This window comes from Momordica charantia, assembly GCF_013281855.1.
Source record: "Momordica charantia cultivar OHB3-1 chromosome 9 unlocalized genomic scaffold, Mcharantia_2.0 BLBB01000009.1, whole genome shotgun sequence".
Lineage (NCBI taxonomy): Eukaryota > Viridiplantae > Streptophyta > Magnoliopsida > Cucurbitales > Cucurbitaceae > Momordica > Momordica charantia.
The window spans coordinates 7,102,794-7,231,437 of NW_028275167.1; the positions used below are offsets into that span (position 1 = coordinate 7,102,794).

The following is a 128,644-nucleotide window of genomic DNA, read 5'->3' on the forward strand; positions in this document are numbered from 1 at the left end:
TTGGCATATCCTTTTATATATAGGAACCTTTTTTGTACTTAGTGCCAGTATGTTGTATAGGATAAGTTTTATAATCATCTCTCAAATGTTTCTCCACACAATTAATTTTAAAGCAGCTCGAATCTTTAAAAATATTTTTTTCCATTTATTACCAAACACTATAAATATTTTTAAAAGCATTTTTAATTATCTAAAATCACTTAAAAAAATATACTAACACATTCTGACACTCTAATTTAGAGTGAATTTGCGACTACATTTAGAAAAAAAAAATTTGTTTTTAAAGAATACTGTTTATATATATATATATATATATATATATATCAAATTACACATGTAAAGAAGGGGTATGTAAAGTAAAAAAGAAAGTTAGATTAGGTAATAAAATACATGATTTGATGATAAGCTTGCCATGGATTCTAGCAAATTGGGTGTGACAATTAAAATTAAGAAAAAGTAAGATAGTTTGTATTGATAATTTGATTATATAGCATGGACAAATGAATATCTTTCAAGAAGAATTTTTGGGTGCGACAATTATTATATGGTTAAGAAACTTTATTTTTTATCTTCTCTAGGGATTGATTCGAATACAACATTCGATGTGTTTTCTTTTTATCATTTTAGGTAATAACTTAATTAATGAAGGAGTAAGTATAATTGTCAAAGAAACGGAAAAAAAAATGTCAACTAGGTAAATTGTCGATACATGAATGACCACCATTTTAAGGAGATAAGAATCTTATTTGGAGTAATAATCATGATCAAAATAGACAATTATAGTAAATAGAGCTTATATAGCTTTAGGAGGAATATTTTGTTCCATATACCTATTGTGGGCGCTAATGTTTCATGCGTGATAATAGTAATTTCGAATATCGTGTCAATATCGATACAATGGATTTGTTTCTATCAAAAATTATTCAAACAAATAAAAAGATATGAGATTTGAGTTTTGTACACGTATTTTTATCTATTTTATTTAACGATACTTCTAACTACATTTCATGAAATTTAGAGAAAAATAAATAAAATAAAATAAGGTGGACTTGAAAGAGAAATTTCCAAAGAAACTAAAATCCAAAATTTTCAAACATTGGCTTTTGTGTTTTAGAAAATAGAAATTTTGTTGTCCATATTATGTCAAAAAAATAATAATCATGACAATGTATTGGCTTATGTTGGACATTGCCTTCCCTTTTACTTCAAGAATAAATAAAAGTCTTAATTTACTCAAACCCCTTCTTTCTCTATTAATGTTTTTGACTTCAAGAGATAATTGGATTAATTCTTGGTATCTCTTCCTACTAAATCAACATCTTCTGTATCAGTCAAAGCTCAGCGATAATTGATATATATCTCCGATCAAGAGGTTGTTAGTTTGATCCTCACCCCACATATTGTAGTTAAAAAAATCATTTTCTATGTGTCGGTGTAGGATTTATAAATGTTCTATATATTCACTTTTCTAACTTCTTTAACTAATACATGACTTTATATTTGTACGTTTTAAATAAATGTTATCTGCAACTATTCCTACTATTTTATATATAGTTTCGCACTCTTTATAAACAAGTTATGTTTTTTTATAGTAAAATATATATGTGTGTTTTGAAGTTGGAGAGGTTTGTAGTTGTGCATGTTGGATAAATATATGTCGTATGTATAAACTGTGTAATAGTGGGAAACAGATTACAACGTAATTGGCTACAACATCAAAACTTGATAAATATAGTTGTGGCACGCTTCAATAGCGCTGACCTAAAGATAATTATTCGTTCTGCACAAGTTGTTAGCAGATTATAGTGATTGCCTCAACAAGATACAACGACTAACTTCGGTAGAACAGCAACCTCGAACTACTCGGATCTGGAAGAACTCTTAGATACTTGCTCTCAACACAAACAAGAACAACATATTAGATATCCAATATATTAATTAAATTTACCCAAATCATAAGCTCAAGTTTTTGGGTTGATTGATAGTTTATTCATCATTAACATAGTGTCATAGTGGGAGGTCTTGTGTTCGAATTACTACGTTGTTGTTTCCTCCACATCTATTATTGATTTCCACTTGTTTGGTCTTGATGTAATTTTTCAAGCCAACAAGTGAGGGGGAGTATTTAGATATCTAATATATGAATTAAATTTACCCAAACCATAAGCTTAAGCTTTTGGATTTGATTGGTCGTTTATTCATCCTTAAAATGGTATCAGAGCGGGAGGTCCTGTGAGGATATTTATTTACTTATCGGCTTTTAGCCGGTGGAAGGGGAAAATCAAATAGTTCCTGATTGAATAACTTAATTGATTTATCTATATTTTTTTTCCCAACAGTAACCTCTCACACAAAAATTAAACACATATGTAACATTTTTATATAGGCAACTTTAACACATAAATATAAAAACAACTACTTATTTAAGATATAAGCTTAACATATGTGTTGTTAAAGCATATAAAGTTATAAATATGTAATTTTTGTAACTTTAACATAAAATGAAACAAAAAAAACCTACAAATGAAATAAATAAAGAATAATATTCACAACGTATGTGTGAATAATTTCTTTTAAATTTCACTTTTTTCACATATTTAAATCCAACAGTGCGTATGAAACGTTAACCTTGCATTTCTTATTTTAGTTTATGCATGAAATTTCATTGAAAAAATCAATCTTATAAGTTAATAAGATTGAAATTTTAATTTTGTATCAACAAATCTGTACTTGAATTCAATGCACGAACCCTATAATCCTTTTTGTTTTAATAATGCAATAAAAATTATTTAATACAAAAAGAAAACAGACAATTAAGATTAATTTAAAGAGAGATGTTAACCATCATGGGTAGCTTAATTTTCGTATTTGCGTGAAATTTTTTAGTGGAAGATGTCCAATATTGTACTCTCTCATTATTGTCATTTGGGCCTTTTTTGGGCTTTTCATGTGGGCTTAAACTCTGCTGCAACATCAGAATATAAAAAATGCCTTTTTTTTTCCTTTTTTTTTCATCTTTTTTTATTTTGATTTTGCTCCTTTAAATTTGATATCATCTTTTAATTAAAAGGAAAATATCACTTGCTATATTTTTTATTTTTGTTTTAATATAAAATAAAAAAGAGTATGTTTTTATTTTTGCCTTTTCATTTTTGTCCTCTTACCACCTTTTTCTGCAATTGTTTTTTAAAACCTCTTACTTACTCTTGAAGTTTGTCATAATAATTTCTAATTTTTGTTTTCATAATGTTAAAAATTAGATTTTTGTTTAATAACCAGTAATTAATTTTGTGAATTATACTTCTATAGTTCTAGCTGAATTTTTTAAATTATAAAATCAGTTATCGGGAAATCTTCTTTGAACTTGGTTAAAATTTTTAAAATGTTCTTATAAAGTAGAATATATAACAAACACATTATTGGGAAGCAATCTAATCCTTTTAAAAACAAGAAAATAAAATAATTATTAAACGTAAATATCTTACTACCAAGTTTATTAAATATTATATTTTTGGACACCAAATTTTATTTAGGTAAAAATATAATCTTGGTTCCTAAAATTCACCCACATTTTTAATTTCATCTTTAAAATTTCTAAAATTATATTTTAAGTCTCTGTATTATAATAAATTCTTAACCCAATAATTAATCCCATTAAATAAGTTACTATTTTTCTATTAATTCTTGAATTTTTTTTAGTACACTAGTTTGGAGATATGCATGATCGAACCTCCAACCACGAGAGTAGAGTACATGTCAATTACTGCTGAGCTAGGCACATGTTGACATCAATTCTTGAATTTAAAACTTATAAAATCTCGAGCAACTAAAATATAATTTTTTAAAAAATAATAAAATAGGAATAAATTTTAAAAATGATATATATATATATATATATATATATATATATATATATATATTCATGAACTTGTTATCCTACATATTGGGTTAAGGGGCAAAGTGTCTGACAAAAAAGAGTAGAGGAATAAGGTATAGGGAAAGGGACCACAATTTGTATTGACCAGAAACATCCCATGAAGTAATAGCTTGGGTGGCCCAAATCTGAAGTCCAACCACCTTATCTACTCAACAAAAAATGAAATAAAATAATATAATTCTATTCTCTCTCACGAGATAAATTATTAGAGGAGGCTCGAAGGATGTAGCTAATGTTACACAGACGTTGAATGTACAATAGAGAAATTACCAAATGTATTTCGAAATCTATATCCAACAATTAGCTTAATCCAACGTTTGTTATGAGGTAGACACATTAGTGACTAGGAGTACTATTCAGATTTCAAACCTACAACCAACCGTTATTTTTGAGATACCGACATTCAACCTTCAAACTTTTTTTTTCTATCTATTAAACACATTGAAAAAAAAAATTAAGTACGGAGTTGGGCATCAAACCTTCCATCTCAAAGAATGTAATTTGGATATCTTATCCGCTACGTTAGGCTCAAATTTGCAACATTTATCTTTTTTTAATTTTTTACAATGATTTTTAAATTGTAGTAAAAATAAGTACTTTTAGGTAGAAAGAAGAACCACATTCATGAGAATTGGTATAATTAAATAATAACATAAAAGTAGATTTTCAAAACCATTTTTCTATATTATGTTACCAAATTAATGCATAGTTAAAAAAAAAATAGTTACCAATCTAATTTTAATTACCAACGTGCACTTAGTTAAGAAGTAATTGATGGATGTTTCGGATTAAGACGTCATAAGTTCAAATCCTCCACCTCACTTCTTATATAAAAAAAAAAAATAAAAATATCTGAAAAGTAGCAGCTGAAAAATAATTGCGCAAAAAAAAAATCTTTTAAAACGCGCATTAGTCAATTATTACTATGAGAAAACCAATCTATATATGTTTAAGTTAATCAATAATTGTTGTGTTTGTAATTTTGTCTCAAAAAAAAAATGTTGTGATTGTAATTAATCCATAATTTAGGTCAATCATTTATTTACATAATCAACAATTATCACATAAAATAAAAGTGCACTAATCATAATTATTTTTATTTTTTGACGGGGATACTAATTTAAGGATTTTTTTCCCTCTTGGAAGAATTTTTAGCTTCGCCTATACAAATTGACTACAAGTCCATTCTTTGGGTATTGAGCATAAATTACACAAATTAAGAAAATTGAGAACAGAAGAAAATGATAAAGTGTATGATTGACTCTCAAATATTTTAATTAGAGTTTTTTTTCAACTTAATTTCTTATATTTTAATATTTTTCAATTTAATCTTTCTCTGTTGGTTAATGTTGAAATGAGTTGATTATAAACTTGATAATACTTGGTAAATTTTTTTGAAATTTAGAAGGAAAAGAAGTCATGAAAGAAAAAAAAAAAAACTCAAAATTTCTACTAAATTTCTTAATACATTTGGAAGATAAATTAGAAACTTCGTCTTTTAGATGACCTTTTTCCTCCTCTGTATTTACGTCTAATTCACTCAGTATTATATGTCATCTAATTTATCATCAGTCCATTTTAATATTTATCAATAGTGTAAGACTAAATTGAAAAAAGAAAAAAAAAGCACTAAAATATATATTTAGCCCAAAAGTATGTAGGAAAATTGTGCAAAAGTAATAAGCACTCTCTTTAGTAAAGTTTCAATTTCTTGTTTCTTATTTCTCTATTATGTTTCATGTTTTTTCTCCTTCCTTTCTAATAAATAGAAACAGGACTATGTGTGATCATTTTTTCTTATTCTTTCTCTCTTTTTTTTCATTAAAAAAAAAGAAACAAAAACATGTTTGGTAACCCTTTCTTGCTTCTTATTTTCTTAGTTTTATATTAAAAAATTAATTTTTAGATTAAATATTCAAATTTTTATCTAATATTTATTTTCAATATTTATCATTCATTTTATAGGTAAAAAATGATAAAAATGATGCTTTTATTTATGTTTTGGTGATTGATGAGTTAAGTGACCTACAAGACAAAAGTAAGCACTACGATGCTTAATTCAGTATTGGTGGCAGAATGAACGTAGGATATTTTAGAAGGAATTCGATCATACATTTAGTAAGGGATACCAAATACCTTTCATAGTGAACGATGTTGAATTAGTTAATTGTTCAGGTCGAGACTTTCTCCGTAGATCTTGATGGCCAGATCGGTGACTAGTGCTGACTACGTCCAATCCTGTGTGCATATGACGGTAACAGTAAGGTGAGGTTGACCTGGCTCATCCCTCAGGCTTTGCTGACCTCACCAGGTCGGCGTACTTCATTCAGTTGTTCAATACGTGGTAATCTATTTTTTTATCTTCATAACACTCATATTTCTCAAAAATTGAAAATGAGAAACGAGAACATTACCAAACGTGTCTAAAAAAATAAACATGAGTGGGAAATTGTAGAATAGGGTTTAAAATATGGGTTAAAAATAGAAATGGGAAAAACTTAGATGGCAGAATCTGGTAAAAGGAGAACCCGTGAATAAGGCGTGGCCCGCACCGTGTATTTCTTTCTCATCCATAAATAAGTCTCTCTCATGAAAAAAAAAAAATTTTATTATTATTATTACAAAAATAATTGTTTTAACATTTAAAAAAAGAAAAAAAGAGTGGTATTTTGCAAATCAGTAACTGTAAAAAGTAAAAAATTACCATTTTCTCTCTCTCCCTCTCAAAAGGTAACTGTTACAAGAGTGTGGCAGAGAATCTAGTGTTGGTTTTGTAAATATTTCTATTTTTATTTCCTATTCTTATTTATTGCTTACCAATAATAATTTGGACCAAAGGGTTGTCTTTTCCCATAAATAAATTTTACCTGGATAAAAATTGGTTAAGATATTAATTATTTCATCGTCACCCTTGGCCAAAATGAAAGTGAAAGTGAAAAACTTTACTAATGAAAATGAGTAGACGAGGTTAATATTTTTGAACCTTAAAAAAAATAAATTAGGTCAAAAGTAAGTAGTAATTTTTGCTTATCATCAAATAGAGTATAGATCACCGGTAATTAACATTATCTCCAACTAAGAGATTGTGAGTTTGATGTCACATCTCCACATGTTGTATTAAAAAAACTTTTGCTTATGGATAATTAGGCAAATTTCATTCTTTCAAAATGTATAGAATTGTGAATAGTAATTTTAAATGAAATATTTAATTCGAAAATAATGGATTTATATATTCTTTCATTTCGAAATAATGACGGTTTCAAATGCAAAATAATCTAATTCATGAAAACATCTTTGAAAGTAAAAGTTAGAAAATTATTTTGGAATGCTTACCGGTCAGTACTCATCATCTTTATGCTAACTATCAATAAAAACTTTTCAGTCCAAAATTAGAAAAAATATCTCTTTTTCTACATTTCTCTCTTTCACTTATAAAAATGTAATAGTGGTCAACAAAAAAAATGGATATTGACCAATAAACACCTATAATTGTTATTACCCTTTACATCTATCCTAATAAACACTAACACGGGTTGGAGTCATTCCCAATTCCAGCCTAGGATAGCATTTTTACTATAACCAAACACACATATTTAACCAAGTGGGTTTTTTTTTCTTTCTTTTTTTTTCCTTGAAGGGAGAATATCTTTTTTTTTCTTTTTTTCTTTTTTTTTTGAAAGGGTCTTTTTTTCTCATAAGGGAAGTTACGTGCATAGGTTGGGACCTTTATTTTTCATACATATGTCCATTAAAGGTGAAAAAAATGAAGAATAATAAATCTCACCCTTATCAAAACAAAAGAGGAGAGATTGGGAATATCCCCTTAAAAAGTCCTACAAATGAATACATAGGATTCTTGAGGATATTTAAATTTCAAGGGCAACCAATACAAGAATTACCAAAATGGGTCCCCTTTAGCAAACCCAACACACAATCCTTTCAAAATCTCTCTTCACATTGCAATCTCTCTCTAATTTGCATGCTTCTTGCCATGTTTAGGCCATGCATGCAATTAGAAGAGAGAGAAAGAAAAAAAAAACCCTTTGAATTTGACTTGAGGGTGAAAAGACAACTCTACCCATTAGTAAAAGGTGAAATTTGAGCCCAACTTTTGCCAAGTGTGGCAAATGGGGAGGCTAAAATGGAGAATTTGGAGTCCCATTTGCCTTTAGATTTAGGTTTGGAATAAAGAAAGTTGAGAAAAGGAAAGAAGAGGAGGGCCTGCAATCCCCTTCCCTCTTGGTGGGGTTAGCCTTCATTCACTTTCACTACTACATTCCCTTTAAATTTTTTCTTCAGAATATATATAATTCTCACTAAATATTTAATTGAAGAGAGAGAGGGAAAAAAAATCCAATAATACCCAAGAGAGAGAATAATTCACGGTGTATATACTCCTATGCTTCTCAGTCAGTACTCATCGTTTGCTGACCATCGTTAAATTTTTTACAAATATGAGATCTGGTTTTTAAAACTGTCAAATCTTTATTCATAGTTAATTAATACAAAGATATGAGTGTTGACCCGATAAAAATCTAAAAGTATTATTCTACATGGATGAAGTTTGGATACTAATTATCATTTTACCTCAAAGTCATTGCATATAGAGTTGGACTTTTAGGACATGAAACCTAATGAAAATAAAATGATTTCACATGAAAAGTGAAAAGCTATAGAGAGAAGTTGTTAAAAGGGGATTAGGTTTATTGAGTAAAAGAAAAAGGAAAAAAATTTATATATATAATTTTTTTTTATTTTTTGTTAAATGTGTGGATTAAGAAAAAGAGTGAGAAAGGGGAAGAAGAGTATAGTGAAGAGAAATGGGAGAGTCAATCACTGGATCAATCATGTAAGGTTATTGTGGGGTTTTATATGGAAAAAGTTTTGAGTAATCCAGCAAAGTTCTCTCCTTTTCTATCTTTGTTAAAGTATAAGTAAAAAAATAATAAATTTATTCTAGTTAACCTTAATCAATGAGTTTAAACTTTTTTAGTTCAGTTGGTCATTTAACTATTTTTATCTTTTTAAGATTACTGCAGTGGCCAGATCTTGTGGATATCACCTACCTTGAGGTATTGGATTCGAGCCCTGTGTTTAGTTAGCTCAAAACACAGGGCTCCACCGCGTAAACCATTCAGGGAGAAAAAGAAAATAATAATTTAAATATTTTTCTCTCTCTACTTTAATTTTAATATCATTCCATTCAAATCAATATCCTTTCCAAGTTTGGGTATTTCATTACAGAACAAGACAGAAAGTGGCCAACCAAACATCATCAGAGGTAAAAAGGAAGAATTGGAGAACAATTATTAAAAGGGGAAAATAATTTGTAGACAGCTTATTAATCAAAACAAAAAAACAAGCATAATAATCATCAAGTGGATTTGGAAAAAAAAAAAAAAAAAAAAAAAAAAACTTGGCCTAGTCTTTTGGTTTTTGCTCCATGCCTCTCTCTCTCTTAGCTTTCTCTCTCCTTGAAGAATTTTTTTTTTTTTTTTTTTAGCTTTTTTAGTGTTCTTATAGCCTTTTTCTCACTTGGGTCTCTCCCCTTTTAATCTCTCATTTCTCTCAAAGGAAGCCATAGCCACCTCTTCCCCTCTCTCTCTCCATTGGAAGCCATAGCTCTTGAACCTTGAGAAGAGCTTCTTGAAGGGTTTTGAAGAACAAGAAGAGAGAATTAGGAGAGAGAAAGGGTATGAGATAGTGACTCTTGGAGAATAACCCATCATGGAGAATCAAGACACAGCCATGTTTTGATGTTTTGTTTTTGTTCAAAACCAATTCCCATGAAGAACAAAGCAGCTGCCTCTTTCAGTACTTGTAGCTAAGCTAATTAAGTTATATATTCTTTTTTTTTTCTTTCTCAACTTTGGCTTTTTTCTTATTAATATCTCTCTCTATTTCTCTTTCTGAGAAGGGATTTCAATTTTAATACCCTAGAAGAAGGCCTCTCACAAACCCAAACAAACCAAAAAAATCAGTTGGATTTATCAGTTTTTGGTATTTTTTGCTGTTGTTTGTATCTCTGTTGGAGTTTTCTCCCAAGGGCATAAAAAAAAGAGAAAATTTTTCAAGATGTTTGCTGCAACTTTGTCCAATTCAACTTCTTTGTCTGAAGAAGCAAGCGTCTCTTCTGGTACAAGAGTCCAGCCTGCAGATTTCAGCTGCTTAAACCCACTCCTTCCGACGTTTTCTGATCATCACCCTCCGCTAAAAGTCAAGAAAAAACGGAGCCTTCCGGGAAACCCAGGTAATTAACTCGAGATACAACTTGTTTCATGACGTTCCTGTTTCTTATTCCTCTATTCTGTGAGAAACAAAAACATAAAATGTGTTTAGTTTGGCGTTTATTTTTTGTTTCTGCGTTTGGTAACTCATTGCCAAACGAGGAGAGACAAAAGGAAACACCTGTATTTACCAAGAACGTTGTCGAAATGATTATTGGGGCTCGTTTTTTCTCTGTTTCTTGTTTCTTGTTTTCAAAAAGAAAAAACGAACTTGCGTTTTAATTTGTAATTAATTTTCGTTTATAAAATTGAAAACAAGAAACAGTAAACAAAAACGAGAATACGAGAATGGAGAATCAGAAACATGATCCCTTAAATCCTCGTTGAATTTTGTGAATCCAAATCCATAATATTGTTTACTGATCTTTTGCAGACCCAGATGCAGAAGTGATTGCACTCTCACCCAAAACCCTTCTTGCCACAAACAGATTTGTGTGTGAGATTTGCAATAAGGGTTTCCAAAGGGATCAGAATTTGCAGCTGCACAGAAGAGGCCACAATCTGCCATGGAAGCTGAAGCAAAGAAACAGCAAAGAAGTGAAGAAGAAGGCGTACGTTTGCCCCGAACCGACGTGCGTCCACCACCATCCTTCGAGAGCCCTCGGAGATCTCACAGGGATCAAAAAGCATTATTGCAGGAAGCATGGAGAGAAGAAATGGAAATGCGAGAAATGTTCTAAAGTCTACGCGGTTCAATCCGATTGGAAAGCCCACTCCAAGACCTGTGGCACTCGAGAATACCGATGTGACTGTGGAACCCTTTTCTCCAGGTAATACCCAAATTTTACCAAACAATACTTGCTTACCTATACATTGGTTTCGGTCAGTAGGAGCTACTTCTACTGGCTTTCTAATGTAGCATATTTTTATTGGTCTATTTCTATTTTTTCTTTTTTTTTAGTCCAACAACGACATGGGATGGGGTGGGGCGGGAATTCAAATCTTTAATCTCTTAGTAGAGCTATATTCTTATTTTTACGATAAATGTTGGGTGAGTGGGAGATTGAACCTTCAATCTCAAAGAAAAAAGGTTGTGTCATATATATCCACCGAGTTATACTCAGAATTTGCGAGGAAAAAAAGAGAGATTATTTCTATTCACGCATTTAATTATATATTATATGTTGATTCTCTTTTTGTACTCTTATTTGTTTTTTGCCGGGGTAAAATTCATGGTCCTTCAATGAGGTTTTTACCCAAAAAGCCTCTCTTATGTCTTTAATTATGGCAAATTTTTCCAATTAATTTTTTCACTAATATGGTAATTATTATAATTAATCTCTCTCTATGCATGGAATGTTTATGCCCAAATACATATATGGGGCTGTTTTTTGAATTGAATTTTTTCAGCTGTAGAAGATTAATTTTATGTAATTTAATTAATTGCATCCATTTTATGGGAAATTCATGAAATTTTCAAATCTTGGTCAGCTTTTTTTTTTTTTTGTGGAAAAAGTTGTAAGAAATTGAAGTGGATTGATTGTTAAGGAATATGGATTATGGATCCGTGACTACTTTGTATTATTATTATTTGAGAGAGATGTCATAATTATTATTCACTTGCAGAGCTCTGAAATTCTGAACTCTTTCATCATTATGAAAACTGAATAAATCTCTGCAAGAAAATCTGATATTTTATCATCTGCTGATTCTTTTCTTTTCTTTTCTTTTCTTTTTTCCATGAAGGAAATAAAACAATTAGGGTCATGTAATAATCTTTTGTTTGCATGGATGTGGTACAATATAAAGAGGAAAAAAAAAAAAAAGATTTCTTTTTGTCTAAGTTTTGCTTCTGTTTTTTCTCTCTCTACTTTTATTTTGACCCAAAAGAGAGAATTTTTCATTTGGGGGTTATGTGTGTGTTTAGCTTTTGGGTCAAATGTGGGATTTTCCCTTTTTATTTTTATTTTATATGAACACATGCATGAATTTTCTTGAGCTCTTCACCAAAGTCCCACTATTTTAAAATAAGTTTCAATCCCAATAATTTGTTAAATTTAATTATACATTTTTCATACAACTCCATGCAAAAATCATTCCTTTTCACTAACACTTTTTTTTTATCGGTGTTTTTGCTTTTTCTTCTTTTTTTTTAACTCTTTTTTTAATTCAATTCATTTGTGTTTGGTGAACCTCTAATCATTGGCATGGATTATTCATAATATGTGTTTCTGTAGGAAGGATAGCTTCATAACCCACAGAGCTTTTTGTGATGCATTGGCTGAGGAAAGTGCAAGGCTGTCGGCTAACCAATTGGCCATGGCGGCCGCTGCCACTACCATCGACATGAACACGTCATCCGCCGCCCAAACTCTCTTCCCTTTCGGCGGCCACCACCAGTTTCCGAATTCATCGTTACCGCCACCGCCACCGACCCACATGTCCCTAAACCCTTGGGACCACACCCAAAACCCTAACCCTAATCACACCCTCCAAATCATCAAGCCAGAAAATTCTCATTCTCATCCACACCATTTTCACCAAATTTCAAATTTACCCCATCCTAATAATTCCCACACCAATCACCCTTTTACCCTGATCCAAGAACCCTCCTCCGCCGGCCACCACCATAAGCCAGCCTCATCATCAATGATAAGCTCACCCTTTAGGAACCTCCACGTGTCGGTGCAACCAGGCTCAAATGCGGCCACGTCACCCCACCTTTCAGCCACTGCCCTACTCCAAAAGGCTGCGATCGTGGGCGTCGGCGCTGCCAAATCTGGTCACCAACTCGAGTCAATGGGCCACATGACCCACATCAATATGGCAATGGCTGAGTTCGCGGCACCGAGTCACATCGATTCACTAAATCAACTCGGCCCGGAGTACGGCCAGCTGGCAGCTACTGCCACGTGGCAGAAGAGTGACCGTCTGACCAGGGACTTCCTTGGTTTGACCGACGCCGGTGGCGGCTCCAGCGGCGGAAGAGGTGGGATGGTGCAAGTTAGCATGAGTGTGAAGGATATGCTAACGTACGCAGGAGGACTGGAAGTGCCACGTCAGCACCAAATCTTTAGTAAACCTCATCATCATCATCATGCTTTTGAGTACACGGAGCCAGCTGAAAATGAAACATGGGGGGACTGTTGAACGAAACGATGTCGTTTCATGTGGGAGAAAAAAATAGAAAGGAAAAAAATACCCCTAATAGTAATTATCCAATGTGTTCCATTGCAATTTCCCTCTCTTTTTTCTTTTTCTCCTTCTTTCCTGGAAGTTATTAAATTTTAATGAATGCGTTCTTTTTCCATAATTCCTTTCAATTGTGTATAAAAGTTAATCTTAGAACTTACCATTAAAAAAAATTGTAGTACATTTAGCTAACCTTATATTTTAGATTCTATTCATTAGGGTCTCATATTGAGCTAATCTACTTGAGATTCATATCAAATCTTGACGCAAAGATTAAATGGCAAAATCTTAAAATAAATTGTGGTAAGAAAGTTTAATACCAAGATCGAAATAAAATAAGTATAACATTTCAACTATCTAATATGTCTTATATACAATATTTTCTTACGATGTTTCAAATACAAATAGATCATGTTTCGTTAATTATTTTCAAATATTTTCATAAATTAGTCTTTTATAATAAAAGTAATAAATTTTGATCTTTAAAATACCTTATTCATTAATTCACTCCATTCAAACAAGAGAAAAACCTTACTTTAACCACTTAGCTTGTAGAAGTATTTCAAAATAGAATTGGGAAAATTATTAAAAATGTGTTTTTGATATTTGGCAAAATAATTGAGTATGATTTGAAATTGACAAGGAATGGTAGGTAGGGAGAGGTTATGATGTTAATTCAACTTAGCAAGCATTATGGAATATTATTATAATGTTTTGTTTCCTTTTTTCTTCCAAAGTAATTTAGTTTGAAACAAATCCATAGGCAAAAAAAATAATAATAACAACAATAATTTAGTTTGAGACAAATCAATAGGCAAAAAATATTATTATTATTATTATTAAAAATTTAAATTAGAACCGAAGCCTTTTTTCTTCCCGTGATAATGGAATGATGGACCTACATGAATCACGGAAAACAATAGGCGCATGCAATGAAATCACCGTTTTGCCCCTCCTAACATGACTTAATTACGGTCAGAGACCTTCAAAAAGGCAGAAACTCTGCCTCACCTTTTCTGAATTTTTCATCTCAATGCAGTTTGTTTTATCACCTAATATGAAAAAATATCAGAAAAATCATTGGTTTGATGGAAATTACTCTTTTGCTCATAATCAAAACGCTATTTGCAAATTCACTCTCTTAATTAGACCATTTGAATCACCATAAACATAACTCAATTTTTCAACACATTTTCAAATTTATAATTCATTTTCAAATTTGAATTCTTGTTTTGGTCTTAAAACCATGTCAAGAGTTATCCAAGAACAAGTTCCTCCAATTTACCAAACAAAAAGCATCATTTGTTCTAGGTCACTTGAGACGAAAGAGAGTAACATGCAAATTGATTGAAAATAATAATGCGTTCAATTATAATTGTAGTCTATATAGTTTGTATTGGATTTCAATTTATAATCCCTATTATTTTGTTAAAACTCGTAAGTACTCAATCCTATCCAGTATTGATAGTTTTTTTAGCGTATCTTACATGATAAAAAGATGAAAACATATCATATGATATAACTATCAACAATCAGTTGAACGCAAGAAACGTTCTGAGATTCAACCAGTCACAAAAATCAAATTGAAACTGAGCCCAAATCATAAGAAGCGTAACGGGGAATAGGAGAGGGAGAGAAGGAAGAATATGGCATGTGGAGAAGGGGAGGTGCCGGTGGTGGGAGCCATGGGTTGTACTCTTTGAGAGCGACGAATGTGGAATGGCCCCATAGCCATAGGGGACCCCAAGCCAGCATTTGTTCGACAGTGATGCCTTTCTTTATTTCCTTTTTTTTCTACATTATATAATATTCTTTTTTTCTTCTCCTCGAATAAAATGTAAAAATATTTTTATTGTTATGGCACCATCTCTGTTTTGTTTTGTCTTCTAGGGATTTCAAGAAATCATTGATGTGTTGAGTTGTCAAAAGGATTTTGACTCGTACCTATGAGGGACCTTAAAAGCATTCGAGTAAATTGACTACCATATTAATTTCAATTTGGTTAATATATTTATAAGTACATTGAAGTAACAAAAATCCAACGTGACAAGTGTTGAATTTTTTTAAAAAGGATTGTTGGACGTCCAGCTTATACTAGTGTGGTACTTGTCGAAGCGATTTGTGATCACAAGTTGGAGAGGGACGAGACGACCTTTAATTTCAGTGCTATCTACCTTCAAAGCAATCCCACATTTAACCCTAGAATTGAAGTCAATCAAACTAAGCACTCCATGTGTGACACTCACACTAGTCCAACAAGATATTCAACATTATTACCATTTCTATCATAACCAAGATTTCTCAAAGGCAAATGACAAGAAGCTAAAAAGAGAAATAAGGAGGCTCGAAAACCATGGAAAAACAGATGCAAGATACCATTTTTTTCCTCCACACCATGGGTGAAATTCTAGATCAAATCCCAAGAATTTCTTTTTCTTCACAACTTTTCTAAGAGGTACTAAGAAATTACTGGAAATATTTTGATAGAGTAGCCTTTTGGAAAGTCAGATGGAGGAGCAGTAAAATTTGGTTGCAAGTGCTGGTCTTTTTTTTTCCCCTCCAAAAAATCTAAAGGCAAACTAAGATGATGGTGTTATGTGAATATGTGCCTTAGTGAGTGACTATTTGTGGTGGTGGTCCGGGACTTGGTTACTGCTGCAAACTAAAAATCTAAAGGAAGAAAAAGAAAAGAAAAAGAAAAGAAAAGAAAAGAAGAGAGAAAAAAAATGTCAACGGTGATGAAAATGATACCAGGAAAGAGGCTGTGGAAGGTTTGAATTGCAATTCTGTGGTGAGAGTTGAGAGTTCTTTTCTTTTTTGTTGTTGCTGCTGCTGCTGCTAAGAGGGGCTTTATCAATTTCTGTGCATATTCCCCCACAATATGATCACAAGCCCTTTAGAAGGCTGCTTAATTAACCTGCAATAACATTCCAATTATTGAGTTAAAACTTGTCCTTCTCTAGCTACTGTTGTCTGATCATCATGTCAATCATTGGTGCAATATATTCTTCAGCATGCTTGAAAAGAGAGGAAAGGAGAATTCTTTCCTCTAGAAACAAAAGGGGGAATTCTTGAGTCGTGAATGTGACTACCTTGATCTAACGTTCTAGATTTTTCGATCTAGTTTTCTAGATTTCCCGTTGAGCTACGCTCGACTTGTGCATAACGAAATATTTTTACTTCCATGTTTAAGTGAAAAGAGAAAAAATAGCTTAAGAATTTACGAAAAATATGTCACGGATATATAATTTGATTAATTTATAAATTTGGTCCTCGAGCTTCCAAGATTTGTGTCTAATAGATCCATAAAGTTTAAAAAAAGTCTAATAGGTCTCTAAATTTATGATTTTATGTCGATTTTTGAACTTTAAAAATATCTAATAAATCTCAAAACATTTAAACTTTATTTTAAATTCACAAATCTATTAATAGGTTAGAATCTTATTAGAGGCAAAATCTCATAAGTTCGTAAATTAAAAAAAAAATGTCCAATTAATTTGGAGCCCACAAAATTAAAAATTTTGTCATCAATAAACATTATTTAAAGTTAAAGAACCTATTGTAGACAACCCCGAAAGTATAGAAAGTTTAGAGTACTTAGCCAGTAATTTAACCTGTATATTTTTTTCCTCTAAGTTGATAATGCAAAGGGGTGCATCTACCTTTATATGATTCCTGCAGCAACTGTGTAAAAATGCAGTCAGCTAGCTTACTTTGGATAAAAGGGTTTTGGAATTTTTTTTTTCCCTTCAAAAAAAAAGGAAAAAACCACACACACACATACAATTTCAAAATGGCAAAGCCTATCAACTCAGCCAAAGAAAAGGTTAGGATATTCACAGAGAAAAAGAGAGCAGAGAGAGAGAGAACCTGGGGATTAATGAAAGGATGGTTGAGCATTATGGTATATCCTGGCTTTTAGAAAGTATGTGCATCCGTTGCAGGATTAAGGTACAATATGCCATTTGCCTGGTAAAAAAGACTGCATCTTTTTTTATCTTCCCATCTGCTCTGCACAAACAGACAAAAAACAAAAAGCTTCTATTCCCTCCCCCTCCCTCTTCTTCTATTGAAATTACCTGCCCATGTCATCATCCATCAGGGAATCTCTCTATCTCCACTACCTTTTCTTTTCCCTCTTTTTCTTCCTCCCAATCTTGATTATTTACAGACCTTCTTTTCCATGCTTTTCTCTCCTTTTTCCCTCCCTTCCTACTGCACACCCCTATGATATACCCTAATCTTTTTCCTTTCCACAAACCCATCTTGGGACTCCCACTCTACAAGAAACGAATATTCACTACAAATTGCATTCCTGTCTAAATCTCCTCCACAATGTTCTTATTGGTGCTAATTAGGCCCATCACGATGGTTATCCTATCTTTGTCATCTTACCAAATTCCAGCCGAAGAAAATAACGCTAAACTCGAATTTTAAAGTTGGGACTGATTACAGGTCTCTACACTCTCAATTTTGTATCTAATAAGTCCATGAACTTTTAAACTGTCTAACCAGTCTCTAAATTTACAATTTGATATCTACTAGACTTCTGACTTATTTAATATTTCTTAAAATTTATGGACCTTTTACCTTTCAATGACCTATTAAACACAAAAGTATGGAGCTAATAGATATTTTAAAGCTCATCCATCTAATACAATCTTGATTAAACTTGTAATTTAATAAAAAGAATAATGATGAAATCATAGGGATGAAAAAAAGGGTCAAAGCAAGAGAGTAGTTGAGAATTAGGTCATTGGCAGTGCATGATGTACTTTTCAGTCTTATCTGTAGATAAACAGAAGCTCCTAGGTAATCCTATCACCGACCCAAGTACTCTACGACAATAATCACTAGTCAAATGCAACCACACATGGCAAAAAGCATTTAGGTTGTCTACTAGCTGCTCACGTCATTTTTCCTGACTACCATATTTCAGCTCATTAACCTTATTAACTAAAGGAATTTTACTTCTTTGGCTACAACAAATGTGGTAAACCTATAGACGGGTAGTTTATCATAAATGGAGGTAAGGTACTGCGAGCATAAAGTTGAAACTTGAAACAGCGTAGATTTTAAGCAATTTCACTTTTTATTTCCTTCTCTGTACAAAATAAAATGGATATCTGAAATAAATTACCAAGTAATGCCTAGAGTAGGTAATGGTTAATATTCTACATAGATGTGGATAATTTACACGTAAAAAAGTACCAATTGAGAGGAAAAGCTTTAGAAAAATGGACAGCATCGATATGCTCCAGAATCTGCAGGACCAATTTCTTTAAAGGACTTCCCCTTCAAGATCCCAGATTTGGCCCATCTAAGTTTACTCCCAAATATTTATCCAGCACACTCTTGAAAGCCTGCCGCAGAAATTAAAGTAAATATTAATAACCACAATAACACAACAACAACATCAAAAAGAAAAGTTCCAAAGCGCTGCAACGGTATATTCTCTGGCTGTGCTTATTTTATTTATTAGGGAGGGAATAAGAAAAAGTATAAATGAATATGCAGCTAGGCTAGTAGTCTATTCTAAGATGATGAAAAATATTTTTAAAATTAATAAATGAGGAATGAAAAAAATATATATAACATTTTGCTTCAAAACTCGAGCAGAAATGAAGTAATAAATTAAAAAATTAGATAGAAGTGAGTATAACTAGAGAACTATCGCTAGAGAGTATGCACATCCATTAAGATTCTAAATATCAAAAGATGCCAAATTCACGCAAGGGAACAGATATTTAAGGTTATGAGGAGAAAGAACAGTTTTAGGCAATAATTGATCGAACTTAATTAGAAAATAAATAAATTGCTTCTCATCTTGAAACCAAAAAAATGTAACCACCATAAAAAAAGAGCAGCAATTCCTCGGCGGCAAGCTTCCAAATCTCATAAGGATCTTCGCAGAAGAATTCATAAAACAGTTCCTATATCATATTTATTAATTAAGGATTCGTGCGTTTTTGGATGAGTCAATATTGTGCTCCATTTTCAGGGATGCCTGAAAGCTACGCTGAAGTGGGTTTAACTATACCAAGTAAGATATTTCACAAGAACAAAACCTGAGGACACAATTGCAAAGTGCCGTTTGCAATTTGAGGCCAATCAAATTTATTCAGGATGAGATAAAAGATGTGAGATGAACTTTTGCTGTTAGCCACAAATATTGCCTTGGAGACCAATAATTACCATTACGTACTTATATGCTCAGTATTTTGTTCTTCGAATAGGAGAGAGGGGAAAAAGAGTTCAAAAAAGTACGATGCATATTTCCCCTCCCTATAATTTAAAACAAATTGCACAGAGCTATAACTATGCTAAACAGGGAAGATATCATAGTTGGAAGTATAAAATATACTGTCAGATAGAGTTACAATAACCTGACGGGCAAACGCCTCTTTCCTGTTTAGAATTGCATCCATCACAGCAAATTGATCATCAAATGAACTATAGAAAACTTCGTAGAATTTTTTCCTGAGATGAAAGAGATAAATAAGAGCCAAAAGTAAGATATTTCCACGAGCCTCCCTAATGGTAGGAGAAAAGAAGAAAGTATTGTAAAAATAAAATTAACTGATCCTCCTCAGAGTTGCTTTGATCCATTTGATCAAATTTTCGAGTAAGAACTTCTGCTCCAACTGGTGAAAGCAAGTGTAGTATAAGAGCCTCTAGAGTTCTTGGGAAGTTATTCTAGATTTTTCAAGGGAAAGAAAAGTAGTGTAAGATGACAAGCTAAGGAAGAAACAAAGAAAAGGGAAAGCAAAAAAAAAAAGACGAACAAATTCACACATCTGTAACATACTAAAACTAAAAATAGTTCGACATCCATGGAATATTTTCATGCATGATGCATCTTCAGTAATAATGAGAAACCTTATTTTATTCAACTACATCATACCAGACTCTAATTTGAATAAACTAGTTTCTTCTAGGCTTTCCATGAAAAACAATTTCAACCTCCTTGTAAATTTAATAGGGGAGTAAAAATAACTCACTGCCATGGAGAGAAGGACCTTCTGAAGAATACATGGTCCCAAATTCCAAATAAAGTTAGCTACTTGATCATTCTCCAAGCTATGTGAACTAGTCACCTTCATCCTCTCCTCCTCATCTGCAGATCCATTTGTAGAACTTGATTGTGGCGATCTAATTTGATCAGACACACTTACAGTTACACGATCATGAACTAAATTAATAAGCCCATGAAGAGCCTGGATACTACAGGGTTCAAGTTCATGAGCAAAAGTTTCCTGCCTTAGCTCGTTCTCCCTCAAATCCCCACTTTCACGTGCTTGGTTCAAACAAAAAACACCTACCCCTGGTAATTAACAATGAAGATCAATGCACCAGATTATTTCAACAGCCAAATTTAAAAATGTAACTTCTTAACTCTCTTACCCGAGAAAGTTCAAAAGAGTATTAAGATATCTGGAAAGGGGAGGGAAGAGAACATTACCCATCTCTTTGATATTCAATACGTCACGTTCATGGCACTTCATTTCATCCATTTTGGCAATAGAACAAGAAGGCACTTGCAAAACTTTGTTCTGTCCTAATTTAAAAAATGTCAGAACCAACTCGATCACAATTGCATTTATAAAAAAATATGATACATGGCGACAAGGAATATTCAAGAACAAACTATAAATTTCAACATACGGTTAGCAATCATTAGCATACAAGTTTGCATAACATAGACCAGAATACCTTAAGCTTAAGCACAATACTTCAAAAGAAACCTTCTCTAAAAGTTAAAACAAAGTCTCTCTCCGATTATAGTTGTGTTAAATTCTTAGAACTTCATTAAGATTATGGTGTAGGCCAGATTCTTAGTAGAGAATATACTCTTTTTATCAAACTTAAATCTTTATAATCATATTTCTCATATCTCTTCTACTTACTTTAATGACATTTTTAATGATGTTGAGTTTGTTTTACTAAAATGAGGAGAATCTTTATTCTTTACTAACATTGTTATAAAGAGCAAATAACTAAATTTCTCTTAAATACAACATTCTTTACTTTATCTTCCCTCCAAACTCAACATCCTTAAAAACTTTAAGATCTCATCCACATCAACTTCAAGTGGGAACTAACTTTAGAAATTATATATATTGAAAGACTAGTGTATCTAGAGTGACAACTAAAAACCTTAAGTCCAAGCCTCGTAAAACCTTGAATTACAAGTGATTTTAGTTGTTTCTTTATTTGGTACACTACTTAAACTTTTTTATAACAAACTTGAGTGCTTTCTCCAAATAGACTAAAGGTAAGGAAAAATGATTTGTCATATTTCTTACCACATCTTTTTGAGCTTTGAATCATTTTATAAGCAACATACATCTCAAGTTTGCCTGAAAATATATATTACTTATTAGTTCTATAAATCCTTAAAGGAGTTAGCAAATGTCCTAGACCTTATCTTCTCACTCCATCATATTTCATAACGATTTCATTCACTACGAATTAATATATGATGACTTTTAAGATATCCATGAATAAAGATATGTATACTACTCAATCTTGCTACTCCATGTACCCAAAAGGGACGAGCTTCTAAAAATTACAAATGTCTGTATGGATCTGAACCTATGACAGAAGTGATGCAATCTTCAAAACGTTGCTTAATACAATAATTACATTATACGGACGCTCCCAAGAGACAGCCTGGTTGGTTAAGGTTTGGGGTCTCTTGGTCATACTAGTTTAGAGGTTTCAAGTTCGAATCTTCCGGGTAGCTTAATACAAAAAAACCCTTGATGTCTCTTAGGTCGGAGCCTTGGGGCAAGCATGGGTACCCCTGGGTATAGGAGGCAAAACTCCGACTCCCAATTATCAAAAGAAAATAATAATGATAATAACAATAATAATACATTATACAGACTCTATAAGACATATCCACCATAATTACATTCAAGAACACCTAAATTGTGCATATGATCGTGATATGTGTTGTACTACTTATAATACTGATGTGGAATAGGTAACCGGCCCCAAAAATATTTGGGTTCTCCAGCAGGTAGCAATCAAAATTTTGGATAGTTTTGAACTGATTCATGGCATGGCGTAGCATGGCAGGACGGTTGGAAGGGAATATTTCTAAGTGAGGAAGATTTAAATTTGACTTATTTTTCTAATACTTACGTGTGCCTATTTATGCTATCACTCCTTAAATTATCCTCTATAGTTTTCCTTTTACTTCTTCAAATTAAAGAGTTAGGGTAGGATAATTGTTTGTTTTTTTTTTTTTTGGATTTGCAGAACTTCTTTAAAAAGGAAGTACACACAGTATAGGAAGAGCCGAATAGGATGAGGCATCAACACAAAAAAACTTGAGAAAGAAGATGAGGCAGCAAATTTAACATTGTCAATGTTTATAATCGGCACTAATCAAGTAACAAATAAAGGAAACTTGAGAGTTCCCTATTTTTATATATCCCTTTTAGTAGGTGCCATTTCATATTGTAATTCTTTTCCCCTCTATAATCTTGAACATTGCAGAACCAATAATACTGAGTATGTTGCATGAGATTTGTTAAAAAATTTAACATTTTCTGATAGAAATGCTAATAGGATAGAACTAGTATAGAATTAGGAATATTATTAGGGTATTAAAGGTATATTAGTAATCAGTGTGGGAAGTTAGGGGGATTTGTTATAAATAGGGTGAGTGGAAAAGGATTGAGGTAGGCAATTGTACAATGTGGTTTAGGATTGAGTGAGAATACTCGAGAGAAGGAAGTAGAGAGGTCAAGTACCTCGAATTACTTCCTATTTTTTTGTATTTCTTTCATTATCAATATATTTCTCTGGTTCCTATCATTTTCTATTAGAGTAAATAAAAAACAAGAACATCATTTTGTTTTTCTTTTTCATCAGAATTTTCTTTTACAATTCCGAAAAACCTGTAAATTTTGATTTTCAAAAATTCCATCATTGTTCTCGAAAGCTGGAGAAAAGAAGCACAAATAATATCCGTTTGATATATTTCTCATAAATCATAAGACAAGTGTAACCCTTTACAAAAAAAAGTAATAAAATGTTCAGAAATCATATGCTAAATAGTAATAGTAACTATAGTTCTTTTTTACTACGTAAAGAAATTTACAAACAATTTGCAACTAAAGTTTTAGGTGGGAGGCTAACTCGCTATGAGTTGCGAGCAAAATGTAATGATGACATGCAAGTAAACCATTAATTTTATCCTTAAGGTATCAAATTTTTTCAATCAAGTCTCTGCTCAAGAATATGAGATCTAAAAATATTAGTCTCTATGAGTTTGACATCTTTTAATGTTAAGTATTCACTTTAGCCTATTTGGGCTATCCAAAATTTTAAGTGGACAAGATGAGGTAAATACTTATCAATAAAAAATTGACTAACTCCTAAAGTTAATCTCTCTTTAAGTTAAATATCCACTTTACCCTATTTAGGTTGGGCCTATCCAAAATTTTTAATGCGACAAGATGCAGTAGATATTTATCAATAAGAAAATAACTCCTAAATTAATCTTTCTTTAAGGACTAAATATATATTTCGCATAAAAAAAATGAGAACAATCTTCAAAAAATAAGATATATATAATGCTACATACCATTTCTTTGTCCATCAATCTTTGAAATACCAGTCATTGAATGAGCAGAATCACATACAAAATAGAAAGACATGGGGGTTAGTTTACTGTTTCAAGATGTAAATCCAGGAAGCTAGAAATTTTAAGTGCCTTCTCAATATTCTTCGTAGATAATATGCATCCATGTGCTCTGACATGCTAGACATCGGGTGGGACTCCCACCAAAAGTTAACAGCAATGGTTAAATCATCACTATCAACCTGATGAAACCTGTAGGAAAAAAAATGAATAACTAAAAAGATATTATCACGGGAAAGGTCAGATAGATTAAATGTGCATGGGCTACAAGCATTGTAAGGAGTGCTGTCTAGTGAGTGCAAAAAACTAGACAAGTTCTGCAAAGAATCGTTAGGAATATTATTACGATAGCAAGGCCATATTAGTAACCAGGAATTGATTATAAATAAATAAGTGGGTGGGATGGAATGAAGGTAGGCAATATTGTAGTGGTAAAGACTTGGGTGTGCTTAAGAGAGGAGGGTATCCAAGTACTTCAAATTACACATAAGTTGTTCCCTGATATATATACCCTCTCTGCAAAGTACAATGCTTCTCGCTCCTTTCCCGAGCACCTTTCTCTGTCTTACCGCAAACTTCTTTTGTTCTATCCTACAGCTTCAGCAATCCATCCATAAAATCGTCTTAATCTGCCCATTTTGCATTTAGCGAACTTTCTTCCCTGCCCATTTTCATTTATAGAACCATAAAATCATATCCCAAGCTATAGGGACTAAAATCATATCCCAATTTCATTCTTTGAAGTTTTCTTTAGCAAAATACTAAAATAATATCAACGGGAAACAACAAATGAGTTAAATGGACTTTAACTTTCCCCAAAATTACCCTTCAGTGACCCTTCTATATAAATCCTACCTATTTGACAAGAAAATAATAGGGGAGTGAAATCCCCTTCTCTCAGCCCTCTAATAGCTTGGATGGAAATGGCCACTAGGTTTCCATTAACTAAAAATGGAGAAGGTATAAACCAAACCTAGCACCTTCAAGTATCTCTGAGCACTTCTTGATAAGAATAACATTGAGAAACTGGCGAACTACAGAATAGTAGGCTTTCCCATCATTGAACACAGCCCTTTTCCTTCCTCCACTAACAACTTCATTGGCGACTAAATTATAATCAAGAATGCCCCTCCCTTCCACTAATACACATGTAACTAGATATGTGAAGAAAATCACCACACCATGTCTTTTTTTCTCATAACCATGTGTATCCGGGCAGCTTACGCCCACCTCAATTAATCTCACGAGACAACCACCTAACCTTACTACATTTGGTTGCCGAGGAAATTCGTAAGATATAAATCCTAAGTTGGTGGCCACCATATTTTGAACTCATTCCCTCTAAATTCTTTAGAACTGCCTTGGCTCCTTTAGACCAATGGGTCAACCTATAATAATTCGCCATACCAAGCCTTTAGAATTTTTTTTTATCAAAAAAACAAGCTTTTATTGAGAAAAATTAAAGAATACAAAAGTGCCTAGAAAAACCAAGTCTTTAGAATGCAATGAAAACTTGGGGCAAAAATTCGTATAAAGTTATCACAAGACTAATAGGCCTAGATTCAGTCACCCTATTAACAGCAAGTAGCTTAGGCTAATGATCTAATGATTGAGAAGGTAACGTAACACGTATCCGGATTTATTTTTGGTGGCTGGGGATTTTTGTTGGGCTGTTTTTATTATTTCCAAATGGGAGTTCTTCTATAATTGCTGGTAACTTTTCATGTCATCAATAAAAAGTTTTGTTTCCTCACCCAAAAAAAAAAAATACCATTTCTTTTTATAAGAGAGGTCAAAAAAACTGAAGGGGGGAAAGGCAAACCAACTAACCTCAGAGGTAAGAACAGATTTCAAATTTAGAACTAACTGGAAGGCTCAACTGAATGATATTATCATTAAACACATGAAACTAGATCCTATTACTTACCAGCCTTCTGGGATAAAAAGTGCATCACCCGCATGAAGAATAACCATCTGAGAGGATTCCATTGAATATTTTGCTCTTGGATAAAGTGAATAGTCAGGCTTTTCTAAAGTAACAGAACTGCCAAAACAAATATGATTTGGACTGGCTCAACATCAAACGTTATTAAATATATATATGTGTGTGTGTGTGTGTGTGTAATATAAATTAAAGTTTTTTTTCCTATATTTGTGAGTGTTTGTACTAGTTAGCGTGTACCTTAACTAACCTCATGCGACAACTACTCAATACTGTATCACTTGATTGTCAATAAAACTTGTAGTAATTTAATCCTACATAGGTGACTACCATGGGTTGCACCAATTCACTCTAATCCCTCTAGAGCAAAGCCCCTTTTAACTTTTTCACCTAGCCCAATGTTTACTAGACCAACCCTTGGTGATTGAATATAAATTTAAGTTTTTTTTTAACAGGAAACAAGATTCGTTGATGAGATAAAATATAAATTTAAGTTGACAACATTGATTGATTAAATCACCGCTAAAACTAAATGGGCAAGTTAGAATAAACAATCATTTTTATATATTTGTAACAAGAACAAATACCTTCTACATTAATCTGTTTGGAGAAAATAAACATGAAAATGACAACATAGAAGTACCATACCTATGATTAGAGGCCTCTCCATAAATCTGCATTGGGTACAGCGAGGGAGCAGCAGAAGGCGGCCACAAAATTACTGGAAACATAAAGCTAGATTTTAAAAAGTGAGTTGGATAAAAAAATATTTATAATTCACGCATGTAAATATGAAATCATTTCAAGGGTTCACTCAAGTTTCACCGGGATATACAAAATAGCACTAACATCATTTTGATATAATACAAAAATGCAATTGCCCTCGGTTATTTCCTGCAACTAAAAGATTGAGTTGTTGTTAGAAAATTGAGAGTTGCTATCCAGTTTTCTAGTCCTATCTTAATCGTAACGAGAATTCTATTGTGACTCTACATTTTTAATAGCTTTCTCCCCATTAGGATATTCTCATTATTTAGAGGCTTTCCTTGGCAGCATGGATATCCCTTTGGAAAAAAATTCATAGTTTCTCTCCTCAAGTACATCTTTTTTTAAAAAAAAAAGAAACAGATTTCATTAATGTAATGAAATGGAAAAGGAATACAAAAGGGGAAGATCCCAAACCAAAGGAGTTACAAAAAGGCTCTCCAATTGGTTAAAATAGAAACAAAGCTATAGTGTTTAAAGATAGGAGAACATTTGCACCAAGATACAACCATAGACACTATAGATTCAGAAATGATGCCAACAGAAAGCTCCTTTCCTAAGAAGATCCGGCGATTTCTTTCTAACCATGTCGACCAAAGCAGCGCCCTAACAAAATGCTTCCATAGGATTCCTGCTTCACTGGTGAAAAGGTGCTCCAAAAGAGTGGATGCTAGAAGAGAACAAAGATCCATGTGTAGGACTATAGGCCAACCGAAGGATGAAAGAATAGAGGCCCATAGCTTTGCTGTGCATTCACAGGAAACAAAAATGTGGCCCAAGGATTCTTCTTGTTTGTTACAAAGCACACACCATTGGGGTGAGAGACACATATGCTGCAACTTCTTTCTTCTTTTTAAGCTTGTCATGGATATTAAGGGCATTCCTATTGACCTCCCATAAAAATACTTTGATCTTTTTTGGGTAATGATCCTTCCAGATCGATTTGTAGGGCATAGTCTCCTCACGAGTAGTTTGTGAGGTTTGTAGTTCTTGTAGGGGGGAGTTGACGGAGAAAAGGCCAGATGGTTCCAAATTCCAGACAATTCTATCACATCACTGATTGATGTGGATGGGAGACAGCATGAGATAGAGCTCTAAAAACTCATGGATTTCTGCATCTTTGAGATTCCATCTAAAACAAAGGTTCCATGAATTTGTAGTTATCGACCACAACTCCTTTACCAAGGCATCTTTGCAGGAGTGTAAAGCAAATAGGAGGGGGAAGACAGTACATACGGGACCGGGGCCAGCCATCTATCTTTCCAAAAGAAAACTTTTGATCCATCGCCAATCTTGAAGCAGCTTCTGTCCAGAACATGTTGTTTCTGTTTTAATATAGATTTCCAGGGACCACGGGCAGAAGCAAGAGAATGGTGGAGGGAGCTTTTGTGCCTATTAAGGGGCCCATATTTGGCTTTAATGACTTGCCTCCGAAGGGCCAATTCTTCAGTATGATACCTCCAGATCCATTTTGCTAATAGAGCTTTATTCTTTTCTTTGATTTTGGAGATGTCGAGGCCTCCATCCTCAATGGGATGAGTGATCCTATCCCATCGCACCAGATTTTGCCCTTGTATGTTGCTACTCCCTTTCCAAAAAAAGTTCCTCATGACTTTCTCAACCTCCTTAGCGACCTATGTCGGGATGGGGAATAAAGAGAGGTAATAAATTGGGAGGTTGGATAAGGTGGCTTGTAGAAGAGTAAGACGACCACCTTTAGAAATAAAGGAGCTTTCCCAAGAGCTGAGCTTTTTCTTCAATTTTTCAAGGATGGGATCCCAAAAAGAAGCTGATTTAGACTTACCATTTAGGGGGAGACCTAGGTAAGAATTTGGCCAAGTTCCCTTTTTGCAGGCAAACCAGTTGGACAAGAGATCCAATTCTGTTTCCATCAAGTTGATACCCAGCAATTCAGTCTTTTGGAGATTAGAATTCAGTCCAGATGCTTCTTCAAAGGTTTGGATGGTACAAAAGAGATTTTTAAGATGATCACTATCCGGCAATGAGAAAAGGATAGTGTTGTCTGCAAATTGTAGGTGATGAATCTCCTGAGATTGACCCACCAGGAAACCTTCAGTCAGATTTGATGCCGCTGCATGGGGGAGGAGTCTACTGAAACAATCAACAACAAGGATGAATAGGAAAGGGGAGAGGGGATCACCCTGTCTAAGGCCTCAAGAGGCCTTAATTTTACCTCTAGGCTTACCATTAATGATGATACAGAAGTTGGAGGAAGAAATGCAGCCTCTAATCCACTTTCTCCAATGGGTTCCGAAGCCTTTTGCTACAAGGATACCATCCAAAAAGTCCCAATCAACCTTATCAAAGGCCTTTTCAATGTCTAACTTTATCACCACTCCTTTTTCCATCTAGCCTATCTCCCTCTCAATTTAATGCATATTTAGTCTTTCTTTAACTCCGAGCTTGTCAAGCTTTGCAAAGAACAGGTTACTTTGTTTGAAGAACACTCTAGAAAAAAGTTGGATATACAAGCTGATCGGAATAGAGAAATTGCTGAATTTCATGCCAAATTTTCTCAGGATCTCAATCCAGACGACGAAGATGGCGTGTTGGCGTGTTCGAAGTTAAAAATTCATAATGTTTTCTTTTATATGACCCTGTCTTTTGGAGGATCGCCCTTTTGGGTTTTATTCCTTTGTTTAGGGCTCACTTTCCTTTTTGTTTTTCTTTCTCCCCTTAGGAGCTTGTATCCCTTGAACATTTTCCTTTTCATAAACCAATGAGAAGTTCGTATCTTGTTCAAAAAAAAATAATAGCTTTCTCCCAATTAATCATTAAAGGTTAGCTAAACGTCTAAAAGTAAGTTTTTATATTTCATCTATTTTGAAGATTTCCATAATTTTAGCAAGATCTAGTTGTATTAGGATTTAGGACACTTGTTCGTGTACATATACCGTTGCTATAACTATAACCAGATGACATCGAATGAGAAACACCCTTGTTTTCCGGAGCTTTTACCTGTCCTATACATACATTTGTCATAACCAGTTGTATTTAATGTGCTTGCCTCAACGCATAGTTTTCTCGACCCTAAACATATACTACTATTAGATTGCGTCCAACCACCAAATCAATAAAGACTCTAGTGTAAGCTTCGTTATCTAACAGTATGGAGTACTGACACATCGGGTGACAGGCCATGAAGTGAAGGACAGGAACAAGAGGAATCAATGTGTTCAAATTTCTACCCTTGCACCATGGACTAAATATCTTAATCAAAGTGCTTAGTTTATGGGGTTGATCATCATTGAGTAAGTTCTGCTATCAAAATTAAATTTCTGAAGGATTGTGATTGTTCATAGTTGTTGCCTGATTTTAGACAAGCAAACAAGTTGGCTGGTCAGTTCACAGAGACATCAACCAATCGGAGGTGAGTTGGCAAACACTGGAGGTGGCAACGAGTGCATCTTCAAGGTTACCAGTAAACACAAGAGAATAAGGACATCAGTGTAGTCTCACGTGCTGAAACTCTATCAAATTTTAGACTCAAATTGACTTGAGCATTGGAGTGGATTTGGCGAACATCACACTCATGTTCTAGCTCTCGTGTGTGTGCAGGTAGCCTCAACGACGCATCCATCACCACCTTTGGTGTCACCAACTTACCCTGATATAGTGACGTGTGCACAACTATTGCCTGTCCAAAATCCTGGAACAACAATGATCAATTTGAATGACTTCCGTAAATTTGTTCTTGAAGGCTTTAGATAGGAAGCAGGATCAGATTGAATATTATTTGAGACATTCTAAATTGAGCTGAACGGTAGACTGAGGTATAGTCAGAAGAGACATTAAGCATCATGAGCATCTTCTATTTCCTTTTTATTTATTTAGGTGGGGCATTGCTTCAGTAATGAAAAAACCAGTATTCATTAAGATGAATGAAAGTGCAAAAGAAGGCTACAGACAAACAAGGCCGACCAAAAGTGGGGACCAAACAAACAAGAAAAATGAAGAACTTATATGTAAGCACTAGCAGATAGACACATTAACGAGTTATGAGTTCAATAATCTTTATCATTGATGTTCATGTTGTTGACAAGACAATATATTGAAGAAACATACGAATCGCATTCTTTTTGAGGAAAAAACAGAGAATGGCATCATAAAGATATATTGCAATGAGAAACATAAGCAATTAGAAGCAGGTAGGAGGACCTTGTTTGGTGCCAGAAACGATGCATAGAACATTATGGTGTGGGTCATAGTGAGTACTTGACCTAGACTGAGCACTGTTCATCCAAAGGTTTATAGAGGCTAACTTCTTTTTCTCCAGAAATGCAGGCTTCACATCAACCAAATGGGATAAGAAAATCAAGCAATGTAAAAACAGACTTAACAACAAGCAGCTTTTAAAAGCAAGAGGAAGAGAGATATACAAACTGTGTGAATATCTTTTCTTAGTGGTTCCAATTGCACTCTTTCTTCATTCTTAAAATCCAAAATTGGAACCTGAGTCAGACGAAACCAGATGTTGGATCTCGGAAGATAATTATCAGAATTAATTAGTGCATATATTGTAGCAAAGTTCTTCAACCTGCGCTAAATATAATTTTTGGGGATCATCTTCGAAAGGCAAACAGCCTTTCTCCACATCGGGACAGGTGATCCTGTTAGACTCTAATTTGGAAGAAACAACATTTCCTTGACTCCTTTCTTCCAAACGCTGATTGCAAAATTGAATAAAAGTAGAAAATGGAAGTGGAACCTAGAAAAGATAGACGCAATCATCAGAATCAAAGCAAAAACATCCTTAAATTTGAACTTCAAAATGAAAGATTTAAGAATCCTGATAAGTGTCATACTCTCTCATGGCTTCTAAGATCGCCATAAAATACCGGTGCCGATCTAGTCAGCATAGCTTCCACAATGCATGCCCCTGCACATTCCTAATGTTCAATTTACAAACACGATTTAATCACCAGCTCAAAATAATTCCAGGGTCTCGAAATTCGACCTAAGCTAGCTTATTAAAACAATCTGCAGTTTACAGAATCACTGACGAAGAAGATAACGGAGTTGAAATACAACCTGCAGATGGTCAAGGCCGCCATTGTACGGATTCCACTCCAATAAAGCTCTCCAGTCCTTAACGCATCCAAGAAGAACCTTCAGAGGCGGAGAACATGAGAAACGGAAGCTAATACAATGCAAATATGCAATTACCTAAGAATCAAAATCAGTGGAACTATGGTAAAGATTTACAGCGGGAACGTTGTGAGATTCGATGAGAGACTCGAAGTCTGAGGCCGATAGAGGAGCTTCGAAGCGTTGGATATGCAGATTCTCGTCCATTGATCGAGTGTTGTAACTGAGAGACGGCCGAGAAGGCGAGAACTGCGCCTTTCCGAGAGCAGGGACTGCGACGACGCTGCAACGGAAGTTACACGAAGGAATGCTTACAAAACGACGTGTCGTTCATATTTCAATCATATTTCCATTAATCAAATGATTTTTTAATTTTAAAATAATTCTACTTTCGGCTTTCAAACTTTTTTATTTAATAGAATATGTGGTATAGACATTTAAAAATAACAAAAATAAAGTTATCAATGTTTTTATGTACTGATTGGTCATGCAATCATGTATTTGTGCCATAAATGTTACAATATGTGTTAACAACAACTAAAAGTAAAGACATTTGAAAAATTGGACTAAGATAGTTATTTTATCAAAGTTTGTGAACCAAAAATTAATGGTGAAAAGAGATCCATCTTTTATTTTGAAAAATAAAATATAGGATCATAGCATTTATAGAGTGAGAGATCCAACTCATAAATTAACAAAATTTTTAATATAGTGTTTTTTTTATTCGGTGAAATTGAGAGATCTTTTTTTTTCTCAGTCAAAAATTTTGTTTCTCGTTGAGTTCTCATCAAATATCAAATTTTATCAAGTAAAAATAAAATGACACGCGTCATAAGGCCAACTAAGTCATTAGAGTGAGATTAGAAAAATAATCTGACATGGTCAAGTGCATTGAAAAGGACTCGGGAACTCCTGCACATCCCATACAAGCAGAGCGCTAACGCCTTGTACCCAAATCGTTACGTGTCTCAGTGGATCGTTCTATATGTCGTCATGCCCCCATACTACCAAACAATGGGAAACAAAGAATGTTGGTGGTCCCTCGCGAGTCTCAGACTTGACATGCCTCTCCCCTGTGAACGCTCAAGGGGGTGGAGACCTTCCTCTCTAGCCCTCTCACTATCTCCATATACAGGAAACGAACAATCGCAATGGAGGTAAGTCGCATTTCTTTATATAGCCCCTCGTGAGGATTCGGCACACACGATCAAGCATACTCTCACAGATATCAAGCATACTGACCAAATGTATTAGGGTCAGGCGGTTGTCCCGTGAATAGTCGAGGTGCGCGCCAACTGGCCTGGACACACAGATATCAAAAAAAAAAAAAAATTAAAATTCAAGCATACTCTCACCTTCGAGATTTATGCTCCCTTATTTTGTCTACTTCATACCCGTTTGTCCTTGCTTGGGTATACTTTAAGAATCATAGTACATTCAGCGGAGCACCATATCACTACAAGATTTATGTGCATACAAGTATCAGACTTGTCGGAGACGAAAGCACATGTGGCACCCCCAAGTTGAACTTGTACAAACCTCACCCAAAAAACGACACCAATATCAAATATATACCTTTTTTTCTTAAATATAACATTGATGATATATTTGATTCATCACATCCATATGTCTTTATTAAAACTTATCCTAAACGTCCTCGTTACGATTAGGCCTCATTTGAGATTGATTATGAGAGCCAATTGATCGAGGTAATCTGACCACTCTAATATGCTTTTTCATATTTAAATTGAAAATTAGCCCACTTAAACTTACATCAACTAGTTAAGACATATATATCGCCAAATTATTGAGACCGACTCTGAATGCCTTCTCAAACTTCTTCAATCTAGGAAATTGCTTTGGGAATTTAAGATGTCTGAAATTTCAGATAGCCACATTTCTTTTGTAGGAAGATTTATAAGGATATCTGGGAATATTTTGATGACCACGTTTGTTTTGCAGTATTTATTCATGGAAATATTGCAAATTTTTGTAATGTTCAAAAAATGTCTTTATCGGTCATCATATAATTTATATGTTAAATTTAATATTATTTGAATTCATATAAAAATTTTACTTTTAGTAAGGTGACTATTGGAAGAGTAAAATAAATGAAGAATTGGGCACTATATTTGAATTAAAAATAAATTAAGATATTATACCATAGACTAATGTTTATTTTATATTTAAATGTAGCATGCAACTAAAATTGTATTTAGACATTTATAATGAGTTAGTGCATACATTCATTTTTAAAATAAAATAAAATAAATGAGAAATAAACATTATTAATGAAAAAATATTATATAACAAAAATGATGAGGGACAAAATTGTCAAAAGAAGATGTTCTCGAATCTTAAAAATCCATCTTACAATAGGGCATCTAAAATTGCTCATATGCGTCCCGTATATGCATTCTAGGATGCTCGGACATCTAAGAATGCTCGGGTATCCAACATTCTTATCAAACAAACATGAGAATCTGGATATCCATCCCACGAGAACCTCAAATTCCCACGAAACAAACGGCCATAAAGCCCCATCTACCTGAGACTGTCCTTTGGCCTGTAGGTCCTGGCACGATGTTAGAATTATAGCTCTTTCATTATGGTATATCACCTCAACCTAAGTTGCTCACGAAAGGCCCAAAAAGTCAATTTTGGGGAATAATAGTGAAGCTTCAATTGGTCTTTATGGTGCAGGTAGTTCGCATCTTCACAGACGTGTCTATTTCACCGAGCCTCTCTTCGATACAGTGTCCAGATCGTTACGACTTTCGTACGGGTCAGAACTTACCCAATAAGAAATTTCGCTACCTTATAATCGTTATAGCTACCGCTGGTCGACTTTGCAAAAACCTGTATTTTTGGTAAATAGTGGTACGTAATTCTAGTTTTAAAGTTTCAAAATTTAAAAACTAAAACTGCATGACTGACACGGCAGACATTCACTTATACGCGAGTTTGTGCCTGTTATTTTGAAGGGCAAAAAATGGGAGGAAAAACAAAAGGTATCCCATCTATTTCCCCAACAGGCCAACACGTGGTCTTACACATGTTGGCCCAAACATAACGTGGGCCGTGAGGGTGTATCAGTCCCTCCGGTTATTTATTTTTCTCATTATTTTTTCCCCCTCCACTATGTTCATTAAAAAATTAAAAATATCTGACCATCATCAAATCAACAAATAAATAAATGAATTTTTCATGCATGTTGTTGGGTAATGGGGTTTTTTATTTTTCTAACTTAGACATTTGATATTTCTATAATTATTAATTAAGATCAACTCTTTCTTTTTGTAAAATTTTAAAAAAGTATGCTGGAAATAAATTTCTGCAATTTTATAATCTCCTGTCTAATAGCTCGTTCAAAACGACACGTCGATGGTGTCATTGAGATAAGAGATGTCGTTTTTAGTCTACCTGTTTCTATTTCTATATATATGGAAAGTTTAAAAATCATCATATAATAATCCAGAAATTGCAATAGAAAAGAAAAATAGAGGTTTGTGATGATTTTTAAATCTTTTATACTAGGTAATCTAGTATCCTTATGCATGAAGATAATGAATTCGGTCGTTGTGGTCGGACTCTATTATGGATTTCTGACCACATTCTCCATAGGGCCCTCTTATCTCTTCCTTCTCCGAGCTGGGTTATGGAAGAAGGAACCGAGAAGCTCATCATTTTAACTGTATTCACCCGGCCCAAATAAATGGGCCTAGCAATTCTCTATAAATCAATCATTGGGCCCACATAAGTGAGCCCAACGCCAGTTGGGTGAGAAAAGAAAAATTGGGAGGGAGCGCCTTTTATAGGAGGCACCCCCTCCTCCTTCAATCCCTTTTCGATGTGGAATTGTTGGGGACAGTGTTCAAAATGTCAATATCGATGAAAACATCGAGGTCCCGATTTTACGATAGACATGTCGACGTGAATGGATATTTTGGGAAAAATAATGGAAATTGTGGAAATTGATGGAAATTTTTTGAATTAGTAAATAAAACTTGAATTATAGCTTAATTAGCCTAAGAATATGACCGTTTCTTATGAAAATGTCGATGTCGATGGAAATATCGAAAAAATATTTTTTTCTTTAAAGATTGATGGAAATTATGAACTTTAATGGTAAACTTTTGACTATGCTTTTTATAATAGAATTCATTTGAAAATGAGATAATAATAAGATATGAAATATTGATATATATACCGTACAAATATTAAAAATAGAATTATGTGTTTGAAAATTTTGTAATTAAATTTAAAAAAAATGAAAAAAAACAACCAAAATAAAAATATTTAGAATAGTAATAATTGAAATAAATGTATAATTTAAATAGTAATAATAATAAAATAAAAAAAATTGAAAAAAAAAAGAAGCATCCCCAGCCTGATAGAAGTATTTAAAAAGAATCGTTACATGTGTTAAAAAGAATATTGATTTAGCGAAAAGAAAATTAGAATTAGGAAATGAAAGCAATAAATGCTTGAAAACAAACATCTCATTCAAATCAGTCTCAACGGATTTATTTTTAAAAATGAAAATATAATTTTGAAGATAGCTATGAGATTGTGTAAGTCAACAGTGCATTATATTTATAATATATGTCACGACAATTAATTATGAAAATCACTGAATTGTCGTTTGCATGTTATACACACACACGTACGAGGGCTTTTAAGACAAAGATAACTCTAAGGACCTATTTAAAGGTTTTAAATCTATTAAGAAATCTAAATATTTTTACAATTATTTATATTTTTATTTTTATTTTTTAAAAACATTCTTATTTAAAAAACGAATTTATTGTTTTTTATTATATTTTCAATTTGTTCTAATATAAATAAAAATAGTATTTTATCATGTTTCAATCATGATGTTTGTGTCATACAATTTTATTTTCTTTATTAAAAATGATGAAACAAAAATATGAAATAGAAACGTTATCAAATGAACTCTAAGAAACTTCACTAACATTTGTGCGACGTTTGTTTAAAAGACGGTTAGTAATCAAGTTGGATGTAGGTAACATATTCTAATAGATTTAACTAACATTTGTGTTAGTAATCGAGTTAGATGCCGAACGACGAGAGATTGTGAAGAACATTTAGTAGTTAGTTGAGAACTACTTTAGTTCTCTTGTGTTGATATATATAGAAATTTGGATATGTTTTATGATGACCAAAGTTCCAACAAACACCTGCACACAAGAAATTTGTACATGAGTATGGTGCTAAGTCCAACAAACTCTGAAATAAGCACATCAATATGATGCTAAGCTCAATATACTCCTTTACGTAAGTCAACAAAGGGTTCAGTTGAAGAGTAGCAAAAGTAACACACTCCAATGCCTAGGTCGGCAAAGGACGCTTTAGTTGAAGAATAGCAAAAATATGGTTGTGATAACATATGTTCCATGTCTCTCATTAGGGAGTCTATTTGGATCGATTTGAGTGTCGGATCCCTTGAGTCTGGTATGGGTTTGATGATCTGGTTTGGGTGTGATTTGACCTGAGTGACTCGACCCATATTGCTTGCCTAGCTTCAATTCATGTGAATATGATAAGATCATTTCACCTATAACATCTTCTATTACGTGAATAAAATTTAATTTGAGTGATCGTAGAGGTTCCTATTTATAAAATATGAATTTTAAATGTTTTTTTAGTATAGTGAAAGTAAGACTTTTTACCATATATATATATATGAGGGGATTCTATAAAATAATAATTATGGCAGACACATAACTCTTACAAGAAAACTCCAAATGTGATAGGACTCTTTGAAATAGAGTTCTCGTGGGTAGAGATAATACATAATGTAGCAACTAAGACCAAGCATAACACTTTATCAAAGAGTCAAGAATGATATTATTGATTTAGGTAAACGTTGTCACGCATTGGTTGAGCTAGGGTAACTAATCACAGGAGGTAGAGGCATGCTGCATGTTCAAAATTATTTGACGAGTCATTAACTGAACATGACTTGACTAAACACAAGACGTTCTTATAGAGTAGTCTCCTTCTTTCAAGTTGAATTGAACATTGTATCACGTGATGACATGTTTAAAAATTGAAAGACGCTATGAGCTAAACATGATTTGGCTAAGCACAATGACATACTTTGAAGTTGTTTATTTTGAACTGAACTATATGTCACATGATAGACACGTGATGTTATCTATAGTACCAACCCAATATTGAGACAAGTGAGAATTACAATATCCACCGATGAAAAACTATATTTGACCGTATAAATTATTGAAGCAATCTTCAAGAAAAACAAAAGATGTGTCTTTTTCTTTCCATTCAATTTTATTATTTTAATTAAGTGTGTATATCATCCCACCACCTTTTATAGTACAAATTAATTTAAGCTATTATATTTGAATCCATCTAATTAACAACTTAGAATATTAATTTTGTTTAGGCAACTGAAAGAGAAATATATGAGAGAATGCAATTTTAATTTGAATGTAGACTTTGATAAGTTTAATTTATAGAAAAACCATATGTAAAAGTGATGTGATTGGAGATTCAAAAAAAAAAAAGGTGATTGGAGAAGAATCAGGCGTCATTTACAATGTCCCCTCAAATAGATTCAAAAAGCTTAGAATGCAAAAGGAGATTTTTAAAAATTTGAATTGTTGTCCCCACCAACATTAAAACGTTAAACATAATATTAAATAAATATTCAATCCTAAATATATAATATTTGTGTCACTTTTCAATTTCATTCAAAAATTTAAAAAAAAAATCATTTTTTAGGTATGGGATGGTTTTTATATAACTTTAAAAGAAGCATATACCGAAATAATATAATATAATATAAATATATATGTTTTTTGGAATATTACATAATAATCGGAAAACGAGAATTTGAATCTTTGACTTATGCAAAAAGTCGTTTATCTATTTAGTTATGCTTAGTTAAATTGATATATAAATGTCCACATAGTCAATACAATATACATTAAATAAAAATTAATTTCATGTATTAAAAAATTGTTATATATGTGTGTTTTAAAAAATTCAACGTATTTATTATTATTAATAATTAATTAATGGTTAAAATACTATTTTGATCTATATAGTTTCAGCATGAAAGGTTAGTTTTAGTCTTTATTTTTAAAAAGTTAAGTGACCATTTTGATCCCTTAATTTTATTTTCAATCTTATTTTTTTCTATCACAATTTTAACGCCACAGTAAACTCGATATATTTCTTAAAATATAACCATTACTTTATACTAAATGTTTCCATTATTTGTATAATTTGTATTAAAATTTTGCAAATAGGGACTAAAATGATCGCTTTTGAAAAATACGTATACCAAAATAAATATTTTGAAAGTACATTGACTAAAATAAACTTAAAGTTAAAAATATAGAGACAAAAACGAACATTTAAAAGTACTAGTATGAAACACGTGCGGTGCACATGAAATTTCATAATTTTATTTTAAAGTATAAAACATAAAATTAATTAAATAGTTAAAATTTTTAATATAACTAGGCTATCTCTTAATGTTTACCTCACTAAGTGTCTTTTTTTTTGTATTTTACATGTTTTTCTCATAAAATTGACATCTCAATAACTCTCATCAGCTGCTAATCCGGTTGATGTGACTACAAAAATTGAGAAGTATCGATTACTTGAAAAGTTATTTCATCATACTTAAATGCATGAATGTTTGGGACATGCAATTCATTTTTCTTTACTAAAAATGAAGAAATATAAATAAGAAAGCCGTATACGATGCCAAAGCGAGCATAGTTTAGCGGTAATTGGTAAGGGTGTTCAAAACACCCGACGAACCCAAAATCCAAACCGTAAATGTTGAGTTGGGTTGTGATTTTCCCAACCCGACCGTGTTGGATTGGGTCCGGGATCAACCTTTAAAAAATCAGATCAACTAAACCCGAATTTATGCATATATGTATATTTTTTTAATTATATATATAATATTTGTATATTCAATGTAAATTGACCATTTAGTTTTAATCACAGCCTTTTATTTAAGATTTTTCATATTATATCTTAATATCAACCGTCTATTTAATTGAATCCTATCTCTCTATCGTGGTCGTGATATTTAAAAATTAAAAATTAAAAAGAAAAACACACAATCCGAAAACCCGACCCAAAGATATTGGATTTGGTTGACCATCCAATACAAACCCGACGATTCCTATGTATATATATGCCAACCTAAAAATACGACCTGATCATATATCCCTAACAACATGCTGTAGTCAATAGGGAAAAAAAACACCGTATAAGACCAGAAAATCACGACTCTTTCGTTCCGGTTCTAATTTTAATCAAATTTGGAGGGTCCCACTTTTCACGCGCTTCTCGACATCGTGGGACCACATCGAAATATCTTTTCCATTTTTCTCCCTTCGCTTCCCTTTCTCACTTTACTAAGATCTCCATCCTCCACGCGCTATGTTTCCTCGTAATTTTCACTTGCCAAATTTCCCCTTTTATTTCCTAAATATATTTGCTTAATTAATAATAGATTTAAATGCTATTTTAGTTTTTGTTTTAAACAATAGTTTTGGTTTATTTTCCTTGAAAGTCCAAAATATTTATTTTAATTACTGAAATTTTAATTTTATATTTTTAAAACATTTATTTTTATATCTCTACCTTTAATTATTTATTTACAAAATTTTAATACAAATTTTATACGCAATTAAATTCTCTAATATAAATTATAGTTATGTTTCCAGAAATTTAGTGCTCCAATGTCTTGTTAGGATTCTAATATAAATAAATAAAATAAAAATAAAGATAAAGAGACTAAAATGGTCACTATTTAAAATACATAGATCAAAAGGAATGAAAATCGTTAATAATAATTTTTTTTTATGTTCTCTATTTTTAGAATGATTTTAATTATTTTAGTTTATTAGATTTTTCAAATATATATTTTTTCATGGATTTAAAAAGAACTATTTTAGTTATTGTCATATGATAAAAAATCATGTTATTAATTGAATCTATCTCAAAATTGAATATTCTACTTACCACAGGTAACATAAAATACTATGTGTATGCATATGTTTCGGAATTTTAGAAATCAAGCCAATCTAAACTTAATCTAAATATCCGTTTTTTTAAGTTGAAGATTTAATTCTGTATCTCACCTTTGTTATACTAAAAAACAATATAAAATAAAATGGAGATGGAAACAAAAATTTAAACCTTTTTACAACATTATTTCATATCCTCAAAATATAACTATGATGTTTGCCATAAATTATTAATAAAAATTACTATTTTTTATTTTTTTCATTCTATTTCTCATTTCCACACCCAAAACTAAAAATTAGCACTTATTTTAAATTTGATGGGTAACGAAGAAGATGGTAAGCTTAAAAATATTATTGTTAAAATAATAAATCACGGAATATAACTTTTTCAAAACCTAAATTTCTAACAATTTTATTAATTAAATTACGTGGTGATATCATCTTTCTGGAGAGGTGATGTGGCACGCTAGGTGGGCCACAGCCACAGGTGTAAGAGAATAAAAAAAATATATCTTTTTTAAATTTTATTTGAAATATAATATGAGAAGTGAAGATATAAATTTCATTTAATCGTCTCTTTTAAAATTATTCAGGTGGGGAGTGAGAGTCCTCTCTCTTAATAGGAAATAAAAGTTTGACTTGTAAAGATTTTGGTCATGGAAACTTCCTAGATGACAGGTGTAAAGGGCATAAAAAGAAGGTCCAAATGCATCTTTAGTAACAAAATTTGTTCAATAATTTTCATCCCACCAATTTTCTTTCTGCCTCCATAACTAATGACTATATACATTTTACTTCTGTCTTTTATAACTCTAAATATAACTTTTTAGATTTACAAGTTATTTTGGTCTCTTTATTTAATATTTTAGTTTATTTTGATTTATGTATTTTGAATATTTATTTATTTTGGTCTCGGTACTTCTAAAACGTTCATTTTTGTCCCTGTATTTTAAAATGTGGACTTTTTGATTTCGTAATTTTGATTTTTGTCTTTTTTTATTGTAATTTTAACATGACACTTCACTCACTAAATTACTTGAAAGGTAGCGATAATTTATATTAAAGGATTTTCATATTGTGTATAAAATGTGTGTTAAAATTTTGCAAATAGGGACAAAATTAGTGATCACTCCTTAAAAGTATGGGGTGAAAATTGAAAATTCAACAAAAGTTGAAATTATAAGGGTGTGTTTGGGAGCGATAGTAGAATGAGTTATTTTGGGGAAAAAATTAACTATAATTTATTTTCTCAAAATCACCCTAGTGATAACTTAAAAATCAATTTAAAATAATCTTAAATTTTTCTAAAATCAATTTTTTAATTTGCCAAACATGATCGATAGAAAGGAAAATGATTTTGACCATAGGAAAAGTGATTTTACCCGCGTCAAAATCAAATCCCAAACCATCAAAATTAACCAAAGCTAAAAAAAATACATGGACCAAAATATACTTAAACCTACCTATTAATTGTATTTTCTATGGCAATTTATGTTTCTTCAAATATTTCAATTTTATTTTTTATTAAAGTGTTTATGTTAGAATCACTATCATAAAATGTTGGAGAACTTTTTAGACATTGATTCAGAAATTTTCAATTGTCATTTAAATTCCCCAGGTTTCCTTTTCACTCCTGAGTTTTTTCCCCTTAATATGTATATGTTTTTATCATTCTAAAATTAATAACTAAAGAAATCTCTTTCATTATATTGAAATGAAGATAGAGAGGGTAACTCACCCATGTAAATTGATCAAAGGATAAAAGAAACGGAAAGACGATGATACGCTTGTCATCTAAGATTGTGACCTAATCAATCAGTCAAAGTCTTTTGTCAGAGAAAATTAACATTAAACACATTATACCTAATTTACAAACTTATTATTTTTTAGACAACACGATTTATGGATAAAATACTATAAAGTGAAATGAAGTTGCTCATGTCGATACAACTGAGATCTATTAAAGTCTTGAGTGTTCATGATTGAACACAAAAAGTAGTCTTGAGTGCTCGTGCTTGAACACAAGAAATAGTCTATCAAACTACTCATATCTTGCATTGTGTGATCGTAATCCATCTAGACCTACTATCAGAGAGCAAAGTAATTCCTAAATGGATGAAAGAAATTCAATTGAGTCAATACTATACAATAAAACAAAACATATCGATTATATTACTGCTGTTATACAAAAGAGAAACGACAAAGCAAAAGACCAAGAGAGGACCAAAGAAGTCACTAGAAGGACCGGACAAAGCTGAGCACAGCTCGGCCCATTGCCAAGCCCGGTAATCGCCCTCTTCTGATCTCCACGCACCTTGGGCCTTGCAGCGACGAACTAGGGCTCATTTAGAAGGGTCTAGAACATTCTGAGCGACTATAAATAGGCCATGTAGCCTAACCCTAAGGTAAACCAAATTCTACACTTGAATTCCATTATTACTTAGGCATCAGAGCCCGTGTGACAAAAGTCACATCGGTCTAAGCCTTCTTCGGTTTTGCAGGTCTTCGATTACCTGATAATCAAGTTTGGTGCGAACCTCGGAAGGAACCGGGAGAACATAATCCACACATCAACAATTGGCGTAGTCTGTGGGAACGAGAAAAAAGTCGTACAGTTGAACAGCACGACGCCGGATGCAAGGAGGAAGTTAAACTTGGATGACCCCCAGCTAGGAGGACCCGAGGGCGATACGGGTCGACAAAACCCGGAGCGCCAAGAAGGGCCGCCTGAGGTGGCTACAATTACAGCCCTTGAACAGCTCCAAAATCAGTTCGCAGTCTTGGAAGAAAAGGTAGAGGGCATGTTTCAGCGCATGACCCAACTATGTCAACAACTAGAACAGAGGCCGGCGAGGTACCCCTCTTCAGAGGCCCCCGAAAGGGAAAAGGCCCAATAGAGAGTGAGTCTGAAGAATCAACGAACAGTGTAGGGAGCAGGCTGAGGTTAGAAGAAAACATCAAACGACGAACTCAAAATTTCGATTCTCGAGGCCAGCAAAAGGATAAAAAGCAACAGAAATCCCCGGTACCGGATGGGGGCAAAAGCAACCATGATAAACAAAACGCTGAGCCCATAGACCTCGACAAAGACAAATCGACAGATCGGCCCGAGTTGTCAGAAAGGCAACAAAGTAAAAAAGAGAAGGGGTTCGATCTCGAAGAGTTACTGGATCAAGCCGACTCGCCATTTATAGAAGAAATCATGGGGGAGAAGGTCCCTCCAAAATTCAAGCTACCAACGGTGAAACAATTCGACAGGTCAGCCAACCTAGTAGACCACCTTGACGCCTACCGAGAGTAGATGGATATTTACGGGGTGTCAGAGGCGATCAAATGTCGGGTGTTCTCGACAACTTTGAGTGGGTCGGCCAGAGTATGGTTTCGACAGTTGAAGCGAGGTTCAATCTCGAGCTTCAAGAGCCTGGCTAGGGCATTTGTGACTCAGTTTGTGGGAGGACGAAGCCGAAGCCGACCCGTGACTTATCTTCTGACCATCAAACAGAGAACAACAGAGAGCCTTCACGACTATGTGGCTCTATTTAATGAAGAGAAATTATAGGTTGAGGGACGGATGTAGTGTCTCTATTAGCTTTCATGTTCGACATCAAGGAAAAAGACGCCGAACACCTTCACAGAGGCGTTGAGTCGAGCTTAGAAATATATGAGCGCTGGAGAGTTTTTCCACTCAAAGAAAGAGCCAGAGGGAAAATGATCAGATCAGAAGAGAGAGAGGTCTGGGGATAAGCCACAGTTTTCGAGATGGGAGAAAAGAAATCGGACTAGCGAGAAGGATCCACCCTGGAAGTTCGAAAAGTATACCTCAACTACAGTTCCACTCGAGCAAGTACTGATGGAGACCAAAGACTAAAGATTACTCAAATGGCCAGAGAGGATGAAAGCACCTCCAAGTAAAAGAAGCAAAAGGACGATATTGCCTTTTCCACCGAGACCACGACCATGCTACTCAGTATTGCTTTGATCTTAAAGAAGGAGTGGAAGGGCTCACCCAGAGAGGATATCTGAAAGAATATATGGAGGAAGTGAATGAGAGTGATTTTAGAAATCAATTTAAAATAATCTTAAACTTTCTTAAAATCAATTTTTAACTTACCTTATCGATATAAAAGGAAAGTGATTTTAGCCACGCCAAAGTCAGTCCCAGACAATCAAAATTAACCAAAACTAGAAAAAAAAATACATGGATCAAACTATACTTAAACCTACCTATCAATTGTATTTTCTATGGCAATTTATTTTTCTTCAAATATTTCAATTTTATTTTTATTAAAGTGTTTAGGTTAGAATCACTCCCATAAAAGGTTGGAGAACTTTTTAGACATTGATTCATAAATTTTCAATTGTCATTCAAATTCCCACGGGTTTCCTTTTCACTCCTGAGTTTTTTTCCCTTATATATATATATATATATATATATATATATATATATATATCATTCTAAAATTTATAACTAAATAAACCTCTTTGATTATATTGAAATGGAGAGTAAGGAGCGTGTTTGGTTGAAACTCGGATTATGTTTTTTCTTTTCAGATTCACTAAATCAATGCGTTTGGCAGGATTTTGGAGATTCGTTTTTTAAAACTGTTTTTGGATTCTGTGATCCAAACAATATAAATTCTGAAAACGACTTTTTTATGTTTTTAGGGTTTTCAGATTCATAATTTGAAATTTTTAAGATGCAGAATTAATTGACAAAAACTTTGATAAATATTATTTCATATTATAAACTAATTTTATGTTTGTTAAAATTAAAACATGTAAAATATAATGTATTCTAAATTATATAACAGTGTAAAATAATAATTATACAGAATTCATAAAAAAATGTTAATAAATTAATTAATATAAGTTGGTTAAACTAAAATTTAGTTTGTAATTAGTTCTAGTTTACAAATATATTACTAAACACACATTGAATAATTTTTTAAATTGAGATTCAATTACCAAATCTGCTACCAAACACATATCTGAAAATACTGAAAACAACTTTGATTTTCGAATCAATTGTTTTTTCAAATTTCTATTTTCAGATCACCAACTAAAGACACCCTAACTCACCCATGTAAATTGATCAAAGGATAAAAGAAACGGAAAGATGTGATACCCTTGTCATCTAAGATTGTCACCTAACCAATCAGCGAAAGTCTTTTGTCGGAGAAAATGAAAATTAACCTAAAACACATTATACCTAATCTACAATCTTATTATTTTTTAGACAATACAATTTATATGGATAAGGTACTATAAAGTGAAATGAAGTTGTCCATGTCGATACAACTAAGATCTCTTAAAGTCTTGAGTACTCGAACACAAAAAATAGTCTACCAAATTATTCCTATCTTGTATTGTGCGATCGTAATCCATCTAGACCTACTATCAGAAAACAAACTAATTCCTAAATGGATGAAAGAAATTCAATCGAGTCGATACTATACAGTAAAACAAAACATCGATTATATTACCGCCAAAGTCAATAAATGATTACTAATTTTCCTTAAAAAAAAACTTATTTCTTGTTTTTTTACGCATAAAAATATATATCTAGGTACATTAAGCTACTACTTTTCATGTTTCAGAATAATAATCAATGCCACAAATACAATTATAATTTCAAATATTTAAACCACACGAAAAATACATATAATAGTAAGCATATCTACATTTTTTTATTAATAAAAAATAACACTATACAAAACTTTGAAATATCAGTAACTCAAAATTATAATTTTCACCATGTGATGAGACCAGTTAAATTATTTAAAATTCCCACCGAAACCTAAAACCTAAAAAAAAAACACGAAAATAAATTCTCCTGAAATGTCTAACCACGTGGATGAATAATTCATAATAATAAATAAATAGTAGACTTTAGGTTATTAAGAGTCATAATGATTAAATTGGAGGTGGGTGGGATGAGTAAAGAAATTTTTTGGAAATTAAAAAAAATTATTATTTATTTTTGTATAAGATTGAATTTGGACTCCTCCTAATTGTGTGTGCTAGCTTGTGATTACAAATGAATATATATGATGTGATATATATTATTAGAAAATCAACGTTTTTTTCTTTATTTTTTAATTTCAATCAAAGGAGAGGATATGATATTTAGTAATTTAGAGAATATTTTGTAATGTTTCGAGTTTCTTATTTATTTTCTGTTTTAGTATGTTTTTTAAAATAGAAATGAATCTCAATCAATTGTTTTTTTATTGAAAAATATCGATACATTCGGTAATTATTATATTTTTTCCCATAATTTAAATTATTCAATTTTTTATGGTTTTCAGAAGCATAATAAAACGATATTTTTATTCGCATTAGTGAAAAACTATAAACATGAAAATGAGGAAGTATTTTTGTTTCTAAAATTTAGTACACTTTTTGGAATACTTCTTTAAAAATTAGAAACCAGAAAACAACAAATGGTTAAATCTTCAATTTTGAAGACAAAAAACAATAAATAATGTTATCAACACCATGTTTAAGAGGCCATTTAAAATGAATAAAAGTTAGAAGTATAGAAATTGTAAAATAATATTTAAATTAAAATTAAAAATAAAAAAACCTATTAAATCCAACGTGAAAGTCAAACTAACAATTTAAAACATTTAGGATACGTTTTGTTGGTGATAAAAAAAATATAAATTTGTAAAAAGAATTCAATTTCAATATTTTTAAATATGTGATGACATTTAAAAATAGAATTTCAATTTTAAATTGTTCTAACTTGTTTTTAGTAATACCATCTAAATACTTAGTTTAATTTAAAATAATATTAATTAATTGTTATAAATTTTGTAAAATTATTATTTTACAATGTTGTATGATGTATAATATATTTTACACTGTTTTAATTTTAGTTTATAACCTGAAATAACATATTTATCAAAAATTTTATTTAAATTTAAATTTTTTATTTTTTTTAGAATGATCCTACAATTTTTAATTTTAAATTCAAAATTGAAAACACCACGAAAACACAAATGTTGTTTTTTAAAATTTTCACTATTTGTATCATAAAATTCGAAAATGGTTTTCAAAAACAAATATTTAAACATTATAATAAACATGTTCACTCGATTTATTCGATTCAACGAATCTGAAAATAATAACAATTTGAATTGTCATCTAAACAGGTATGTTTAATAAATACAAATTTCAAGTCAAATCGATAATTGATATATACCTAAACAAATTTCAAGTCAAATCGATAATTCATATATACCTTCAATTAAATTTAAATTCAAATTCCCTCTCCAACGTATCCTACTAAAAAATACAAATTTCAAGCCTGACAAATCAAAAGTTATAATTCAACCAAATCATTATGAGTATAAACATATATATATATATATTTTAAATGGAGTGTGGAAGTTTTGACTCCGGCGGCGACGGCGAGATTTGAAGCCTTAAAAAAATAAAAAAAGAAATTGTAAATTACTCTTTTGGCCATAGGTTGAATATTCATACTTTCATAGCGTTGCTTAAACGACTCATTCTCTTGTCGCATGTCTGACTTTCATCATTTTTTCTCTACCTTTTTTTCCCTCTTTTAACTAATCTGTGTTGCAAATTGACCTAATTTTTAATTATATCATTTTTTTATTATTACTTCTTTTCTTTTTACAATTGGTGTTGTCAATTCAATCCATTTTAGCTTTGATTGTTTCCCCCCTCTCTCAGTCATTTTTTTCTTTGTTATTTCTTTTAAATTATATGAAAGTTGGATAAGCTTTGGTAGAATGTTTTAATGAATTTTTGTTTTCTTAATAATTTATAATAGAGATGAGATCCAAAATGAACCACAAAAAAGAAACGCAAGGGAAACTTTTTTTTTTTTTCTATATGAGTATTTATTTGATGCTAGAGTATGATTATATTTGATGGACATTTTCAATTTTTCTATACATTTTTATCTCGATTGGTTGGGTGCAGTATTTTTTTTAGCTATGCAACATTTGCCATTATTTTGAGTAAGTTGGTTTTTAGTATAACGTGGGGGAGTAGGAGATTGAACTCACAACCTCTTTTAATTGGAAATACATGACAATTACCACTTAGCTATGCTCGTCTGACAGAATAAGTTGTTATATATGCAATTACTTTTCTCCTTTCTTTTTTACTTATATTATAAGATTTCAAATTACTCATTATATGATAATCAATAACAAACAACAAATTTCTTTTAAATTTTGTTAGAACTTTAAATTACTCAAAATCTTGAAGAAAAAACAAACCGGTAAAATTATAGGTCATAACGACAATATTTTTAGTTTTGGATTTATGTTTTTTTCATGCTTATTTACAAGTGGAGGTGGAGCTCAAACTCATGACCTCTTGATCATAGATATATGCCAATTGTAATTTAATTGTTTGCGAAGATTAAAAAAAACGCATGAACTTTGATATAATCATATACCATCAACCTTCTAACATTAGCAATTACTCGAGAGCTCTCTCTACAATTACAAAATCGCTTGTCCATTGTAGCTCTACTAATAGTACAACAATTTCATAAGTTTACAAGATATAATTACAATAATCTCATCATGATTTAGAAGTGATTCATGATTTGTCAAGTTAAGTATAGTTCAAGTAGATATATATCATCGATAAAAAAAGTCGAAGGTTTTGTTGTTAACTTAAAAACAAAAAATAGTGATTCACGATTAAATTGTAACAACTTTTACCATTCACACGAGTAGTTTATGCCACTTCAACTAATGAAGTTTGATGACATGATCAATTGTAACAATCTTATAGTTTGACGGGAGTAATCGATCCAATTAAAAGCTTTAGCATGTGATTATATACATTTTTTCCCTCGAAAAATTCATGGTCTTTTATTTAAAATAATTTTTTGTCTTTGGAACTGGAAAAAGAATATATTTCTTTTGCTTGCATTTACCTTAAGTTAGGTCCCACGTCGGGGTCAAATTTTCACCTAATCCACCACCACGTACGCTCCCTTGTATCTTGTACATTGTCTTCATTCATTCTTTTGTTAGTTTGTTTTCTTGTTCCTTATTCAATTAAAATTCTATTACTTCAACTTTAGTTTGTTAATAATTTAATTTTTATAATGAAAAATGTCGTTAAGATTTAATAAGATTTCTTATATACATAGATCCATCAATTGATGGGACCAAATGTGTTTTTAAATAATAAAAACTAAATCATTATATAATAAAAATCGACAACTAAATTTGATGAATTTTTTAAGTATTTATTACAAAATTTTAAACTATAAAGACTAAATTGCTATTAATTTCAAAAGGTTACATGATTTCATCCTTAATTTAATAACACAATTTTATGTAACATCATTTAAAAAATACGATATTTTCTTAAATTTGTTCAAATTAGTTCACTCGAGAAAACATATTATTGTATTTATCTTATGAAGTTGTCCATAAACGTATGGATGTCAGATATTATTTAAAAAAAGAAAAATGAAGCCACACAAATTTATAAACTTTATTTCAATCGGAAAATAATTCCTTGTTAAAAAAGTTATAAGTTTCATTATTAGTAATAACATTTATCTCTGTATTTGAGATTTTTTAAATATTTAAAAAAATATTTTATATATATATAAATATTGATTAATAACTAATTGATACGCTAAGGAAAAAAAAACCAATATTGATACTATCGATGTTAAAAATATTTTAATTTATAAAATATGGATGTGTGTGTGTATATATATATATATATATTAAAAATGGAAAAATCCACATTTATTGTTATATAAGACTACATTTCTTGAAATGAAAGAAAGAGACTAAATATAAGATAACACTTAATTATGCTGCCAAAACAGTGCGATCTTGGTTTGTTGAACTAAACAACTCAATTTAATTAAAGTAATATCACAAAACAAACAAAACTCATAACTTTATAAATAGTACGCATCATTTTTATAACTACACATTGTAAAATACATGAAAGCTGAAAAAAAAGAGAGAAAAAGACGAAATAAAGAAGTCCACAATTTCAAAACACATCCCTTTTGTCATTCACAAGCAAGCAAAAAGTTGAACATAAAAAACTAAAGTCTTGAATGCTATTATTTTCTGTACCGTAATTTCAATTTTAGTTTATTTTGGTGGGTATATTTTCAAAATTTTTATTTTTATATATACTTTTTCAATTTATATTCATTTTAGGTACTGTTCTTATTCACGTTTATCACATTTTACTCGTTAATTTTTTCGAAATGTAGCCATAAATTTATATCAAAGAGATTCTATTTTGTACAAAATTTATATTAAAATTTTGCAAATAGAGATCGATCAAATTGATGATAACTTCTTAAGATGACTTCCATCGTCTTTCTATGTTCTGGAATGACAACGATTTTAATGGTTACACAAGATCCCCCACCATTCCATACTTTTTAAGACGTAGTCTTCTTACTGTGACCCTGCTTGGCTCTCCCTCATTCGACCGACCTACCTTTCAGATCCTCCAGCTACTGGCTCGCTTTCGCAGCAGTCTAAAACCTACGTTCATACTTCAATGTTATCCGGTCTTATGTTATCGATATTCCTGAAATGACTTTTCCTGCTTTCTCGAGTCTGGATTCTTAAGAGTATGTAGTTAGAAATTAAAATGAACCAAGGTTGAACGTATCGATAAAAATAAACCAAATAAAAAATACAGTATTTAAATCAAAACTAAATTAAAAATTAAATTAGCTTATGATAAGAACAATTCACAAGACAATATTTAAAAAGCAAAATATATATTATTTTTGATCTGGAATTTTAAATTTACAATTAAAAAAGAAATCAATAAAAATGAAAGAAAGTGGCGATCTCATGACGTGAAATGATTTAAAATTCGGGACATTGGTATCGTAGATTTTAAGGTACTTATTTTGGGGTATTAATTTTGCTAAACTAAAAGATACTAATTAATAAATTAAATACTTAATTACTAATTACCAACAAAGATAAGAAACAGATAAATGTTTTTTTTAAGCATTTATTTCTGGGGTTTCCATAAAAGTCCCCGTAGAGGCCCCCACGTCCGGAGCGTAAATCTTGGGCGGCCACGTGGCGAAATCTCAGACGTGGATTCCACGTTGACGCAGCCGATCGAGTTTCAGTCTAGAGAGAGAAAGTGTTTGACGAAAAAATGAAATTACGAAATGAAAAAAGAAATATTAGGAGAGAGAGAGAGAGGATATAGAGCGAGAAACAAGGCGCGGAGTGGCCGTCCGAAAACAAAAAATCGCAGAAGAGAGAGAGAAGAGAAGAGAGAGGAGAGAGAGAGAGGGGGTGGTGGCTGTTCAATTTTTCTTCTTTGTTTTTTTTTTTCGTTGTTGTTGTTGCTTTGATTTCTTTCGTTAACGGAAGTCCGCGTTCTGTTACTGCCGCGATTGATTTCCTCTGCTAACAAAAGGATTATCGTTTCTGTAAACAAGAAACGAAATCCAACTAAAATATTACAATCGGGTTTGGTTTGTTTTTTTTGACCGGAAAAAGGATTGGCGAAGCAGCGGGAATCCAATCGTTAGTGTTTTTAGATCTTGCGGCGACAATATGATCGATTGGGGGAGGAGACATTAGCAGCTGGGTTGATTTTCGTTTCGGTTTTTTGTTTTTTTTTTCCTTTTGATTTTTTGAATTTGTTGATTTTGTGAGGCATTTGGGGAGGTGGTTGCTGGGTGGAATCCGGTGCCGGTGGAAAGGTTTGAGGATATCCTTCTAGGTTGGCCTAGAAGGGTTCCGATCTGGTGCGCCAGTAACCCACCCGGCGGCGGATGAAAACGGAGGAATCGCATGTTTCAGGGATCCAAAAGCAAAACGATGAAATGGGTTACATTGCTTAAGGACATCAAAGAGAAGGTCGGTTTAACTCCGTCTCATTCTGCTGCTTCTTCTGCCTCTGCTTCGTCTTCATCCGCCCTCTCTTCCTCCGCTCGCGATAATCATGTGCCTTACTCAGCTCGTCGCCCAGACTTCGCTTCATCCCCTGCAAGGTTCACTTCAATTCCCGGTTTTAAATTTTCTGCTGCTTCAATGCCAACACATTTAATCTGCCCAATCATTGTCTAAGCTTCGCATTGCTTTCATTTTTGACGTGCGCTACTTTTTTTTTTTTTTTTCTTTTCTGGATGATGTTTGTTACGTGGGTTTTGGATGGGGATGATGAATTCAATTTGTGGTTCAATTCAAAAAAGATGTGTCGTAGACAGGAAGACTGTCTTGTATCTTTTTTTTGAGGCCCGTTTCCCTGTCCTTGGCCTTCCGCGATGTGCTCGCGTCGATGGTGAACGAATTTTTCATTTGGTTCGTGATGTAATTAGAAATTTGTATGACGTATGTAAAACGTACTTTTGTTCCATAGCATCTCACCTTTTCTGGCATTCTGGGCATGATCAATTCGCAACCTATGAACTCTATTCTCTGTGGAAGTTTTTTGAGTACTATTTGTTGCTGCTAATGGTATTGGTGCGATGCCCCAATATTTATAACGACGTTGGCTCTGATATGTTTATGTGGTTTTCATCTGAGATATAACATTTCTTGGGGAATTCATGCCCGCTGACGAGGAAATGCACCTCCATTCTTATGTCAAAGCCCATTTTTGTGCATATTAAGAAAAATAAAAACGAAAATGGTTTAGAAGACCCGTATCTTGCGGACTCCCTATTATTGTCTTCTTTTTTTCGTCGCTGTTTCCTTCCCTTTTAGTAATAATATTGTGGACAAGAACTGCCCATTGCCAGTTGGTAAGGACTTGGGTCTCTTGGTCATACTAGACTTAGAAGTCTCAAGTTTGAACATTCCGGTGAGCTTAATATCGAAAAACCCTTGATGTCTCTTGGGTCCAGGCCTTAAGATGAGTGCAGGTGCCCTTGGGTGTAGGGAAGCAAAGTTCCGATTCCCAATTTTTAACAAGAAAAAACAAAAAAATATTGTGGACGAGAAAGAAAGTGAGTCAGCTAACACATGCTAGGTGATATACTCAAAACTTACTCCAATTCCGCCTGCTTTTATGAAAACACTTGAACCAGTCACAATCTTTGGAGCTGTCACGTTTATAACAATAAGTAGTAATTCAAACTTCAATCGTTAGGTTAAATGGGACCGGGAAGAAGTTAAATGAAAGCTTAGCCTATATCAAAATGGATGAGAAGGATGTGTGCATGCAAAATTTTCTGCAAATAAAATCCTGTGCAAGAATCACTGGGATGTCCTTTGATTGCAGTGAGATTGGTAGCGTTAGTATTAGGAGCTGAAGGTCACATTTATTAAAATTGAAAACAAGCATCATGGACTGAGAATGCTTAGTTTCATAAAAAAAAGGGCCAATAGAACATGTCTTTGTAGGAGTTGAGCGAAAACTTCAATATATTTAGGGCTATTATTATTCCTAACTAGTTTGATTTCTACCAGTAAGAGATGTTCTGAAAGGCATGATATGTGTGATAATTTTCTGTGTCCCTGTTGTTTTATCCCCTGTGGCAGAATTGTGATTTTGATCATCCAATTATTACCATGGAGTTATTGTTAGTTGACTTCTTGTTATGAAAGAGCTTCTTGGAGCATTTTAGTATTCCTACACTTTGTGTTTTGGTTGATATTCAGATGAAGTTTGTGATTCCCTTTCTATTTTAGGCAGAGCAAGAGGTAATAGGTATATAGTGCAATGCCAAAAAACCTGTGCTGTTACTCTTTGCCTCTAACCATTTGGTTTTGAGGTCATTTCTTGTAGATGGTCCACCTTGTTTGAGGTGCCTAATTGGATGCCTAAGAAGCTGAGGTTCTTTGCCACATTGGTGTAAAGCAGGAGAGTTAATATAGTGGATAGGATGTGGAGGAGGCCCTACTCTGAATGCCTTCAAGTTTTACTTGTATAATCTATTTATTTATCTATTTATTTATTTATTTATGTTTTTTGTGGAGAGAGCTTAAGAGGATAGGTGTCATTTTTGGTTGATTGATCCTTTACTCATGATATATGGTATGACTTTGTGCGTACTTTTTTTTTCTTCATAAATTTTGAGGTCAATTTTGTGTTTAACTATAGGACTGAGGATAGTTTGGGGGAGTTGATCAGTGCTTTGCCATTCTTAGTGAAGGGGATAGTTCTGGATTCTGGCCTTTTTTTGGGGCATCTTTTTAGAGTGTGACAAAAGAATTTTAAGGATAGACTTTTACAGGGTGACGAGCTCTACGGCTCTATTTTTGCAGCTTCTTGGTAGTTTCTTTACTAATTTGAGGAGTATTCCTCTTTTAATTGTTTTGATTGGTTGTGCTAATTTCTATATGGTTCAAACTCTTGGGAGTTTTTGCTGGCCTTGATTATTTTCTCGTTCTTCATAATGAAAGTCTCGTTTCTTTAGAAAAAGAAAAAAGAAGTTATGTTGTGTTCTAAACTTGGCAGAGCATCCATCTTTTAAATGGATGGATTGCATCTTTCTTCTGTTGATGAATAATTTATGGTCATTGGTCTAATTTATTTTGAATGTAAAGAACTGAATGCATAGTTAGGCATATTAGTTGGTGTTTGAAAAAAAAGTTTGTTTCTTGTTAAAAATTTGAAAAACTTTGTCAAAGATGCACCAAATGTTTTTTACTCCAGAAGCTATATTAGCCTATGCACCTAGCAAGATAATGTTAATAGTAAATAGTTTTGATAGCTATCATGCATGTAATTATAAAATCTGGACGTAATTTCTGTAGTGAAGTGAATGTGCATATATAAATTACTATCTTTCATGCTTGGCTTTTAAGTTGACTTGAGAGCGATATGTTGTAAATATGATGAACTTTTGGGTAATCAAATCATGCTTGCTGTATGGCTGCATGGAATTTGATTACATCAAGTATTTAGGGTGTACTTAAGCTTTGCATTAATAATCAGTTTCGAAGTTATGCATCATATTTGTCTAATCCTCTTATGTAACTAAAATGATACAAAAGATAACAACCAAAATATTTGATTAAAAAATCCTAGGAAGTTTGTTTCTCTTGAACATTGCATTTCCTTTCCATTATATCAATGAGAAGTTTCTATCTTGTAAAAAAAATCCTCTACCTTATTGTAGCTTGTTTATCTAACTGGTTTATTGATTAAAAGCTCCTCTTCTATCCCTTCATTAGTTACTTACTGCATAAACTTTGTTTAAGCATATTTTCTTTCACTTGCCAGAAATAAACATGAACTGGAATTGGACTTCAAGCGTTGTTGGGAAGAATTTCGGTCATCTAGCTCTGAAAAGGTAACTGGTAACCGTATTTTTTGCCCTTTGATGCATTTGTTCTCCCCCCCCCCCCCCCCCCCCCAAGTCACATGCACCCAAACCCACCCAGAAGATAGTGTATCAATTGTGATAGAGCATTGATATTCTTTTTTGATAAATCATGCAGGAGAAAGAGGCGGCCTTGAATATGACTGTGGATAGTTTTTGTAGATTAGTGAAGCAACATGCTAATGTAGCTCAATTAGTTACCTTGTATGGCTACCACTTCCGCCCTTCTTTTATGACAACCTCAGTTGATTGATATTTTGATATTTTCTATGCCATCACATTTTTTGATTGATAAATCATTTTCATTCCATAGCATCCAATTGTTAAGTACTTATAAATGAGAGTTTATATTTTGTAATTTTTTGTATGACATAATGGACCTGTGGCTCTTATTTTACCTCTTTCTCAAGCTATAGCTTAAATGACATTTAGACGAATTGGAGGGCCTTATTGTAAACCTTCCTTCTTGGGTTCTCCCCTTTTTTGTATATTTCATGTTATCAATGAAATATTTGTTTCTCATTAATTTTCTTTTGCTTTTCCCTGGCACCTCTTTCAGAAAAAGGAGTTTCTTGGATGTCTTTTCCATCCAAGTACTGGATTCAAATTTTAAATTTATGCCTAAGACTAAATCATGACTGATTATATACTCCAAATGTGTGACCGCTGTGTCGCATTTATCCGCAGCTACATGTATGCCCAGGATTGAAGAATGTAATCACAAATGGTTCATTTAGGTACCTGAACTGTTAAAACTTGGTGAAAGAGGCACCCGGATAGATTTAAATTTTGAGCTTCTTTTAGATTTTTTTATTTTATTTTTTTATTTCTATATATATATAAGAAACTGAAAATGGTATATTAGTTGCAAAAGAAGGACAGCCTAAGGGCTCTTCTTGGGAAGAACTATTACAAAAAAGCCTTCCGATTCTTAATAATCATGGAGTGGCTGTAATTATAGAATTTTTTGTTTCTTGTACTCCACCATGAGGCTAAGTACCGAATGCTATCCACAAAAGAATCCTCTGAATTAGCTTTGTCCTTGAAAACTATTTCTTTCCTTCAAGTAGACCATAAAGCAGCCTTCACTGCACAACACCACAGGACCTTAACTTTGCCCTTGAGCCTCAACCCTTCCAAGATTTCCAGCATCCACTCGTCAGCCTTCTTAGGAAAGCAAATAGAAATAACAAACTCCTTGAAGATGAAAGACGAAGCACTGAAAGCAACAGGACAATGAAGCAACAAATGATCTATTGAATCCTCCCCCATTTTTACAACGATAGGAGACTGAAAGAGACAAAACCCAAGTAGGGAACTTCTCTGTTACCTCTCTGAAGTGTTACTGCCTCTGTGCAACAAATCAAGCCCCTCCACTTCCCTTTTGGGATGTTTTCTGGTTTTGAAAGAGTTAGGAAAGTTGACTTAGAAGAGAAAGAGCCTCCTGTTTCCAAAGACCAAACAATCGTATCTGCTCCCTCCCCCAAGCGATCCTCTCCAGAATATCATTCAAGGATATCCAATTGGCCACTTCTCTATCAGAGAAGCCTCTTCTAAAACCCAAATCCCAAGTCTGATAGTCATCCAACCAGCAAGCTTTTAGGAAGAAGCTTCTTTTAGAATTTAAATGGTTTATGATGGAATCAACTAGTCTTCTTACTCCTGAAAGCTTAAGGTATTTAACTAAAATTTAATTTGTTTAATTCTGGAGATTCTATGAGATTAGTACCTTGTCTTAGACTTAAGATGATTACCAGAAGATATTAATTTAACCATTTAGGCCAAACTTGTGGACTTTTGATATTGAATTGAGACAATCAATTGAGGGATTTTAATATGGGATCAGGATCACTTTCTTTGATACCTTACATTTACATTGATTTTGAGAAGCCCTAGTTCTAAGATTAGCGGTAATTTAATTTTTACAGTGCATGGTCTAATGTATAATGACTGCTTTTTTTTTTCTCCAAAAATAGTTTTGAGGCATGTTATTGTATGTCACGGGGTGTAAATGACTGCTGGTCTCTGGCTTAGACACTTTTTTAATCAGATAGGATCTTCTTTCTTTTGAGTTATTGACTGACTTGGAGTGTTTTGGTGGACTACAGGTTAATCGAAACACATATATTCTCTTTTGTTGTGGGAAGAGCTTTTGTTACAGATATTGAGAAGCTAAAAATCAGCAGTAAAAGAAGGTCTTTGGATGTAGTAAAAGTACTAAAGTATTTTTCAGAAGTTGCTGAGGTTTGCTATGCAGTGATTTCTGTCTCATAAAAATTACCTTAAACACATTATTCAATCAAACTTAAGTTGTAACTTCTTTGCAGGATGTTATTAGTCCAGGTGCAAATCTGTTGACTGCAGTTGAAGTCCTTGTATCTGGGGTATATTCCTTTTAACTTTGCGAGATTGTGTTTATGTTCAGTATCTTTTTTTTAATAAATTTAATTTTAAAATCAAATATGATATTTTTCTTTTTTGTCATTTCTTCTAGTGCCGGTGTGTATTGCTGTCCTGATGAGTACTTCAGTATTTGATTATTTCTATGCATTGGTTTTTCTTTCTCATTTTGTCGATAAAGTTGTCAATATTCAGTGAAATAAGAAGACTATTTTTGTAATATATTGGAAGTAACAAACATATTTAGCCAAAGATATTTGGCGTACAGTGATGAAAGTGTATTTTCCTATTATAACACTATTTATGCCATGTAATGAAAGAAATATGAAAATTGATGGCTGTTTCTTTTATGCTTATAACATCAAGCAGTGCAGACTCTTCCTTCCTTGAAATCTTATTTTTCAGACAATCTTTTGCAGCCTATTGACAAGCAATCCCTTCTTGATTCGGGTATATTTTGCTGTCTCATCCATATTCTCAATGCCCTTCTGGATCCTGATGAAGCCAGTCAGAGGGAAAAGGCAGCTAGTTATGAAGAAAAATCAAACTTGGGTGAAGATCGCAGTGGTCATGTTGGACAAGGGCGCCGGCTAGAGGTAACTTCTAGTTTTTCTCAATGAGACGCATGCATTCATATACAACATCAGGAGTGCTCTGTTTTTTTTCTCTTTTTTTTGTGTTTTTTTTGCCATGTGCTTTTGTATGAGCCGATGAACCTGATCTAATGATGTTTATTTTTTCCCACTTCTATTTCAGCTTTTTTTTTTCTTTTTTTTTTGAGAAACAAAGAAGATATATTGAATCAAACCCCAAAAATGGGAATAACAACCTAAAGGCGTAGGGTAGAGAAAACCCTCCTAAAAACTATACAATCGCAGCTTTCCAATCTTGCATAATCAAAAGAAGACTATAATTACAAAAAACCTTCTTGTGGATAGAAGCCCACCAAGAAGCCGTATGCTTGATATTTACTTTTTTTTTGAATAAGATACGAACTTTTCATTGATATATGAAAAGGAACAAAATTGTTCAAAAATACAAACTCCCGAAGGAGTGATAGAGAAAGCAAGAAATAGAAAATAAAACATAAGACAAGACTACAAAGGAGAAATAAAGGCCTCCCAATTCATACAAATCACACTAGGGGAATACGAAGAGAACAAATCGGAAAGAGCACACCATTGAGAAGCTTTGAATTTGGCAATGTTGAAGCATTCCAATGGCGGGCGACAAGAATCTTCAAAAATCCTTTTATTTCTCTCAAACCATAATTCTGAGATGATAGCCTTAAATCCATTAATCCAAAGTAGATTAGCTTTAGGTGCCAACCCAACACCGTGTAGAATCTGAAAAATATTATTAGCAGCCACACGATCCCACACCCATACTAATTGGAACATCCGGAGAAAAAGATTCCAACAAACAGCAGCATATGGGCAGAAAAAGAAGACATGATTTAAACTTTCTTCATTTTCTGCACATAAAAAGCAAATGGATGGCTGTAAAGCCATATAATAGAATCCAAATTAACATATTAACTCGTTTTGGGCTGCCCGAACTCCAAAGAGAGAGTAGAAGAGCTTTTGAAACCCGCAAATCAGCTCTTTGAGACTTGCACAGGAAGAAACGGAGAAGAGACCCGACTTTTCCAAGCTCCAACAACGAACACCATCATTTTCTGAAATAGTAACTGAAGAAATGCAAGAAAGAAGCTCCGAAAGCTCCAAAATCTCCTCTTTCAATGCCCTTCGAGTTACAATATTCCATGAAGAGGACTCACTATCCAAGCTTCCGAAACCGAAATAAGAGGAGAAGCCGAAATGCTGTAAATAGAAGGAAATCTATCCTTTAAGAGAGAGACTCCAATCCATAAAAAATGCCAGAAGAGAGTTCTCCGACCATTGCCAACTTTGAAAAAAGAGGATTTCTCCACCTGAAGCCACTATTTGTTGATATTATTCCAAGGACTACGACTCGAACCATGAAGTTTAGGTATCGCATTCCAATTAAAACGGTCATAAGCTGGCCACCACCCTACGCCATAAAACTTCTATCTCCATGCTGAACCTCCATCCCCATTTATATAAAAGAGCATTGTTGCGCTTAAGAATACAACCAATGCCTAAACCACCTGCTTCCCGCAGGAGGGAGGCAATATCCCATCTCACCAAATGTCTCAAGGATCCTTTCGAAGAATCGCCCCACAAAAAGGAACACATTTTTTGCTCTATTTGTTTACTAACTCTCACTGGGACTTGAAAAATAGATAAGTAATAAAGGGGAATGCTCCCAAGTACATATTGACATAAAGTCGCTCTTCCACCTTTTGATAAGTGATACTTTTTCCAACGATCAAGTTTCTTAGAAATTATTTCTTGAACTGGAGCCCAAAAAGAATCCAGTTTGGGATTTCCTCCTAAAGGCAGGCCCAAATATAAAATAGGAAGACGTTCAGCTTTGCAACAAAAAGAATTTGCAACCTGCACAACCCTTTGGTCTTCCATATTTATGCCACTCAAAGATGATTTTTCCCAATTCACTTTAAGGCCCGACAACCACTCAAAAGCTTTAATGGCTTCAAATAGGATCTTAAGCATCTCATCATCATCTTTACAAAACAATAATGTGTCATCAGCAAATTGCAAGTGGGAGATGTGAATTGAATCACTCCCCACAACAAAACCTTCGAACACTCCTTTTTGGTAAATGCTGTCCAAAAAACTACTAAGTACATCGCTTATCAATAAGAATAGGAAAGGAGAAAGGGGATCTCCTTGCCTCAACCCTCTTGAAGCTTTAATTCTCCCTCTCGGTCTCCCATTAATGAAAACCGAAAAGTTATTGCCTCTAATACAACCGTTTATCCAATTAATCCACTTTTTGCCAAAGCCTTTCTGTTCGAGGACTTCTGAAAGAAATGCCCAATCAACTTTATCAAAAGCTTTTTCCATATCGAGTTTCAAAATCCACCCTTTCTTCTTTCTACTTCTATAATCATTCACCACTTCATTTGCAATGAGAATAGGATCAAGAATCTGCCTTCCACTTAAAAAAGCACTTTGATTACTAGAGATGGTAGAAGAGATAACCTTATTAAGCCTCTCTGTCAGCACTTTTGCCAAAATCTTATAAGTAGTCGTCGTAAGGCTAATGGGACGGAAATCTTTTACTTTCTCCACTTTGTCTTTTTTCGGAACAAGACATATAAAAGTCTCCTTAATACACGAGTTCAGTTTGCCATTATCAAAAAATTTAGCAAAGAATCTTGCAAAATCTGCCTTCAAGAACTTCTAGAATTTAATGAAAAACTCTGCTGTAAAGCCATCGGGCCCTGGGGCCTTATTCTTGCCAAGGCCTTTTAAAGCATCCCAAATTTCTCCTTCCTCGAAGTGTCTTTCTAACCAGACACTATTCTGAGCGGAAATAGGTCTCCAATTGAAACCAATTGGTAAAAATCGCTGCTGTCCATCCTCTCTGTAAAGAAATTCAAAGTACTGCACAATTTCCATCTCAATATCCCTCAAATTCACAAGAGAATTCCCTGCAGAATCTTGCATCTCAGAAATTAGAGCTTTTCTCCTTTTTGCTGCCAAGAATCAATGAAAGAATTTGCTATTTTCATCTCCTTCAGCCAACCACCTGATTTTACTTTTTTGCAAAAGATATTGTTCCTCTCGAATATAAAGATCAAGCAGATTCTGTTTTAATGAACATCTTTTCCCCACTTCCTCGATTTCTAATCCCGACTCCTCCTCTTTCTCATCAAGCAAAGAAACTTCTTCAATAATTTTTGCTTCTGCAACCTTATCCTTCCTTTCTTTCTGTTTGTGTCATTGCTTCAGAGCAATCTTCATCAGATTTCTAAGCTTAGCAGAAATAAGATAACCTGCCCACCCGTAGGATCTATCCTCCGAAAGCTTGGATTCAATTAAGTTGATATAGTCCTTATCTTTCAACCAGGAGTTAAAGAATTTGAAAGGGAAAGGCCCCCAAACAAATTCTCCTGAATCTAGAAGAATAGGGTAGTGATCTGATGTAATACGTTCACCTCTATATACACAAGAGTTATGAAAGAGGGAGTCCCAATCTGAAGAAACAAAAAATCTGTCCGGCAATGAATGCGTATTGTTATTTCCCATCTTTGACCATGTATACCGGCCATTGGATAAGGGAATTTCCTGGATTTCAAGCTCTTCAATGATTTTATTAAATTTCCTCATTGCCTTAGACTGCCTTCCACCCGAAGACCGATCAGAAGCCCATCTCGTGACATTAAAATCCCCTCCCATACACCAAAGTTTGATAGAGAATCCAGCAATATTACAAATTTCAGACCACAATTTCTTCCTTTCTTTGTAATTCGTTGGGCCATAAATGTTGGTGATACATATATCCTGTAGATTAGAAAAAGAGCACATTATGGTTAATGAAAAAAGAAAAAGAGCACATTATGCTTGATATTTACTTAGAAGACTGTAATTTCAGCTCAGAACATCCAAAACTGTATCTTTTATAATATAGATTTTTTCGGGTTATTATTAGATTTAATTTTTTTTTTTTATAGGAATGCTAGATCCGTATTGAAAAAGAGAAAGAGGAACGGCCTAGAGGCCGAGGGATGAGAAAGCCCCTGCCTAACAAAAAACTAGTGTAGGACAGCTTTCCAATCACGTATTAACGTCGTTAGACTGTAATTACAAAAAAAGGCTTTGGGAGGGAGATACCATGTAGAGGCCGTAATCTATCCATAGTTACAAAAGGAACGTGTTTTGTTTTGTTTTTTTTTATGAAACAAATATTTCATTTGATGGTATGAAATATACAAAAGGGCATAGAGGCAATTACAAGAAAGCTCTCCAACTTGTAATAAGATCGTTTAGAGAGTAATTGTTGAAAGGAGCTAAAAACATTTGAACGTGTTTTGTTTTTAAATACCCGACCGTTTCTCTCTTTCCAAAGACACCACAAAATGGTTCTAGGTGTACAGCCCTAAAGAACATAAGCTTTTCCTTTGATGAAAGTACATTGAAGAGCTTCAACGAGCCAGTCATCCACCTTCTTTGGCAAACAGCAGGAAAGAAAATACCACATTTCTGAAACCGTATAGCAGTGAAGGAAAATGTGGGGTCTATAGAATCAGAATACTTGTAGCAGAGGCAACATACAGTCAGGGAGACACCAACCTGAGAGCTTTTTTTGTAGGGTTTCATGAGTGTTAAGACTTTTATAGGCCAATCTCCACAAAAATACCTTAACTTTTTTTGGGGAATTGAACTTCCAAATCACCTTGATCAAGGGGGCGTTTAACTTTAGGTTGCACACCACTAACTTGTTGAACATAGAACTAGTAGAGAAAGACAGCTTACTATCAATGGACCACAAAATTTTGTCACCCCCACTGGCCAGTCTAGTAGAACTCAATAAATTCTTTAGAGAAAGTAGACTACCCATTTCACTATCCTGAAAATCTCTTATGAATCTCAGATTCCTGTTAAAGTGCTCGTCCACCCAGCAATTAGCCACCGTAGCATCTTTCTTAAGAGAGATGCTGTATAAATCAGGGAAGAGAGGGTCAAGAAGAGTCTGCCAACCAAATATCCTTTCAGGAACGAATTCTCTAACCATTTCCTGCTTTGAACTGAACAAATCTCGAAAAGTAAGTCCCCATCTTTGCAATATCAAACCAATGTCTACTGAAGGCTCTCCCTTTTGGAGGAAGAGCTGTCCATCCCAAAGGATCTTCACTATAAAAGCTGGCCACAACTCTTTTCCACAAAGCCGTCTGCTTATTTTAGAATCGCCGTAACCATTTGTGGAGAAGAGCTTCGTTCCTCTGTTTTAGGTTGCCTAAACCGAGCCCTCCAAGCGCCTTGGGCAGGGAAGAGGTTGGCCAATTAACTAATTGCCTTTGAGGGTGTGTACCTCCCCACTCCAAAAAAAGGAACGAACCAGCTTTTCCATCTCCTTTATCACCTTTGCCGGTGCCTTAAGAAGGGAAAAGGCATAGATTGGAGTCAATAATTTTGATTAAAAAATCAGGATTTCAATGGCTAAGAGAAGATGATAAAATTCTGCCCTTTTCAACAGAATCTTAGTAACAAAAAGAAGAAAATTCTTCATTTATGAGATTTCATCAGAAAATGAGGGGAGCCTAGTCAATGATAGACATTGAGGAAGAAATTGTGGGTTTTTTTTCAAGAAACTGTACAAGAAAGAGAACGATCAAAGATGTATTCCAAAATGAATAGAAAGAGAACGATCAAACTATATTCCTCTCTTTGTCGTTAGAAAATTTTCTTTGTGTATTTTTTTTTATTTATGAGAAACAAATACTATTCATTACTCAGAAAAGAGACAGTACAAAAAGGTAGATAGGTATCTGCCAACCCATAGGAATTACTAAAAAGATTTCAGATATGAAATTATCCTTCATATTGGTAAAATTTTCATCGTTTTTAACTTACAGGAGTGTTCCGCTTTTGGTTGCCTTGACATCCTCTTATACGAATAAATCCACTTGCATGTGATTAGTGTTCAATTCAATCCATCTTAGATGGTACACAATTAGTACTTTATCATCACAACAACTTACAAGATAATTGGAGATGTGGTTGAGTCAATAACCATGCCCTTTAGGTTCCTCTATAAATTTTATATTTATTTGTTTCTTGCTTGATTTTGATTTTCGGTATCAATAACCTTACCTATTTTCATGTTTCTCATGTAGATCGAGGGCAGTGTTATTCATATCATGAAGGCTCTGGCCAGCCATCCTTCAGCTGCCCAGAGTTTGATTGAGGATGATTCCCTTCAGATGCTTTTTCAGATGGTTGCAAATGGGTCCTTGACAGTCTTCTCTCAGTATAAGGAAGGTCTTGTTCCATTGCACAATATACAACTTCATAGACATGCTATGCAGGTAAAAGCTAATAGAATATTACTTGTGCTTTTTATGCTGGTAATGTTAATCATTACGGAATATATTGGCTATGGATTTTTTTTGGCGGGAGTTTATCTTCTTACATGCATCTTTCTCATCATTTAGATAGAACTTCATATTCAGATGTAATTTTTCTTCTTCTGATGAACTTCAGGTACTTGATCTTCTTCTGGTCAATGACAGTGGAAGCACTGCCAAATATATACACAAACATCACTTGGTAAGTATTTTCCGATGATATATAAATGTGTTGATTCTTGAATAACAGTACTTAAAGTTATTGAAATTTGTACATCTTCCTTTCTATCTCTAGTCTTCCCCATTATCTCTTGCACATGTTTGTAAGATTTAAAATCCAACCATTTTCTTGAGCGTTGTATCTGATTCTAAAAATTGGCACGGGAGTATAACTTCAAGAAAAGTGGCAAATGAAATTGAGAAAAAGCTAGGGAAGCATTGGGGCACTGGGTTGGCTTCGTAAACCTAGGTTTAGGTAGCATGGGGAGTTTAATTCGTGGGTTTAAGAAGCATAGGGTCTCGGAAAGCTATGTTTGAGGTATAGGTTTAGCAGAGCTGAAATTAGGAAAATTTTGTTTGCGATGCAGGTTTAGGAGGTGTGAGTTTAAAAAATCTGTGCATTAAGTAATTTTTTGGGAGGCAAATTTACTTAAGTTTCTCAATTTTAATTATTTACTTTGGAAACCCAAGAATATAAAGTATAGTGTAAATTATACTGTGAGTTTTTATTTGAGTATTTGTTGTTTCCAAATATATTAATTTTTTAAAATGAAACGTGTTTCCATCCACTCTCAAAGACTGGATTTATGTCCATATTTAATTGCATTAAATCAAATTCCGGATTCTAGATTTCTTCAACTTTATCCTTTTAATTATTTACTTTGTTATTTTAATATGTTTAAGTCAAAAATAAAATATCTTGAAATATAACTATGTTCAAAATTAAAATTGTTTCTTACACTTTTGTTATTTTATTTCTAACTTAAAAACAAAATACAAATACATTCTCTAGGGCATTTAAAAATAACTTAGTTAAAAATAAAATACCATATATATATATATATATATAAGCTATTTTAATATGACTAAGTTCAAAATGAATTGCACTATACATATACTTTTGTTACTTAATATATCTAACTTGAAAATCAAATACTTTCTTTAATTCTTGGGACGGGCGCAGGTGCCCTTGGGATAAGGGAGCAAAGTTCTGGCTCCTAGTCATCAAAAAAAAAAAAACCTTTCTTTAATTTGACTAATTTAAAATTACATATTATTTGTTTTACTATTTTTATTTTAATAAGTCAAAAATAAAATACCATATGCTTTTATTAGTTTAGATATGACTAATTTAAAAATCAAATAACTTTTAAAATTTAACATGATAACTTAAAGTTAAGTACTGTATATATAAATATGAGATATATTATTTTAGTATTCTTCGAAGAACAAACAGAACTTCTTTCGTAATTATATATTTTCCATAAGGTTAGTATGCTTTCTTCTCTCTCTTCTCTTTCCTCCTCGCATAGGCCTTCATTCCCGTAGTTTGTTCGAGTCTGAAGCTTGTTCAAGTTTTAAGATTCCTTGGAGTTTCTTTCGGTTTCAAAGTTGGTTTTTTATCCAAGTTTTAGACGGTATGTACTCTAAAAGTTGCTGTATTGGGAACGAATTGGAGTGAAAACGACATTTGTTTTGTTAAAGATTCTAACAATGTTCATCTTCTTCTTCACAAGTCCCAACTCCATGGTTTGAGAACGCTTTTGGTGGATTGTTTGCACACTCCCATTCATTTTAGGTTCTTCAAGCAAGTCAAAGATGAACATGGGGCTTGTCGTATTCAGAAGAAACACTCTTTGCTTGGTTGGCTACTGGAATTAGTTGGTAGGTCCTCTTCGGGTGGAAGAAAATATATTTCTGTGCTTGCTGGTTTCAATAAAATTGCTTGGTCATTTCTTTTTTTGTGAAATGATAAGTGACTACTTGTTAGTTAAGGCTTCCTCAAAGTTGCATTCACTAGATGAGTCTGTTGAAGATTGGGGAGTTGGGATCTTTAAGGGAGTCAGTAGAATTTGCCAAGGCAATTCTAACGACTTTCTGAATTAGGAAAGAATATGAAGTTTTAAAGTTGGATTGGGATAGTTATCTTTCATTCTTTTGAGAGTTTGCATCGTTGAACATTTATGTTCCTTTTCATTAGTTCATTGAGAAGTTTGTTTCTGGTTCAAAAAATGGAAAAAAAGTTGGATTGGGATAACCTTATGGCTATCACAAGGTTTTGCGCTCATGACGATTGGAAAAAAATCACAATCGACTTAAAAAATCAATTTTCGTAGAGTTGTCAAATTAACCCTTTTATGGCATGCTAAGGTTTGAGGATGGTCGAACGTTGAAGAAAGGCTTTGTCAATGGGAAGTGGCGTAAGTTGGGAGCTTCTCATGTGAAAATTGAGGAATGGTGCTATAAGTAGTGTTTCAAGGCCATTGAAACTCATCTTGGAGGTCTGAAGAGTATCGCGTAAAAAACCCTTGATTTATTGGATTGCTCAGAAGCTTGGATTAAAGTAGGAGATAATTTTTGTGGTTTTTTACCCGCCTTGATCGAGATTACTTCTCCTTTAAGTTCCTTCTTAGTTCGTGTGTTTGATTCAAATAAAGTTGTAAGCGACTTGGATATGTGTTCATACTTGATCACAGACTCTTCAAATCCGTTGGATAATTGAAGATACCAAAGTGTTTTAGCAGATGAAGAGTCTTTGTTTGGGCAAGAGGCCTTTTTTATCGAGAAAGAAAGTAGGGGAGAAGACGTGATTATGGGTAAGTTCTTGGAAGAACCAACGGTCGCTTCAGGAGTTATTGTGACAGCAAACTGTAGCCCTGAGCCTCAATGGGAATGTAGCTTTATTTTTGGTCGGGATAAATTGCCGTGTAGAAACTTCATTCCTACTCTACCATTCTCTTATTCAAGAAAGAAACATTCTTTGAAATTTCATATTGATCTTGAATTTTCAAAGACATTTGGCATATTTACAACCAATTTGGAAAATGTATTTAATGAAGAAAGAGAAAGTCATCAGAATGGGAAAAGTCTAACACCAAATGCGTTTCCTTCTGTTGATAAGTTTTTGAATTCTGCAAAGGTGTCCCTTTAAATCCAGTCACCCCTTAAAACCAATTTGGAAAATGTCTTTAATGAAGAAAGACAAAGGCTTCGGAATGACAACAGTCTCACGCAATTTGCGGCTCCTTCGGATGGTAAGCTTTTGATTTCTGCAAAGGAGTCACTTCAAATCCAGCCACCCCTTATTCTCGGAATTATTAACTCAACCAATGATGTGACTAAGAAAAGATTCGTGGATTCTACCAATTCGGATGATGAGGAGGATTTAAATCTCAGCATAAGTATTAAGTAGTCAAGATTCCCCATCTTTTTCAGAAAATCAGGACTATATTCAAGAGGATTTTAACGTATTTTCTTTTGCGGAGGATTTTAATTCTCTCTCTAAGGAAGATCGTCTCTCTATTTAAAGGTTTCTCTTTGCGACTTAAAAAATAAAATGTCTGGCAAAGAAGATGGTTTGATTGACAAAGAGGAAACTTTGAGCTCTTAAGATCAAGGGGTTATGTCTTACTTTGAAGCTGTTGGAATCACTTTAGTTCCAATCTTACCAAATCTTTGAAGATCTTATGTTCTGGTAGAGGTGCGGTTCGATTTCTTGATCTTAAGTTCTAGTTTTCGGATACCTTTTTAATAACTCTCATTAGAATCGCATAACTATTCCATGGCCCTTGCTGGGAGATATTTTCGAAGAGCTCCTTGTGATATTCAAGAGTGGATGATTTGAGCTTTGTTTGAGCTTGTTTCGGAGAGAAGTTTGTTTGATGCATTGGTCCTCAAGCTTCATTGGTATTGGTTTATGAGAGGCTTGGCCTTTGGTGTTTATTATTTCTGTTGGCTTGAAGGTGGAGGCTTATGCCAAGTTTTTTACTTAATCTTTTAGAGATTCTTGCTCGTTGCTCTTGGTTTTGTTCTCTTCAGCTTCTTATTCTGCGGCTTGGCGATTGCATGCTTCTTCTTCTTCGTTTTTGCATACTTTGTAGTTGAAGCTTATCAGGCCTCTGTTTTTCAGTTTTTCGTTTTTCCTTTGGCTTTTGTCTTTTTGGTGTTGTTTGTTAGTTTGTAGTTGGTGGTTTTAGCTACTTTGTTAGTTGGTGTTACTTTTTTCTTTTCTCTTCGCTTCCTTTGGGAAGTTTGTATACTTAAACATTTTTCTTCCTTTTCATATATTTAATGAAAAGTTTGTTTCTTGTTCAAAAAGAAAAAAATATGAGATATATTATTTTAAATAAGAGATACGATTGTAATTTGTTATAAGAAGATTTAGTTTAAATAAAATATTATAGGTGACATGTGGAGGAAGCGAGTGGGAGATAGTTTCCTTAAAAAAAAAGGAAAGTGTAACCCGTATACTATTCAACCCTGTGGGTATGGGTTTATGAAGCGGGCTTCCTAAACCCACCAAAGTTAGGTATCCAAATCCAATTTTTGCTTGGTAGTGACATTGAAGATAAGAGATTGAGACAATTAGTTGAGTGGAGCAAGGTTTAAACCCTTGTCTAGTGGTGGCTTGGCCATGGGTAGGATAAGAAAGAAGGCCGAATTGTTGGCAAAATGCTCTGGGGGATTTCCAAGTGGACAAAGTGAAGAAGCTCCCAAGGGACAGTCCAGTTGGCAAAAGCTTGGATTCTCTCGGTCATACTGGCTTAGAGGTTTTAAGTTCAAACTTTCTAGTGAGCTTAATACCAAAAATCCTGATATTTCTCAGGTCTGAGCCTTGGGACAGGCGCGGGCGCCCCTGGGTATAGGGGAGCAAAGCTCTGACTCCCAGTTATAAAAAAAAGAAAAAAGAGGGCAAAGTGAAAAAAGTGTTACGAAATGTAGGATAACATTTTTGAGCTAATAGATTTTGGTTGGTTATCTAATTCTAAAAAATCGAGGCTGTTCAAGAAGCCCATGTATCTTGGAGAAAAAGACCTTTCCTCTAGGTTTTCTTCTTTAAAAAATGGTATTGGCGAGAATGATTCCCGTTGGCATGATGTTTAGGTGGGAAGACAGCCTGTCCTTGCTAGATATCTCAATTTTATTATGTATTTTCTTATATTTATATAAATGAGAAACCCACTTCATTTAAAGGATGAGAGTAAATTTAGAGATGCAAAATTTCCTGCAAGCCCCCATTCTAAATGGGGATTGGGAATCCTCGTCTCACATTTAAAACAGGGTCAAGGGCGCATACATTTTTTTCTCTTGATTCTTTTTCAAGGGATTGGGAATGCATTCCCCACCCTGTCCATGCCCTAATCTTGGATCCCCAATTTTTAAATGATTAATATATATTTGTTGACCTTTTATATTAAATTATTAATTAAAAAATGATTTATTTAAATTAGTAAATAGTATAAATATAAAATCATCCATATAAATTATATGTAATTGTAATGTATTTATTAAACCAGCAAACCCGAATCAGTGCTAAAATAATATTCTCCAAGAAAAACTGGTGCCGTTTTACAATTGTTTCTTTGGGCTTTTATTTTTCTCTTATTTCTTTCATTTCACATGCTTAAATTTTCTTGTTTATCAGATTCATGTGACTTCCATTATGCTGATTCAATGTGCAGATAAAAATTCTTTTAATGGCAGTGAAGGATTATGATCCTAACTGTGGCGACTCTGCTTATACCATGGGGATAGTGGACTTGCTACTTGAGTGTGTGAAATTGTCTTATAGGCCTGGTAAGTAACTTGCCTTTTGACCATTAACTCCGGCAATTTAAAAGCTATCCCGAGAGGTTTAATGCATATGCGATATTAATATCCGAAAAATTTCTCTCGCAAAGCAACATTTCTAGACATTTGGTAATTCTAATTATTAGGATTAGTGCATAGTTTTTAACTGCTGCTTTTGTTTCAATTTTAATTTGTAGAGGCCAATGGTATAAGTCTCAGGGAGGATATACACAATGCTCATGGTTATCACTTCCTTGTCCAGTTTGCACTGACTCTTTCTACATTGCCAAGGAGTCAAGCTTTTCAGTCTATAAAATCTAGTCCACCACAAGATCACATTCAAGCCGCAGATGTCTCCTTTGAAATAAATGATAGAGAAAAACCAGATTATATGGAACAAGATGTCCCTTCCCTGCAACTTTTCCCTACATTGTCAAGGTTGCTTGATGTTCTTGTAAGTCTTGCCCAAACTGGTCCACAGGAATCTGAGGGTTTATCTACAGGGAGAAGATCTAAATCTACTCATTCCAAGAACACTGGCCATAGCAGAAGCAGAACATCCTCGTCTGATCGGCTTGCTGATGATCTTTGGGAGGAAGGCAATAATAAAGTCAAAGATCTAGAAGCTGTCCAAATGTTGCAAGATATTTTCCTGAAGGCAGACAACAGAGAATTGCAGGCAGAAGTATTAAATAGAATGTTCAAAATATTCTCAAGTCATTTAGAAAATTACAAGTTGTGCCAGCAGTTACGAACTGTTCCACTTCTCATCCTAAACATGGCTGGTTTTCCTTCATCTTTGCAAGAGATAATCTTGAAAATTCTTGAATATGCTGTAACTGTTGTAAATTGTGTACCCGAGCAGGAATTGCTTTCACTGTGTTGTTTGTTGCAGCAGCCAATAATGTCGGAATTAAAGCATACCATACTTTCCTTTTTTGTAAAATTATTGTCATTTGACCATCATTATAAGAAAGTCCTGCGAGAAGTTGGTGTGCTGGAGGTTTTGTTGGATGATTTGAAGCAGCACAAGTTTCTTCAGGGTCCTGATCAGCACGTTGGTAACTTTCACCAGCTAGAAAGAAAATCCAGCACCAGCAGCTTCAAAAAGCATTTTGATAATAAGGACACAATTCTTTCTTCACCCAAGATGGAGTCTGGCTCGGGGAAGTTTCCAATTTTTGAAGTGGAGAATACTACTACTGTTGCATGGGATTGTATGGTCTCTTTACTGAAGAAAGCTGAAGCCAGTCAAACATCATTTCGATCATCTAATGGTGTGGCCATCGTCCTTCCATTTCTAGTATCTAATGTACATCGTCAAGGAGTTCTCAGGTTGCTGTCATGTTTGATCATTGAGGATACTGCACAGGTACTATCTTCTTAAATAGGTTTTGCAATGAGCGGGCATTTGGATCAAACATCTCATTTGCATGCTTTTGCATGTTAAAAAATATATAAAATTAATCAATATCATCAAAATGAGTGTTTCAATAATACAAAATTTGACCTTTTTTTCCCTCTTCCTACCAGGCTCATCCTGAAGAATTAAGTACCATTGTTGAAATTTTGAAAAGTGGAATGGTCACCAGTGTTTCAGGGTCTCAGTATAGGCTTCAGAATGAGGCTAAATGTGAAACAATGGGAACCTTGTGGCGTATTCTGGGAGTCAATAATTCTGCACAAAGGATCTTTGGTGAAGTGACAGGGTTTTCTCTTTTGCTTACTACACTTCATAGTTTCCAAAGTGGAGGGGACTCATATCAGTGTTCAATTGAGGATCGCATCAAGGTATTTATGTACTTACTGCGTGTTGTGACAGCTGGAGTATGTGATAATGCTGTGAACAGGGTAAAACTGCACACGGTTATTTTGTCTCAAACATTTAATGATCTTCTGTCTGAGTCTGGCCTGATATGTGTGGAGTTTGAAAGGCAAGTCATACAGTTACTATTGGAACTTTCTCTTGAGATAGTTCTACCACCATACTTGAAATTAGAAGATGCTCCATCGTCAAGTTTTGTGGAAAACACTTCATCCAGTTTTCACTTAACAACTCCATCAGGTTCATTTCATCTTAATAAAGAACGCGTATACAATGCTGGAGCTATAAGGGTTCTTATCCGTTTGCTGTTGCTATTTACTCCCAAGGTACAGTTGGAAGTTCTTGACATCATTGAAAAGCTTGCTCGTGCTGGCTCCTTTAATCAGGAAAATCTCACATCAGTAGGTGTGCATTAATCATACAACCCTTATAAATTGATCAGACCTAGTTCATGTTCTTCAAGTCTTACCTTCTTCTCCTTTTTTTTTTTAATTTATTTTTTATTTTTAATGTTAAGGTTGTGTGGAACTTCTATTGGAGACAATTCGGCCTTTCCTATTGGGATCATCTCCATTACTTGCATATACTCTGAAGATAGTGGAAGTTCTTGGGGCATATAGGTAGAAAATTACGTCACATTACTTTTCTGTAATCTGTACCATACGACTAATTCAGTTTAGTATTTTTTCACTTCCCTATTGTTGGAGTAACTTTTGTATTTCTCTTGACAGGTTATCTGCATCAGAACTTCGAATGATAATTAGATTTGTTCTCCAAATGAGATTGTTGAAGTCAGGTCATATTCTTATTGACATGATGGAAAGATTGGTTCATATGGAAGATATGGCATCAGATAGTATTTCTTTGGCACCATTTATAGAGATGGACATGAGTAAGATTGGGCATGCCTCTATTCAAGTATCTCTTGGAGAAAGATCATGGCCTCCAGCTGCTGGTTATTCTTTTGTTTGCTGGTTTCAATTCCACAATTTCCTTAAATCCCAAGGAAAGGAATTTGAACCCTCAAAAGTAGGCCCTTCAAAGAGGTCGACGGCCAAAAATGCTCAGCCCCAGGAGCAGCAAATTCTCCGTATATTTTCTGTTGGTGCAGCAAGCAATGATAATACTTTTTATGCCGAACTTTATCTGCAGGAGGATGGTGTTCTAACCCTTGCCACTAGCAACTCTTCCTCCTTATCATTTTCTGGCATTGATCTTGAGGAAGACAGATGGCATCACCTTGCAGTTGTTCACAGCAAACCAAATGCTCTAGCTGGACTATTTCAAGCTAGCATTGCTTATGTGTATCTTAATGGAAAGCTAAAACACACTGGGAAACTGGGTTATGCACCATCTCCTGCCGGAAAACCTTTGCAGGTGAATATTGGTACCCCAGTTGCATGTGCAAAAGTTAGTGACATAAATTGGAAGCTCCGTTCCTGCTATCTTTTTGAAGAGGTGCTTACTCCAGGCTGCATATGTTTCATGTACATACTCGGTAGAGGATATCGAGGAATTTTCCAAGACACAGATCTTTTGCATTTTGTTCCAAACCAGGCCTGTGGTGGTGGTAGCATGGCTATTTTAGATTCATTAGATGCTGACTTGGCTTTGACCCACAATATGCAGAAGCATGAGGTCGCAAGCAAGTTGGTAGACACAAGGGCAGATGGTAGTGGGATAGTTTGGGATATGGAAAGACTAGGAAATCTTTCCTTGCAGCTCTCAGGCAAGAAACTGATATTTGCATTTGATGGAACATCTACAGAAGCCATGCGAGCATCGGGAGTTTTATCTATGCTCAATCTAGTAGATCCCATGTCAGCCGCTGCTTCTCCTATTGGGGGTAAGAAACTAAGTTGACAAACTAGGTTTTAGGTTTTATATTTAAGTTTAAATTTAGCTATGACTTGTTTGAAAGCAATTGGGTTTTGTATTGATGAAGATGTAACATCATTGCCGTGGGTAAGAAACCAAATTCATGAACTTAAGCTTTACATTTAAGTTTAAATTTAGCTGTGGCTTGTACTGAGAGTAATTCGGTTTTGTATTGATGAAGGTAATAACATCATTGCAATATTAATTATTTATTTTAAATTTTTTTGGGCATGTTTTCTTCAGGTATTCCCCGTTTTGGACGTCTTCACGGAGATGTTTATGTTTGTAAGCAATGTGTAATTGGTGACACCATACGCCCTGTTGGTGGGATGACTGTTATCCTTGCCCTTGTCGAAGCTTCTGAGACGAGGGATATGTTGCACATGGCCCTTACATTACTTGCATGTGCACTTCATCAAAATCCACAGAATGTGAGGGACATGCAAACCTACAGGGGTTATCATTTACTAGCTCTCTTTCTGCATCGGCGTATGTCACTATTTGATATGCAGTCACTCGAAACCTTTTTCCAGATTGCAGCATGTGAAGCTTCGTTTGCAGAGCCCAAAAGGTTGGAAAATATTCAAACTACTTTCTCACCAATTAATACTTTTCAGGAGAGCAGTTATGAGGAGCTTAATTTATCAAAATTGCGTGATGAAGTTTTCTCTGTTGGATCACATGGTGACATGGATGATTTTTCTGCTCAGAAAGATTCATTTAGCCATATTTCAGAGCTAGAAAATCCTGAAATACCAGGTGAAACTTCAAATTGCGTTGTATTGTCAAATCCAGATATGGTGGAGCATGTGTTGCTTGACTGGACATTGTGGGTAACAGCACCGGTTGCAATTCAAATTGCCCTTCTGGGTTTCCTTGAGCATCTAGTCTCTATGCACTGGTACAGGAATCATAACCTTACGGTTCTTCGCCGAATTAACCTTGTTCAGCATTTATTAGTGACTTTGCAGCGGGGTGACGTTGAGGTTCCTGTGTTGGAGAAATTAGTTGTCTTGCTTGGAGTCATTTTAGAAGATGGGTTTTTGGTATCTGAATTGGAAATTGTAGTGAAGTTTGTGATCATGACATTTGATCCACCTCAACTGACACCAAGGCGTCCAATTTTGCGGGAGTCTATGGGGAAGCATGTGATTGTAAGAAATATGTTGCTGGAGATGCTTATTGATCTTCAAGTGACCATAAAATCAGAGGAGCTGCTAGAGCAATGGCATAAGATTGTTTCATCTAAGTTGATAACATATTTTCTCGATGAAGCTGTTCATCCTTCAAGTATGAGATGGATTATGACACTTCTTGGGGTATGTCTTACTTCTTCACCAACATTTGCACTTAAATTCCGTACAAGTGGAGGTTATCAAGGTTTGGTGCGTGTTCTTCCCAGTTTCTATGATTCCCCTGATATATATTATATCCTTTTCTGCCTTATATTTGGAAAGCCAGTTTATCCTAGACTACCTGAAGTCCGAATGCTAGACTTTCATGCCCTTATGCCAAGTGATGGAAGTTTTGTGGAACTGAAATTTGTGGAACTTCTGGAACCTGTAATTGCAATGGCAAAGTCCACATTTGATAGGCTCAGTGTTCAGACAATGCTTGCCCACCAAACTGGTAATCTTTCCCAGGCTAGTGCTGGTCTTGTGGCTGAACTTGCTGAAGGGAATGCAGACATGGCAGGAGAGCTTCAAGGTGAAGCTCTGATGCATAAGACCTATGCTGCTCGTCTAATGGGTGGGGAGGCATCGGCCCCTGCTGCTGCTACCTCTGTTCTTAGGTTTATGGTTGATCTTGCAAAAATGTGCCATCCTTTTTCTGCAGTTTGCAGACGGACAGATTTTCTTGAAAGCTGTGTCGACCTCTACTTTTCTTGTGTTAGGTTTGTCTTTTAATACCATTCTCTATTGCATATACTTCACTTTTGTTAAAAACAATTTCATGCACAATCTCATTGAATTATATGTCCACTAACTGAGATTTTCCTTATTCTATCCTTTTCTTTTTGCAAATTAACTATCCTACAGAGCTGCTTATGCTGTGAAGATGGCTAAAGAGCTATCGGTAAAGACTGAGGAAAAGAACTCAAATGATTGTGATGATGGTAGTAGCTCACAGAACACGTTCACTAGTATACCACAGGAACAGGATTTGTCTGTGAAAACATCCATTAGTGTTGGAAGTTTCCCTCAAGGGCAGGCAAGTACTAGCTCTGATGACACTGCTGTGCCTCAAAATGAGTCAAGTCATAAAGAGGAGAACAATACTGTTCCATCCCCCCGACTGTCAAGCAAATCAGGGCATGATTTTCAGGCCGTTGAGAGCTTTGAAGGTGATAATATTGACCAGGAGTCTGTCACATCCAGTACAAATGAGTTTAGCTTCAGGGCAAGAAAAAGCAATCTAGAACCCTTGCAACCAATTGATTCTCATAGCACTGCTTCTCTAAATTTTATTGATTCTCCCATCCTATCAGAGAAATCGAGTTATCGAGTCCCCCACACTCCCTCATCATCTCCAGTTCTTGCATTGACATCTTGGCTTGGGAGTGCAAGCAATAACGAATTAAAATATACTTCAGCTGCTCCGCCGTCTGTGGAATCTTTTGCGTCTGCTGTAGAATTTGATCCGTCATCAGATTCAAAATCTGCGTCTCAAGGACCATCAGCTGCAAATACTTTCTTTTCGGTTAGCCCAAAGCTACTTCTTGAAATGGATGATTCTGGCTATGGAGGTGGTCCTTGTTCTGCTGGTGGTACGGCTGTCTTAGATTTTGTGGGTGAAGTTCTTTCAGATATTTTGACTGAGCAGATAAAGGCAACACCAGTCATAGAGAGCATCTTGGAAAATGTTCCTTTGTATGTTGATATGGAATCTATGTTAGTCTTCCAAGGTTTGTGTCTTAGTAGACTAATGAACTTCGTTGAAAGGCGCCTTCTGCGGGATGACGAAGAAGATGAAAAGAAACTGGACAAAACTCGCTGGTCTGCAAATTTAGATGCTTTTTGCTGGATGATTGTTGATCGTGTATATATGGGTGCCTTTCCGCAACCTGCTGGTGTGTTAAAAACTCTCGAATTCTTGCTCTCTATGTTGCAACTGTCAAACAAGGATGGTCGAATAGAAGTATCTCCTTCTGGAAAGGGACTTTTATCTATTGCAAGAGGAACCAAGCAGCTTGATGCTTACGTACATTCAATTTTAAAGAATACCAGTAGAATGATATTGTACTGCTTCCTCCCATCATTCTTGATCTCAATTGGAGAAGATGGTCTCCTTTCATGCTTGGGTTTGCTAATGGAACCCAAGAAAAGATCATACACGGGTTCATATCATGGTGATTCTGGAATTGATATCAGCACAGTCTTACAGCTATTAGTTGCTCACAGAAGAATTATCTTCTGTCCAAGCAATGTTGATACCGATCTCAATTGCTGTCTTTGTGTCAATTTAATAACTCTTCTTCGTGACTCCAGGCAATATGTACAGAACATGGCGGTTGATATTGTCAAGTATCTCCTGGTGCATCGAAGGCATGCCTTAGAGGATTTGCTTGTCTCTAAACCAAACCAAGATGTCTTACGTGGAGGTTTTGACAAATTGCTGACTGGAAGCTTATCTGATTTCTTTGATTGGCTTCAGACTTCTGAACAGAGTGTAAATAAAGTATTGGAGCAGTGCGCGGTCATAATGTGGGTGCAGTATATTACTGGATCTGGAAAGTTTCCTGGAGTGAGGATAAAGGCAATGGAGGGTCGTCGTAAGAAGGAGATTGGGAGAAGATCTCGAGATACTTCAAAGTTGGATGTGAGACACTGGGAGCAAGTGAATGAGCGGAGGTATGCTCTGGATTTACTTCGTGACTCAATGTCTACCGAGTTAAGAGTACTTCGTCAGGATAAATATGGATGGGTTCTCCATGCTGAGAGTGAATGGAAAAGTCATCTCCAGGAACTTGTTCATGAACGTAGTATATTTCCTATGACCATATCTTCTGTGACAGAAGATCCTGAATGGCAGCTTTGTCCCATAGAGGGTCCATATAGAATGCGCAAGAAACTAGAGCGTAGCAAATTGAAGATAGATACCATTCAAAATGCTCTTGATGGAAAGTTTGAACTAAAAGAAGCAGAGCTGATAAAAGGAGGAAATGGCCTTGATGCGTCTGATGGTGATTCAGAATCCTATTTTCATCTTTTAACTGATAATAATGCCAAACAGAATGATTCAGATAGTGATATTTATGATGAACCTATGTTTAATGAATCAGATGATGTCAGGGATGAAACATCTGTTAAAAATGGATGGAATGATGATAGAGCTAGTAGTATAAATGATGCAAGTCTTCACTCTGCACTTGAGTTTGGTGCCAAGTCTAGTGCTGTTTCTATTCCAGTAGCAGATAGCATACAAGGAAGATCTGACCTGGGATCCCCTAGACAATCGTCGTCTGCTAGAATTGATGAGGTAAAAGTTAGTGATGATAAATATGATAAAGAACTACATGATGATGGTGAATACCTTATAAGACCGTATTTGGAGCCTTTTGAAAAGATACGATTCCGCTATAATTGTGAGCGTGTCGTTGGCCTTGACAAACATGATGGAATCTTTCTGATTGGTGAACTTTGTCTGTATGTGATTGAGAATTTCTACATTGATGACTCTGGATGCATTTGTGAAAAAGAATGTGAAGATGAACTGTCAGTTATTGATCAGGCTTTGGGTGTAAAGAAGGATTGTTTGGGCAGTATGGATTTCCAGTCCAAGTCAACTTCATCTTGGGGAGTTACAGCTAAGTCATGGTCTGGGGGAAGAGCGTGGGCATATAGTGGTGGCGCGTGGGGAAAGGAGAAAGTTGGCAGCAGTGGTAATCTACCTCATCCTTGGCGTATGTGGAAGCTTGACAGTGTTCATGAAATTTTGAAGCGAGATTATCAGCTCCGACCAGTTGCTGTTGAAATATTCAGTATGGATGGATGCAATGACCTCCTGGTGTTCCATAAAAAGGAGAGAGAAGAAGTCTTCAAAAATCTTCTTGCCATGAATCTTCCCAGAAACAGCATGTATGGAATATACTATCAAATACTTCTTGCGTATTTTCTCTAAAGCATTCACTTCTATAATTTCTGTCTTGTCCAAATTTTCCTCTATTCAAAACTTTACTGACACAAATATCTCCTTCTCTCAGGCTGGACACTACAATCTCTGGAACAACCAAACAAGAGAGCAGTGAGGGCAGTCGTCTTTTTAAGATAATGGCCAAATCTTTTTCAAAAAGGTGGCAAAATGGAGAAATAAGCAATTTTCAGTACCTCATGCATCTTAATACCTTGGCAGGACGAGGGTACAGTGACCTTACCCAGTACCCGGTGTTCCCTTGGGTCCTTGCTGATTATGAAAGTGAAAACCTAGACTTGACAGATCCAAAATCATTTCGAATGCTTGCTAAACCAATGGGTTGTCAGACGCCCGAGGGAGAAGAGGAATTTAAGAAAAGGTCGTCCCTCTTATAGCTACAGTGTCAACATCTCATTTTTTGTTTTTTTAATCTACTTTGAAGATAATTTTTTATTGTTTTATTCAGTGTAATCAGGTGTATGTTCACATGATGCTACTGCATAAATGCGTTTTTGTATCAGGTTTTGATGTTAAATCTTTTACCTTCTTCAGATATGAGAGTTGGGATGATCCAGAGGTTCCAAAATTTCACTATGGTTCTCATTATTCTAGTGCTGGAATTGTCCTCTTCTATCTGCTGCGGCTCCCACCATTTAGTGCAGAGAATCAGAAGCTTCAAGGTGGGCAGTTTGACCATGCTGATCGTCTTTTCAATAGCATTAGAGATACTTGGTTAAGTGCAGCTGGAAAGGGGAACACGTCAGACGTGAAGGAGCTCATTCCAGAATTCTTTTACATGCCAGAGTTCCTTGAAAATAAGTTCAATCTTGACTTGGGAGAGAAACAATCTGGAGAAAAGGTTTCTACAATTTTTTACTATTCTTCATATCTAATATTTTTTATGACTAATTCAGTACCATTCCCTTACAAGTTGCTGATATATTTAGATCTATTAGTGGACTGGGGTTGGGTGTGTGTCATGGGGAAGGAGTCGGAGCATAAATTGTTATTTCGAAATACTTAAAGAGATAATGGAAACACAAAATTTAGCCAAAACCATGCTCCAACTGCTGAGTCAAAAAACTATTTCACAAACTAATGTTAATCATTTGAAGTGGTTTTTGTACCAGGTTGGTGACGTTGTCTTACCTCCATGGGCCAAGGGCAGTGCTAGGGAGTTCATCAGGAAACATAGAGAAGCGCTGGAATCTGACTTTGTTTCAGAAAATTTGCATCATTGGATAGACCTCATCTTTGGATACAAACAGAGAGGGAAGGTGGGTTTTGAAGTTAAGAGCCTTTGTTCTTCAATTTATGCTGTTTAGTTTTTCTTATGAAAAGTTCATTGAACTAACGCAATTGCCCATAGCAATTCAACAGTCTTGAAGGTCTAACTGTGTTAAAACACTAGCAGTGGAGCAGACACTTTATTTCCACGCCCTGACTGCTAACCATATGTTAAACATCATTTTCACCTGTTGTAAGTGGCATAATCTTTTCTTATAAGGAAATTTCTAACTCCTAGATATTTTGCACCTGACAGGGAGCAGAGGAAGCTACTAATGTTTTCTACCATTACACATATGAAGGGAGCGTGGATATAGATTCAGTGACTGATCCCGCAATGAAAGCCTCAATTTTAGCACAGATTAATCACTTTGGCCAGACACCGAAACAACTTTTCCTCAAGGCCCATGTGAAGAGGCGGGTTGACAGAAAATTCCCTCATCCACTCAAGCATTCTAATTTTCTTGTCCCGCATGAGATACGTAAGAGCTTGTCTTCTATAACCCAGATTGTCTCTTTCAATGAGAAAATTCTTGTGGCAGGGGCTAACACCTTGCTTAAACCAAGATCATATACCAAGTATGTTGCATGGGGATTCCCAGACCGAAGCTTGAGATTTCTGAGCTATGATCAAGACAGACTCCTATCTACTCATGAAAATCTTCATGAGGGTAACCAAATTCAGTGTGCTGGTGTTACTCATGATGGCTGTGTTGTGGTAACAGGGGCTGATGATGGACTGGTTTGGGTTTGGAGAATTACTAAACTTGCACCCCGTCTTGTTAGACGATTGCAGTTGGAGAAGGCTCTTTCTGCTCACACCGCGAAAATCACATGCCTTTATGTTAGTCAACCATACATGCTTATTGCAAGCGGATCGGAGGATTGTACCGTCATTATATGGGATCTGAGCTCCCTGGTTTTTGTCAGGCAGCTTCCCAAGTTCCCAACTGCAGTTTCAGCGATTTATGTTAATGACTTGACTGGGGAGATTGTGACAGCAGCTGGAATTCTGCTTGCAGTTTGGAGCATCAATGGAGATTGCCTTGCAATGGTCAACACATCCCAGTTGCCCTCCGATTCTATTCTTTCAATAACAAGCAGTACGTTTTCCGATTGGCTGGATACAAATTGGTATGCAACAGGTCATCAGAGTGGTGCTGTCAAGGTTTGGCAAATGGTTCACTGCTCCAATCCTGCTTCTCAGATCAAATCTACCGGTAGTAGCACATTTGGTCTGAATCTTGACGAAAAGGCAGCGGAGTATCGATTGATTCTTCATAAGGTACTGAAATTTCACAAGCATCCAGTGACTGCACTTCACCTAACAAGTGACTTAAAGCAGTTACTGAGTGGTGATTCCAGTGGCCATCTTTTTTCATGGACATTGCCAGGTGAGAGCTTGAAAGCAGCAGCTTCAATGAATCAGGGGTGAGAAATGGCAATCAGAACTAATGCAAATATCTCAACTTTCAAGTTGATAGTTGATGTGCTCTTCATGGGCGACCGTCAACGGTCTCGTTACTGTCCTTACTGAGGAAGGAAATAAAATGCATGATCAAATCAAAAAATGACCGCAGGGCTGGCCTGGTGGTGAAACATGATTAACTTGTGAGCAAGACTGGGCTTCTCAGCAGCATGAGACTAACATCTGAGACATGAATAGCATGAATGCTTCTACTCTACTGCATTATACTCTGCAATTTGGTGAAGAGTAAAGCAGGTCTAATTGACAGCAGGCAGTAGGATTGTGATTCAACACGGTTTGTTTGTATGTTCGGGTGAAATTTAGTACATTCTCGGGGTTTGAGCGAGAATGTTAGATTTCCCCCCTCTTTTTTTTCCTTGGGTGTAAATATAGATTGATCGAGGGTATGAGTATGTAATGAGAATTGTATATAGGAGAAGTTGTGCTATCAGAGAGAGAGAGCTGGGTGAGATGGTGCTCACCATGGTGTCTGTGTTGGAGGATGTTATGGCCTCATTGTATTCATTTTGGTAATAGTTCTCTTTGCATGGTGCAATGGAACTCTATTTCTTTTCTCATGAAATATACAGAAAGACAAAAGCACGTTTCGTTTTGTTTCGTTGTCTCGGATGCTCGAAACTTTAGTATTTTGATCCTTGTGTTAGTGACTGGTAATTCCATTCCAATGCCTTGTTATGTTATGATGTTAGATGATGAATACAATGCAAATTGTGGACTAGGAAACTTTTCCCATTCTATTCATTTTTTCTAAACATAATTATCTAACCATTAAAACATTATAACTCTCGACTTTTGAAATTCCACTTTTCCATTCTTTTCCTTATTTTTTTCCTTTTCACTTTAACTTGGGTACTAAAAAGATAAGAAAAAGAAAAATTAGGAGGATAGCATAGTTTGAGAGAGAGGTGAAATGATAAAATTGCCACTAACCTAATAAAGAAAACGTTAAAAAATATATTTAGTCCTTATATTTTTACTAAAGTAACAATTTAGTCCTTGAACTTTAGTTTGGGACTAAGTCCCTGTATTTTCACTAAAGTAACAATTTAGTCTCTGAATTTTGGCCTACAATTTAGTTTAAAATTTGTAACAATTTAGTCTCTATCGTAACAAAATTTATTAAAATTAAGTGTTAAATTTTATCATAATAACAATTTAATATTTTTAATTTATAAACATATTTTGTCCCTCTTTAGTTTATCAATCTATTTATATAAGAAACTTAACAAAAAATTTACTCAATAAGGACTAAATCATAACCAACCGTTATCGCTATAACTCCTTTTATATATAGTGTAGATTTTACAAACAAGCGTCTTTTGTAAACTTCAAAAACCAAATAGATAAAATGTATTTTGTCTTTTCTTTAGGAAAATAAAATAAGGCAGAATAGACAAAATTATTGCTAGAGAAAAAAAATCTAACTCAAATAAAAATGAAAAATGACTCCTATTTGAAAATTTTATATACAGTAAAAAAAATTTCAATATAAATTTATGTCTACATTTCAAGAAAATTTATGTCTACATTTCAAGAAAATTTTAATTCGAGAATGAAAATGAAGGAATAAAAATAATTTTTTTAATATATAATAGTCTTAAAGTTCGAGACTTCTTTGGGTCAAAACGAGTCGATTAAGAACTCCACTCCTGGGACTAAGAGAGAGACCTCCTTGATGAGAGATTTTATATGATCTCTTATGAAATGAGACCTTCCTAAATTTGAAATTTTAAACGATCGCTTCATTTGCCTGCAGTTGTCATGGGACTTGATCACACTCAGCTCACAGCTTCGATTTGCTATGCCAATACATCACTATTATGGGGAACTCAATCTCCAATTCCTACAGCAGTTCCTCATCAACTGCGCGGAGTCTTTTTCATTCCACATGGAACCAGACCCATTCCTGTTTTCACCGCCAGTTTCCCAAGAATTCAATGAAATCGATTAGTACCCGCGGTCTGAATCTGTTTTACAATCACCCAACCCTTCGGGAGGCATTTCAATCAATTGGGAATTCTTTTGGGGACGAAAAAACACCCCAATTTTCCTCAGATGAGGTTTATTCACCACTTCTCGAGCTCTGTGCGAGTAAGAAAGCTCTATCCCTTGGGCGGCAGATTCATGCCCACTTGATAAAATCTTTTTCCCTGTCCGATTCTGTGTTTCTGAGCACTAAACTCATTTTCATGTATGGAAGCTGTTGGTCTCCTTCGAGTGCAGAGAAGCTGTTTGACAAAATGTCCGAAAGAACAATTTTCACTTGGAATGGGATGATTGGCGCTTATGTTTCGGTTGGAGAGCCTATGAAAGCACTTGAGTTGTATAGAAACATGCGGCTTTTGGGTATTCCTCTTGATTCTTGTACTTTCCCTTGTGTGCTTAAGGCTTGTGGTATGCTTAAAAACCCATATTCTGGAACAGAAATTCACTGTTTGGCTATCAAATTAGGATATGATTCTGTTGTTTTTGTTCTGAACTCACTTGTTGCAATGTATGCAAAGTGCAATAATCTTCACAATGCGAGATGTTTATTTCGTGGTATGAATGGAAATGGTGATAGTGTGTCATGGAACTCCATGATATCTGCATATTCTGCAAATGGGTTATCAGTAGAGGCATTAACACTTTTTAGGGAAATGCAGGTTGCCCCCCATGTCACCAATAATCCTTACACTTATGTTTCAGTTCTTCAAGCTTGTGAGGATTCCCATTTTTTGAAACAGGGCATGGAGATACATGGTTCTGTTTTAAAATCCTACCACTATGCTGACATTTTTGTGTTAAATGCTTTGATTGGCATGTATGTGAGATGTGGTAAGCTTAAAGAAGCTGTTGCTGCTTTTAGTAGAATGGATGAGAAGGATTGCTTCTCATGGAATACCATTCTCTCTGGTTTTGTACAGTATGGCCATTATGATGAAGCGCTCTTGTTCTTCCATGACATGCAAGACCCTGGTAAAAAATTCGACCAAGTGGCGATATTAAATGTTATTGCAGCTTGTGGTCGTTTGGGAAAATTAATGAATGGAAGGGAGGTTCATGCTTATGCTATTAAACATGGATTAGATTCTGATTTGCAGGTTGGGAACACCCTTGTTGATATGTACGGAAGATGTTGTTGTGTGAAGATCATGGGTCATGTTTTCGATGAGATTCCAGACAAGGACTTCATTTCCTGGACAACGGTTATCGCTGGCTATTCTTTGAACAATGAACATGTAAGTGCCATAGAATTATTCAAGAAGGCTCTGATAGAAGGAATAGATGTTGATACAATGATGGTAGGAAGCATCTTGTCATCTTGTATTGGACTGAAATGTCTTTCCTTTGTGAAAGAAATCCATTGTTACATAGAAAGGAGATCTTTATTTGACCAGGTACTCCAAAATGCCCTTGTTGATGCATATGGAGGCTTAGGGAATGTAGATTATGCAAGACATATGTTTGAATCTATTGATTCTAAAGATGTTGTGTCTTGGACCAGCATGATATCCTGCTATGTGCGAAACCGGCTTCCAAATGAAGCTCTTGAACATTTCAATTGCATGAAAAAGAGTAACATTGAACCTGATTTCGTGTCACTAGTGAGCATACTCTCTGCTGCTGCCAGTTTATCTTCATTGAAGAAAGGAAAAGAAATCCATGGCTATCTGATGAGGAAAGGTTTCGCCATTTTCGGATCCGTTGCAAGCTCTTTAGTCGATATGTATTCTCGATGTGGAAACATAGAGATTGCAGAAAGGGTATTCCATGGCATCAAATGTAAGGATCTCATTTTGTGGACTACAATGATAAATGCAAATGGAATGCATGGTCGTGGTAAAGCAGCCATTGATGCATTCAATGAGATGGTGTGGAAGTTTTCTCCTGATCATATTACATTTTTATCTCTCCTAAATGCTTGTAGTCACTCAGGTTTGATTGATGAAGGAAGAAAGTTTCTTAGAGTTATGAAATCAGAGTACCAATTAGAGCCATGGACGGAACATTATGTGAGCGTCGTTGATCTTCTTGCCCGTGCCAATTGCTTAGAAGAGGCATATCGATTTGTCGAAAGCACAAAGATTACACTCTCTGGTGAAGCTTGGTGCTCTCTCCTCAGGGCTAGTTGGATTCATGGCAATAAAGAGTTGGCTCAAGTTGCAGCTCAAAAACTGTTGGAGTTGGATTTGGAACCGGGAAACTATGTCCTAGTATCAAACGTTTTCGCCACCTGCGGAAGGTGGAAGGAAGTAGATGACGTGAGAATGAAGATGAGGAGAACTGGGTTGAAGAAAAGTCCGGGATGCAGCTGGGTCGAAGTCGGAAGCGAGGTTCAGACCTTCGTGGCACGAGATAGATCACATCCGCAGTCCGACGAGATTTACCAAAAGCTAGAAATGATTACCAAGAAATTGGAGAAGGAAGGAGGTTATGTTCCTCAAACCAAGTTAGTTGTACACAATGTAGATGAGGAAGAGAAAGTTCAGATGCTTTATGCACACAGTGAGAGGCTGGCCATTGCATTTGGCTTACTTAAGACTCCCGAAAGAACCGCTATTCGTGTAACGAAGAATCTCCGAATCTGCAACGATTGCCATGTTTTCGGTAAGTTAGTTTCCAAATTCTTTGGAAGAGAGCTTGTTGTGAGGGATGCAAACAGATTCCATCATTTTAAAGAGGGTATCTGTTCTTGTGGTGATTTCTGGTGACTGTCCATAATGAAGAACACTCCCAAAAATGGGTTTGAGAAGGTGATTTAAACGAAATTAATAACAAAATATAAGGGGAAATTTCAAAATTTATTATTTTTATTATTTTTATCTTAATAAACTTACTTTAAACTTTTAATTTCATCAAATTAAACATTAAAACTAGGTACATGGTGCAATTTTTATCTTGAATACGAGAGCCATCATGATTTCGTAATTAGGCAACTTAAGAAGCTAACTTTCCAATTTTAGAGAAAGTTCAAGTGATTTTATTTGTTCATAACTTAGAGCAAACTAATTTTTAGCATTCTCTTAACTTTAGACCATCAAAATTTCCTTAACAAATACTACACTAATATCTTCTTAGTTCTTTTAAATATATATCATTTTTATGTGAGTAGAAAATTTAAAGAAAAGTGTTTGACATATATCTAACAAGTGTCAAATTCATATTCAAATTGTACAACTAATCTTTGATACGTGTTTCTTATGCTAGTACACAAGCAGCTGAAGAACATAGCTCCCAATTATCAATATCGGGAATCTTTTAGCTCAATCTTTATACAAGATAGCAGTACTCATAATTTTCTAGTTTCATGGAAACGTTATCTTTGGTGTAAATGAGGCGGTAAATTATATGTTTATCTTCACCAAATTTTTAACACAAAAGAACTAGAGATTAAACATAACCGTCTTCATTTAACAACCATTAAATTTAACTTTCTTCATTTAACGAGTACGTTTATTTAAAAAGTTAACACATTTCAAATAAGATTTCGTTAGAAACCATTAACTTCAAACTAACTAAGATAGTTAAATTAATTAATTCTACAAATTATCATGTCTTTTTTTTTTAGGAACAAATTATCACGTCTTTTTTATTAACTATTGAAATATGATTTTTACATTTTTCAAAAAAAAAAAAAAAGATTTGGCAAAATTGTGGTTTTATAAAAATGAGCTCGTATTAAAGTTAGGTTTATATAACCGTTTGATTGGTGGATTTATAATTTATAATGGTTTCAACGAAAATAAGAAAATGAAAGATGAACGTTGGCAAAACGAGTATAGCTCAACGACTGGCACGTATCTTCAATCAAAAGGTTATGAGAATTGTATGAAAAAAAAATGAACGTTGAATTACTATTTTATTAACGAAACAGCTAATGTATTATTAAATTAATATTTTATCATCTTATTTGAACACGTTTTTCTTTTTTTTTAGTACAACACGTTTTATTTGAACACGTTGATATGTCTTTAGTCTCTCTTCTACTTTTTTTTCTACAAAAAAAAAAAAAAAGGTGTGCCTTCTTTTAATGTGTTTTTTATTCCTCTAATTTTCTTTTCTTAAATTTCTTGGTACAAATTGCAAAATCGTGATATCTAGTGATTATTAAATCAAATATTAAGAAATACTTTCTGGCAGACTGCACCTTTCACGATCTTAAAAGTCATTTGAGACTCGTCGAAATCTGTCTTTTTAAACTTTGAAATATGAAATCATTGAACTCCTCATTTAAAATATTTGTAAATTAATCCAAGTCAACAAAAATGTGCCTTTCTTTTTTATTTTTCCTACCAAGAAAGCGAAGGAGGAAGATGCTAGGAACTTTCCTTGACCGCCACCATAATTTCGCTTCATCGACAGCATTTTCCCTTTTTTTTTTAATTAAATTACGTTCTCGTTCAGAGCCTGTTTGGTAAGGACTCATTTAGTAAAGTTATTGTTTTTTTTTTCTATTTCTTTATTTTTTAATGAAGAAAAATGTATTGGATGGTGATTTATATTAATTGAAAATAGAAACAAAAAGGAAGAAATAATAAATGAAATTAGTTGTAAAATACTTAGATTTCTTAAGAAAATTGAAAACGGGAACGGAGACGCTACCAAACAGGTCCCATTTTCTTGTTTATTATTTCACGTTTCCTTTTATAAATAGTAAAATATGCTTTTAGTTTTGGTTAATTATAAAGAAAAGTAGTTGATAGAAAGCAAAAAACTTTTAGTTATAAAAGCAAATAGCCTACCCTAAGGTTTGTTACCGAATAACATGTAAAGCAAATAGTTACAAAATGATAGAAACCAAACAACTTATAAAAGTATTTCAATTAATACATAAGTATTTTATACCCTCTCAATAAATCATAAATGTTGTTATTCAAGTTCATGATTTTTTGTATTCGTACAATATTGGACTCTCAGTGTAAATATGATTAAAATATCAGTTTTCGTTCGTTTTAATACTTGTACTTTTAAAATGTTCCTTTTTGTCTCGGTATTTTCAAAATATTTGTTCGTTTAGTCTCATTTTTTCTACTACAATCTCAATACAACATTATACTCAACATATTTCGTAAAACGTAATCATGACTCTATATTGAAAATTTTTTGTTAAGTGTAGAATTTATGTTAAAATTTCTAAAATAATTACCAAAATAGTCAATATTTTTTTCAAGTACAACGAATAAATGAACCAAAATTAAAAGTACGCCGACTAAAATAATGCAAAAACTAAAATGAATTAAAACCGAAACCGTAGATTCCAAAATAGTATTTTAACTAGTAAATATTTTAATCCTCCCTGTGTGGTGCATGACTTTTTAGACGTGGAAACTTTATTTCCTTCTTTTTTGGCCATTGTGGGTAGCACTTTGGATTCCTTTTAAATAATCAAATAACTTTATACTTAATAATATTTTATTATTAAATCAAATAAATGATTGGAAAGTTTTGCCCCAGTACCTACTCTCCTGCTTCACACTATTAAGTTTTCTTCGTAAATAATTATTTAATGCTACTTAGTCCTACATTTTTAAATAAAATTGATGTAGTTTAAACGTTTAAAAATAAAATTGAATATAATTAAGTGGCAAAAGATTTTACTCTCAACTTTGAAAATATCCATTCAACTTTTAATATTAGAAAGAAAAAGTTCACATTTTACCAACTTATGTGGCATTTAGTAAAAGAAAAATTGATTAACCATTTCGTTTTTTTTTTCAATATTAAAAAATTAAACTGAGAAACATTACTTTCACCTATGTAATTCTTTTGTTATAAATATTTTATTAACATTTTCAAAATCCAATCCAAATTTTGAATTAAAAAAAAAATAGTTTTTGAAAAATTAATTTTTTTTCGAAATTTTTCTAAGAATTCAAATATATTTTCTGGAAAGGTGAAAAACTTAGTCCCCGATAACCATTTCATTTCTTGTTTTACTTTTTTAAAAATAAAGCTTAGAAAAATTACTTTCACCTATATTTTTTTTTGTCTTATTATATAGTTTTTATAAACATCTTCAAAATCTAATGTAAAATTTGAAAACCAAAAAAAAAAAAATTCTTTTTTTTAGTTTTTCTAAAAATTTAAATATGTTTTTAAGAAAGTGAAGGACTTACCCAAGAAAGTTTACAAAAACCGTCATAATTTTTAAAACAAGAAAACAAAAGCCGAAGTGCTACCAAATATCCCTTAACTAACGAAGTAGATACCATATTTTGTCCAGGTCATTTTTATTTTTATTACTCCAACATCTTCATTTGTTTTAAGTTAAAATCTAAAATGTCAAAGCGCGCATAGCTCAAATCCCCTCCCAACATGTTGTACTTAAAAAAAAGTTAAAATCTAAAATCATAAAAATAATAGAAATAAGAGAAAATTAAATTGAGTTGATGAATAAAGTTTGAAATTTGAAATTAAGAAAGCTAGGTTGAAAAGTATCTCTGGCCTATATAAAGAGATTGATTTGTATTGAAAATAAGCAAAAGAAAAGACTTTGAGAACCAAAGGATGCACAAAATCTCATTTAACTCAGTATAAGGTTTGAAGTTCTTACTATTTTATTTAATTATTATTATTTTTACTCTCCTTACAAATAGTAAATTGGAATAGGAGGCAATATGATTTTGTTTGAACACTGTAATTTTGTGGGATATATATCTTGTTGGCTGTAACTTATTTAACTAATGTGGTCGAAATTTGAATATTTTATCATCTTTTCATTTTGTAACAATCTAGATGGCAGTGAAGATCTAATTTTTGAAAAGAGTTATTAGTACTTTTTTAGAATTCAAATCACAATATCCTCTCATTTCGAGTTGTATATATTTATTTTTTATATTTCTTAAATCTTGTACACCCACCAAGTAAAGATAAACTATAATGCTTTCTAAATTTAAAAATAAATATTAAATTTTCGAGGTTGGGTAGTATTTTCTTTATAAATTTTTGCTAAAATTTCATAAATACACGAAATTTCTCACCATAACTAGCTTTAAAAAAACCGAACAAACAATTTTAAAAAACATGAATTAAAGAATCACTAACAAAAAGAAAAAAGAAAAAAGAAAAGCAGGGTTCTTTTTTTTGGGAATTTATTAAATTCCTTAAATACATGACATTTTTAAGAGATTAGAAAATTAAAAAAAATAAAATTTCTAATATTCTTGAGGTGAAACAAATTATCGTGGTAATCAAAAATAAATTTTCATTTTTTTTAATGGTATCTATGCCACCCATAATCACTAATTTACGGGTTACTTCTAAAATGTAATTTAATAAATTGATACTTTTAAAAATAAATTAAATTAAAATTTGGAAAATCTTCATTAATTTAATAAATTGGATAATAAAACTTAAAACACCATGCACCAATTTTTCCTTGATCAATCACACCCAACAAAGAGTATAACAATATTGGGTCGGGTCGATTTTACGACAAATGAATAAAACACAACCTAACTCAAGTAGGTCATTTATACCCGAATTGAGTCTAGTCGAGTCAATTCGTGGGTGGTTTTCTTCCCTCTCCTACAGTTTCTATTTTTAGCCTAAAAAAATGATGTGTCAACTTTTATAAATTCTTTTTATTGTTTTATCTCATGCCATTTTTTCTTTTCTCTTCTTGTCTCCTTTCTCTCTCCTCCCTTATCCTTAGTTTCACCTTCGCTTTGACCTCCCCACTCTCTGTTCTCCTACCTTAGAGAAGGGAAGAGAGAACGATGGTGATCTGCGTGACAATTCATTGATGAAACTTTGTAGATCAAATAAAAACCAAATTCAAATCTCAAGTCCTATGAAATATATATATTATTATATTTTTCCAATTGCGTGACATCTTATATTAAAAGTTTTTTTTTTTTGGTTGGTAATTTGAGCAATCAAAAGCAAAAACATTGACCAATCAAATGTGAAGGGAAAAAAAGAAGAATCTTTCTATCTGAATTCAGAAAGCAAAATCGAGTTTGACTAACCATATATTGGTCTCCACGTTTCCATTTCAGATCCATCCTTTCTTATCAATTTAAGGGCCACCCCACACCTATTCACACCAACATCTTTCACTGTTTCTTTTCCAAGTTCAATTCATTCGACAGCACGAAAGAAACCCAAATCAGCCATTTCGCTGAATTTTCCACCTGTTCATAATAACATCACAAATACTTTGTCCCCACTCCACCTGTGAATTTGTCTGGAACAAGAAATCAAACAAATACAGTACAAGTTTCAGATTATGATATAAGCCAAGAATTGGCTGGAGTTCCATCTCTCCAGATTTTTCCTGAAAGCTCGTATTTCGATATTATTTGAGTTTGATTCATAAGAATTGACCAATAAAGTTACTCTGCTACAACAAGTCTTTGTTTAACCTGTGAAAGATATCTATATATATATATATATATATATAAATAAGCTTCGTCGGCCACAAAGTTTAGGAATTTCTGGCACCCAACAATGAAGCAAACAGCAACGGGTATGAGGAAGTACGAATCCATTGACCATGGAATCTCACTTCTTGATAGCGCCAGAGCTCGAAGGAGGTGGAGATTTGCCTTTACAGCGATATACTCCATCCGGGCCATGCTATCTCTTGCCGTGTCCAAAAGGGATGACTATTACAACTCCGGCATGTTCGAGTTCGGTTCCTACATGGGGATCGATATGGAGCCAAGGTACTCTTGCACTTGACTCAAAAGTTTAAGCTAATAGGTTACGATAGATATAATATTTTTGATACTTTAACACTCTAGTTATCGATATTAATTGGAGAGATAATAAAATCATTGGGGTTCGAACACATGACCTCTTGCTTAGATATCATGTTAAATGGGTTATGGACCTTGTGGTTAATCTAAGCGTTTATCAAACTTTTAACAGGTACGCTGCAGGGACGATAGAAACCATGAAGATCAATAGCAAACATGAAGCCTTGAAACGTTGGCACGTTGCCTACGCAACGATCTCGTTCGTTCAGAGATTGATCTCCCTCGTCGATCAAGATATTATATCCGACAAACAGGATTTGGTCAACTTTGAGATCTTACAGGAAGAGTCCGATGTGGTTGATGTTAATGAAATAAGCTGCAGCAAAGTTGATCAGAAGAAGCTGATTGAAATGGTGAAGAACAAAAACATGGTGGCTCTGCGTGAGTTAGGGGAAGCTGCAGCCATTGCCACTTCTCTTGGAACAAATCCAGAGAATGGAATCAACGACAATGGTGACGATGTGAGCAAGCGTCGCGACATGTTCGGTTCGAACACTTACCACAAGCGACCCCCAAAGAGTTTCTTTCATTTTGTTGTGGAAGCTTTCAAGGACACCACCATTCTCATTTTACTTGTATGTGCGGCTCTGGCGCTTGGGTTTGGAATAAAAGAACATGGAATTCAAGAAGGATGGTATGAAGGAGGGAGCATATTTGTAGCTGTTGGGTTGGTTGTTGTGGTGTCAGCAATCAGTAACTTCAGACAGGAGATGCAATTCGAGAAGCTATCGAAAATAAGTAACAATATCAAAGTGGAGGTAGTATTAAGTCGATAGGTTATGATAAATTTAATCTTTTTCTTCCTATTCTTAAACACGGCAAGAGTTTGAATATAGTATTCTTGCTCCGATCCTATTTAAACTATTACTAAAATCAAAAGCTTAAATTGATAGGTTGCAGTGAATTGAATCTTTTCTTCATATTGAATCTTTTCTTCATATTCTCTTGAACAGGTGCTGCGAGATGAAAGACGCATACAAGTTTCCATCTTCGATATCGTGGTCGGAGATGTGGTGGTTCTAAGGCTAGGGGACCAAATTCCAGCTGATGGGTTGTTCTTAAATGGCCATTCTTTGCATGTGGATGAGTCAAGCATGACAGGAGAGAGTGATCATTTGGAACTCAACTCCACAGAGAACCCCTTCTTGTTGTCTGGAACAAAAGTAGTCAATGGACATGGCCAAATGCTGGTGACATCAGTGGGAATGGACACAGCATGGGGTGAGATGATGAGCTCGATATCTCGGGATTCTGAGGAACAAACACCATTACAAGTTCGTCTTAACAAATTGACCTCTTTTATAGGGAAGGTAACATTAAACCACTACTAAACCTACAAAAGCTTAAGATGATAGATTGCAGTTATAACTTATAAATTTAATCTTTTAATTCATATTCTTTAACAGTCTTTTTCGCTAGGTTGTTGGCTTAAAAATTACTACAAGACCCAAAAGTGATTATCCATATGAATTGGTGATGATATGACAAATATAGGACTTTATCCATATGAATTGGTGATGATATGACAAATATAGGACATCTTACTCTAGTACCATATTAAAATCGCCGCTATATCCCAAAAGGTTAAGCTGATAGCATTCATATTCTTAACAGGTAGGTCTCTCTGTTGCTTTCCTGGTTTTAGTTGTGATGTTAGCACGCTACTTCACAGGAAACACAACAGACGATTTTGGGAATCAGGAGTACAAAGGTCGAAAAACGGATGTAGACGATGTGCTCAATGCAGTTATCCGTATAGTTGCTGCTGCAGTTACCATAGTAGTGGTTGCAATCCCTGAAGGCTTGCCATTGGCTGTGACACTAACACTAGCTTACTCTATGAAGAGAATGATGGCAGATCAGGCAATGGTGAGGAATCTGTCAGCTTGTGAAACAATGGGATCAGCAACTGTGATTTGCACTGACAAAACAGGTACTTTAACACTAAACCAAATGAAAGTGACCAAATTTTGGCTTGGCCAAGAATTCTTCGAGGAGGAAAACTCTTCCAATACCATAGGAGAGGGTGTTCATGAGTTAATAAACCAAGGGGTTGGCTTGAATACAACAGGAAGTGTCTACAAATCTTCATCATCAGAATCCAAAACTGAAATTTCTGGTAGTCCAACTGAGAAAGCGATTCTCTCTTGGGCTGTAACAGAATTTAGTATGGACATGGAAAAGTTGAAGAAATCATACGCCATTCTTCATGTGGAAACCTTCAACTCAGAGAAGAAAAGGAGTGGGGTTTTGGTAAAAAGAATAGCCGATAACACAATCTATCAACATTGGAAAGGAGCTGCTGAGATGATCCTTTCAATGTGTTCAAGTTACTTAGAAAAAAATGGTAAAACATATCCCTTAGATAGTGATAACCAAAGGAAAATTGAGAATGTAATCCAAGGAATGGCAGCAAGTAGCCTAAGATGCATTGCCTTTGCTTATAGACAAATCTCAGAAGAAGAGGAAAACAACACCACACCAATTGCCTCAAACTTGAAAGAAGATGGCTTTACTTTAATGGGAATAGTTGGCATTAAGGATCCATGTAGACCGGGGGCAAAAAAAGCTGTGGTAGCATGTAAATCAGCTGGAGTTTCCATCAAAATGATCACAGGAGACAACATTTTCACAGCAAAAGCTATAGCCACAGAATGTGGAATATTAGATTTTGATCACCACAACTCAGCAAGCAGCGGAGAAGTGATAGAAGGTTCTGAATTCCGAAACTACTCAGACGAAGAGAGACTACAGAGAGTTGATCAAATCAAGGTGATGGCAAGATCCACTCCATTTGACAAGCTTTTGATGGTCCAATGCTTAAAACAAAAAGGCCATGTCGTGGCCGTAACTGGAGATGGCACGAACGATGCTCCGGCTCTTAAAGAAGCCGACATAGGTCTCTCGATGGGCATTGAAGGCACAGAGGTTGCAAAGGAGAGTTCAGACATAGTTATATTGGATGATAACTTCGCCACAGTAGCCACAGTCTTGAGGTGGGGAAGATGTGTATATAACAATATCCAAAAATTTATCCAATTTCAATTAACAGTCAACGTAGCAGCTCTCACAATTAACTTCGTAGCAGCAGTATCAGCTGGAGAAGTTCCCTTAACAGCAGTTCAATTATTATGGGTAAATCTCATAATGGATACATTGGGTGCTCTTGCACTTGCCACTGAGAGACCAAATGATGAACTAATGCACAAACCTCCAGTGGGAAGAACAGAACCCCTTATAACAAATGTCATGTGGAGGAACCTTTTAGCTCAAGCTTTATACCAAATAGCAGTACTCTTAGTTTTCCAGTTCCATGGAAGCACCATATTCAATGTAAGTGAGGGGGTAAATGATACACTAATCTTCAACACTTTTGTTCTCTGCCAAATCTTTAATGAGTTCAATGCAAGGAAACTAGAGAAAAGGAACGTCTTTGAAGGAATTCTAAAGAATCATTTATTTCTTGGGATTGTGGGAATAACAGTTGTTCTACAAGTTGTTATGGTAGAATTCCTAAAGATATTTGCAGATACAGTAAATCTAAATGGTTGGCAGTGGGGACTTTGCATTGCCATTGCAGCTGTGTCTTGGCCAATTGGTTGGACTGTCAAATTCTTGCCTGTTTCTGATAAGCCTTTCCTTAGCTACATCAAGTGTTTTAAGAGCTGATCGGTATATTGAACCTTTTTCCACTCCCACCTATTAAAAAACTCATGAGAATTAGATCAAACTCCAACTCTTCCATGCCCCAATCCTTAGCCCATACATCTTTCAAACAATAAACGAGATTTTTCATTGATAAAATAAGAAGAAACAAGAGTTCTTCAACTCGTTTTATCAGCTGCCTGAGAACAAAGGATCTAGCACAGAGAATACAAAGAGAGATCCCCCCACCCCCCACCCCCCACGAGAATACATATATCATAAAGAGAATGATATGAATTATCCAGCCAAGGTTTCAAGTCAAACAGCTACCAGGAAAATCAAGAAATGGATAATAATATGCTAGAAATGGCATAGATCTTCAATGAAGGAAAGAGAGCCTCATATCTATCTACACCAACAACTTTTCAAATGGGAGATTGCATCTTTAGATAAAACTTTCCAGTGTAATTTTACAAATTTTAAGGGCAAATTGCCCTTTTAGGTCATGTTTAGTTAGTTAGGGTAGTTTAGTTATTTGATATAAGGCCAAGTCTTTAATTTATTATTGACTCGTTTTAGATATATCTTTATTTTCCAATTAGGAAAACCCTTATCTTACTAGGAAAAGGGATTAGGCCCAAACAGCCTCATTCAGTATATTGTATTGTATTTTTGAGGTTTTGATAACTAATAAAATTCACTTTCGCAAGCCATGAGCCTGGCCCCATTTTTGTGATTATTCTGCTTAAGGAGGAATTTAGTTCTTACCTCGAGTCGCCGTTGAGGTAGTCCGCTCCTAACTTTGGGTTGATTCTAAATCAATTTGGGGTCTTAGGATTTAATCCCCCAAACTGGGAAAATAAATACCATTGATAATAAAATTAAGGTTGAAATACTATTTTTGTCGACATACTTTCTTCTGTTTATTTTGGTCCATCTACTTTCAAAATATTCATTTTTGATTTTTTACTTAACTTTTATCTATTTTAGTCCCTTCATTTGTTTTTTTATCTCATTCTTTTCGCAACTTCAACACGACACTATAGTTATAATTATATATTTCTTAAAGGTAGCCATAACTTTATATTAAAGGATCTCCGTTGTATACAAATATCATATTAAAATGTAGCAGCCAAGATCAAAATGGTCACTTATAAGAGTATAGGGACCAAAGCGAACTTTGAAAGTATAGGACTAAAATGAATCGGAGTTGAAAGTATCGTAACCAAAATGGACATTTAAAAAGTAGAAGGAGCGAATGAACAAAACAACTACAGTTATCAAAATAGTATTTTGACCTAAGAGGCTAAGATTAATGAATCTTAGCATGAAGCTATTGCTGCCCTTCAAACAGCAGGGCATGAATTTTTGTAAACTCCATGCCTTCTGTATGTGTATCAATATTGCAAAAAGTAATGTAGTTCACTTGAAGTTGTTCTAGGGATAATTTATTATCAATTATCATCAAGGATTTGCTATTCATACGAATTGAATTCTTGGTTTTTCCTATGTAAACGAATGTTGCCTTCTTTCTTGTTTCTACAAGAAGAAAAAAAACCAAGAAAAGAGGGGGGAAAAAATGGCGTACCGATGGCGATGATCAATTGTCGAAGAGCTATTTCCTTCGCAAGAATACTTCAATCTCTAGTTTCCTTTTCGCAGTTGTCGATATAGAAATCCACCGTTAGGAATTAGGATACGAAGCACTTGCATTCGAATTTTGAAGGTTTTCATGTGTGAATTTTGAGGGTTTATTTTGTACGTATAAGCAACCATATAAATTCTCGGATTAAATAATTTATTGGTGTTATAAATTATTCAATACATATAATAATTTTTTTCCTTTTAGCAGAGGAGTTAGAGCTTAAGTTTTTTTTAGTTCAACGAAGTGCGAATTGGAGATTAAATTTTTAACAATGATTCAGCTTGACAAATCATCGATCAAAAAGGTTGAAATTTTGAATTCTCTTATTCGGAAAAAAAAGACGAGTTTCAAACATAGCATCTTATTCTCAACTAAAATAATAATAATAACGATAAATATGTTTTTTTAGTACAATAATTTGGGGACATCGAGGATCGAACTTCCAACTTTAAGATAAAGATGTCAATTATCGTTGAGCTATGCTCATTGACAAATATGTCAATGAACAGTTTTGATTGTATCGTCCATATTTTTTACCATTAAAATGTGTTATCCATATTTATGTAGATAAGATTTTTACCATTAAAATAAAGGTAATTCAAAGATATTAGTGACATTAGTCCAATTTATCATTTACTACCTTTTAACTAATGTTACAAATGATTAGTTATTGATTTATTAATTTTTTAATCTTTTAATTTATTATTATTATTGTTATTATTTTGGTAAAACTTGAGCAATGACCCAATTTTATGGGCTCCGTGAAAAATGGTCATGAGTTTTATATTTGTCAATAATAGTCGATACTTGTTTCTTAGAAATGGTACAACGGATCAATTTTCGTATTTACGCCCTACCCACATCCACCTACCATTATTTTTTTTATGGGACTGTCGAAATATCAATTGTTCATTTTATCCTCCCACATTGTCCAACTCAACTCACAGATTCTGTTTCAAACTCAAAACTAAATTCATGAAATCTTTACCTTAAAATCTAGCCGTTCAACTAATTTAGATTATGTTTCAAAGTCAAATCAATATCTTCCCATCTTACTAAATTACAAAATAAAACTAATTAATTTCCCATACTTATTATTCTTCCATGCTTTCTTCCCTTATTTTCGAACTTTTTAAGGTTTGTAATTTGATTCAACTGAGGTTGGTTTGTAGTTATCTTTGGGAAAATGATACTATTCCACATCTGGTACGCACATTCTTGAACTTCGTTGAGGTCGTTAAGAGAGATATTGTCAGATAAGGAAATTATTGATAAATTTGTTACCGTCACGATATGCCTTGGGGATCTTCATGTTATGCTCGAGGTTGAGGAAAAATCTATTGTCTCACCTACCAAAACTTTTGATCTTCTTCCTACTGCTATGATCGTGGAAATGTAAATCATAGTGTTGTAATGCGAGTCCTATCACTTTTCAAATGACATGGCCAACGACTTCGTGGATACAGACCCTGTAGATAATTCCACGGAAGTGAAAACGTGAATGTCACTCAAGTAATAGAGACTCTATAATAGGGAGCATATAGTCATTCTAGACGCACCAACAGACGTGTTCTTCAGAAAATAAAAGAAAGAGAAGATCGTATAGAGAAAGGCGATATGCTTTTGGGGAAGAAGAAAAAACTTTGTGCTTTGGGGAAGAAAAATACCTAACATGATATGATTATTATATTTAATTTCTCAATATACTTACTACCTCCATATTTCAAAAATCCTAGAACCCTAAAACTGTTGTCTATAGTTGTGGATATAGCATGTAGATAGGTCCATATACAGAGGAATAAAAAATGTGATTGTCACTCGAGTCACTCGAGACATAGACGCACGATCACACACTCTACATAGACTTTGTAATGGAGAGCACATATCCATCCTAGACACACGGCAGGGACTTTACACTTTGAGGCAAGAAAAACTTACGATTATTTAGTCTTTGCTCTCAATATATTTACTCCCCTATATTTTAAAAACCATAAAATTTCATTTTCGATTTCGAGTCTCATTTTTCTATATTAAATCTTAATATTTTAACATTAAATTACATATGTTTTTATTTATATTTGATTTTTTTTACTGCAACTTAAATTATTATTTTATGGTTTATTACAATATTTTCCCAAAATCTAGAACTTCAAAAAATGTAATCTTTGATATTTTTACTAAATCTACCATTTCAAATAATTAAATGAGTTAGATTTTAAAATACTGATTCTATTTTTGTTTCAAGAGTATATTTGTCGCAAAACAAAAATTGAGAATTATAAGTTGGTTAGAGAATTTCCTAAAGATGTTATTGTATGAGGGTATATCGGTCATAAACAAAAGGTAGAATGTCGATGCTTTTGGCCATTTGATTTTAGGGGTATTTTTGTCCTAAATAAATTTAAAAATTAAATCATAATTGACCGTTAGCCACCGTTCAAATATTTTTTTGTCATTTTTCAAAACACATCATTTTTTTTTTTTGGCATGAAATAGTTTGATTTGAAAAATGGCCAAAAAAATCAGATATCACGAAAATATAGCTAAAGGGTAGTTAGAGTTGAGCTACAAGATTGTATGTGACCAAATTTACCTTCCAAGCAAAATAGGTAAATTTATCCAACCATTACCCCTATAAATTTGTGACGAAAATACCCTCCAATAAATCCTAAATTTTAGAAAACAAGATTGTGAATCAAAATTATAAAGTTCCAATTTTAAATAACACGTCGATTTAGAAATTTCAAAATTTGTAAGATAAAATCTGTTGAATGCATACTTTGAAATCAAAATGCAAAATGGACGAAAAAACATAAATCAATTTAGAAAAGTGGAAAATGAATAAAAAATAAGATTGAAACTAGAAAGTACTGTTTTTTTAAAAAATATAAATGGGGTAGTTGCATTAAAGAAGATGAAAATTAATACCATGTTAGGATCCATCATTATGGGAGGGAAGGCAACTTACTTTTGCCCTAACTCCTTCCTAAATAAAAATTTATACCTCCCATCACCATCAACCTCATGTGCTGTGTACGTCCCTGCATAAATACATAAAGTAAATACGCGTATAGACAAACTAAAGACAGAGTAAGTAGAGGCACGTATGGTTCCTGGATTTTTATCGATAATCCTACTTGCAAAAGACGTGATGATGGCGTACGATTGTTCCACTGACCCCCTTAATGAATTTCTTCCTCATAAGGTAAACTGTATTCTGATCAGCGTCTGCACTTCCACTGTCCCGTACCGTAGATAGTGTTATATATGGGGTCAGTAAGGTAAACTATATTCTGAGCGGCGTCTGCACTTCCATTGCCCCGTAGATGGTGTTATATACAAGGTTAGTATCCTCAACTATGCAGCAATCGCTACACATGACTTCCGACAAAAGGGATATGGCTCACGCCCACGCCACGTCCCTATCTACTGACAGTAAAAGTCGTGTAATTTTTTTTTCCTTCTGGAAAATGAAGATCTCTAGAGATACATTCATTGAGTTGTTGTAAGGTGGAATTGAAACGTGCCAACAATGAACCCTTGATAATTTTCCTACTCCTTCCAACTTCCATCATGTAAAATTGTTGCTAGAAATGATTGCATAATGTTCCCACGTTGATTTGGTTTAATTCCTCAAACAATGTAATAAAAATGGGTGGGGATTGATGAAATTTTGTGTAAGAATATTAAAGAGATATCATAATTAAAATTGCTGAATGTAGTAGAATTTATTGACCAATTAGTTATGTTTGTTAAAAAGAAATTAATAATATTTTAAAATAGTTTGAATGATATAGGTAGATTACGTGGTTTCAATATTAAGTCGAAGTTTGTGGAAAAATTTTAGGGATTATGTAGAATTGGTAGTTACGGTGGTTTCAATTTTAAATCGAGATCATCTTGCTAGTTTGTAAAGAGATTTTAGGGATTTCATTTCAAACATGTGATTTGTCGAATGTGGGAGGCTGAAACGTGGATGAGTAAAACTGGCTGCAAGGGCAATTACGGGCATGAAATATGTGGAGTGACAAATATGGAATTAAACACCTCCCTAAATTCTAGGAAATCAAATTTAGCCGTGTAATTTAGAAAAACTTTTGACCATTTTTTAACCCTAGCTATTTCTAACGATTTCATTTCTTTTTTATGGTCATTCCTCGCCTTTTTTTTTTTGGAAATTTAAGTGGATGACCAAATTTTGCCACCCGTTTTAGAAAATGTCTATTAGTTTTAAATTTTGCATAAATGGCTAAAGGGTATTTTAGAAGTTTTACAAAAGAACGTAGTTTTCCAACAATACCTTCTTCTATGTCTTTTTGGTTTTTTCTTATATTCAACTACGTAACAAACTTTGTTTTGAATTCAAAATGATTTTCCTACGTTCAAGAGATTTTTCAAGTTAATTATTTTAATTACTTTGTTTTGTATTTCTGTGTACAACGATTCATCTCTCATCTCATCGTTCTGTAATTGTTCTACTATATCTTCCTAATGTATATATACATATTTGCATCAATTGGTATATATACCTAACCACTAAGGAGTATATTCTGTCACAGGTTATTTGTATTCTTGTTTTCCTATTTCTTTATCATTTAATAAATCATCTATAATAAAAGTAAATTAAAAAATCGAAGACTAACAACCTTTAAATCAAAACGATTAGGAAAATGGGTGATGCCTCTTAAATTTGTAGTCTTTGGGCGTGTATCGTCATCATATTCAGTTTCTTAAACTTCTTTTGACGATGAGTTATTTTTCTCATGTTCATCGGTGGATTAATTATTCACTATTTCATTCTCTTTATTAGACTTTGTATCGTCCTTTAAAACATTAGAAAATTTATCAAAATTAAAAGGTCAATAAATGTATATACCAATTAAAGAAAAATCAAAATTAGAATTCAATACACGTATATACCACCATGAAACTCAATTATGTCAATACATGTATATACCAATTCAAGATTTAACAAAATACGAAAGTCAATACATGTATATACAACTATATAACTCAAATATATACCAATAATTACCTCCTTAATACGTTCCTCTTCAACTATCTTGAGACCCTTTCTTTTTTCTAAAATATACGAGTACAGTTAGCTCAGTGAATCTAATTTGTAAATATTACTGTAAAAATTAACAAACAAGAAATATATAAACTACTGCATCTATACCCCTTTTTCACTTTCTAAGTTGATTTTGTACGATTCCTTTGAACGTCATGTTATACCAGTAACTTTAAATCATAGTAAGTCTGTTGCGTAGATATATACTTCTCAAATCTAGTTATAAACAAAAGAGACATGTCGGTCCCACACTTGTATTTTTTTAAATACCCTAAAATATAGGAAAAATCAAAAATATATTTTTAAATACCCCTAAAATACGCAAAATCTGAACAAAGGGTCTTACCTTCCTCGAACAGTTGCTAGAAGATGGAAGTTGAGCGGCAGATCGAAAATATATCAAAGCGGCAATAGGTGGATCTGGTCTGGGGCGGTCGGGGGATCGTATTGGCCTTGGGCGGATTTGGTTGGACGACGGGACGGTAGATCTGGTTTGGGACGTGGTGTATCAAGCAAATATGGTACGTGTTGCGGCCAACGGGGAGGGTGACAGCGGTTGGGTGCGGTAGCGACGGGTCTGGTTTTGGTTCGTGGATGGCGGCGTGAAGGTGAGCGGTGCACGAATCTGCTTCGTGAGATGAGCAGCAAGACGATATGGTGGCCTTGAAGGTGAGTGGCGAGATGACGACTTGCGGATCTGCTTCGTGAGGAAGACGATGGCTGTGGTGCGCATGAAGTTGCGTGAGACCAAAAGGTGGGAAGAAGGTGAGACTCCTAAAACCCTAACTCCTCTAACTCAAATGAAAGTAAATTTTATCATTTGCCTAGTAATAATCTTATTTATCTCCTTATTTTGGAATTTTAGAGGGGTAAATTTTAAAATCTACCCCAACACATTTTTAATAATTTTTTCTTAAATCAACTCTCAAATTCGATTATCAATTTTGAATTAGATTTAAGTTAATTATTTAAATTTCATTCATTTGATTAGATAAAATTGATCCCCTAAAATGAAGGCCGGTTGTTTTTGCTATTAGTTAAAAATCCTAAATCCCTAAAATTATGTATATATACTTAATTGGTTACAAGACTATATTTGTCTACAAAATATTTTAGAATTTAACGTAAAAAATCAATTAGCCATTATTGCAATATTTCATAGGTTTGGACATTTTCTAAAACGCATTATTAATTTTAGTCATTCCGCACCCTTTTTTTTTTCTATAAAGTGGGCTCATGGCCCATTGGCCAACAGGTAGGTTTATATATCTAATTCTAGGCTTCTTGTTCAATTATCCTCGCTCTTTAAATTTTTTGTTTTTTTTTTCTCTTAATAAAAATATAAAAACTATATTTTTTAACATAATCTAAATAATCTAGACTTTTTATGTCCGGTAAATTAACATTCTAAATAAGGTCTTATTTAACAAATTTAAATCCATCTATAAAGTGTCTACACATGACAAATATACTATAGTTTTGTCCTTTTTCTTTCTTTTTTGGGTTTCTTCTTTGAATTTGACTTTTTTCTTAATATCAAATATAGATTAAAAAATATATTTTTTTAACTTTTAATAAACTATTCTAAAATTTAGATGCATGAAAGAATGCTACTCGATATTTAAAATTTCATCATCTTTCTTGTTTATCGATGTATATGATATAGAGATACTTTTATTCAACGAACTAATTTTTTTTTTTTTGATGGAGAACAAACTAACATTAAACTATATATATAAATATACACTCCACCAAACATATAAGTTATTGCTAAGGATAGTAGGCAATAAGAGGGCACTTGTTTCTTTTTCAAAAAGAAAAAAAAAAGTTATTGTTGAAAAAAATATTTACCCCTAAACAATGTGGCCAAGTGCTCCTTACAAGCATGTGTTGGTAAATGAGCCCTTGGTTTGAAGTTCTTAAACCCAAGGGAAGGGGGAGGGAATGAGGTGCAGGCCGATAAACATTAGTTATCTTTTACGAATGGGAGATAAATATAAAAAACATGCTCTTTTAAAAAATAAAAATCTGTTAAATTTTTAATGAGAGTGAGCAATAAGATAGTTGCTGACCAATGAAGAATGATATTTAGGTATTTGTTGGTTCATAAGAGAGAAGTAGAAAACAACACATCTTTGATTTTTTTTTCTTTTAAATAAAAAACTATCAAATTTTTAATGATGGTCAACAAAAATATAAGTGTTGACGAGTGAACACTTAAATATAATTCATTGAAAAGGATAATATTCTGGAGTCAATACTCACCTATCATCAACCTTTCAAGTAGGATGATAGATATTAACCAATAAACATCTAAGTATTGTTCAGAAAAAAAAAAAGTAATTAGATACTTATTTGACCCTCACCTCTTGCTTCCTACCACCATTGAAAAGTTTAATTTTGCAGTCAAGGTTAGTAGGACACTCGTATCTTCCCAGCAGCAAAGACGATACACGTTGACAAGTCGTTCGACATGGGAGTTGGCATAGACAAAATGAGTAAATTTTATTATTATTATTATTTTTTTTTTAGTTGTAAGAGTAGTCAAATCAAAGGGTTTTTTTTTTTGAAATAGTTGTATAGGGGTCTCTATAAGTAGAAGTAGAAGGGTAAAGTCTAAAGAGGGTTTAATTTAGAGGGTAAGGGGCAGGCTTTTACAGGCGTAGCTGTCTCTCAGTCTCACATGACAATTGACATGAATCGCCTTTATAATCAATCTATTCCATTTTTTCTTCTGACAACAACAATAACCAAAAATAAATAAATAAAATTAAAAATTCAGGTGAAAGTCCCACTATGAGTAGTCCCCATCTTGCTCCTTCATCTAACGTGTTACGTGCTCATGGTTTTTGTTTTGGTTTCTTTGTCGAGTTTCGATTTCCATATTATTTTATTGTTCCTATTTTCACTTTTGATTTATTTTCTTCTTTATATTTTTTTTTCTCATTTTAGTTGCTATATTAAAAAAAAAATTCTATTTTGATCTCTTTATTTTTATTTTTATCTTCTTTCTTTCGATCATTATTTTAATATAACAATTCATGTTAGATACATAAATATTGATCTATTGAAATTATCGAATTTATACCACTCTTCTAGAATAAAAGGGATTTGAAGAAACCTGCCAAATATAAAAGTCGCACATGGTATGGCTCTGATGGGTAAGTTGGAATCTAGATTTGATGTGAAAATGTATCTCAATTATTTGTATTTATAGAGAGAATACGGGTATTTCCTAACATCCGATATTATATCCATTTTAATTATCTATGGAATTCAAAGGAGAGAAACTTAACTTTTTTCTATCCATGACAATTCATTCACTAAATCTCTTAAAATTTTGCAATAGAGACTAAAATTATTGTTTTTTAAAAAATATAAGAAAAAAACATATATTTCGATAGTAATTAAAAAAAAAAGAATAAAAGTTAAAGCTACAAGAATTAAGATAAACAAAAATAAGAACTACAAACATTGAAATTGTATTTAAACCTTTATTCAATTGCAACTCTTTTTAGTTCCTAAATTTGTAGGTTTAGTTCATAATCTCGAGTTGGAAATGGATTTGAACTCCATTTTGAAAATAACACAACAAACATTCAAAAAAATAAAATAAAAAAAATCTTTATAAATACATAAATATGTATAAAGTCAACACGATACAATAAATATTAAATATTACGTGTATCTATGGATCATAAAAAATGTTAACAAAAACCACCAACTCATAACAAAAATCCTTAACTTTATTTAAAAGTATGGAAATCTAATGTTTTTTTTTTAAGTTTATTGATATACATAATTTTAAGAAAATATATATTTATATTAATATTTTCATAGAAAATAAATTATTGATTTTTCCATTATCATCGGCATCAATTCAACGATGAAAAACTAAAAAAAAATGACTTGTTATAAAAACTATAAAAACAGACTCTATTGTTTGAAGACTATAATTTGTAAAAGCAAAAAAGAGGTTCAAATCTCTTAGTTTATAAAGTCTAAATTTTAAAGTTTATTACATTTCTTTCACTATAAAAAAATATTTTTTCGTCTATGAATTTTCAAAACTTAACCCCTTTACTTCCCGTCATCATCCTACCATCAATTATATAACATTTTGATTACGTGACTCTAAATACGTGTATTTCTACCAAGTGGGACGAGTAGAATTCAAATTTCGACATGTACTCTTATAATTAATTATATATGTGTATATATTTATTTAATTTGTTTAGAAATGATAATTATTGTGCAATAAAAATTGAAGAAAGAAAAAAAAAGGTTGGTTTGCGATGATGATGGTTGACAGTGATGTAATCGGACATGGAAAGAGGAAGGAGAGAGCCAGCTGCGTGAAATTGACAACTGAGTTTTGGAATAAGCATGCGTTTCCTTTTTATATTTATTATTTTAAATCACTTTTCTTTTCTTCTTTTTCTCCCTCGAATTTAAATTTCCAACACTTTTAATCTGGTTCATTTCTAACTCTGAATTTTTAAAAAGTATTTTTATTTATAATATCAAATTAACATATTTCTCCCTCCAACTCCAATTACACAAAACACTCTTTCAAAACAAATACCGCTCAGTTAATTAGAGTTAGTATATCAGGCCTAAAGTTTTCTGATGTGGGACAACTTCTAGCACATGTTCATTGTATTCTTCCAATGTGGGACAACTTTAATTCCAATATTTTGCCAAAACCCAACACAAAAATCATTTAATATATATTTATTAATACATTACAGAAAATTTATTGAACATACTATCGTGCTAAAATTAAATAAATGGAGTAATCAAAATACATTAAAGCCCCGTTTGGTAAAAGTTTCCATTTTTGTTTTTAGTTTTCAATTTTATTAAGAAATCTAAACCTTAGATAAACTATTTACGTCTCTTCTTTCACGTTTTTTTAGAAACAATCTCAAAGTTGTATATAAATTTTGAAAACAACAAATACAAGTTTCTTGTTTCTGTTTCTAATTTGTTCCAATATAAATATACAAAAATTTTATTTTATCATTATCGAATAAATGAGTGTTGGAAGACATGTAATTTTATTTTATTTTTATTAAAATTGAGGAAACAAAAGTAATAGACAGAAAAAATACAACTATATATCAAAATAAACTAAAATTTATGAGACAAAAATAGTACTTAAATTTTTTATTTTTGGGTTTTGAAAAGGGAAAGAGAGGCAGCCAAGGCATCAGTGGTTGTCTTGAATTGTCTAAACCGCAGAACTTTGTACGAAACAAACCCTACTCTTCCATCTCTCACCCCTCTATTTCTAAACCCTAATTCCACCACGCTCCTCTATTCCCCTTGTTTGTGTGTGTACCTTCGACATGTTTCGACGTTTTTATTTATATTTGCGGTACGATATTGATATAAGAGATGAATGAAACTTTTCGGTAGAGACGGAATATATCGTTGATATATATGTAGATAGACTAACCAGTTTGAGCTATATTATCTTTGACATTAATAATAAGAAAAATGACAAAATGTTGGTTAAATTTAAATATTTTTAGTGAATTTCTCTATTCTACTTTTTTTTCATTATACGAGAGTAAATGGTATTTAATGTTAAGCTATGTTCGTATTGACATTGATACTGATTGGTTTATCATTCGTGGAGCTTTTTATTTTAGATAAGCTTTAAATTCCATTATTGTTCGTGTGTATTTTTAAAGTTCATTTTAGTTCTTGCATTTTTAAAATGTTTATTTTAATACGATGCTTGCATGTTATAATTTTTTTATTTGTTATTGTTTTGTTGTGTAATCTTTGTTTATCGAGTAGATGCATATGTTAGTAGGTTATTATTATTCTAACATTTTGCTTGCATGATCATATGTAAAATTATATTTTGTCCCTTCCCTCTCAAGTATTTATTCATTGTTTTTTCCTTTTTGTTTTCTATTGAATTAATTTTTTTAGGCCGTTTACAATTTTCAAATTTTTCTTCTTCAAATTTTCTAGTTCATTTTGCTCGGTGAATTTTATTTCATTTCTACTTATTTGCTGTTTATTCCATTTTTTCTATTGAGTTTAATTTTTTTCCAATTTGAATCTCTCAAATTTCTCCAAGCAATAACGTAATTTTTGCACTGTTTATTTTATTTTATTTTTATTTGTTCACTTTAATTTCATTTTTTTCTTTGGTCTTAAAATCAAAATATTGATTTAATTTTTTCCCAACTTGAAATACCAAAATTTCGCTTCTCTTTTCACGTTTTCTTAATTGTTTTTTTTTTTTAAATTTTTTTCTCGTATCTCTATCTCCTAGAAATTGAAAGAGAAAAATAAAATATAGACATGAGTAGATGTAGGAATTTAAGTATAGACATAGGTAGCTGGCGCTAGAGATAAATAAATAATCAGAGTTGAAAATTTTGAAATGAAAGATAAGGAATCATATTTGAGGGAAAAAAATGAAAGAGAAAAATAAGAAATCAAGAAAAAAAAAATGAAAGTAGGTTGCAAATATAAATTATTGCTTTTGCTATTACCGTTATTATCTAACGCTATCTCTACTATTATCGTTATCGCTATGAGATGAAATTGGAAGTATTTTGCCAATATAAATTATTGTTATAGCTACATTTATCGTTATTCTCTATCGCTATTACTATCGTTACCGTTATCGCTATAACTAAAAGAAATAAGTGAGGAGCATAATAAGTAATTTGTCGTGATAGGATGATGTCATCACGGTCAGAATAATAAAATTTATAGAATTGGATCATATCTTATTGACGCCACCAAATTTATATTATCCTTTCGATTATCCCTTATTTGTTTATTTAGTATTTCGGTCTTTTTACTTTAAACTTTTATTCACTTTAGTTTCTCTACTTTTTACTTTTGTTCACTTAATTTCAAAATATCCATTTTGGTCTTTATAATTTTTAAAATGGATTATTTTGGTCTCTATTTATATCATTTTAATACAAATTTATAGTTATATTTCAAGATATTTAATAAGTGAAGTATCAGAAAAACGAGGCAACATAACTAACACTTTCCTTTTTTTTTAATTCACTATTTGGGTTCAAATCCGAGACTATCTACTTTAGATTTATCGTCCTATAAATTTTTTGAACAACCAAGTAAAGTAATACCAGATAGTTGTTCCACGGGATTAATAGAATACATCCTCTAAAGATCCAACAACTTCTATCCCTTTTTTCCTTACTTTTTCTAGCCATCTTTGCCATAGAAGAGTAAGCGAAAACTTATTGGAACACTCACAAATATTAAGATATTAAGAAAGAAGAGATAAAACCACTATTTGGATATGACCAGGGCTACCCTCAAACTCTTCTCTATAAATAAACCCATGTCTCCACCTTTTCAAAAGAGCCCCCCTCGCCATCGCTTTCCATTTTCAACTCCTTGGTAGAACCCCTTCTTTTTCCCCCCTTTTCTTTCTCTTCTGGTCCCTCCATCCTCCAAATCCATGGCTTCCATCTTCCAATCTCCCTCCCTTTACCCCTAAAGATCGCCGGCTTTCGGTCGCTCTTCTCCATTTTCTGCTCCTCCTTGAGACTCGCGAAGCGCAGACCACATTTTGCCCTTTTTTTTTTTTTTCAGATTGTTCTTCGGAACTCTCGATTCGATCGATTGATTGATTGCAAAAGCAATCGTTGACGCTCCTTTTTCTTTTCGATTTGAGCGAAATCGTTCGTTCGCGAGGGAAAAGGTGAAGCTGCCAGCATGATCTACCTCTGGTCGGCAATGGCAACGCGCACGAAAAAGAGAAAAAAAAAAGCTAAAAAAAGGAAAAGTTATTTCTGGAGTAACGCCTTGATTGCTAACCCTAGTTAGGTCATGCTCTGACAGCCTCACTCCTTCCTACTTGGGAACAGTGGAGAAAATTCTTCGATTCCGCTCCGTTCCTCGAAGATTTATCGGTAATTGTTTCGATTTCGATTGCGATTTGCCTTTTTGTTCTTGCTCGATTTATTTATTCTAATCGTTATTGGCTTGCTTGGCGTGCAATCGGAAACTTCTTTTTGTTTTTTTAATAAATGATCTCTCTGCTTTATTTTGATTTGTTTGTTGCTTCTGGTTTTCTGTTGGATTTCTCTTTTGCTTTTGATTCCTGCTGCTAAAGCAAAGCATGCCTTGCTGCCGGTGCTGGTGGGGAACCACTGCCCTATTGTGTTTAAAACTGCTTTTGCTTGTACGAATTTATGCTGTTGCTGTTGCTGTAGCTGTAGCTGTGGCTGACTCTCTCCATATATTTCTCTCTTTTTTTTTTCTTTCCTATTGGATCTAAAATCATGCCTGGGAATTTCTCGTTAGGGTTCAGATTTGTTGGACTTTTTTGCTGGGTCCAGGGCCCTCTGTAGTCTGTAGATTTAACTTCTTACTTTCTTCACCTTCCATGCAAGTTTTTTATGGCATATAATCATTGAAATCACCTCCTTTTGTTTTTATACTGGAATTAGGAACTTCTTAGATTTGAACACCAAAGGGTTTGGTTCGCTTCATGCTTATTGGTGATTGATTTTGTGTTTGTAGTAGGTCGTATTAATTTATGCACTTTTGAGTCTGCTGTAAAAGTTGTGTTATGAGTAGTTTAATTTAAACTGTTTAGAATTTTTCATTAAAGTAAACCATATCAGTATGAAGTATGAACAATGAAGCCCTATTCATTGCCTTGTAGTTGTAGGCAACTCTTCTTTTATAATTTGATATCTATATCCTTTTTGGGTGTAGTCTATAAATATATACATAAATTAGCTCCCACCACAAGTGCCCATTCGGTTCAGCTAGAGTCTGTGGGTTCTTGGTCATATCAATTTAGAAGCCTCAAGTTTTAACTATTGTGCTTTTGGGGTTCGGGCTTTGGGAGCAATGCTCTGGCTACCTATTATCGAAATATATATACACATAAAATTACTAATATTGAGAATTTTGGTATAGGAATTCGATTGTCTTGTAAGATTAGTAGAGTCCAAGTTGGCCTAGACACTTACAGAAATAAAAAAAAAAAAGTGGAGTTAGTTTCTACTCGAACTCTCCATCAGCAGATAAATGTTCTAATGATAGGGGGTTAATTTTTATTACAATTTGGAGATTTAAAATAGATTTTCTTTATTTATTCTGCCGTGGTCAAATTTATAAATTAAAGAACAAGTTTTATCGTATCCTTCTCTTCTGTACTATTTTTGTTATTTTTCAAAAAGTTAATTATGAATTTTATTATGCCATATTTTTCCAATTTAAGTCATTTTACTTTTAAAAAAGAAATTAAATTTTATTATTATTGTTTTTGAAAATTATATTCAGTGATTGGAAATAACAATAAATAATAATTTTAGATAATAGTTAATTATATATTGATAATTAATATTCATATATAGTATATAATATACATCATATTATTATTTTATTTTATTATTTCTTAAAAGAGAATTAATTACGAGTTGGAAAAGTAAAAAGATAAAGCGAGGAAATCATAATTATGTTTAACTTTAAAAGAAATTAACAAATAAAGATATAAGCATGTTTATTGAAAATTTACTTCCTAATCTTCGCTTCATCACAACTCATTTACGCGTAAAAGTACTCTTTCTATTTCTAGCATTGCAAAAGTTTTTAAATACTATTTGGGTTTCATAAAAGTTTTTTTTAATCAATTTAGTTATTGTATTTCTAAATATTCATTTTGATCTTCTAATTTATGTTCATCTTAATTATTGTACTCTAAAAATGATATTTTAATGAGTGGAGTGCTATACTTGTAATTTCAAATTTTGTTGATTTTAACTAAAATTTTGATTAAAATAAATAAGAGGTCAAAATAGTTATTTTTTAAAAGTACGTTAATCATAATTAACATTTTATAAAATTTTAGAAGAAGTATATAGTTTAAAATAAATGGGATTGAAAATATAAAGAGTAAAATGGACTTTTGGAAAATAGTTGAAAATCTAACAATCCTAAATAAAATAATAAATTTTTAAATCACGACTAAAAATGTGTATAAATAAAAGAATAGCAGCAGTTCGTACATGGGTTATATATGTTTGTAAATCATGAAATTACTATGTGACCCCTAATTTTGGTGGGAGCAGCACGTGATTGTAGAATAGAATCACGTGGTGGTAAACCGGCGGTATTTATGTCCCCGATGAATAATTATGTAGCAGAGTATAGACCCAGAGAACAAAGAAGAAAGGCCTCTTTTTTAAGAGAGAGAAAAAATAAATGCAAACAGAAGAGGGTAGAAAGTCATTATTAGCCCTATGGATATAGGGTTTATAATGAGACAGGTCAATGGCCGAAGGGTCTACTCCTCTCTTGTAGGCTGTATAGGTTAGAGTGATTCTTTTATTATAAATTTGTTTGATACAATTTAATTTTGTGTATAATAAAAATTTAAAATTTTAATTGGGTGTTTAATATACAATTCTTTGTCGGTAAATGACTAATATTGTTAAACACAACAAATTGTAAGTATGGATTTATTTGACATATACTTTAAAATTATAGGACTTATTGGATATTTTTTAAAAAGTTTAAAATGTAGAGATCTATTAGAAATTTATTAGATTAAATTTATAATTTACTCTTCATTAATATTATTGCTCTCTATGGTCTGTAATGGGATATATTTTTTAGGGGTTGTTTAATTATGTTTTTTGGTTTTTAGATTTTTAAATGGTTTAGTCTTTAGTATTTATTTTATTTTTTTGCTTTTTTGTCTTTAAATGTTTGGGTCTTATTTTCATCCTTCAAATTTCAGCCATTTATAAATTGTCATGTGTTCTTTTTATCATCAATTGATCACACAAGCTAGCTTGATCAAATAATTAAGACCATAGATCGAATTAGCTTAAATTAGAAGACCATTGTAGTGGATTAGTAGTCTAATTATGGCCGAATTTGAATCTACTAACAGAATTTGGATGGTAACATAAATTAGAGTTTAAGGATAAGGGTGGAGTTTAAAATCATTCAAATTTGGATCTCTTAAACTCATAGAAGAGAATTGAGCTTATGACTCGCCCTTGTCATTGAGTTAAGTTGAATCCCTCTAGGCCTCAAGCACCCTTTTGGTTTGGTGCAATTACTAAACTCTCCACTTGTGGCTCAGTTCATAGACCAAAATAATTTGTGTTTTTATTTTATTTTTTTTTACTATTTTTGATATTTTTCAAAAAGTTAATTAAAAATTTGATTATGTCATATTTTAACAATTTAAATCGTTTTACTTTTAAGAAATAAATTATATTTTATTATTTTCTTTCGAAAATTATATTCAATAGAGGAAATAACAATAAAGGATACTATAAAATAATAACTAATTATATAGTCATAATTAATATTAATACATAATACATAATATACAACATACAATATATTATTACAATATTTTATTTTATTGGATTGAGCCATTGGCCAACTGATCGAACCGATCAAAATACGATTTAAATAGGTCAGCTAAAAATTTAAAAAAACAAATATCTATATTCAATCTAACTTATGGAACTATTGGGTTCAGTTGGATTGGTCAAGTGTCGACCTTGGGCTTAACTGATCGAGCTTGAACTGAATTTAGGATGACTTTTGGACTTTGAGTTCGATGATGAAACTGAGTTATGACCTAAAAACAAAGCTCAAGTTTAAAAAGGTTAGGTCTAAAATCATCCTTGTTCATGCCCATTAAAGTTGGTAGAAAACTCTAGAAATAGAACCTACCTCCATTTTAGAGGTCCGGTTCAGTAAATTGAAACTCTGTGAAGGCCATTGGATTTTTGAAGACCAGAAGTCTTTGAAGATCATCAAATTTGATTTAAAGAAATCAACAAACTTAGAAACGTAGATTCTAAAGAGATTAACAAACCAAGAGGCTGATGCAAAGAATTTTCTAACACCTGTGGACAACTAACTACATCAAAAATATTTTAATTTACTAACAAAATGATGAAATCTGAAGTAGAATTTATAAGTTTGAATTTAATAAAATAGACTTTGTCACTCACTCATTTACCAATACTATTTCGATCTTCTACACAAATGAAAAGAGCAGTATTAGAAACAGTAAGATAACTTTAATCTTCATGTTAAATTAAAAAATAAATAAATAAAGTTTGAACATTCTTAAATTTGGAATTATTTAAAAGCTAATCTTATCTACTTTGCATTTTGGTCTCATCTCACATAATTATAAATAGGGTCCTTACTCCTTAGGGTACTAAATAGATATATGAAGGGATGAAAAAGGGTAAGCAATTGGAGAGGAGAGGAGAAAAGGTCTGACCAAAGTCTTTCAAGAGTTGAATTATTTTATCTTGCTTTTTTTTTTTAATAAGGCATTTCACTCAAGAAGATGTGTTCATGTTTGTGTTTATGAAGACACTTTGGGAAACTTGTTGGATTATTGTTGTCTCTTGTATCAATAGGTTGTGCACTTTGTAGTTTCAATCAAGAGTTTATTGAAGGTATGTGATTTGTATTCTTTTTTTTAAGAAAAAAATTTAAAGTGACGGGATAATCGTACTTTATAGTTTTGGATTTTTTTTAGCACGACAAATGTGGGAGTGTGAATTTTAACTAAGTTATCGTAACCATCTGTTATGCTCATGTTGCCAGGTCTTACGACAATATCTAGTTTCTATTTTTTATTTTGGTTCATTCATCTCTCTATATTTATTTTGGTCTATTTATTTTAATCACTATATTTTTAATAATGTTCCCTGTATTTTTAAAAAGAGATTATTTTGATCTTTTAATTTTATAGGTTCTTAATTTCATTTTTTTACTTATTTTGATCTCTTAATTTTATATGTTCTTAATTTCATTTTTTTTCTATTACAGTTTAAACACGATTTAAAATCAATATATTTCTTAAAAGGTAAATATTACTTTATACTAAAAAAATTTCTGTTATGTGTAAAATTTGTGTTAAAATTTTACAAAAAATATTAAAATAATCACTTATTAAATATAAAGATTAAAATGAACATTTTCAAAATATAGAAACTAAAATAAATGAACTAAAATAAATAAACTTTAAGAGTACAGCGATCAAAATAGTATTTTAACTTATATATATCTAGTTTCTAATATTTTAACTTAAAAATTTAGAAAATAGAAAAAGAAAAAAGTTTCTTGAAATTTAAGGGGAAAATAAAGTGAAGAGAAAGACAATTTTGAAAATTAAAACAATAATTGTTTTAAAAAACAAATTTCTATTAATTTTTTGGTAAAAAAAAATCACTTGGAGAATCATCATCCAAGTGATTAACCGGGAATTACTTAAGGAGATTTTGAATTTTTTCAAAATCACTTATGAACTCTAGCCAAACACAATCAATATAAACGGGAATGATTTTGACTAGTATTAGGGTGTTGGATATCTTGATGTCTCTTACCGATCACTACTATATGTAAGAGATGAACGCATATAGAAAGAGCATATATATATTTTTTAAAAATACATAGGTAAATGAATGACGAAGAAAAAGATTTTTATTGACCAATTAATAGGTAAGTAATCTATTATTCTTCAAATAATAGATGCGAAAGTTCAAGAGATAAAATTGAAATTTAAACGAAAAAAAGTATTTTATCCAAAAATAATAATGATGCTACAAACCCAACCTTAAGTAGAGTAGAGTGGAGCATGGGTTCTAGAAAAGATGAAGCAAAAGAAAAAAAAAAAAAAAAGAAAGTTGCAATTCCAAAGACAAAATGATGGTAAAAACACCAATTATTAAAATCAAAGTTATATCATTTGCAACCAAAAAAAAAAAAAGAAAAAAGAAAAAAAAGGGTTGTAGGAGTTGAAACTAGAGAGGGTACCCATTTTTCTAGACAATCTTAAAACAGTCTTACTTTGTTAAAATTAAATCTGATTTTAAAAAAAGTAATAAATCAAATCAAGTCCACTTCGATTTTTTGCTCTTTAATTTTTTCTTTTTTTTGCAATCATTTTGTTTGTCACCTCATCCTTTACTCGTGTGCTCTAGTTTTTTCTTGCTACGATACAACAAATTCGATGTTTTAAGGAGGTGTTTTAACTAGTTGACCGATACTTAGATTAAGATTTGCATATTCTCGTTTGTGGCTTATTAAATCGAATTTTATACCTTTTAAAAATATATATTATTTTCGTCTCTTTTCTTATTTATTTTGATCCACATATTTTTTAAATTGTCTATTTTAGTTTCGATTCTTTTAACTTTAGGTTCATTTTCGTCACTGTATTTTCAAAAAGCTATTGTTTTAATTTGACCCATTCATATTATTTTCTTATCTCATCTTTTTCGTTCGTAATTTCAATACGATGGGGTATACTTAATATATTTCTTGAAATGTAGTCATAATTTTATAATAAAGAGTTTCGATGTGTATAGAATTTGTGTTAAAATTTTATAAATTAAAATTAAAATAATAACTTTTTGAGAGTACAGGGGAAAAAATGACCATTTTGAAAGTGCAAGACTAAAGTGAACCAATGTTAAAAGACAGGAACCAAAATAGATATTTTAAAAGGAGGACCAAAATGAGCAAGATAGTATTTTAATTTTTTTTTTAAGAAATTAAGAAAGATAAATTTTGTAATTACAAATTACTATATAATATTAAAAAAGTTTAAGACAAAATTACACGTCATTTAAATTGAGATTAATTAATAATTTGCAAATGCCTTTAAATTGAACTAATGATATAGGTGGTAAATTAAAAATGACATTAATAGTAAAAGCTATATGTTTCCTCCCACACGTGTCATGTGTTAGTTTATTTCTCTTACTACTACTTGATCTTGTTCTATGTTATATATTAAATGTCATTAATAGTAAAAGTTTCTTTAATATTTCCTAAATATAAGAGATGGATATAATATTGTACTGTGAAAAGTCTAACTAAAATATGCTAATATGAACATAACTCAACTAGTTAAAACATGTATTCCGATCAAAAAGATCGTGAGTTCGAATCTCCACCTCATATGTTGTTGTACTAAAAAAAATTGAAGTGTAAAGATAAATATCCATAGAGATAACATATTCATACTAACAAATCTATTATATAATTTTAGGATTAACATGCATCTCGAGTTATAATTTTTAAGTTTGGTAGGAGGTGCGATTCACATTATTATTGATTCATTATTGAAATGATATGTATGATTAAAGGAAGTTCATAGATTTTTGTTGAGTGACCAAATATATATCCATCTACATCTAAAGTGTTTAATATAAATATGGAATTGGAGAATTATTGTTTAGATATTATAGGTTTATTACTGGTTTGATGAATAGATTCCATTTTTTCAAAGTAATATTATCTTTACTTTAAATATTAAGTTTTGATTTAATCTTTTAAATAAATAAAAGTTATGAATTATTTTGTTAAAATATATAATTAAATCAAAAAAGTAAATTAGGTTGGTTTGTTAAAGATAATTAAATCACAAATGAATTCGAAAGTTGAAGTGGATGATTTAAGGTAAATTTAACCGTTTATAAAATATCTAACAATATGATTTTTTTTTGTTTTAAATATATATAACTAATTTTGCCTGAATGCATACTTTTTTTTTTTTTTAAATACTGTTTGAAATAATGAGAAACTAAAGGAAGGTTGAAAGTTTATATTATATTATAAAATAATTGAAAGTAGAAAGAAGAGAGACATGGTTGTTAACTATATATTATTCCACACTTTATTTTGAATTTTGGATGAAGCAATTAAGATAAGAAGTGGGAACAAAACATTGGAATATGAGAAAGATTCTGACACCAATGGAATTTAAATTTTTTCATGTTCTACAAAAATCCAACACCTCAACCAATCATAATCTAATTCCATTCTAAATTTTAACACAGTCATCCATTGTTATCATAAAATTTTAATTTCGTAAAATTGAACTTTAACTTGGATAAAGACGCTCACTAATTTTAATAAAAATAAATTAAGGTTAAAATATTAATTTGGTCCTTATACTTTTAAGCCTTGGTTCATTCTGGTCTCCGTATCTTGAAAATATTTATTTTAATCCTTACTTTAAACTTTGGTTCATTGTAGTTCCCATACTTCCAAAATGTACATTTTAGTCCCTCTATTTTTCAAAAGTTACCATTTTGGTCCCTTAATTTCATTTTTAATCTAATTTTTTATATCATAATTTCAACCTAACACTAAAATCAATATATTTCTTCAAATGTAAACATTACTTTATATTAAAGGGTTTCCGTTATGTGTAAAATTTATGTTAAAATTTTGCGAATGAGAGAATAAAATGGTCACTTTTTAAAAGTATAGAAACTAAAATGAACATTTTCAAAGTAGAGAGACTAAAATGAACTTTTTCAAAGTACGAAAACTAAAATGAATGTATAGGGAACAAAATAGTATTTTAATCAAAAATTAACTTCAAAATCTTTAAAAATTTATGTGCGTTTGGTTGGTAATCAGAAAACAAAAATTTGAAAGCAAATGATTCAATGAAAACCATAGTTGAATTTCGAAAGTACAGAGACAATTTCATTTAGTCCACCAATTCTATCGAATTTCGAAAAGGAAAACAACATCGTCAAATCGAGCCTAAATTATTAGAGGCAAGATAAAAGATGAATAAGATGAAAAATTTTGAATGCAAATAGAAAAAGAACTTTAGGGATAGAATATTATTATTATCCACTTGTGGTTGGGTGTTGTATTGATGAGATGATGAGGAGTCTTCGTGAGCATGTCTCTGCCATCTGCCCCAAACCAACCACACATATGAAAACAACATTAAAAAAAAAAACAAAATGTCAATGTCACAAACCATCCTTTTTAACAATACTACCATTTTCAAATTCCCTTCTTTACCCTACCCAACCCATTACCAAAAGCCTCTCAAATTTGTATAGTCTAATTAATTCCACAACTCATATTAATATACATATATATTATTTATTGGCTCTGGAGAGGTTTTGAAATCTACTGTGCGGAGATTTGATTCTCGAATCTCAACGAAACAACGAGATGTATTTACCGTTGAGTTAATGTCCCTGTTGGGTCTATTGATGATTACTTTTAAAAATTTGTCGCATGTAGTTATTGAGCAGTGGAAATATTGTAATTCAAGTATATTTCAGTAGATAAAACACTGGTTAATATCTTAAAAGTTAATGGTTTGATCCTCATCTTATAATTGTTAGAACTCGAAAAAAAAAAGTAACCTTTCTTAAGAGTTGTAGGCTTGAATTATCCTCTCCGACCATTGTAATTCTCAAACAAAGTACTTTTAAGTACTCAAATTTGAGGATTGGGTCATTTTATTTTGGTTTTCTATTTTTAGAAATTAGGCTTATATAAAACTATTTGTACCTATTATTACTTTCCTTTGTTTGGAGCTCTATCCTTTGATGACGTTTCTTTTAAGTTACATTTATTTATTAACTTTTTTTTAATATAATACATCAAGAACGATGTGAAACCTAGTAAAATTTTTCAGAAACTAAAAATAAAACCGTTATCAGTAGAACTCTATATTTTCACTTTAAAAAAATTCAGCTAGATTTAAAAAAAAAAAACCTACAAAATTGTCTATATATATATATTGAAAAAATTATCAAAGTAGATTAAAAAACAAGAAAAATATTAATAAATAAGTATGATTTGAAAAAAAAAATACACACACAAAAGGAGATATTACCAAATGGATCATGGTTAAACTTTCATAATTACATAACTACTCCACATTTTTTCTTTTCCAACAACAATCATAGCCATTGGGATACAACATATGGATATCATATTGTAATGTATCATTATTACAATTATGATTCCATCCCATTGAAAGATCATTTGTGATCCCTTTAAGATTTAGAAGGAATAAGTTCAAACTTCATGATGACTATCAGACGTACTAGGTCAGGCAGTTGTCCCATTAGATTAGTCGGGATGCGCTCAGGTCGATAAAAAGGAAGTTTAAAGTAGGATTAGATTTAAAGCGAATATAGGGGAGAAGGGGTGAATATAAGTTTATAAAGAAATGGCAATGCATATGAAGTTGAAAGCAAAAGAAAAGCAAACTAATGAAAGCACCTATAAGGAATGGAAAATGATACCCAAACTTACAAGAGAAAGAGAGGCACATGGGTTGGTTTTGTTAGGTTAAGATTCTAAACCTTTTTTTTTTTTTTTTTGTTTTCCTCTCTTTGAAAGATGGTGAGAAGCCATGCAAATGGTCCCCCATCCACTATTTATGTTTTGTTACTCTTTTTATCTTGGTTTCATGGTTTGGTGATGTTAACTTCTAGAGAGAGAAAGACCCACATCAAAAGTAAATAGTGGAGATGATGTGTTGAGAATATATGTTAAAAAAGTTGAACCTAATTAACTATGGTTAAGATATATAAGTTGATTAATTATGGCTGTAAAATTGAATTTTCATGACGTCTGATCTAAATAGAGTGAATGAAAAATAAGACGTCACAAAAGGATATGAGCATGTTTTTCGCGGGAAACAATAGAGATTTATGATTTTTTCGACATTTATGACTATTTTTCACTGTCACAATTTAGAGTAACAATTTTGAGATTCTATGATGTAAAAGTATTACAAATGGTTATGGATATGTTTTTTGGCTGGGAGATTTACATATTTTCTGACATTTGTGACTTTTTTTTCAACATGAAATCTTTATTTAGGATGGTTTTTCGCCGACAAAAATTATGGCGACACTTTTGAGTAGGGGTGTTCATGGGTTGGATCAGGTCGGGTTATGAGGGGTTTTGAGACGGACCCAAATTTTTGGGTTGGCCATATATAGGAACCGTCGGATTTGAATTGGATGGTCAACCCAACCCAACCCAATATTTGCAGGTTCAGTTGTCGGTTTGTGTTTTTTATTTTTTATTTTTTATAATTATCGTGGCGGCAACGGGGAGTTAGGATTAAAACTTAATGGACGGTTGAGATTAAGATAAAAAAAATGGAAGAAGATAATATGAAAGATGAAGGGCGATGATTAACACTAAATGGATGGTAACATTGAAGATAAATATATCATTATATATATAATTAAGAAAAATACACATATATGCATAAATTCGGGTTGGGTTGGGTTGACCCGATTTACCCAACCCAATCTAATCGGGTTGGAAAAATCACTGCTCAACCCAACCCAAGGCTTCATCTAACCCAAACCAACCATTTGGGTTGTCGAGTTTTTTGAATACTCCTACTTTTGAGATTCCATGAGGATAAAAAACGTCACAAATAACAGAGATTTACAAAATTTTGACATTCAATGACTTGGAGGGGAAAAATATTTCTATGAATATAAAATAAATGATTGTACTTTATGAGTTATTTATTTATTATATATAGAGTTCCAAAGAGAATAAGATGTTTATATTGATAAATGTCATTTTTCTAGCTGGATGAAAGCTACCCAAATTAAAGGACCACAAATTACCTCGAACTAGTTTAATAAATTTGGGAACTACAATCATTTCAATGTTTTTTTTTTTTGACAAAAATTATATATATTTTTTACTTTCCAATAAATAATCTATATACTAATTAATTATACAATCAATATGTAAAATATAGTTAACTAATATTTTCTATTAATTATTTAATTGATCTCTGTGCTAAATTTTTCTATATAACTATACTTTAAAATCTATATGATTTTATACTAATTACTATATTTTGCTATGGATTAATCAATCAAAATAAATTACTAAATAAAACCGATTCAATAGATTGATTTTAAATTAACTAACTGCAATAATTTAAATCACACATTTACAAATTGAACTTAATTGATGTAAATTATTTTTTAGCAATTAATGAAAACGAAATAAAAAGGTAGGAACAACTCGATGGAATTGAATCCAATAAAATTAAATTATATGAAATAATTCAATAATTATACATAGTTAATATAAAATAACTTTTGTGGAATGTTAATATAAAATAATTAGTAACTTAAAATAATTTAATTTATATTATTTTTTTGAATTAAATTTTATTAGTGATTTAGATTAATCACACAAATATTATATATATATATATATATATATATATTCTCAGACATTTTATTTCCAGAAATCTTATTTCTAGCCTCTATTACTTATACCTACTTGACCTTAAGGCCCTTAAGAGTTAGATAGATCTAAGTCACGAGCAAGATAGGTTCAATTTGTCTCTTGTGATACCCAAACTCCTAACGTCATTTCCCTCTCAAATTATTATCGATAATCTACTTGTTTGGGTTGTGCTAATTTTCAAGCACATAAAATATATTTATATCATAATTTAAATAAAACTTAGTAACAATTTAATTTAACTAATGTTTTCGGATTCCATAAATTATTCTAGGGATAGGGAGACCCACATAAAAAGTGAAGTGGGTTATTAAAAGGAATTAAATATGCTCTAACTTCTTTAAATATAATATCATATCGTTACAAAATCCTACAAAAATGTAGGGTAGAAGCCAAAACGAGCATAACTTAATTAGTGGTAAGAGGTTGTGAGTTCGATCCCTCATCCCTACTTTTCAGGACAGCTTTTGAGTTCAACAGTAATTTAACATATTTCTTCCATTCCCACGAATCACGACGTAACGACGTAAAAAGTGAATAATGGGCCAAAAAAAAAGAAAAAAAAAAGGTGATTTTAATTTATTTGTAAGTGTGCAATTGCATGGGGTTTGGCTTGGCTTTGGCGTGGGATCAAATATTATTCATTATTTGTGTCTTACCCTTTTGGACCACTCCCTCTCTTTTTCTCGCTCTCTCTCTAAATTTTTTTTTTTTTTTTGTGTTTTTTTGGTCATAACAATTCATCAGCTTTTTGTACCCTCTCCCCCTTATAATAATAACAAAACCACCAAATTACTTAACACCCAAACATTCCCCAAAATACCCCTCTCTCCTCCCTATTTATATTCCCTCTTCTCTCTCTCTCTCCCTCTTTAAACCCATCTCTCTCCCATCTCTCCGCCGTGGCCTCCGCCGTGCGCCACTAGCAGTTGAAGCTGCCAGCATGATCTGATCTGAATTTCCGCCGGAGACCGCTCCGCCCGTCGGAATATCGGATCATATTGGTAGCTTCATCTGCTCATGGTATCACGATTTTTTTGTCTTATATAAACCCTAATTTCATCCACTACTCCAATTTTGTCCCCAAATCTCAAGGTTTGTTTTCCTCAATTTTTTTCTTTTTCTTTTGGTGGGTTTGTTCTTGATTTTTCTTTTGGGGTTTGATTTTTGGATCTTTTTGATAATTATTTCGTTTTGTTTGTGGAAATTGTGTTGAATTATGGGTGTTTTTGTTTTGATTTATGATATTTTGGGTGTTTTTTGTTTCATTTGTGATATTAGGATGTTGGAATTTCTGGCTGGATTGTATTTAGAAAATTGAGAAAAGGGGTTTGTGGAATTTTGGAATTTTGTGGATTTGTGATATAGGATTTTTTTTTTTTGAAATTATAGCCAAATTTAGAAAATTAAAAAGAAAGGCTGTTTTTGGAATTGATACTTTTCTTTGATTTGTAGTGTATGAATTGTTGTTGAAACTCTAAGTTTAGAAAACTAACAAAATTTTGTTTTCAGATTTGGTTTTTTGCTTTGATTTGTAATCTATGAAATGTTTTTTTTGAAATTCTTGCCAAATTTGTAAAAGCTCATATAGAAAAATGTGTGTGTGTTTTTTTTTTTTTTTGAATTGGGATTTTTCTTTGAATTGGTTGGAGTTGTAGCCAAATTTAGAAAACTAAAAAGAAAAAGTTGTAATTTAGAAAACTAAAGTTTTTTTTTCCCTTCAATTTGTAATGTTTTTGAAATTTTAGTCAAGTTTTAAAAACTAAAATAATGCTTTTTCCTGAATTGGTGATTTTTCTTTCTATCTGTAATCTAATTTTTTTTAACTCTAACAAAATAATTATTAAATGGAACTATTTGGTACTTCTATTTCATCAGCTTGATTAAAATAAGATTAGAATAATATTTTTTCTATAAGAAGTTTTATGTTCTTTTTGGAATTGGCAATGGCTGGCATAAGAAGAAATACAATAATAATAATAAAGGAGAGAATTAAAATAAAAAACAACAAAGTTCGTAGATTTGGACCCATTTGGTAACGTTTTTGTTTCTTTTTCCCATGTTTCTCCCTTTTCTTTTATTGAAAACATAAACATATTTGGTAACTAATATTTGTCGTTTCTTGTTCACTAATTTTGTTAAAAGAAAATAATAAACGTTGTATATGAAAATTAATTTTTCAAATTAAATATTCAAAATTTTAATGCTATATTTATTTTTTTATCTTTATTATTGTGACACCGAGTAGGTACATGTGGAATGAACTGGCATGGTAAGAATTGAACCTACGAATTCGTCAATCCTAAGATAATGGAAGCATGCCTTCCTTTTCGGTGGTATCCGAATTTTAAATCATGGGCCTGCAGTGTTACAGTTATACATTTTTATAAATAAAAAATAATAAATAATAAAATGATACATTTATCTATTTTTGAAAAAATATAGAAAATAAGAATAAGAAACAATAAACTTGATTTTACTCCCTTTTAAAAATGATGCAGTTAAAATTGGAAACAAAAAACAGAAACATTGTGGAAGAAATTTTATTAAATTATATGATGAATGAGATTTAATTGGAATATGGGAATCTCTTTTTTGTGTGGTTTTTGTTTCCTCTTTTTGTGGAGATTAAGGCATTTGCTTGGGAATCTCAAAAATCATCTCTGCACAAAGATTTGGAGAGAAGACCATATATGTTGATGTTAGGGTTTCCATTTCAAAGAGGATTTTCAAAATTTTTAGGGTTAGTGTGTGGCTCACATTCTATATTTCTTTTCAATTTAGTCAACTGGTGTTTAAACACTTTCAATTCTAGTCCTTTGAGTCTAAACATTTTTTTTTTAATTATGGTAATGTTAAATTGCGACTAATAATAAGCTCCCGTAACATGATAAATTTAAGTTCCTGTTGTTTAAATAGTTTTAATTGAGGTATTTGTATACCTATAAATATTTTTTTAAAGGTTTAAATATTGTTTTGGTTTTTGTATATTTGATTTTGATGTGTACACTTTGATTCATTTTAGTTCGTGTACTTCACATGTTGATTCTGGTGTTCGTGTAATTTCAACTTAGATTCATTATTTTAGTCCGTTTACTTTTGAATGTTCATTTTGGTTACTTTAAAAAAGTTACCGCCATTTTGGTTCGTACTAGTAAATTTTAACACAAATTTTATACACAATAGAAATTCTTTGATATAAATTTTATTATTACTACATTTTAATAAATTTAGTGAGTGAAAAGATAAAATAAAAATGAATAATTCACTAAAATGGTCACTTTTAAAGAGTGTATGGACCAAACTAGACGTTTTGAAAATATATATAAGACTAAAATTAACAAAATTGAAAGTATAATTTCCGTTGTCAATGTTAAAATTTGACTAATAATTATATGCCTTTGTGGCATGATAGATTTAGAACAAGAAAATACAATTTCTGCTCAATTCATAAATATTTGGAGGAGGAAACCATGTGGACTTGTACATCATAAGCTATTTTAATTAACATTCCCAACGGAAAATATATAATTGAAAATATTAAAAATGGACCAAATTGGAACATTTTTTAAAGAAAGAGACTAGATTGAAAAAATGCTCAACTAATTAAAACCTAAATTATATAAAAGTAAATCTATACTTGGAAGAAAAGGTTCAATTTATTGACCAGTGACTTGATGGAAATTTAAAGAAGTTACGTCATGGAAGAAAAGTTCATAATTTCTACCAACTTCTTACAAGTAATCAAAAGAACTAGAAAATTGGAAAAAAAAATTAAAATTTTCATATCTTATATGCTCTAATTTCTCGAAATTTTTACTGACTCGCTAATAAATTTGACATCAACAAATCTTACTAATCAAAACATTAATTATAAGGAGAAAATATCATAATATTGGGGACTATAATATATTTATAAAGATGGAAGGATTAAATCGTCTAATATCGCCAACATGAACATAACTTAACGGTATAAGCATCTACTCCTTTAAAGTTAGAACTCAAATCCTCACTGTCCATAATGTTACTGAAAAAGTTGTATAAAATTAAAAAAAAAAATCATAAATGAGTCTTTTTTAGGGTAAATTTACTCTCATTTATTTTAACTATATATATAATCAGCAGCCAAAACATTACCAAACAAAATAAAGGACTAAAAAGTGTGTTTTAATTTATATATTTTAGTATCCATATTTTTTTTTGCTACTTTTTAATAAACATTGAAATGACTACTCATTTTTTGCTAATTTACATTTATTTTTTTTAGATAAAAACATAAATAAAGTATTTGAAAATAACAAATCGTCTAAATTTATATACGAAAATATAGATGTTAAACTAGTTGAATAATGCTCGAGTTGTTACTATATATTACTTTTAATTTTGGTAATGTAAAATTGTGTTAGGTGCGTTGAGATGAAAGCCCATAATTTTCGGTGGGTTTTTACATTAGGGTATATTTGCCCTACACATATTGGGCCTTAAAGTTAAAAACCACATGAAATTTGAGTTCTTGTGAGACAAATTTAAATTAATAGTT

The 128,644-nt window shown here is 32.8% G+C and overlaps 5 protein-coding genes across 12 annotated transcripts; 4 read left to right on the plus strand and 1 right to left on the minus strand.

Moving 5' to 3' along the window:
* Window positions 1–9,465: 9,465 nt before the first annotated feature.
* Window positions 9,466–13,477, plus strand: LOC111022856 (protein indeterminate-domain 12). Its single transcript, XM_088118110.1, has 3 exons — window positions 9,466–10,187; window positions 10,598–10,994; window positions 12,402–13,477. The coding sequence occupies exons 1-3, from the start codon at window positions 10,013–10,015 to the stop codon at window positions 13,312–13,314; spliced, it is 1,485 nt and encodes a 494-aa protein (XP_087974236.1). The 5' UTR covers window positions 9,466–10,012; the 3' UTR covers window positions 13,315–13,477.
* A 4,930-nt stretch (window positions 13,478–18,407) lies between these two features.
* Window positions 18,408–32,142, minus strand: LOC111022839 (2-oxoglutarate (2OG) and Fe(II)-dependent oxygenase superfamily protein). 5 transcript variants are annotated; one of them, XM_022300113.2, is made up of 16 exons: window positions 31,947–32,142; window positions 31,773–31,850; window positions 31,547–31,630; window positions 31,279–31,449; window positions 31,125–31,193; window positions 30,900–31,026; window positions 26,604–26,676; window positions 25,941–26,057; window positions 24,086–24,205; window positions 23,957–23,975; window positions 20,819–20,909; window positions 20,617–20,680; window positions 20,358–20,508; window positions 19,937–20,052; window positions 19,743–19,836; window positions 18,408–18,719 (listed from the first exon to the last, which is right to left on the minus strand). In XM_022300113.2, the coding sequence occupies exons 1-16, from the start codon at window positions 32,034–32,036 to the stop codon at window positions 18,654–18,656; spliced, it is 1,530 nt and encodes a 509-aa protein (XP_022155805.1). In that variant the 5' UTR covers window positions 32,037–32,142; the 3' UTR covers window positions 18,408–18,653. The 5 variants fall into 5 exon arrangements, with proteins under 5 accessions (XP_022155805.1, XP_022155804.1, XP_022155807.1 ...); XM_022300112.2 differs by having other exon boundaries at window positions 20,358–20,680; window positions 31,947–32,141; XM_022300115.2 differs by having other exon boundaries at window positions 20,358–20,680; window positions 31,547–31,620; window positions 31,773–31,829; window positions 31,908–32,051.
* A 19,966-nt stretch (window positions 32,143–52,108) lies between these two features.
* On the plus strand, window positions 52,109–83,511 carry SPI (BEACH-DOMAIN HOMOLOG A1). Of its 2 annotated transcripts, XM_088117916.1 has the most exons (19): window positions 52,109–52,880; window positions 56,060–56,129; window positions 56,278–56,363; window positions 58,268–58,403; window positions 58,487–58,543; window positions 58,979–59,155; window positions 65,287–65,478; window positions 65,654–65,719; window positions 71,199–71,313; window positions 71,505–72,679; window positions 72,841–73,537; window positions 73,650–73,752; window positions 73,864–74,978; window positions 75,254–76,904; window positions 77,050–80,088; window positions 80,214–80,522; window positions 80,696–81,002; window positions 81,274–81,420; window positions 81,687–83,511. In XM_088117916.1, exons 1-19 carry the CDS (start codon window positions 52,681–52,683, stop codon window positions 82,863–82,865), a joined length of 10,821 nt encoding a protein of 3,606 aa, XP_087974042.1. In that variant the 5' UTR covers window positions 52,109–52,680; the 3' UTR covers window positions 82,866–83,511. The 2 variants fall into 2 exon arrangements, with proteins under 2 accessions (XP_087974042.1, XP_087974043.1); XM_088117917.1 differs by lacking the exon at window positions 56,278–56,363 and having other exon boundaries at window positions 52,693–52,880.
* A 1,018-nt stretch (window positions 83,512–84,529) lies between these two features.
* On the plus strand, window positions 84,530–87,654 carry OTP86 (Tetratricopeptide repeat (TPR)-like superfamily protein). 3 transcript variants are annotated; one of them, XM_088118149.1, is made up of 2 exons: window positions 84,530–86,140; window positions 86,300–87,654. In XM_088118149.1, exons 1-2 carry the CDS (start codon window positions 84,740–84,742, stop codon window positions 87,611–87,613), a joined length of 2,715 nt encoding a protein of 904 aa, XP_087974275.1. In that variant the 5' UTR covers window positions 84,530–84,739; the 3' UTR covers window positions 87,614–87,654. The 3 variants fall into 3 exon arrangements, with proteins under 3 accessions (XP_087974275.1, XP_022155840.1, XP_022155841.1); XM_022300149.2 differs by having other exon boundaries at window positions 84,868–85,010; window positions 85,120–87,654; XM_022300148.2 differs by having other exon boundaries at window positions 84,530–87,654.
* Window positions 87,655–92,800: 5,146 nt separating this feature from the next.
* LOC111022850 (ATPase E1-E2 type family protein / haloacid dehalogenase-like hydrolase family protein) lies at window positions 92,801–98,018 on the plus strand. The gene is made up of 4 exons (XM_022300128.2): window positions 92,801–93,571; window positions 93,777–94,422; window positions 94,618–94,974; window positions 95,279–98,018. Exons 1-4 carry the CDS (start codon window positions 93,354–93,356, stop codon window positions 97,331–97,333), a joined length of 3,276 nt encoding a protein of 1,091 aa, XP_022155820.1. The 5' UTR covers window positions 92,801–93,353; the 3' UTR covers window positions 97,334–98,018.
* The last annotated feature ends 30,626 nt before the right edge of the window (window positions 98,019–128,644 follow it).

Excerpts from the sequence above, each read along its gene's own strand:
- LOC111022856 (XM_088118110.1), top strand. The coding sequence starts at position 10,013 with ATGTTTGCTGCAACTTTGTCCAATTCAACTTCTTTGTCTGAAGAAGCA. Across the intron at positions 10,188-10,597 it reads GAGCCTTCCGGGAAACCCAG|ACCCAGATGCAGAAGTGATT; the intron begins GTAATTAACTCG and ends GATCTTTTGCAG. Across the intron at positions 10,995-12,401 it reads TGTGGAACCCTTTTCTCCAG|GAAGGATAGCTTCATAACCC; the intron begins GTAATACCCAAA and ends GTGTTTCTGTAG.
- LOC111022839 (XM_022300112.2), bottom strand. The coding sequence starts at position 32,036 with ATGGACGAGAATCTGCATATCCAACGCTTCGAAGCTCCTCTATCGGCC. Across the intron at positions 31,194-31,278 it reads AAAAATTATATTTAGCGCAG|GTTCCAATTTTGGATTTTAA; the intron begins GTTGAAGAACTT and ends CGTCTGACTCAG. Across the intron at positions 26,677-30,899 it reads CGTTTCTGGCACCAAACAAG|TAATTTTGTGGCCGCCTTCT; the intron begins GTCCTCCTACCT and ends TTATGTTTCCAG.
- SPI (XM_088117916.1), top strand. The coding sequence starts at position 52,681 with ATGTTTCAGGGATCCAAAAGCAAAACGATGAAATGGGTTACATTGCTT. Across the intron at positions 52,881-56,059 it reads TTCGCTTCATCCCCTGCAAG|AAATAAACATGAACTGGAAT; the intron begins GTTCACTTCAAT and ends TTCACTTGCCAG. Across the intron at positions 73,538-73,649 it reads GGAAAATCTCACATCAGTAG|GTTGTGTGGAACTTCTATTG; the intron begins GTGTGCATTAAT and ends TTTAATGTTAAG.
- OTP86 (XM_022300148.2), top strand. The coding sequence starts at position 84,740 with ATGGGGAACTCAATCTCCAATTCCTACAGCAGTTCCTCATCAACTGCG.
- LOC111022850 (XM_022300128.2), top strand. The coding sequence starts at position 93,354 with ATGAAGCAAACAGCAACGGGTATGAGGAAGTACGAATCCATTGACCAT. Across the intron at positions 94,423-94,617 it reads GTAACAATATCAAAGTGGAG|GTGCTGCGAGATGAAAGACG; the intron begins GTAGTATTAAGT and ends TCTCTTGAACAG. Across the intron at positions 94,975-95,278 it reads TGACCTCTTTTATAGGGAAG|GTAGGTCTCTCTGTTGCTTT; the intron begins GTAACATTAAAC and ends TATTCTTAACAG.